Source organism: Falco peregrinus, chromosome 11 (genome assembly GCF_023634155.1).
Source record: "Falco peregrinus isolate bFalPer1 chromosome 11, bFalPer1.pri, whole genome shotgun sequence".
In the NCBI taxonomy this organism is placed as follows: Eukaryota; Metazoa; Chordata; class Aves; order Falconiformes; family Falconidae; genus Falco; species Falco peregrinus.
Window position 1 is genome coordinate 12,728,289 of NC_073731.1, and position 144,179 is coordinate 12,872,467.

Genomic DNA, 144,179 nt, shown 5'->3' on the forward strand with positions numbered 1-144,179 from the left:
TGCCATATAACAAGTCCATAGGCAACAGACTTCAGCTTTTTGTTCTGTCGAAGGCTGCACGATGGTCAAAGTCATGATACTGTAAATTGTTTTAAACCACATGCTTTTTGCAACAAGTCTGTACAGATTTTGCAAAAAGTGGGGCGTCAAAGATGTCCCTGCCATCCAGGCTACAGCATACAGTGTGGTGCCACAGTAAACTCCATGGCGGTGTGGGAGAGGAATGGGTATCAGCAGGGACCTGAATCAGCAGGTTCTGCTGTTCCCCATTTAGCTCTGCTTGCAGCCCTGTAAGAGATACTAGGGGCTGTCTTTTCTCAGCCACAAAGAGCTGACAGACCTTTGGGAGAAGCTTCTGAGAGTAGCTCTGGCCTCTGACAGATTTTCCCTAAAGGAAATATAAATATCCTAGATTGTCAGAGCAGGTGAGCAAGGCTCTGCCCAAGCTTTACTGCACCAATTGAAGCTCTTCTGAGGTGCCTCTATATCTTGGGTGTGAAAAGCAAGGGCTATGCACACGGTGTGTCTCTGAGGAATGCATGTCTTGGGAGGAGACAGAGACCAGCAAGAATCGTGGCTCCACCACTCCCCTTCCCTGCGGAGCTGCTGGAGACACGTGCCAGCCAGACCTGGTGGTTGCTGGCCATCGGGTGCCCCTTTCCTGGGAAAGCGGTGCTTCCAGACCCTGGGTATAGTCTGTGGGAAGGTGTCAGTTCTCACAGTGTTTCCACGGAAGGTGAAAGTCTTTCCACCTTATTGAAACATTTGTTTCAACTTTTAAAAACAAAGTATCAAAGTCTTAAAGTTTTGTTTATGAAATTGGCGTGCCATAGCAGTATAGGGGTCTGGCATAATAGTCTGTTTTGACTCTAAAGCATGCTATAACATTAATGTTTTGTTTTGACAAGATTGTGTTTCTGTTTCCTTTGATGAAGTCAAAACAAAAACGTCAGCAGGAGTTTTCCAAAGCACAATCTCAAAATTACATTTTCTCATTCAGGTGTGGGTTTTGAATGGGCACCATAACCTTGTTTTGTGCTCAGATCGTAGTGGGAATGTTGTATGTGGGTAGCACCTTGGAGTAACAGTTCAGTCCCTGGTTTGCTGAGGACTCTACTTGTCTCTATTAGCTTTAGCAAAGATATTTTTGCAAAAGTATAGTCTTGGCCTGTGGGTTCAGTGTCATACTTTGAACTATGCCACCTTCTGCTGTTGTAGCTCCCAGTCACTCATCCCTCCTGTTTAGCCAACAGGAAGCCACTCCAGAAACAGGCTGAGAAAGAAAAGCTCCTGAAAAAAACAAACAAAAAAAAAGGGGTTGTGACCTGCTAGATCAGAAAGCCTCCAAAATATGGAATAAAACTGTCCTAGAACAGCAGCGTCTTCTTAAGAGGCCAGTTGTGCAGACATGCTCTGTGTGACCAGTCCATCCCTTATTCATGTAGCACCCAGAATTCACAATCTCTTAATCCTATTCCTAACGCTTGCTGCTCACACACAATATTAGCAAGTGTCTCTGCCTGCTTTCCCCTCCCCATCTTTGTCTAGTTGAATTGAGGTGTCTTCGAGATGGAGATTTTATTACTTCGTGTACAAAGCACCTGGAGCATTGTGGGGGTCTTGATCTCTGCTTTTGCTGACTGGTAATGTATCTTTTCTATTGTGCAATTTTCTGCTCTGAATATTGGCTTTCATGGTAATATATTTATTTCCCTTGTTTATTCCATGTCTTCCCCCCCCCCCCCCCCCAAAAAAAAAAAAAAAAAGTTTCCCTTTGTTTACTTGGCTGTGCTCTGATGCAAAGGTATTTATCTAAGTGGGGTCTGCTCTATTTGTACCAGCACAGGTGGCATGTAAGATGCAAACATCAGATGTCTCTTTACACATCCCCAGGTTTCCTGAATGATTGATTAATAGCTTTCTCCCTTATCAGCTTTTCTTTCTCATAACTGGGGGTCAGCTTGCATGGGCTAACACCTTCAGGGAGGCCCTATTTCCTATATACATCAGCTTTACTGACTTCTTATTATCTCATTATTCTATCTGAACCTTTGTTCAATTCAAGAGGTAATTAAACTCAAAGCCAAAGCAAATGTCAGGGTGATAATGAGACAGATAAGATTAAAAAAAACTTTTTTTTTTTTAAAGACCTGAGACATACCTGAAGTGCTTGTTGGCCCACAGCCAGTGGAGTTTCTTTTCTACCTGGATATAGTCAGAAAAGTGACCGTGTAAAAAATGGCACTACCCCCTTCCAGGTGTGTGTTGCTGAGAACAGCACCTACCTGGCAAAGCACTCGAGCATATAAGTATTCGCCCTGAAATTGTTTGTTCATGTGCTTAAATTTTAAGCACGTGCTTAAGTGTTTTGTTCAACCAGGGCCTCAATCCAATGCAGCTCGAGTGGGTGTAATTCGGCGGCTGCAATTCCATTCATTTCAGTAATGCCAGTGGGAGCCTTGGCCTGGAGTGACGCCGGGCTGTAACTGCTGCCTTCTCTGCTGTTCCTGCCCAAAGCCCAAGGTGAGTGCCGGCGCTTTGCTCTGCTGCCCAGTTTGCAGGAGAGCAGAAATTGTGCAGTAGCTCCTGCAGGCTGCAGAATGCCGTGCATCGCCTGCTAGCCTTCCCCTTTCTCTGGGTCCTTTTGGGCTCAAAGGATGGGCATGTCCTCTGCTGATCCCTGCTCTGGGCTGAATTTTTCTCAGCAAGAGCCACCAGTGCACAGGAACCTGCTGAGGTCTGGGGGCAGTTGCGCAGGGGATGTCGTGGGCTCCCCCTGCATCACAGGCTGTCCACACTCCCTTTTGACTTTCTGCATTGAATGAGTTTATAATCTGAAGCAGACCTGTGGGTAATTATCAGAGCTTGGGGTGGAGAAGCCACTAATCAAAAAGAGCTGCAGTTTTCCTAGGGAGCTTCAAAGCTCTCCGCAAGCAGGAGAGCCTGTGAAGGATACACATGTTGCTGGCTAGGCAGCCCCTGATGGTTAAAGTTTTACTTAAGCCCATGTGTTTTTCCACTGGGTATTTTTATCCTCTGAAGTCTACTGTACTTGGCTACATACAGCAAACACATCCCTGTTGTTCTCTCACACGTGTTTACTTTGCAGCCAGGGGAGCACAGCTCACCATGCTCGCTGTTGCTTGCTGGCTGAGTAAGCAAAAACGAAGCACCAGAGCATCTCAGGAGCCCCAGTGCCTCCTGTCTTTCCATGCTGGCCCATCACCCCTTATGGCCTCCCTGCCTTTGAACCGTGCTCACTGCCTCCCTTCCCGGGCATGGGACAGATGCACCTGAGATCCATGGTCTCCTCAGCATCCCTTTTGCAGTCTGGCTCCCATCCTGCTCTGCTGCCTCACCAGCAGCATTTAGGTCTTCTCTCCTGCTCCCAAACCTGCCAATAAAAAGCAGTTGTTCTGTTAAGCCTCTCATGGCGTGAGTGAGAAGCTGATTTATTATCTCATATCTGAGCACTGAGGAACAGAGAAAAATCTCTGTGCTGAAGTGATGCAAAGAGCCCATGATGAAGTCAGGACCTGAAGACAGGTGTCCTCTGCATCGGTCCAGGACCTGCACATGGCCTTTCAGCAGCTTTTCCACCTTCAGCGTCTTGAGGTGGGTGCTAGCCACCAACAGAGTGATTCCACAAGGATCTGTGACTTGGAGGAAGACTTGAAGTAATAACACCAAAGTCAAGTAATTATGTAAGCAGCAGAGTCTGTTGGTCTTTCTCCAAGGGCTCTGTCCATTGTGGTTTCTTTGATATTTACCAATATGCCAAGCTCCTCTCAGAAGCTTTACTCTGAGAAAAATGAGCAATTTTATTCCCTCTCCCTTAACTAGATGCCAGTTTTTACAAAGCAGGTAGAAATTCAAGATCTCTTGATGTTCCTGTTCCTTTGCTGATGGGTTCAGAAGCTGGGAGGGTAGTAGGGTTGCTGGGCACCATAGTTGCATGAATCCTGTTCCATCAGAACGCCAAGCTAAAAATTATTTTCATGAAGTTCTGAAAATAAGCAAACTAATAGCAAGTAAGAGAAGGAACTGGTTGGGAGAAGTCAAGCTCAGCATAAAGTGCTGCTGTTACAGCCACACTTCACCCTGTGAGCAGGCCTTGTGTTTTGGGTGAAGCTTTAGTCTGCGTAAAAAACTTGCTGTCTCCTCCCCAACACTGTGGGGAGGTTTTGACTGGAAACTGGTACATTACAGCTGCAGATGCTTCTCTGATCCTGTAAGATGAATTATAATATTTTTTTTAATACTCTGAAAATAATACTTTGTGCCTTCATCCATCCATTATTTATTGACTGACTCACTTTGGAAAACAGATAAAAGAGAAGAGTTTAATATTAATACATGAGGAAAGATCAATGTAACTTTGAATACACATTGCAAATACATATTTGATTGTATTAGATTGTACATACTAAGTTGAATACATAAATGTTATATAAAGCACCTATTAGAAAGGGCACAGATCCCAGACTAAAGTCTTTTGAAACTGTTATCACGTATTTATTACTCATAAGGATAAGCTCTTTTTTAAAAATGGTTTTAGAAAAGAACTGTGGTCAAGTAGAAAAGAATCACTCCTTCAAATAAACAACAAGGCCACACATTTAGCAGATGTGGTTCTCATCATGTCTGGGACAATACTAGAAAAGGAAAACAAAACTTGCCCTGAACCTTGCTGCCTGAAACTTTCTCCTTGCACGTGGGATCAAAGGCAAGCAGGCTTCACCCACAGAGGTGGGAAAGCCCTTGAAGTTCCTGCTGCCTGTCTTTGGATGGGTTGACCAAGGGACTGGCTCTCACAGGTGTGCTGATAGGCAGCATGTCCTACCTGAAGGAAGCCTCACTTGCAGAGAAGAAGGTAAGGGGTCTTTTCCCATGCCCCATGTCTTGATCCCACCCAAAGCAGATCCTGGAACTCCTGAGGTCAGGGCACAAACCACAGCCTCCCTGGGGCAGTGACTCACAGTGAGACATTACATGCTGAGAGGCCAAGCCAGCAAATGCCACCCTGGGAAAGGCACACAGAGGCATGGTGGGCGGCAGACAGCAAGCAGGCCACCTCCAGCCGGAGGCACGAGTGGGGGAGCGGGATGGCTGTGGTGCTGCGAACACCCCAAGGACATTTAGATGGTGCCAAGGGCAAAGCTGCCCACACACTGCCGTAACCAGGGGCTCTGCAGAGATGGGTAAAACATCTCACTAGGGCCAGGACTTGCTCTTCATCAAATGCCAAAGTCCAGGCAGGAAAATGTGATTATTCTTCTATGAACATGTTTCATGGCTACTGCCACAGCTGGGGAGGTTCCTGAGCAGTGCGTGTATCACTGCAAAGCTCTCCTCCTTCTGGCTGCAGGTTTTATCCTGCTTCCATCCTCTGTGCAATGGGTTGAAAACAATAAACAAGGCTGAAGTCATCTCTGTTCCATGCGCCCCCTTGCTCCCAGACCCTGCCCGGCATGGTGCTGGGAAGTTGCCCCCCGGGATGGCTGGACCGAGGTCATTCTTGGCGTCAGGGAGCTATGCACCAGGTCTCTCTGGCCCCAGTAAGGGAAAGCCCCAAGGGAGGCTGTGGAAATGGGAGCTGAAGGCTGTGGAGAAGAACTGAGTAACATGGAGGCCAAAAAGTAAAACTTACTTTAGCTCCTCCTCCCTTTTGCTATTTTTCTCAGTCATGAAAACTCAGCAGGGGATGTTTAAAATGCCAGTCATGTAATTACTCGTTCAGTGTGCAATGCCTGATATAAGATTTCAGCAGCGTAATGGGATCCAGCTCATACTGTTGCAGCGTGTATACACAGCTCAGGGGAAGGGGAATTGCACTTCTGCTCACAAAAGATCCCATCAGGGCACTCGGATGGAGAGGAGCTGGCAGGGTCCCACAAACATGGGTGACTCTTCCACTGCAGTCCTTGCACAGCAGCCACAAAAATATAAGAAATATTTACTTGCTGAGGAATCAGGAACTGAAGGGAGAGGCAACCAGCTGCTTACACCTGGTATTGCGAAATTGGAGGTAGCGGACTGCTGCTGCTCATGGCCACATACACAGCCTTGTCAGCATAGGACCACTCAGTTTTAGGTGAGGTTGAGGTGCTGAGGACCAGGCTGTGAAAGGCACCCTTGCCTTTTCCTGGGAGTATAGAAATTTGTGTGTATGTATAGAGGAGCTTAGCTGCGAGCACCCGGAGAACTGGTCATGCAGCTGCTGATACATGCAGGCAAAAATGAAGATGTAAATTTCTGCAGTGAAAATGGTAGGATCAACATGTAGCTGAAAAACTGAGAACAGGCAGCGTGCCCATGACATCCATGGCTTGGAAGTTTTAAGCAGAATGAGACGCTGCATGGAATCTGCCATTCACCTGATGTGCTGCCAAAAGTGGTATTAAAAAATAGCATAGGCTCGAACATGCTGTGGGGCTTGGGATCAGATTTTCTAGGTTCTCGTGGAAAATCAAACCAGCATTAGTTTGATTTTCCAGCCCATCTAGGGTTTGGTTAAGGAAGCATTTTCCATGGCTGTGTTCTCTGGCCAGGAGCAGAACAACAGATGTGCAAAGCTGCAGAGTGGCTTCCAAGGTATCCCCCGAACACAGCATCCTGCTGTCAGCCCTTAGCAGAGACATTGCTTCATTTCCCTCCCGTCCCTGGACTCTGGAAGGAGTCTCATTTCCCTTCAGACCTCTTTCTAGGACTGCAGAAAAGAGCTTGAGTAAAGAAGTAGGCAGTGCATAACCCCCTGCATTTCATTGTCTGTTGGTACATCAGGCCAAATCTCAGCTGTTCAGAAATAAAAGGCAGTCCCTTAGGGTGGAAAGGGCAGGGTGGGGGGAGGAGTGTAGAGAAAGGGCTGATCTAGGGGAACGTAAGATGTTTTTAAGCCCTTCTTCCCTCCTTTTGCTTGGATGCCCTTATTTTTCTTAAAAAGGAGCACATCTCTTGCCCAGTTTCAAGTGCTCCAAAGTCTGGCCCCTCATCTCCATGCTGCTCTCACTTTACAAGGGGACACTTTGCAGTTTCAGTTTCACTTTACTTCTCTTTGAGTGAGTTGTCCCCTTTCACCTAGATCTTTTATTTGTGATCACTCTGTCAGAGAGATAGAAAATAGAAAACTGTTTCAATAACTGCAGAGCAGAGAACTTTCCTTCCTGAGAGCTCTGAGCCTGGAAACCTGGGGGAGGCTGCACTGACACAAGTCACTTCTCCAGGGCCGAGCTCTGGAGTCAGCTGCTGCTGCTTATGGCTTTGGGTAGAGGAAACACCACCTCACCCTGCTGCTCCCACAGCTCAACATCCTTGCAACCGGTTTATCATTTTTTTAACAGCAGTAAAAGCTATTATCTCAGGCTGCATCGGTAGTATTGTTTCATTTCTGCATGCAGTGTCTCAGCAGAGACATCAGGCTTGGCCCTGGGAGGAAATGAGGAACAGAAGTCTCTCCCTCTCTGTGGCGGCAAGAAAGAGCTCAGAGAAGATGTGGAAGAGCCCATGGCAGCACACTGGTGATCTCCCGCATGCTGGGGTGTCGTACGCATGAACTGGGAAACCCCAGGATTAGAGATTGTTTTTAGGATTAGATTGTTTTTCAATCTCTTCTAACCTGGAGTGTGAGGGGACACTGGAGACCTGAAAATATTTCCTTCATTTAAAGTCATACCAGGACCTGCTGTAGTGGCTTCATACACTGTCCACGTGCTAGTCCCTGTTGCTAGACAGGTCAGTTTCCGATAAGGGAAACAAATCTTGCTCTTAAACCCTTGGGGGTGACTGGGCTTCCAGACTCTTCCTGGAGCATGGACTCGGACCTGCTGTTAATACAGCCACAGAAGCCACCTCAGCCAGTGCCAGAGGATGTTGCTTCTGGCTGAAGCGTACAAGGGTGTTGCTAAAGCTAGTGTTATCCTGCCAGGTTTTTGCTTTTGTTTGTTATTTTCTCCAATAACAATAAACTTTTGAGGAAAGGTTTCTTTCTTTTCCACTCCTTGGGAGTTTGGTAACTAGTCACAATGCCAAGTCAGCAACCATATTTACACAACATACCCAGAACCACTGAGAGGCTAAACGCATTCAAAGATAGGACTAGGGAGATTTACTTCTGGTCATTCCTAGAATCCTCTCTGCAGGAGAGATTGGAGTGAACCCTCCTAGCCAGACCTAAGGTTCTGCCAGCTCATCATCCCAATAGAGACCAGTACAGATGTTTTACAGGAAGGAATTATTTTCTTCAGCAAACCCATTAAGAAGACTTTAGCTTGAGCTCTGAAGTTTTTATATCCTTTCTGTGCCTCTTAGATGCCTATGTTCTTTGCCTAACAGATATAGTGGTGAATCCTGCGGAGAAGTAAACAGAAGAGATAAAGACTCTGAAGCCCAGAGGCTTGTTTGTCTGGTGTCTGTTTAAATGCCATACAACAAAGCTTTATTAGCACAAAGCAGCAAGGTCTGCATGTGGCCAGAAGTCTCTCCTGCCTGTTGTTTCTGCATAGCCCATGTACTCACTCCTTATCCCTGGTTTATACAGCTGGTCTGAGGACCACCCCAGGTAACAAAGAAAACATCAACTCTTGAAAGATCTGCTGGGAGTAGGAAGATGTCATATTATTTACCCGGTTGGATTTATGCATGTGTGTGTGTGTGTTTAACAAGGAGCCCAGTGCCTGCTGGACTCCTGAGGCTGGAATTTATACAGGCCAGCATTTGGCTGCTGCAGTTTATCTTGAATGCAAGAATAATAAACTCAGCTGACAGAATGATGTATGCAAAGCATCTTCTCCTCCCACGGCGTGTGGTAGAGGTGTCTGGTTTGCAGGGAGTCCTATTATTAAGTGATTAGCCTTGCAACATTATCAATATCAGATTGCTTAAGGGCTTTGTGGGATCAGCGATACAGTAGGACTTGGTGTCCATCCATCACGGCGACAGTCAGATATGGACAGTGGTGTGAGAGCATTACCTGTGTAGGTGAAATAGATGTGTGTGTTTGTCACAGGAAGGGTGTCAGAGATATTCGCAAAAGAAAACAAAGCTTCACCTTTGATATCGTTAGTTCCATTATGAGATAACTTCTGCTGCAATGTTTTAATGGCCCTCTTTATCTTGTCCTTGCTTGTCCTGTTACTGGCTCCCATTCAGCAAGAACAAAACCAAAAACATCTCAAACACCACTGAATATGGTGTTTTCTTGACTTTTCAGGCAAGGCTGATTTATTCATCTCTAATTAAGTTTCAGCATCCAGGCAACTTCAATCTCCTCTTTGTGCTTCTGCCAGTTCTGATGGTAACTGGGACCTTAGGAAGCCTGGGTCTTTGGGGTTTTTTTCATCACCTAAAAGGACACTGAAAAGACCATAAAAAAAGCCAACAGTTTGCTGTACTGGGTATGTTTCACCCTGAATAATCATTAAGACCCACATCTTCAAAGGCAGATCAAGTACTTCAGAGGATCTGAGTGTGACTATTTAAACTGCATCCTGCTGACATCATAAATAGTGCTTACCCATTTTATAACACAGAAAGTTCTTCACAGCCACACCTCACTGTACATGTTTCCTCTTGTCAATACTTTTTATATTACCCTAGCTGTGACACCAAAATCCCCTAGGTAAGGGCCTGCTATTGCAGTTCATTATATAAATTTACAGTGCTATATACATGAGCGATTACAGTGGATTGTATATCTGTAGGAATTATTCCTCTCTAAAGCGCAACTGTTCCTCTGACACAGGATGTATCTCAGAAGAGGAAACATTAGGCCAAGTACAATCAGTCCAGGCTGACGCTTGTAAGAAAACTGGGTCTAATCCATCATGTCCACATGGAGTGGGCTGGAGTCTAGTTTCTAAAGCCTTTCTAATTTCCTTACCTCCCAGTAAGTCTTTGCTGTCCTGTGGGACTGATGAAGATTCGATCATATGTTCCTGGGAGGTAAAGCTTTTAATCCTGTGATTTGGATGTGTAAGCAGACACTTCCCTGATCCCACCCATCTCAAAAGCAAAGAGAGAAATAGTCGCAAAGATTCCAGCCTCCTCCTGACTGAAATATTTATGTGCTCTCTGCCTGTGCAGCCATGCTTTGCAGGAAAGCTGAAGGCCAAAGTGTCGCTAAGCATTGTTTTGGAGCCCGGAGCAGCGTTTCAGATGTTTGCAGAAATTCATAAAGCAGTTGCAGAGGGAGGCAGATAGAGCGAGCACGGTGAAAACCACAATCTTACCAAGAGCGCTCTGGTAAAGTCTTGAAAACCTGAACACTGACCTCCACTTCACGAGGGCAGTTTCTCCCAAACAGTGATGCTGGCTTTCTTCTTACTGGCATGAGAGACCCCTCTAAGTGGGCACACTGGCTTGCTCCTTTCCCTGGATCCGTTGCTGCCCCTCTAAAGTCAGGACACTTCTTTGGCTTATCCAGGACTTCATTGTCCATAGATACTATTTGGGTAGGGAAGCTGCTGCAGCTACAAGAAGACACTGCTATCTAACACAGACTATTGCATTGCTTGGCAAACTGAAGGCCAGTTCAGGTAGCTGAAATCCCTTGATTTCTGCATTGCTTCCCATTTCTCAAACATGTGGGAGCTCCTACAGCATCGGCTTCCTCTACTTCAGAGGACATATTTTTGAGAAAACAGGACCTGGTCGACCAAGGTCAGTGAAAAGTCATCCATTGGTTCTAGTAGGCTCTGAAGTGGGTCCTGGAGGGGTATCATACAACTTAGTGATATTACACAGATCCTTCATTTGCATTTTGTCTTGTTCTCTGTTTCCTGTTATCTGTTTTCCCTCTTGACTGTGGAGACAGATTTATCCTAGCAATTTACAGAATATCCTCTGCTTCTCTTTTGTGAAGTCACTTGTATTATTTCTGCACCCCCTGACTTCCTTTGCACAAGAACCACCTTTGCTTTTCCTTCACCAAGTTTCCCCCTAAGCCACCCAAGTTTCAAACCATCATTTTGAAACAATCAGCTCCATAAGCAAGTCACGGTGTTGTTTTTTCCATGATAAACTCCAAAAGCAGAAGTTGGTTGGCAGGGCAAGATCAGCACCACTTCCCAGTTAGTCTGGGGTTTGTGCCATCATGTATCATATTTGACTGGTTCTGAGTGTGGCATCACACCCCCCACACCGCACACCCCGGAAAGCTGGAGAATGGAGCTGAAGTCCCGGCAGCAAAGTTTTATCTGAGCTTTCAAATCTTCGTTTGCACCATGGGCAGCTTGGAGCAGATTGGATCCTAATGGACTGTTAGGCCAATTTGGGCTTGCTAACTGCTTTTGTAAGGATAAGAAAAGAGCTAGCGCTTCTGTGGAAGAGCCAAAACGGATATCGCTGTCACTCAAATTTCCCTCCTTTCATTTACTTTATCATCCCGGCCCCACAAGGCCACGCTGGCAGCAAAAGTGCAAGCATGCCGCTCTGCTGACCTTGATGGAGATACGCTAGCAGGCACCGAGCAGGGGTGGGGGGCTCTGCTTTCCATAGGGCACGTCCCACACGGCGGCCAGGGATTTGTCCTGGTGTTGCTGGCTTCATTCAGTGAAGAGGAGACAGTCCACAGAGTCAGAGGGAGATTTTGGAAAGCTGCAAGATCTCCCTGTGGAGGGCACATGGCAATGCCCCACGAGCAGGTGGTACCACAGGCAGCATGTCCGCAGCATGGTCTGCACCACGCCTGGTCTCTGCGGGCAGCAGAAATGAAGCTTTGCTCCTTATGCCTATATGAAATAATCTATGTGAATGGAGCAAAAAGAGGGTGCTGGGACATAAATGCAGACATTTTGCTCTATAACTATGGGATTATGACCACCAAGTGAAAATTTCGCTGTAGGATTAGTCAGCTGAAGGGACCTCATGCTGTTAGGAGCCCACATCCCACAGCACACGGTCACCCAAGGGAGCAGGCAGTGGCTGCAGCCAAAATATGAAGGAAAGTGTAGTGTGTGTGGAGGAGAAAGAAAGGATGAGAAACCTATAGGAGGAGATCTGTGAAGTGGGGTCGATAGCTATATGGGTCTAGGTGGAGTAGCAGCAGGGAGAAGGAGGAGAAAGGGAGTACAGCAGTATGTCCTGAAAAATGCCCCTCTTTGCTGCTGGTCTATTCTGTTTTCACTTTCTAGCATTGCAGTCAGGGAGTGTGATTTTCCTTTGCAAAGGGCCATGATGTGCCTGGTGATGAGGCAGTGATTTTGCACTCTTATAATTTTTCTCCCCTTTTCTCACCATGACTTTTTCAACGTCTTGATCACCACATTGTAAGCAGGGTAAGTGGGACCATGCACACCCAGAAACTTAATGCCTTCTGACAGCAGGCTGTCCTCTGCTCAGACAGATGGGACAGGTGGGTGCAGAATAGTGTTCACAGTTCCAGGTCCCAACCTGGCCAGCCATAATGTGTGTGACTGAGCAGGAGCACAGGACTAGCATCCTCATTTGCCAGCATTACCCATTCCAATTGTTTTGTAGAAAAAAAAAATCCCATAGCTTCCTGTTTCTCCTACCCTAAAGGTTTGATCTTGCACATTTGGAAATACTTTCCCCTCTTGGAGCTTATTTAGCATGCCAGACTGCTCCTGCAAGTGCCGACACAGTGTGGGGAAAAACAGGTAAGCACAAAAGAATGGAAAGTTGTTGTCTCCTCTCCTGGATTGTAATTCTTCCTTGGCCTAGACATCCTTGGTAGCATCAAGGTTTTGGAGATCTCCTCTGGAAACCCAGTAGAAGAGATGCAGAATTCCTTTATCCAGACTGATCTACATCCAAATAACTTACTGCATATTAAAAACATCTTGGAAAATGCTATTCTGAGCTCTCTTCATGCATTCAATAGCTCCAGAATATATTTGTAGTGTTCTGGGGTCATGGAAACAACATTTTTTCCTTAAGCTTTTGGGTGTGCTGGATAGTATGGGTCTATGCTGTGCAGGCAGCAAGCACAGATGTTGCTAGATATGCCACTGATCTCCATGGTGTGCCAGTAACCACCAGCTGCACAGTCAGGGAGGTGGAGAACCAGTGGCTGATGGACTCCAATCATTTCTGCTAGTCTGCTCTTGTCTTACAGGTGTCTAGCAGAAACTCAGGGCAGAATCCATCCCTTGGTGCCCATCTTGTTCCTCCAAAGAAACCTTTCTTAAACAGATGGTTCCCATCTCCTTCATTAGAGAGCCACTCAAAGAATTGCACTTCCCCTGCTGGAAGAGTAACTTGTACCCCTACTGCTCTTGCCATTTTTCAGATAGGGGATTGTCTGTGGGCTGCCTAGTTCTGAATATCCCAAATTGCATCTTGGATTCTGTTCTGTTCTCGTCTTGCCATCTCTACTTTCTTCACAATAATGATTTACTACAACACACATTCCTAGTGATGGAGCAAAGGATGGTGCCCAGGGCTTCCTTCCCTCCAGGCCCTCCTGCTACCAGGCAGACTAGCCTTAGGCCTGGCAGCTAGGCTGCCCTCCAGGTACTGGGATACATGGGGTTGACCCTTCCTGTGGTAGGTCCTTCTGTCTGAAACCAGGCACACAGGGCAGTGCCACTTCTGCACCTTGCCACCTCTTGCTCTGGGTGAATCTGTGCCTGGATGCTCCTCAGAGACCTTTTGCAGACGGTCACTTTCCCACTGCCTGTGCAAACACCAGAAGTCCCTCTCTCCTCAAAGAGGGGAAAAAGAGTCAGCTGAAGATCCAAAGGAGAAGCTACACGTCTAATCCCAACTGCTCTCCCTACTCTCTGCATCTTTTCTGCGTGGCTCTACGCTCTGGCTGAGCATCAGAGGTTTCCTGTCCATGCAGGGTGGCTGGGGTGAGATCACTGCCCACTTCTCTTCCTTAGCCAGGGGTGGCCTTTTGCTTCTAGCGGAGCTTGTAGGACACCTCCAGCACATTTTCTTCTTGCAAGCCTGCAGCTCCCTTGCTTGGAGGCAAGCAAGAGAAATCACACATTCATAGTGTGAACGTTTGAAAAATGTTTATAGAAAAGGGAGGGAAAAGCAAGTCAGTATTAATAAATTACAGAAAGATAGAACATCTGTACTAAATTATTTCAATCTCAAGTGAGAGTGGAAAGATAAATAAATAAAGGGGAAATCATGTTAAGGAAGAAGATGAGTAACAGAAAAATTCTCCTTCAAAGAGCCACCAGTTAGCCTTTTTGCACAGCAGTATATACAAAAAAACCTAATGGAGACACAACAGGGGTCAGAAAGCTTGGTGCATCTTTCTGACAGCTGTCTGCTCTATTTATTCTGCTCCCTTCTGACTCTACATTATCTTATGGCCTGGCTAGTGCCGTACAAAGAGAATGTCCCTGAAATTTTGGGTTGCCTTGCCCATCAAGGTGGCCAAGGGACGGACTAGCTGAAGGCAGAGGTCCTGTCCAGGCAAGGATGATGAAGTAGGTATCCACACACAGCAGGAGATTAGGAATGGCCTTGGAGAAACCATGTGGCAGGCAGGACATTTGAGTGGCTAAAGAGCTCAGCAGCTCCTGTCCTGTGAAAAAATGCAATTTTTTTTTTTCTAATGTTCTTCTGGTTCTGTTGCCATGCCTGCTCCCAGCTGGATGAGATGGAGCACCCAGGTGGGAGCAGATGTCTTTCAAGGATCCTTCCCAGGCATGTGACTCTGATGTCTTATATATTCCCTTTATTTAGCAATGTGCCTGCACAAGAAGTTCAAGCTGACATAGGTACAAATGGGATAGGGGTTCAGAACATGATAGAGTGTTTCTCTCTGTCCTAAAGCAAGATCAGCTGTACATTCCTGACAAAGGTATCTGTTTATTGGTCCAAAAAACCTTCTGAGATGGCTATTCCCTATCTTCTTCAAGAAACCTATTAATATACTTGTTGCTGGAAAACTTTTTTGAATACCTAAATTGCTTTTCTTGTAGCAATGGAAAACCACAGATTTGCTATGTCTGTACGACTAAAACATTAGATCCTCTTTTACTCTGCAACAGCCATCTATGTGTTGAAAGTGTATTACCATTTCTCCTTCAGTCTTCTCCTTTAAACAATCCTGATTCTTTTAATCTTTTTTCATAGGCTGCATTTTCTACATTTCTGGCAGTGCCTGCTCTTTATTTTGTTGAAGTGTGTGCCTTAAGCTTCAGGAATAATATTTCAGTGAAGGCCTTCCCGCTATGAAGTGGAGTGTAGTATCACTTTTCATGGTGTGCAGGCTTGAATTCCTGTTTGTACACTGCCATGTGATAATTTGCCTTTTCCACACCACTCTGCTGTTTCAGGTTCAGCTAACACACAAATTCTTTTCCCAGAGACACCTTTCTAACATCTTTCTGCATTTTTAGCATCATAAAATTTACTACGTGTGTGATCTCCAGAGTCTACCTGAACTTAATCCCTTGATTTTGCTCCATCATCCCATCCACTTTTTTCAGATTATTGCTTCAACTTGTTAAGATCATTCTGGAACCAGATGTTTTGCTGAGGTGCATGGTAACAACAGTTTTTGCTCTGTGTGTAAAGTCTTTTTTTCCTAAAAACTCCCAAGGCTGTTCTTTCCCCACCCCTAGCATTTAAATCTTACCCTTTTTCATTGGTATTAACTGTGCTAATTGTAGCCTCACATTTGACCCTTTTAGATGGGGAAAAAAAAAAAGACATCAAACACTTTGATCTGCTCTTTGTAATCTCCCTTTGTCTGCTGTCTTCACAGAGTTGTGAGCTAACTCCATATTCCTTTTAGTGAATGATTGAATTCTGTTACCTTTGGTGTCTTTTGCTAATTTAATTTTCATTTTCCTGACCTTGTTTTACATGGCTATCTTCATACTCATGCTTAGACATCTGATTTTGTTTCTACTTGTTGTAATTCCTTTTTCTCTTTGAGGTCAGTGAAGAGAAGTCAGTGTTTTCCATTTCTGGTCTTTCTTCTGCATCTGCGTTTCTGCCTTTAGTACTGTTTCTTCAGGGAACCAGTAACTCTTGGTAACTCCTCTTTTTCTTGGTTGTTTCCCACAAGGTATTTTGTGTCAGTTTCCTGGCCTTATTGAACTCCCCCTCTCTGAAACCCATTGGGTTGGTTTTCCTTCTCTTCTGACTTGCATCTCCAAGAACCATGAAATCTACCTTTCCATAGCAAATCCCATCCACGCTGCCTCCCACCTTCCCTTTCTTACTCTGCACCTGCCTTGTGCTGAGACTCAGACCTAGAGGACCTTTTCCTTTACTTCCTTTCTTGGTCTTCTATATCCAAACAGAAGTTGTGATAAGCCTACACAATAAAGGTGCTAGAGAGTCTGTATGCTACTGGATTCTTTTTTTTCAACAAAAGTCTCTAAATGTAGCTAAAAACTTCCACTTCCCACAAGACCTGTTCTTCAGATGTCTCTGTTAGTTACTCCCAAAGACCCTCACACATCTTACCTTTATGGATGGATGGTCTTTAATAGACTCCAATAAACTCTGACAATGGAATCCTCGTTCCACCTTTGCAGACTTTCAGCAAGGCTAACTCCATCTAGCTTCTGGATTCAGAAAGAGCTTATACATATAAGGCTTATAAAGTGACACCCCTTTTCTCTCTCTGCTGTCCATTCTTCTTGAACAAGCAGCATCCCTTTTGGTTAGCATTCCAGTCACACGAGTAGTTCAGCCATGTCTCCATTATTTCAGTGAAGCTGTAATCTTGATCCTATACTGTAACTCCCAGAGAATGTTTATTAAACGTTAATTTCACCATGCTTCTTTCATGGCTGTGCTAACATGTAGGACTGACGCATTGTCCTCTTGTTTCTTCTGTGCTGTTGTAACAAACAGCATTATCCTTTTAGTTTTAAAGTTTTCTTCTAGTTTGCTATGGCGTATGTGTGAGCACATACTGACCATGCAGTTTTTACTCCCTGCACATTGTCCTTATCCTGAAACATCATCTCATAGGTAAGAATTATTTTTTTTTTGTGAGGTTCAAACTTTTTTTTTTTTTTTTTTGTGGGTACTGGTGCAGAAGACACCACTTTGAAGTCTTTCCACCCATCATTTGCTCACAGGAATCAGTAGTGACTCTCTAAACTGAAAGCAGTTGCCTTAAAAATAGATTTTTCTCAGCTCAAGAATGGAGTTGAGGACATAAATACACCACTATGAGTAAGTGAAGACAATGGAGGAGAAGTGCTTATCTTACTAAGCAGAATTTAATCTATTTCCTTCAAACTAGGAAGACATACAGCTCTTTCAAGTCCTTAAGCTGGAAGGGGATGTAGCATGCCATGCCAGCAGGAATGCTCACTTCATCTACATGCAAGAGTTTTTCCTAACCTTGGTGACCACACAGCCCAGACCCAAAGTTCTCAGCAATAACACAAACGGAGGGAATTGTCAGTCATGGAAATGCTTCAACACATTCTGCGTTGCCCAGAAATGTAAAACACCATCTGGAATTAGTGTTGAATATTTTTGCTAATGACCTCATGATAGAATATTGAGAATGTTTATTAAATTTACAGATGACACCAGGCAGGGATTACTTGTGAGTCTGATAGAGGACAGGATTAGAATTCAAAATTATCTTGCCAAACTGGATGAACCCTCTGAAAAAGAAATAGAGTACAATTCAGTGGGGACACACACACACACAATGCACACATTTAGGCAGGAATAACCACCAGCATAAGCCCATAATGAGGAACAATTTTTAGAAAGCTTGCAGAAAAAGACAGTGAAAAACTCTGGTGGATCACAGAAGGAATTGTCAACTGTGTCATTCTTCTGTGAAAATGTTAACTATTATCCTGGGATACATGAGTGGGAATAAATCTTGGATGATACCTTCTACTCAACACTGGGAGGTCCTCAGGGGGAATACATGATTCAGTTTTGGGCACTGCACTTCTGAAAAGATATGGGGTGTTTGGAGGAAGGCAGGACAGAACAACATAATAGTGCAGAGGACTGGAAAAATGGGAATTGCAAAAGTTCACATGGAGGCTGTTGAACAGTGGAAGAGGCATGAAATGAAGTTCAGGGAAATAAAGCTTCCCACAGAGAAGAAGGAAATGACCTGTTCTCCCAGCCTGAGAGCTAAAAGACACAAATGCATCAGGAAACATGCAGATCAGGCATTACTAGCAAAACTTTCCTGATGGTCAGAAGAGTGACACACTGGAAAGAGCTTTCTGAGAAAGAGGTCTTCACCCTGGAAAGCCTTTAGACATGCACCTTTGTTTAAGGTGAATTGCAGGTACAGACAGCTTTGGGCAGCCCCTCCAAAAGGTCTGGCTAGCTGAATGTGAAATTCTGGCCTATGAACCACAGAGGTTAAGCCCCTATGTAAAACAAAGAAGCTTAAGGGAGTTATCCACTTGCATCCTGTCTTGAATCTAAGCAACCTTTGGGCATGCCCCTTCTTCAACAATCCTTGACATTGTTCCTACATGCTCAAAATGGGTATTCCCACTGCACTAGGAGCATGTCTTGCTTGACAGCTCCTGAATGCTTGAGGTGTGCCTGGGTGGGAGATAACCCCTGGACTGCAGTTGACAAGGGCAGACCACAGCTTTCCTCTCTCTCCTTGAAATGCTGGTGTGAGCAGGGAGCAGGACAAGTGTGAGACACAGGGCAGCATCTCAGCACCTGCTTCCACCCATGCATACAGATACAGGCCCCTCATTTCACCCTCCTGACGCCTTCCTGTCTCCAGATGGATGGAACAAGCAGGGAGTCAGCACAGGATGTAGAGAAGCTTGTCCCCTGGTGCTAAGGGACCATCTTTTCCTGTGCCTCACCCAGCATGGAAGGCAATGAGGATCAGTAACGCTACCCTACCAGCCAGGCACACCACAGAAAAGGTCATGGTCTTCTGTGTTCTTGGGAGTCAAGGGAGCAAGCAGTAGCCTGATCACTTCTAATTGGATAAGACCTGGATTTACACCAGCCGTTAGAGCACTGGTGATGCAGAGATGGTGCCTCCCAAAGGGAGTTTAAATTTGCCTTTCTTCCATTTATTAGAAGTTATCACCTTTGCATTGGTTATGTTTGGCTTTCAATGATGTTCCAAGTAAGTAATTTTAAACTCCTGTGATTCACATGATCCCTGACTAATGGTGCCCACAATGGAAAATTCTAGGGGTTTCGTGATTAAAACCATATTTAGTGTTAGTAGTATCCATATATAGTAGGGACTGACAGGAATAAAGCAAGGAAAAGCAATACACTGGTAAAGATAGGAAATGAAGCCTCCAGAGTGAGACTTTTTCATATGACATTTAAAGGACATGCTAGAAATATTTTGGTGGGGAATCAAATACCAGTCTTCTCCACATTTAGGTTTGATGTTTGATCTTTCTTCTTGGTCAGGTTCTAGAGAGAAAAACCACACACACACTCCCAAAACATTTTCTGTTCACCTCCTGGTTTTGTACTTGGGGCTCCTCCGCCCCCTCCAGCGCCAGCCCCTCCCAGGTTCCACATCACCACGGGGTTATTAATCGGTTGTGATATCCACATGACCTCCAGTTTCAGCCCTCTTTGGTCCCTCTACTCCACTAGCTGAACTATTTCTAATTGGCTAATCAGCTTATCCGGTTTGGCCCTTGATACAAACCAGGTCTAGACATGATCTATTCCTGGGAGGCCCCTGGGTTCAAGGGGCCAATCTCACACCCTGTCCATCACTATTGTCAGCATGGTACCCTATCTCAAAGACATGCCAATGAACATTAGTGAGAGATTAAAATGACAGCCTTGGTTTTCTTACATGCCTTTTAATCATCGTAACATGCAGCCTAATGTTTCACTCTGTCTTCCTTTCCCTGCAAGAGCATGTTCTCAAGGAAAAAACCAGGAGGGATGAGAGCAGGTCAAAGACCACAGCAGGGTGAAAGCGGTGGAAAGGAATTAAAATGGAGGGTGGGGGAGGAGGAGGAGGCAAGAGACAAAACCCAAGTCAGAATCTGGCAGCCAGACGCAGAGCGACAAGGCTAGAATTTCAATTCCTTCATGTGGCTCCCACGGGCTGCCATAGGTACCGCTCACCGCTACACCAGCGTGCCACCAACACGTGCCAATGCCACTGCCTACAGCGGGCTGCCCAGCATCCACAGCCACACACTGTGCTTTTCACAAATACCGCACATCTCAGCTTGCCTTGGGAAGAGCCTGGAGGCTTGGCTACTCTGAAAACCAAGCTGTCTCTCTTGAAGTGCCTGCATATGGATTTAGTAGCTGACTCTTAGACCTTTGGGTTTCTGAAAAAGTCTTAACCTGGTCACTTAGCTGTGACTTCATGCAATTATTGGCCATTTAGGCAAATGACAATCAGAGGGCTCCATGCAATAAGATCATGTCTGAATTCCTTCTTGGTCTCTCCGGCAGTGAATAGTTGGTGGCTCTTCATAAACAAAGCCCCATTCTCTGCAAAGATGTCTCAGTGTAAAAGGCAGATGCTCCTGTATGAATATCTGCTGCACAGGCAGGCATAAAGAAGGTCTCCCCATGCCCCAGTTGGGGAGCTGTGCGGCTGTGTTAACAGCATGCACAACCAAAGTTAATGACCTCACTTGTCCAAGACTTCCTTGTGCTTGGCCAGCTCTGAATGCAGACAGAGCAAGTTCACACCTGCCTGCAAAATGCCATATGGACATCATCTGTAGCAAACTTGTTCAGATGGTTCATTTCTAAGGGGCATTCAAACTTTTCCTAGATGTATGTGTATTTTTTCCTCTCACAGTCATGCTTTTACTGAAAATTTTAGCTAATGTCATATCAACTCCTTAGCTTTTCAACTCCTTGGTCCAAAACTATTTGGCTGGTGGGATGTGTGAATTCCTTTAGCCAACCAGTGGAGCATGTAATTGGCTCTACATGCACGAATGAATTACGCATATGTTTTGCTATGTGGCTTCAGCTGGTAACTAAAGATGAGAAGTTTCTAGCTAGAAAAGGAAACCAGTGAGAAAGTTAGGAAAGGCTGTAAAGCGGGCAGTGCACAGGATGTCTCTGGTTTTCCTTGCTCCTTTTCTGCTACATACCTGATTCTGCTTGCATCCTCATTTTTGTCCTGTGCTTTCTATGGGATACACGTTCCTCAGCAGATGCTGGGAGCATCCTGCAGGACTGTTTGCAGTGCCTCACACTCTGCTTTTACACAGCATCAGGTTTGGGTGACAATTCCTGATCTGGTGAGGATTGTTTGTCCAGTTGCAGAGGTTAGCATGAGCCCTGCTCACTCATGCCACCCTGCCTCAGCAGGAGATGGAAGCAGAGCCTTGCAATCACACCAGGCCAGTTTATGGCGTTAGGAGGTATACAGCTCTGTGAGTGTGCTGTTGAGGCCATTACAATACACAGCCAAATGTGTTTGCTTGAACCACTTCACAGTTCAACCGCATCATGTACTTGCAGACAGAGTTTACTGCGAAGGCAGCTGGCTTAATGAACAGTTGTACCGCTTTGGTCCTTTTTGTCATCTGTTTAGCATTTCTTTAAGGATGCAAGCCTTAAAGCAGGTCAGAGTTGAGGAGAGTTTTATATTTGGCAGTCTTTTCTCAGTCTTCCTAAAAGTGCAGAAATCAGCTCATGTTGAGTTGGCCTTCTCTGAACAAGGGGAATGTAACCCTGCTGGTAGTGCCATAATATTATTTATATAGCAAGTTAAAGTACAGAGTTCAGAACTTTTTTTTTTTGTTTTTACGTTTCTGGGTGGAAAAAAATGATTAGATTGTTTTGCATAAGCAGAATTTACCCTGTCCATTTCAATACTCGATTTTTGTAATGCACCCTGGCATGTCAGAGCTATTATTTCTTAATATAAATAATAACCTAGTACACAGACTCTCCCTCTGTTGAAATCCATCCTGCTCTTTAAAACAACACCATGCCCAGATGGAGTAGGATGGATAGAAAGTAATATCTTCAAAGAGAGGATCTTTTAGCAGACTATCAGATCTCACCCAGTTTCATGGTGAAAGTAAACCAGAAGTGGAGTGAATGCAAATGCTGTTGTCTTTTGCCAGCGGTTTGTACCAAACTGCTGCATCCAAGACCCAAACCAATGCTACCTGAAAGCAGAAGTCTTTGTGCCACCTCTCCGGTTGTTAGGCATCCAAACGAAAGCTATCCAGCCAGGCAGCATGGTCATCATCATCTCTCCCTCTGATATTGCAGACAAGGCCACACATTTTGCAGTCAGGGAAAGGCTGAACAGCAAGCATTTCAGCCTCTTACAGATGTGGTTAAATTATCTTAATGTATTTAAACAAAGTGCAATGTCAAAGTAGCATAAATACCATATTTCAGCAAAATGGCTGCTTCTCCAGTGTTCTGCTTGCTGATGCCAAATGAAATAATTCTCACTGTTTATTCACAAAATTCTCTCTTGCCCACTGAATTTTCATATTGCTGGGCTGGGCCAAATAATCAGTTTCCTTTTAAAATAGAAAAACCATTAGTGCATTCCAATAGGCTTTTCATGTTACACTAGAAATCCTTGGCAGTGCAATGTGATTAGCCTATTTTGTGTTTAATTATTGCTGATTGGAGCCTACCTGTGGGGAAACTCTGAAAGGAATACAAACAGCCAGCCGTGCACACCAAGACATTTAGAAAGCAGCTAAAGGAGGAAGCCTGGAAGGTATGGTAGCCATTTGGTTATATTAGTGCCATTTCTAGCTGTTTTAAACAAGATATCCTTTGTGTTAAGAAACACACCGGCACCACTTCAGAGATTAGTGGGCAGTTTCTTGTCAGTACTTGTGGACAATTCAATTGTCCGTTAGGGTGACATAAGACTAAAAGAGATATTTAGGGTTTTTTAATATCACCTTTAATTGAATGGTAATCTCTCCTCCTTAAAGTAACCTAGGTTTCTTGGGAAACTTAAAAGCTTCCTCGAATGTCAGGACATGGAGCAAAGAAATGACAGAGGCCCCCAAAAGTATAAATCTTCCTCCACTAGTCAAGTCTCTTCTGTAAATGAGTTAACTTTAAAAAAATCATATTACTAAGTATTTTATCAAAACAAACATTTAATCAAAGTGAAAGGAAGAGATACTAGTCCCCTTCTGGAATGGAATGGAGACTGCCAAGATGTGTTTTAATTTCTTAAGAAAACAAACTATGTCAAACACTGGGTTTTAAGCAAGCAGATGCTCATTTATCATTCGTTTTGTCTGTGCATGCACTTGGGATCCTGCCGAACACAAGTTTTGTGAAATGGAAATGACCATATGGCCAATACCTGAAAAATTAATTCAACATGCCCCACCTCCCGTGTGCATTTTCTTTTAATGGTGCTTTTCTCCTCCTTTTTTTTTACAGCATTGGCCAGCTGAAACAGAACAACTGCCTTTGTGGGAGTCCGGTCCATAGCAGAGGCAATCCATGACCAGTGGTGTATGCTACCAGCAGAGTGGGGATACATTGCAAAGGCTGTGCTTTCACAGCCCAACTTCTTTTAGAGGTTATCTCACCAAAAAAAGCTTCGCTACTGTTTTAACATTGGTCTTACTGTAGATTTCCGATTGGGCCTGTAGACCCTGCGAGAGGGCCCACAAGAAGTGGCCTGCAACCACCCCAGAGCCATGCAGGAGTGCTCTGGGCTGAGACCTGGGTGTGCAGCATGCCAGAGATGTCCAGGGGTGGCAGTGGTTCACCCACTGGTCCCCGAACACCTTGGGGTGGGAGGCTGGGAGGGTCTTGAAGAGCCACCAGCAGGATTAGGTTCAGCTGTGCTGACCAGTGAAAGAGTCTCTGCCCTGTAAATCTGCTGCCTAGGGGAAAGCGTGCTGGATTTGCTTTGATAAATCTGCACATTTTCTATCTCAAGTGAAAATGAAAGGGATGTGTCTCGTACCCCTTTCTCTGCTCAGTATTGCTTCCATTGAGCATGGACAATTGATCACCAGGTGTTGTGGGTACTCCTCATACATCACAAAACAGGTAAAGCTTGCTGAATAAGGAAAATGCGAGCAAGCAAAATCGAGTAGCTTTATAAGCCCACATTCTCCTAATCTGCAGGTATGATTGCCACAGTTTCTGGAGACTTGCATAGTAAAGGCCGCTTCAATTTCAGGCTGGTTGGCTGAAAGCAAAATTAGTGCAAGTGCAATTATGACTTGGGTCCTGATGCAGAAAAAATACACATCCAGTTGAACCTACCAATAGCCACACAGTCACTGGAGACTGTAGCTTTCACCTTCTTCATGAAGACCCAAGTTGCCATCGAGAACCTGAAACATCGCTCAGTAGCATCATTTATAGGTACCCACCTTGTCTTAGCCAGGACTGCTCTGCTTTATAGGGGTGTTTTCCAGGTCAGCAGAGTGTAAGCTTGTCCATCCCTGACCTGCCTCCCCTGCTGCATTGTTCCTCTGCCTCCTCTCTGCTAGTGGTCACAACTCACCAGAAAAGAGCTACTCTAAAGCTCTACAGGCAAGAAGTGATGCTGGCAGGCATTAGGGCTGAACATCATCAGCATGGTGCACTCTATACCACCACAGTGACTGGCACTTTTGACACCTCTTAAAGCCATACTTGAAACCATAGCATCCCAGAATGAACCTTTGCTGACCTGTGCTGATGCAGGCACGTTAAGTCTGCATACACAGCTAGCATTTTTGATGCTCTATATTATTAGATGCCACAACAGTAGTTAACTATAAATACCATGCACCCTGCATGTGACACAGCTGCTCACCTGGGCTTGAGCTCTGGGTTAAAAGCAGCAGGGATGACTGCAAGGAGAAAAGAACAGTGGCTGTGTTTCAGCTCTCCCCTTGCCCGCTTCCAGAGGAGGTGAGCTTCAGTTTCTGCACATCCAAGCGTCTGAAGCAATACCTGCTGTCTGGAATGTTACCAGTCTACCAGGGTAGTAACCAGACACTTGTCTTCTAAACAACATTGAAAACCCCCACTATGGCTGCCCATGAGGAAGCCTTGGTCATAAAACTAAGGAATAGAGGAATAGACTCTTTCAGTTGAAAGGAACCTACAACGATCATCTAGTCCAACTGCCTGACCAATTCAGGACTGACCTAGTTAAAGCATGTTATTAATGGCATTTTCCAAATGCTTCTTAAATGATATTGACCACCCCTCTAGGAAGCCTGTTCCAGTGTTTGACCACACTTTCAATAAAGAAATGCTTCCTAATGTCCAGTCTAAGCCTCCTTTGACATAACTTTGAACCATTCCCACACGTCCTATCACTGAATACCAGGAAGAAGAGGTCTGCATCTCCCTCTCCACTTCCCCTGTCAGGAAGCTATAGAGAGCAACAAGGTCATCCCCCAGCCTCTTTTTCTGCAAACTAGACCAGTCCTCACAGGACGTGCCTTCCAGCCCTTTCACCAGCTTTGTTGCCCTCCTCTGGATGTATTCAAGGACCTTCGCATCCTTCTGAAATCATCATGTCCAGAACTGCACACAGTATTCCAAGTGGGGCTGCACCAAAGCTGAATACAGTGGGATAACCACCCCTTTTGACCAGCTGGTGATGCTGTTTGATGCACCTCAGGATGCAGTTTGCCCTCTTGGCTGCCAGGGCACCCTGCTGACTCTGCTGACTGAGCCTGCTGTCGAGCAGATCCATTCTGCAGGGCTGCTCACCAACCACTCCTCTCCCAGTCTATGCTTGTGCCTGGCATTACTCCATCCTAGGGGCAGAATCCATCATTTTGACCTATTAAATTTCACCCTATTAATCATAGTCCAATGCTCCAATCTATTTAGATGCCTCTGCAAGCCCTCTTGTCCCTCAAGACAATCCCCACTTTGATATAATCAGCAAATTTGCTGATGGTGTGTATTGGTCCTAGTAGTGTCCTCTGCAAATAAAGGCATACTTAGTCTCATTATGTTACTCTTTTTTTTTTTCTTTTTTCCTGTTTTTTTTTTTTTTTAGGTGTGAGTTTTACATTTGATCAACCATCGTAACTTTAGAAAGCAATTAATTTAGGTGTGGCCACATGTCACTTCTCAACAAATGCCTTTTGAACTGCTACCTTCTTTAAGGAAATTGGTCTTGTGCTGTGAATTATCTGCAAATCACATTCGTATATCCAATTTTTTTCTTTCTGGTGATACCATCTTAATATCAGCTCACTGATAGGGATGGGAAGTACAGCTTACCAACAGAAACTGTTTGGTGCCAATTGCTAGGAAACCTTTCCTAATACCTTCAGCTCAGTCTTGCCTTGCTTTCTGTGTTAGTTGGTTGTGTAACTGTCTACCCCACTCCTTAGAAAGGACTGGATTTTTCAGACCTGGGAAACAGGGGCTGGAGATGTCAAAACTGACAACCAAACCTCACCAACACTCATAGGAGGAAATCTAGATATACCCAAGGAAGAGCTCATTCACAGAAAAGCCAAGATGGATTTGTGAAGAAATATTTCAATAACGTTAGCAAACATTGCTTGTTTCAAAAGTCAGTAGCAACTGCCTGGATAGATGGTAAATATTTATTTTAAATAAAAATTTATATTATAAATATTTCTATTAGTAAATAACTGCTCTCAGGCTCTATGTGGAAAAAAAATGGGGGCACCAAGCTTTGCACTATGATGCCACTGGTACAGGGAGGCTGTAAAGGTCAGAAGTGTCGCTTTGCCAGTGGACCAGCACACCTGTTCTGGGAACTTCAGTGTCCTTGTGCAGGACAGAACGTCCCTCAGGCGCAGTCAAGCACTTGACATCTGATGATCTCAAAGCACTTTGCAAAAGCAAGTGAGTTAATCTTTCACATTGCCTAAATATGGGGCTGGTCCATAGAGAAGTGCCCTGTTCAACAAAGCCATGAGCCAGCGACTGAGCTGAGAATAGGATCCAGGTTTTCTACTGTCTTCCTATCATCTTTTGTACGTGCCAGACCATACACTCTGCCGCAGCATCGTACCATTTCTCTCCAAAGGAAGAGGTGACTCCTATCTGCACTACTTTACATAAGCAAGTTACCAGACTTTGCTGCTGACGGGACATCTGTAGGATCATGTTACCTGCAGCCTCACGATCACACCCCAGCTCCAATCCTCTGATTGCCTGTATTGCTCGTAGCCTGGCTCACACCTAGGCTGAGACCATTGCAGGTCAGGGACATACAGGCACAAGAACACTACTGGCCAGGACTTGGATCCTGCCCCCATGGGCAACATGGGCCCTAGCAGGCTGAGCCATGCCAATGCATGAGTGCTCCAGCCCAGCAGTGTCACTGTAGCGCAGCAGTAAACCATAGGCTGAGATTCAACATGAGGATTCAGAGAAGGCCCAGGAGTGGAACCTGGCTCACCCGTTAATGTGTGCAGTTTGGCCATCTTCTGCTGTCATGCCTGGGAGTATTTCCTCAGGAAATTTTATTTTTCCTTATCTCATGATTTGGTGTTTGTTTGTTTAAGGTTCCTGAAACACAGTCCAAGCAGGTTGAACCTTGTGACTTGTGGCTGACTGAATACTGCTTTGCAAATAAATGTGCCATGACCACAAACCGAAAACAGTGGGCTTCAGTCCCAAGGAGATGTCCTTTTGCTCTCCCTGCAAGCCTAGTGGCTTGCCCAGTGGAGACCATGTCTGCACACATCCAAAGTCCTCTTCTGGAGAGACAAGCTGTCCTTGGATCTGACACCACAGCTGCCTGCTGGCCGCCAGCCTTTCACAGCTGCAACGTCATTGCCATGACACGAACGGTCCCCTGCCCTGCAGCTCAGCGAAAAGGAAAACATGAACTACAGGGAAGGATTTACTACTCTGTTTCAGTTGTCCTTTCTGGCAGCTGGTGGCATTCCCACCATGTCCCCTTGAAAGTCCTGATTGTTCTGGTCAGGCTCCCTTTGCGTTGATAATTCCATACACCAGCAGCACCTGTTATCCCGGTCTGCTTCTGCAGCGCTGGCTGCCTCGGGCTTGTACAGCGGGCACCTCCTGCCCCTGCCTGCCGTTGTGCCCCGCAGGGAGGGCACGTCGGATGTCTCAGCCGGTCGAGGAGCACATTCAGCATACCAGCTCGTGCTCTGTTCCCTGCACTGTTCCTGTGGCTGCATTTCAACTGCTTGATCAGAGGGCTGGAGCACCTCTCCTGTGAAGACAGGCTGAGAGAGGTGGGGTTGTTCAGCCTGGAGATGAGAAGGCTCTGAGGAGACCTTACTGCATCCTTCCAGTGCCTAAAGCGGGCTTATAAGAAATATGAGGACGGGCTTTTTAGCAGGGCCTGTAGTGACAGCACAAGGGATAATGGTTTTAAAGTAGAAGACATAGATTTAGATATTAGGGAGAATTTCTCTACGGTGAGGGTGGTGAGGCACTGGCACAGGTTGCCCAGAGAAGCTGTGGATGCCCCATCCCTGGCAGCGTTCAAGGCTGGATGGGGCTTGCAGCAGCCTGGTCTAGTGGAAGCTGTCCCTGCCCATGGCAGGGGGAGTGGAACTGGATATCTTTAAGGTGCCTTCTAACCCAAACCAGTCTGTGATACTATGAACTCCGGGTACAGCCCATGACGTTTGCAATGCGTGGAGTCTCACTCTGCTGAAGGAGTGTCTCTTGTGATAAGCCAGGCAGATTAAGACAGCTGGCCACAGAGACCAGGACTGGTCTCCTTCAGAGACCTTCCCTTTGACACCTTCTGTGCAGCACTGCTCTTGTGCTGACCTCTGCCACCAGTGCCCCTGCACAGGAGGTCCACAGACCTTCCCGGCTGCATCGGCGTGATGTGAAGTCTCCCTCGGTGTTGCCATCACTGCTGCAGCCCAAGCCTCTCACTTCCTGGAGACAGGAAAGCGAGAGCGTAAGACAGGAAGATCAGGAGCCAGCAGTTTTAAACTGTCCCCTCCCTTGAATCTACCCAGCACTTTAGAGGAAATTTCTGTCTCAGGGTCTGTACTTATCTCATCTTCCCCTCCTAAATAACTCAGCAACAATTCCCAGCCTCTCAACAAGCGACAGAGGTGAGTGCAGATGTGTTTGCGCCTCCCAGGGTGCATGACCTGTCGATGCTGTGCTCGGGACCCTGTGTGCACCCTCCTGACTTGTGCTTCTCTTGGAGCAGCAGTGATGGTGAGGGACTGAGCTTGAGCTGATTGCTTCAGAGGTGTGTTTTACCCCCTGAGGATGTTAACACCCTGACAAATCAACAGTAGTAAAGATGCTCCATGCGCACTTCGGCTTCACAAGACTGTGGTCATGTTGCTGTTCTTGGAACAGATGATGAGACCCATTCTATATTTATTTATTTATTTATTTATTTTCAATAAACCATGACAGTGCATATATGTTCAATATAAGTGAATTATTATTATTCCTTTCCTAACACCTCATTCAGCCTATTTTTCAGAAGCCCTTTGGTATTTGTAAAGTTGGCTTCTCAGCCCCATTTGTCTGGTGCATGTTCTCTGTAGTGGGGGAATGCAAATCATCAGCACCAGAGAGGCCATAAACAAAATGCTTCAGGCAGCCCAGAAGTCCTTTGCTCTAACATCCACCCTGACAGCAAGTGTCATAGTCCTGTGAAAGGGTTATGTAGGGTTACCTTGCTGCAAGCTGATTCATTTTCTCACCTGGAGGCAAATATCTGGAGGATTTGTAGTTTCTGGCCTGAAAGGGAACTTGATGGTGTCTTGCGTCATGCAGTTTGATGGTTTGGAAAGTTTGTCTTTGTACAGACTACAGACCCTGATTAATGTGATGTTGTTGCTATGGTCATTGCCCTATCATGCGATGTTTTCTGTTTCTGCCTTTGCTGACAAGGCCCTTAGCACCAGTCTAAGGGCAACAAGTAATAACAGAGACGAACAGAGTCATAATGACCGTCCTCTGAGCAAACAATTGATATGCTAATGACGTCGGTGGGAACGCAGCTCATATCTACAAAGAGAGGGACTGGAGAATGGAAATAGGACAGGGCAAAGAACAGAGGGGATTAAAAAATCGATTTGAAGAAGACTCTTGTGGGATTTTGCCAAGGACCTAGAATAAGCTTTGTGGGGGAAAGGGAAGAATCCAGTGTGATTTTTGTACTGGGAGAAAGCCTGGTTTATCAGCTAAGCTAGCCGAGGAACTGACCCAAGCTCTATATTACCCCAGAATAGAGAGGACACTCAAGGAGAGGAATCTATGCAGAGCTCTTTTATTCGTATTTTATCTCCTGTGCACTGCTGGTACTGAGTAAAGAGATAAGTTGCTCCTGAATCCCATCTCAACCCCAAGGCACGTTACCTTTTCAAACTACCCACCACATGCTCTGAAGGCTTACAGAGGAGCACCAGATCTCCCAGGTACCTGTGGTCCTGAGGAGTGAGGTGCTTTGAAAGTAGTGGCTAGAACACAAAGCAGTTGTGTTTGAGACTCCACCTCTACACAGAACAGCAACCCAGAGCCAGTGTCCTACACATGTTTAGAGACAGATCATGGAGGAAAGGGAGCTGTGGTCTACCAATGTAGATAACGCAATGGGTTGGGGCCCTGGGGGAAGTTGTGTGAATGCCCAAAGAGGAGATCTGCTCTAGCCAAGTCACGGGCAGTAGCATTTCACACAATCATTCTTTTTTTATTTGTCCCCACAAATAATCTGTGACTGAACCAGCCATATTTTTTAGAAACAAAAATCTCCACTTCAAGCAAAGACTTAAAATAACAGAAAATGTGGAAGTCTCATGAGAATCTACTCCAGTGCTGACACCTTCACTATTAAAGGCTTATTTCTGCTCTTAATTTTTTGCACTTAAACTTCCACATTTCAGGGTAAAGAAGCTCTCTTTCTAGATACTCGCTTGTGCAGACACTTTTTAACTCTAATCAAGTTGTCTCTTAGCTGTCTCTTTGATCAGCTAAATAGATAGAGTTCCTTAAATCTCTCTCTGCAGGGTGCAATTTTCTCACCAAGAACCATTTTCATGCCATCTAGGATCTCAGCTGAACAAAGCTGAGGGAAGAACTTAGGCCAGACTGTGTTCTGAGAAAAGACTTAGGAGATGGATTTTGTTATCTGATTACATTTGGTGTTAATAAAAACTTGATTATACAACGATAAATTCTGCAGTCTTTATTGTTTTGCAATGACAAAAACTTGAGTCATCCATTGCACTTCTCTGTGAATTTCTTCCCTTTGAAATGATTATAACAAGCATGATTATATTACATCAATATAAATCTAACACCAATGTCCTGTCTTGGTTACAATATACTGATGCTTTATTCACAACATCATGAGTTTCTTTTTAGGCATTTTCAAAAGTATAAATCTCCCTTTCAGAGTTCTCAGTAGCAAAATTAGCATTTGCTTTTTGTCCCTGTGCTCACAATTTTTTCATGGTTGTCAGTCCAAGTATTTGGCCTTCAGAGCTTTCTGATGGGAAGCATAAATCAGGTATATAAAATCCAGTATATAAAAATGCAGATTCACTTATGTGCAAGAATTTTTTTCCTTTTTGCAGGTGTAGAAGGGGAACTGATTCTCTGTTTAAAAGTGTTGTCACTGCTCTTTCACTTCAGAAAACTTTGCAGCTTTACGTTACTACAGTGAGAAAATTGTTATTGGTCAGCTAAAGGCCAGTATATCATAACATGTTACTGTGTCTCCCATAGAAGAAATCATGATCTCATGTTGGAAAAGTTCTCTGGGGTATATTATTACTGGGACATGTCCTCTAAGAACAAGGGCAGAATCTCGTAATGGATATGGTGCCAGCACAATAGCACATGAGCTTACTCTGCTATCCCACATGCCTCTGCACCACTTCTCCTCCCACAGAAAGGTCAATGACAGAGAGGCGAGAGGATTTATGTACCCATCACCCTACCAAGAAACACTTTTAGCTAGGTTGGGCCTGAGCTGTAAACAGCCCCACTTATTTCAGCTAACCATTATCAAGGTCATAAAATGTCTCAAGACTTACGCAAACTTCATGCCAACTTGGCTGCAGCCCAGGTGCATCTGCTGTGAGAGCCTCCTGAGAACACTTGGGGAGCTGCGGGGGAACATGACGGCAAGCAGCATGCTGAGCTGAAGCCTGGAAGGGGTTTCTTTGGGAGGTTTTGTGTCCGGTTTCAGCAGTCCAGCTTTCTGTGGGATGAAAGCATGGCAAAAAGAAAGCACTGCGAGGAAGGTCTTACGGCCTCTTGAGTCCCTCTGTGCCTGTGAGTGGCATCTCCACGTCAATGGCTAGGGCATTCCGGTGTTTGGGATCACCTGAAAGTGCAGGTGTGTTGCTTTGGAAAACAGCAGAGGCTGTGGCGTTGTGCCAGTGGTCAGGATGGGGGAGTTTTGCAGTGCCACTGGTTTCCACATTCCCAACCAAGGTTTACCCAGTAATCCTCAAAAAATGATTTATTGTGCAGGCTTTCTTTTGAGGGCAGTGGTCTTTCGTGCTTAGGAAGGTAACAGCTTGTTCCTTTCCCTTCACAAAGGCACAGACTGCAACGTTTAACAAGTAGTGGGGCTCGGCACTGCTTCCTTCCACCTTGCAGCACAGGGTGGGTGTGGGGGGAGGCTCAGCGGTGCAGCCTTGTGGGGACAAGGCAGGGATGGGCACAGGGTGGGCAGCCCCACTGCGAGGCACAGAGGCGATGCCAGCTGGGATGGAGCCGGAGGGGTGAGGAATGTTGGAGCCAGCAGTTCCAGGGTGCCTCTGCACAACCCCGGGGATGTCAGCTCTGACCAGGGTGCGCTGCAGCACGGGGGGACATGGGAAGCTCTCCCGGGGCCACAAAAGGGTTGTGCTCCAGCAACAGAAAAGCAATCAGGTTGCAGCAGCCTGGTGCTGTTGGTGACATGAAGAGATGCTTCCAGTTCCAGGGGACACCTTCTCGAAAGAGATTTTGTATGCTAATCCATCCTGCCCCCATCAACCAGGCCTGTGGCTGCTGAGCTGCCAAGTCCCCAGCAGCAGTAACCTCTGGTGCACTGACAAGAGGGAATAAAAGCCACCTTCCCCAGCCCCCCCTGGCTCTGGTGGGCTCTCCCCAGAGCCCCCTGCAGCCAGCCCCACAGCAAAAGCTGCTCCCCTCTCCGGGAGGGTGGTGCAGTCACTTGGTGAGGATGGTGGCCAGGTCCAGGCTCATTTGGAGCCCGGGCCACAGGTGGGTCACCCCAGCCTTTGGTGAGAAGGGACAGGGTTCCCTAGCCCATCACAGTGACTCTGGCAGCATGCTGTGCTGGCCAGCCTGTGAAGCGAAACTGGGCACACTGGTGACGGACAAGGCTCTTCTCCAAGGGATTACCGCTGCCTGAAATACAGGCGGCTCTCTGCTCCAAAGCTCAGTGAGCAGAAGAGGGTCTGTTCTCCCCCATGGTGATCTCTGAAGTCACCTTCACACTGCCTGTGACCCCTGGGGCTGGCACAAATATATTGCACTGGTTAAAGCAAACTCACGGTTTGCTCAGCAATGCCACAAAAGCCTCCTCTGCAAGCTGGGAAGAGCTGGAGTCTCTTCTCCAGTCTGGTCATGGACGTTTGTCCAACCTCTCTGCAAAGGGGATTATAAGAGCAGTAATACACAGGTCTTCTGTTGATAATCCTGCCCCATGGGGAATTTACCAGTAACCAAAGACTCAGGCGTATGAGCTCTGAAAGACAGACCAGTCAGGCCCCTGCTGCTTTGATTGGTTTTGCTGTCATATCTTAAGAGATAACTCCTTTAAATTACATGGCACCAACCAAGCAGTGTCCCGCCAAATAAAAAATAAATGTTGCAGCAAAATGTTCTTTGTCTAACTCTGCTAACAGGTTTGTCTCTCCCTAAGACAGCTGTTTTAAGAAAATGAATTTGGTTTTGCAGACAAATCATGTCTGTTCAGTAAATCTGTACCCTAATCAGGTGAGGTAAATGCCCAGAGACTAGTTATGGGGGCCGTATAAATACCTCCATAGATAGAGGCATCAGGAGATAAAATGCAAAGATATTTATTATTTTATGAGGCTCATTCCTTTCTCTAGGATCTAAGGAGACATGCTTCATTGAATGTCAGTAAAGTGCCTTTGATGTAGTGAAAAATCTACTAGTTTTGATAGGTTTGATCTTTCCCAAAATAACTCTATATTGAAGCATTGTCTGCGGTGCTGGTGACATTTAATGACATATTACCGAGTCTCAAGTGGCCATACATGGCTGTGAAACAGCGAGGGCTCTGTGTGGCTTACAGAGTCCCGTAACACTGGAGCTCTCCAGAAGTATTAAGTGTTCAGCACAAAGTCAAGGCACTGCGTAAATTCTACGCGTGTTTCATACCCAAGTGCTTTCTGCCATTTAGCTTTTTGGTGATCAAAGGATACTATTGCAGGTACCGGGCATATTTTCTGAACCACCTCTGCATATTTCAGAAGGTGTGCAGAACTCAGCATTTAAGCCCTCTGGGCTGCTGGGGCAGACAATGCTAACACACGGAGCAGGTGAGAACTGCCTTTGCCAGGGCTGGCCGTGGGAGCAGGCAGCCACCCAAGGTTTCACCGCCTCGGTGATGTCCTCAGAGCTGTAGGTGAGGGGGTAGCCCCGCTGCTTATTTTAGGCGGCACATAGACAGTTGCTTTCAGAGAAAGGCAGATTAGCTGCTGATCAGCAATCTGTCCTGCTTGTGCAGCAGTTTATGAATGGGAGGACAAAAGGACCATGCTGAAAGCACCCGTGAAGGGACATAGCTGGCAGGGGAGCTGGCTGGGGGGGTCTGCAATTCAGATAGGCAGAAATTGTCTCTCCAACAGACCTTTCTGCAAGAAGTGAGAAGGAGGTGACAAAACATCCAAAACCCTCAACAGTGCTTTCTGGTGAAAACATGCAGAGAAAGTTTGTTTCTTCTTAGACTTTTAATCGACCTTTATGAAAAGGTCTCAGAGGGAATAATATAAATTTTTAGTGTAGGAATGTTATAGTCCAATTATAATGTCTTGCTCTGGACCCTTTTGCCATGTCAGGGTCATTAGCTAACATTTAGTACTAGCCATTTCCCTAGGAATAGCAATGGTTAGTTTTCTGAAGTTCTTGCCTTTTGGTGGAGGGCATGTCAGAAGGCCAGCAACGACGGATGAGACATGGAGTGGTGGTGGTTTATTTCAGTCCTGCTCTTCACCCTCCCACCTATTCTTGGGTTAAAGAAAATGCTGATTATGTTTTTTTGGTTGTGTTTGTTTCAGTTGCCTATCGCTGTTAATGACTGCAAAGCCCCACCCTGTCTATTAACGGGTCAGTGCCCAAACCATGCCCACTGTTAGAGCTGCATAGTTTAAACAGGTGCTCTTTCTAACACACGAGAAATACGAGCCGACTTTTTAAAGCCAAGCTGTCCCGCTCACAGCTTAGGAGCGGGTCTCGCTTTTGCGAGCTCTCTCAATGGCTGTGAATTTAAGTTATGCAAATCCTGAACAACTACTGTTTGGGAGGTGGTCCCTGGCTGACTCTGAAACAGCTGCTTCTGATGAAAGGTCCAGTAAATTCTCAGCTGATAAAGCTACCTGAATTTAAAGCAGCTAGCAGGCAGAGAAATGGCTATCTGCCATTGCACAGTGCAATATGTGAATGGATTTTTTTTTTCATTTCAACCCTTCACCCTAAGGCTGTATTTATAGGAGGAGAAGGGATGTCACACTCAGGTACACTGCCCAGTGTGGTATTGTGGTATTGTGGCAATAGCCTTCTGGTATTGTGGCAGGTGAGCGGCCATCCCGCATGCACTCCTACTGAAGGTTGGGGGTGAAATATGTTTAGAAAGCTCCAGCAATATGATGAGCAGTTGATCTTCACATCTGCTCGCTACCAAGGGAAGGAGGGAGGTGCAGCACTCAAGGGACTGGAGGAGCACTCAGGAGATGAGCCTTCCTTGGAGGGAGCCTGCTGGCCTTGCTTGGAAACAGCCCCGGTCCCTGGCTCCCAGGGATACTGCTTAGACCAATGGGAACAGTCCTGAGGAGATGACTCTGGGAGCTAAGGGCACAGAGCATGGGAATGAGACATGTGTCATCAGGTGGCACACACCTCATCCCTGGCCAGAGCAAAAATCCATCACTGCTCTCCGAGATAAAATGCATTTGCACTTGCTCTTTTTACTCGCATTGGTAGAGGAGAGGCCACAGGCAGTGGTTGCAAAACATCACCCTGAGAACCTCCCTGTGGTGGTACTGTTACTTAGAATCTGCCAAGGTGATGGGTGGAGGGACCGTGTGCCCTGGCATGCCCAGAAGCCCTTTAGATTTCTTATGCTTTCCTGACAAAGCACTACAAGACTCCCCCAAAGAAGGAAGACAAGCACTTTGCCCCTCCACAGCTGCCCCCAAATCAAGGCAGAAAGCTGTCTGCCCCAGCACCTGGGCAGCTCATCCAGAGGGATCAGGCATTTTGTGGGAGGCTAGGTGCTGACCCACGCAGATCCAAACTGAGTTACGGGGTGCTCTTCAGCTCAGGATAGCACAAGGTCCCCCCAGGACGGGGAGGAACAGAGGGCTGTGCTCTTTTGCAGCATCTTTTCTCCTTCACAGCCTGCAGACACCAGGATATAGGGCTGTAGGCAAGGCAAGGTAAGGAGAGGCTGGAGAAGAGAGCAGGGGACCGACCAGTGTACATGGGACACTGCTCCCCTGTGCTCCCAGGCACGCCTGCTGAAAACCGGCATGACCAAACCAGTCCTGCTGAGGAGCAAAATGGCATTGGGTACACAGATGTGCACAGCGCTGTGCAACGTGGCCAGTGACTCCAACACAGCCGGTTTCTACGCAGGTTTATGCCAGCTGGCAGAGCTGGCCTGGCTACGCCAGTGCAGGCAACTCAGGCAAGAGGTCTCAGGCGGGTGGGAGTTAAAGGAGGAGGTCTGTAGCTCAGCTGGCAGAGCCTTTTACCAATATTTGCCAGCTCACATCTGCCTGCAGGGCAGATGGGCAGGGAAACCAGGGTGACTTCGGAGCAGAAGGTGGGCAGCAGCATGACAGTGTCACACAGCAGCGGTCATGCAAGGTCTGTGCTTGGGATTAATGAGGGAGTGGGGCTTTTTCCAGAATTCATATTCAGCGTGCTGAGCTTAATCCACTGTTTTGCTCCGTTCTGTCTCAAGCACCACATCCCACCAGATGTGATGACTTTTCAAAGCCTTTTTCAGGGTGAGTTCTTTTTTTGTTTTGTGGGGGTTTTTTTCCAAAATACTGCTGAGGCAATGTAACACAGCCCAGCCTGCGTACGTGCTGCCCCATTCTGGAAAATGGAAAACAAAAGCTAAAAGAAGGTGGTTAACCTTTTCTAACTGTCGCAGCACAGGACTAGTTGCCAGGAGGAACTTGAGTGCTAATCCTACTTTACTCACCATGTGACCTTTGGGTAAGTTACCTAATTAACTTATCCTTCAGTCAGCGGAGCCTGTAAAGAGCAGGTGTTTCAGTGAAACTCAGGATTCCTGAGCCAACATGTGGCCTTAGGAAATAACCAAAGAATAAAACCTTCTGCACTTTTTTAAAGGTGGTGTTAATACAGAGAATTAAAACATTCTGCAGAAAGTTTAAACTGTCCCTCTAATTTTTTGGTGGGGCACATGATTGAGCCCAGACGATTTAGTTGTAGAGATCATTCTGGATGGCATTTGTTATTTGTGGAGCAGTGATACAGTGTGATCTGGTCAAATTGTAACTGAATCCATTCTGTTCTGCTGGAATTAATTTCCTTCTGCTGGACATGTGTGGATCCTGATTTTCCCTGGCCACCTTGTGCTGTTTCTGCCAGCCGCACCCTCCAAATCCCACCATGGCTGCCCTCTGGAAGGAGGTGGGCTTGCCCCTCTGTGTCCTTATGTCTGAAAGGAGTTTTCAGGCTGAATTAAAAACACTTGGTGCAAAGACGTATAGTTACACCCTGAAGCTTTTTCCCCTTCAGTTTCTCCTCCTTCCTGCATATGACTTTTTTATTGACTCACTTTAGCCATAGTCTAATCTCTTTTCTTCCTGAAATTATGCAGTATTAGGTACATAAACACTTCTTGGTTTTGCTGGAGTTTTCTGGTTGATGTGAAATTAGAAGATAGGAACCCATCCCCAGAGATCATCCTCTCTCTGGTGAAAGATCTTTCACCCTACATTGGAAAAGCACTTTACAGAACTATTCACTCCCTCTTTAGTATTTCATGTCAGAGAAAATGCCATTGTATCTCTGCTGTGGATTACAAACACATCATTTATTATTATCTGGCACTCAGGAGGCAAGCCTGCCTCCTGGGGTTGGTACCGCTTGTTTTCGTGGTTTGATCTCTCTCTCATTTAAAGAGGGAGGTTTTCAGGGAGAAGCTTTTGCAAAGCAGTCTTGCTACAATGGTCCAGTACAGTGTGTATTTAAATCTTCCCTTTTTATAATATGCTGTGGACTGGGCAGCTGAAATGCAGCCTTGGTTTGGATGAATGCATTCTGCAACCAGATTTCCAGAATCAGGTTTTGATCCCTTCTTATTCAAAAATGCCCATAACCATGAATGGTCTAATTGAAACCGGAGGCGCTTGCTGCAGACTAAGGAACAATTCAATGGGATTAAGGCAATGCCGAATCTGGGCTGTTGTGATTAAATTTTGCAAATATTAACTGAAAAATCTTGGCGCAGATCCTAACCAATAAATATTTGAGCAGTTCCCCAGAAGAGAGTGAGCTGAGCCTTGCCTGAGGTGTAGCAGTGTGGCTGTTTTAACACGTCCTTCCATTGTCTTCACTTGACGGAAGCTAACGATTTTGGCTTATGAAGGGCAAGCTCTTGAGGGATGTTAAGGTTAGAGTTTGGAAAGAGCAATTTCCAAGGAAAAAAGTTTGCAACAGGACAATGAAACCAGACAGAAACCCTGCTGCCTTGAAAAATTGCTCTAGGAGTTAGAACCTTTCCCACAAACCCAGCGAGCTCCTTGGGGCACATCTGCACCATGCGATGAAGCACATTGCAAAGATCCCAGTGCTGGCCACAGAGCTAGTGGGAGGACCAGGAGCAGAAGAGCTGTGTCATTGTGGTCCAGTGACCAAGCCTGTCTTCCCCGCTCAGAGGGCAATATGCCATGATCTCAAAAGGGAGCTCAGCTCCCTTCAGGCATTGTACTGTGCTGAATGTACAGACTAGTCTGGGGGTTGCTCTGGGCTTATTGCAAATGCAGTATAGACGTACTAGCATATTCCCTCTCCCAAAGAATAAGCCTTGAGATGTAAAAGGGAAGAAGTTCCTTTTTTGAGACAACAGGAAAATGCCACTTGTCCCTGAATACCTTGCTAGCAGGGAGTTCACTATACCAGTCCTAGTGGTGTTTATTGGTGGTTTTTGTTGGGTTGGGTTTTTTTTTTTTGGCTACAGCTGCCTATTACATTCCAGGATGAATCTGAGGTGCTGTTATTCATCTATAAAACTGCTGCTTCTCCGGGATATTGCCAGCCTAACCCAGGGCCAAATTTTACAGAGGTGCCACAGCTAGAGTGACTGGGTCATTCGTGCTGAGGATCTCCCAACTGTGAAACTACTCCCCTCTGTCCTTTGGCTTGGAGTAGCCTGTTGAATCAATCTGCATCCACTTGTGAGCATCAGGCTTCAAGAAGGACGTTGACCAACTGGAGAGAGTCCAGCAGGCAGGAATAAGAGTGATCAGAGGGCTAGAAAACATGAGCTATGAGGAAAGAGTGAAAGAGTTGGGTTTGTTTAGAGTAGGGAACTGAAGATGGGTACATGTGATAATACCCTTCAAGTATGTGAAAGACTACTGCAAGAAGGAAGGATAAGCTGTTCTTCATGTCTGCTGGGGACAGGAAAGGAACTAACGGGCTTAAAGTGCAATAAAGGGAATTCAGGTGAGATATTAAGAGGCATTCTCCAGTTGTGGACTTGTGCACCATTGGGATGGTTTGCTGTGTGAAAGTGCCGTTGTGGGAAGGCTTTAGCAGCAGCTAAGTAGCTTTAGCAGCAGATAACTGTCTCAAATCCAGCGTCTTCAGCACAGCTGATCATATCTGGAGGCTGGTGGAAGGGCAAGATGACCTTTAACAGTTTCTTCTAGCTCCATTTTCTACGATGTCTGTTATCGACGCAGAAAATCACAAAGCTGATTGTTAATTCTCTAGTGGGTGTTTTGTGACCAGGCCACTATCTGGTTTGAAAGACTGTTGTCTGATGGGAGAAGGGATTTAGAGAAGATGTCCATCCTGAAATTGTCCAGAAGAAAATCCCAAAGACACCACAGGGACTCCCCTTTAAAGGAATTACAGATGCAAACCAGCAAGTGTGAAGGGCAGGTCTCTCAGCTGATGTAAAGAATAGGGCTCCCTGCTGGACCAGTTGCCCTCGGCAGCATCCTGAACCACCATTCCAGTGGTGGCCAGTATGGTGGCTGTTGCACTGAGGTGCAACTGAGGTCCTTAATGTCCCAGAAGACAGAATCAGACACCTGAGTGCTTATGAGCAGCCAGAAGCAGCTTAAGAGTTTCTTTATGTAACTCAATAAAAGGGATAGAAACAAAAGCAAAACCTGATGCACACAACAATCCCTTCTTCTCCGGTTTCACAGGGAAGCAAGTTACAACACTGTCAAGTCAAAGATTAAATAAAAAGAAAAAGCCAAGGGCACGCTGCCATGCATATATTAGACCTGTGTAAAACAGTGGTGTGCACGCCCTCGCAGATATAAACACTGTGAGGTGAGCAGGGGTTTAAGACCTGACAAAGAAGCTACCTTTTCAGCAGGTTCATTGGGCCTGTGTTTTTAGCCCTCCCTTTTCTGTTATCCTGTTCATTTTTAATGAGGTAGCATTATGCAACCAGCGTTAGCCCGGAGAAGTGCCCCGCTGTGGGTCAGCGGGGAGGAGGGGGCGGCTGGATGGCAGCAGTGGCCTGGGGCTCCCCGGGCTGTGGCCGCCCCTGCTGCTGTTCCCCAGGGAGGTCGGAGCTCGGCTTTGCTGGGGCAAGCTGGGGATGGATGGAAATCCCCCGTGCAGCTAAGCCAGCGCAAGCACCACAGGCTGGTTTAGAATTAAAAGGCCTTTCTGACATCCCCACAGAGAGCAGCTCTGCCCTGTTTGCGAGTTCAGCTCCTTTCTGTTGCTCTTCTGCATCCTTTTGTCCTCATTTGTGACTCTTCTGTAATGTAGCTTTGGGATGTGTGCACCAGCCAAGGGGCAGTGAGCTCCTTTGACCTTCCACTTCATCTGCAACAGACAGGAATAATGATAAATGCTGATGAGGTGCAAGATTTGACAGTCATCTGGGAGTGCAGAGGCATGCAATTTCTAATTTCACCAAAATCTAGAAATGGGTGGTTATTTTTGTTATTCATCTGTGAAATATTGAAGGTCAACAATACATTTGAATTTCTGTAGCTTTCAAAAGTGCTTATTTTCCCATAAATTTGATAATTGCACGGATTTTTAAATCCATATTTTTCCTCTTGAAAAAATAAGAATGTGAAATTCTTAGTTTCAAATTAAACATTGTCGTTCAAGAACAATTTTATTTTTTATTACTGTTTGAAAAACTCATAATGTGGCTGTGGTGATCAAGGGAAATGGCAATTAAAAAATCTAGAATAAATGCCAGACATGAAGGCTATGGGAAAAAAAGGAAAATACTTTCAAAAATACTTCCGGAGGAACAGCTATGCCCTTAATTATTTGGCAAATGTTAGCCAGCTTAATAAAATGATGCACATTCTTGGTTCTGTCATTTCACCTAAAGGTAACTTTCCTCCAAGAAGAAATTTTCCATTGCAGAGGGAGGGATTTGGGGGCTATATACCAGGCCTCTTGAAAATTAAGAAATCTAACATGTGTCGTTTTCAAATGGTGGACATCAATCCTTGTGTGCTTCCCTGTGCACATCTGCAAACATACGGGTCTGCTCCCAAGATGGCAATTCCTGGGGAATTTTTTCTCCCTTCACCCCTCTCCTCAGGTACCTCAAGAGCTTTCCATGCTCGGAGGACCTGCAGTTGGTGCTCTCAGTCAGCAGCCCGACACTCAGGATATGCATGCGGTTTCTGGACATGCACTGAGGGAGGAGAAAGCTTTCCTGCTGGTGAGTCTCATGCTGGCACCAGGTCAGGGCTGGGACAACAACGCCATCAGATGCTTTAGATGTATTTGGTGAGACAGAGAGGTGCGTAGCCTGGGCAGCGGGATTGCAACCTTCATGTGTTGTCCAATTAAAAAAGTCAAATAATTTTGCTGATCACATTCAGTGTTTAGTTTTGCGATTGTGTTTCTGGGGGATCTTTGAGGTGGTGCCAAAGCATTCAGTGATTTTATTATTAGTGGCTATTCCTCCCAGCAAGACACAGACACCTAACTTCTCTGTGATCTCTCACAAATGCAGTTGATGCGACTACAGGTCATGTTGTGTGTGCCCACCTTGTTTCTAGGAGCATGGATCAGCTGGATCCCAGATGGCTGGGAACCGTGCATGCAGCGTGGGGTACAGCTGGTGCACGTGGGGCTCAGGCACTGCATAAGCACCTGGTTGCTCTTCCCACCACTGCCTGGGGCAAAGGTTACTGAGCCCAGCTTCACCCTCTGCTCCGTGCATGCAGGATGTATTCATGCTTTAAAATGCCGCTGAATGAAAGGTGTTTTATGAATATAGGGTATTAAACCTTTGTACAGCACTGTGGCTCGTATGTTTACTTTGGATCCTGAACACCCAGCCCCAGTTACTGGAGCAAATAATCTTTCAGTGCCTGTTGCCGCATGCACTGCAAACTGCTGCTACCCACACAGCTGCCTCATGAATCCGGCTCAGGGTTTCAGCCTCATCACACCGCTTCAGGTGCCAGTTGGAGGGACCTTTTCTTCTCTTATACAACTGCGTTTGGGTAAGGTTCTTTGTCTGGAGAAAATCCAGCAGGGGAATCCCAAGCCTGATCTTTCCCCGACTGCCATTCCTGCCAGCTGCGCACAGACTTCGCTGAGGCAAAACATCTTTTAAGGTTGTTGATTAATTCTGCCCAAATGAAAGTAGCTAAATCTGCAAACCTTGGCGCGAAGCACTGTTAACCCAGGACAGTGACAGGGGAGTGTAGCACTTAATGCAGTACAGAGCAAGCTGTGGGGCTGGTACAAGGGTGAAGCATTCCGGCTGTTCTCATACCCGCTGAGACCAGTCAAACTGGAATACCCCAGTACAGAGCCCTGGCCTTTAGGTAAATGACAGGGCTGCAGTCCTCCAGGAGACCAAGTTGTCATGTGCCTCTGGCAGAGGTCAAGAGAAAGTGAGGCCAGCCCAGGCAGTAATATCAAAGGCACCCAAAATGGAAGGAAACATGATTAAATTGATTAAATGAGTCACGCCTACATGATCCTGTGCTGCAGAGGTAGGCAGAAAAGCCCACCCCTACCACTCTGAGCTGCAGATAGCAGCATCTGGTAAAAGGCTTCTTATAGATACCAAGATGCTGGTAGCTATGCTGTTTCCTGGAGAAAGGGTGGCATTTTTGCTTCACTGAGCGTGACAAAGCAAGAACGGTCAGTATTTGGCCTGTGCCCAAGTGTCAGGGTGTCTTAGAACTGCGATGTGCATGATGACTGCATTTTCATGAAACTCCTGAAATGGAGGAAGAACGAGTAAACCAGCAGGAAAACAGCAGACACAGGCTGAATTTGTGCATATTTCCACAGGCAAGACTTACATCACTAAAGTAGCTGCAGCTTCTTTTAGAGCAGCCACAGAAGGACGGGATAACTGCACTTCTGAAAAAGATAAACAGCCTTAAAGTGGGTTTGACAGTGCTGCTGGAGGGCCTGTGGACCTGCTTATGAGGCTGCAAGAGCTTGATGTGCCGTGATGTCCTCACACTATTCAGGTGGAAGTGGAGGCTGACCACAGCTAAAGACAAGTGTTTCAAGGGCCACCAGACTAGACTCAGTGGCCTCACAAACAGGACACCAACTGCCACTGTTTGGGCTCTGGTTTTTGGCCTGCGTGTGTGACATGGGACAAGTCTTATTGCTCTCATGTGCCCTCTTCCTCATTTAGCCTTTCCTTCCTTGCTCATGCTCGCTGTAACTCTTCAGGCCAGGCACAGGCCATTACGAAGTGTTTGTACAAGGGTCCGTGTGCCCTTTGATGCCTCCAAGTATGCAGTTACCAGTTTAGCTTGCAATTATTTTTAAATCCTTGTAATAACACACAGAGCTGTTTCTTTCCACTCTCTCTTATTAACCAGTAAAAGTACTGAAAGTATTTCTGTTCTCCTCTGAAGATGACTGGGCAACCATTTCCAGCACAGTCACCTTTTCAGCTGCCAGAGGGACAGGGACATCTCCCCAAGGCTGATCCAGGGATTTCATCTCCCTAAAACTGTGGGCATGAACATGAAGGCTGTGTTCACCACCAGCTCTTGTGTCACTTTCCTAAATGTGACATAATCAGGAAAGGCTACCTTCTGGGGAGCAAGACCGATTTAAGGCAGGAGACCACTAGCTCAGCTAACACACCATTTACTAGTATTTGCCAGCTTACATCTGCCTACAAGGCTGGTGGGCAAGGGAAGCCAGGCTGGTGTCTCAAATGGCTTCCCTCAGGCCATGCCTTTGCTTCAGCCAGAAAGGAGACTGCCGCCCCAAAGATCCAACTCCTTCTGGCTAGCTAGCACATGCATGTGCCGTGAGCCAAACAAGCCTGGGTGAAGTCCCCAAGTAAAATAGGCAGCCCAGGACATCTATGGGGACTCCAACCGGCTAGATGACAGCTATCTCAGGTATGTCTAACCATGCTGCTCTTGCATTTCCCGGCTGCAGCCTGCATAGCTGGAGAGCTAATGCAGACGGAGAATCCGGCTCCCTCGCTCCCAAGTGTCCAAGGAATGACCCAGCCATCTGCAGGAATCATTACCGTCCTCCGCAAGAGGGGACAAGGTCAAACCAATTGAATGTTGTCTAAAGAGGATCTTGGGGAGGGAATGTTTTCATTACAACAGTTCATCTTTCTTTTCACAGTTCATCAGAAGCAGGCCTTCTGCATACACACGCAAGACAAATAGGGCTGAGGGGTGATGACGGATACTGTAGGCCCGCGGTGATTGGGATGACCCTCCACTCACACAGCTGATCAAAGGCAAGTAAAACAATCAGCCAGCCATCAGCAACAATGTAATATTAAACTCCCCAAACACCTCATTTAATTGAGTCTTTATGATCAAAATCTCCATACCAGATCTTTTAAGTTATACACTCTTAGACCTTGCTCTAAGATAGCAGGAAAGGACTTCCGGAGGGAAAATGGCTGTAAAAAATTATTAATAAAATAATGCCTCTTCCCTCTACCCCCCAAATCAATTGCTCTCTGTAAGGATACGCTTCTGTCTGATTTGCCCAGGCAGAGCTCAGAAAGCCAGGTGCCTCATGCGCAGCACTTGTCCCTGCCTAGTCTGCTGCAGACAGAAATCAGGGAACAGCAAAGCTGGCGTTTATGATGCCATCTTTATGTTGGGGAGACCCCTATGACGTCTCAGAACCCACCTCTGGGAACCTGCTGCTGGCCGTGCAATCTGAGCCAAAGCTCACTGAAGAAATGTTAGGCCCATGCAGGTGCAGTGCCAGTGCAGGAGGGGAGGAGAGATGGAGGGGACCAGGCATCCACCAGGAACACATCGATGTGGAGGGTGCCTGCACGGTTCAGCTAGGCCCTCAGAGAGTAAGGATTTCTGAGCCAGACTCCAGTCAAGAACGAGATGGGATGTGAAATGCAGATGTCCTGGAGGTGGAGCTGGAATTCACTCTATAGTCAAGGACATCTGACCTGTTGGAGCAGGTCCAGAGGAGGGCCATGAAAATGATCAAAGGGCTGGAACACCTCCCTTATGAAGGCAGGCTGAAAGAGTTGGGGTTGTTCAGCCTGGAGAAGAGAGGGGAGACCTTGTCATGGCCTTTCAATACTTAAAGGAAGGTTGTAAGAAACATGGAGAAAGACAATTTACCAGGACCTGCAGTGACAGGACAAAGGGTAACAGTTTTAAACTGAAAGAAGGTGGATATAGATTGGATAAAAAGAAGCTCTTGAGGGTGAAATTAAAGGTCTCTTCCAACCCAAACCATTCTATGATTCTTTGATGTTCAGAAAATTTCTCCACCCCCTTAAATACCCATCTTTGTATGAGATGCTTCTTCTGGAAGCTTCTCTTTCCATTGATTAGAGGGATCTGAGAAACTGGCATAAACTAGCTGGATAAATGAGCAGAGATGAGACCCATCCTTTAGTGTTGTAGTAATTATTGTAAAGACATCAGACACCATAATGATGACAAATTGATAGACTTCTAATTCCTAGATGAAAACAACATTTTTGTTTTTCCTCTGCTTTCATCATTGGCTTAAGGCAATCTTAATTCTGTGCTAGATCTGAAAGGGGTGACTCAGCCCTACATCATGTGTTCCCACCCATCACCCGTGCACCTTGGTGATCATGCATTTGAGCAGCCAGACAGATCAGGGAATTCAGACAGATGAGGGAAATCTTCCCTTTTTTCCCATTTTGTGCTGGGTGAAGCATTTAGCTGGATCAGCCTGATGTGCTCAGTTTCCCGGATGCATGAACCCTATCTCTGGCACAAGGGAAGGTATGGGAACTCATGGACAGGGGCAAAACCGCTACACATTTTGGCAAAAGCTGGATGTAGATTGGCTCAGGGTGGTCATGAAACCACAACTAACTCACATGTGATCTGGTAACCCGGTGGTGAGAGATTCTCCATCTCATTACTGGTTTCCTGAGTCATGTGAGCAATGGTAATTGCCCTGCTATTCTTTTCCACTTCATTATAGAATCATCATTTAGGTTTGAAAAGAGTTTTAAGGTCATCAAGTCCAACTGTTGACCTAGCACTGCCAAGTCCACCACAATATAAACCAATACATTAACTGCAAAAGGTATTTAAGAAAAAAAAATCTGAAAATTAAGATCACATAAAATGAAACTGCTATGCAACACTAACAGTTTAGAGATAACATATCTTATGAAAGTTTAGCACTTAATTATGGAAAACAAAATAAGAAGCATGAAAATTATAACTGAACAATAGTCCCTTTAATACATTCACAGAAGAGAGTACTAAGAAATCTTTATCAATCCAGGGAAATGATATATGGGTCAACGTTTAAAAAAAACCCAACCAACCACAAGCAAACAGAAACAACAGGAAGCCCAAATCTTATTTTAAACATGACAGTTAAGCAGAGTTAAGCTTGCCATGCGTGAGTTCATCAAGCACCTGAAATTAAACCTGTCAAGGTGCTGCATGGCATTAAGCAGCCAACTTCAGCACTTGTAGTAGCACAGTCACATTTGCCAGTGCAAAGAAGGGAAGAAGGCTGAAGGGGAAGGAGTGAGGATCTTTACCTTGGAAGTTTTGAGACAAAGGAGAACCAGAATTCCTGGAGCAGACTGCAGCTCGTGTAAAGACCTTTTGGACAGGCTAAGGATGTAAGCCTGTCCCTTCTGGTTGTGTACCTTAGCAAATGGGATTGCATCCAGAATTGAAGAGGTTGCTCGCCCTGGAAACAGAATATTTTACTGTCTGAAAACAGTATGTGAATATTTACCCAAATGTCATGCCCTAAATTCTGGCGCCCTTAGAGGATCCAGATACATTTTCCAAGTGTCAGAACTAAAGAAAAATAGAGAGGGGAAGGGAAGGGAAGGGAAGGGAAGGGAAGGGAAGGGAAGGGAAGGGAAGGGAAGGGAAGGGAAGGGAAGGGAAGGGAAGGGAAGGGAAGGGAAGGGGTAGCAATTCAGGAGAACCCCCAAAGAGAAACCCAAAAACCTGTAGTTATGTTTTAATGTGTTAAAATATGTTAGTTAGTTAAATTTTCCAGGGCTGAGTTCCAAATCCCTCGCAGGTTTAGTAAAAGTAACAGTAGTCTAAAGCCTGGATCACCAAAAAGAACCCCACCTTTATCTACTCTACACCTCTATCCACTTTCATAAACCACCCAATGTCTCAGTTGCTTTGACAGGTTTATACAGTCAGGTCACTCCTAAAACTAGTTTATTTAGACACCGTGCAGCACTATTTTTGTATTTTCCAGCTTCCCTGAATTGCTAAGTTAAGCACAGATCTGCTGCCTTGGGCAGTACACGCGCTAGGCATAGACCTTTGCTAGCAGATGAGCTGTACCTGGGGGTTTTTTAACGTGCATGTTACTATAGCAGCCAAGTCATGCACAGCCACCAAAGGCAGAATTGTTTATAGCCAGAATAGGACTCACCAATGAGACACTGCAAAGCTTGAGGTTGCAATTACATATGATGATCCATGAACTAAACTCCTGGTGGTATGAATGGAAGAGCTTTCTTTCATGAGCGTTTGGTGAGGATCTGTTGCCATGTAGTTGAGGCTGGATTTGGTGACTACCCTGGCTGTGTTCCCTGCCTTTACACTGAGCAACCAGTGTCGGCCCAGAGCAAAGCAACATTGGGAGGAGGAGCTGAAGTCTAAAAGAAAAGAGCCCTCTAAAGCTTATCATTAGGTCTTCCTCAGGGATTTGGGTTTCAAGCAGACTGTCTGAGGGTTGGGTAAGTAAGACTAAAGAAACCCTGGACTGTGCATGCAAAAACAACACAATGGAAGCTTAAAGGCAGACAGCATGATGGAGGGGACAAATCATCCTCCACCAGCTTCTGGAGTAGTACAGTCTTTCCTGTGAATAGCCCATTGCTGAGGAAATGAGCTGTCCTAGAGGATTCGGTAACAGTGAACTGGGGTCTCCCCCTTGCCAAGTAGACACAGACATAAGGGGCAGCCAAGACAGCATTTCTGGCTCAGTGGCTAGAACGTGGCGGATGGTGGGGAGTCATCGCCTGAGGTATAAGCTCTGCTCCAGGGAGGAGTTCATTATTTTCGCAAATTTGAGCCACATCAGCAGGAGTCCTAGACAGCCACTCACCTCCGGGGTGAGTACGTGAGGGTGTGAGGCCAGATCTGGGAGGTGGCTAAGATGTTGGCTTAAGACAGCACTCACTCATCACTGTGCTGTACTTTCAGTTGACGTAAAGCTTTCTGATGACTACATTATATGTTATATATATATTATACATGCATTATATATATATATTTATAACTGTTTTAACAACAAAACAAAGAAGCCAAAGTAGACACTTGTTTATAAGGAAACAAAAACGTTTGGAGATTATTTTTTTCTTTCATTTGGCTTCTGAACCACTAACTTCTGCAGTATTAAAGGCAGTGAACTAAGTCTGCTGTGGTAGTAAGTCATCCCCCTCTCTCTTCCAGTTGCATGCGTTCAGGAAAGGCAGCAAAGACTCTGACCTCGTAGTTCTGCGGAAACCAAAGCTGATGTTCTCCAGAATGACTACTGAACACGTTGCCTCAGACTTGGCTTGGTTTTATCAGAGATGTTTGGGCTGTCTCCTACTTCCTGAAAAATCCCACTCAGAGAAGCTAGGTACCCGCAAGCCACATTTTGGCACAAAAAGAATGAATGATGAGTCATGGTTCTGGTAAAGGGAAAGACGTCTCCTCTCCATGGACAGGGATAAACGGGGATACTAGCAGCAAGGCGTGTGTCCAGCTACCTGCCTTCTCCTGATTGCTAAGGTACAGTCTGCAATAGGATCATGCATAGGCTCAGCTCTCTGGGCAGCTTGTGCCAGTGCTCCATCACTCTCAAGGTAAAGAAGTTCTTCCTCATATTCAGAAGGAACTTCTGTCTCAGTTTGTGCCCATTGCCCCTTGTCCTGCCACTGGGCACTACTAGAGAGTACTGAAAAGGAGTTCATACACTTTCCTCCACAGCATCAGGCACCACCCATGTCCCTTCCCTCCACTCCTTCCTCCTGGCCTCTTGACCTCTTGCACTGTCTTTCAGGATTTTTGCTTGCTGCCAGTTTTCACCCTGCCAGGAGAGGCAGGCTGTTCACCCTGTTGCATGCCCTTTCCCAACCGGCAGCTGGTTCCAGCTCTCTTCTTTCCATACCGGTTGTTGTCAGTCATCCCTTGCTATCACTTGCAGTGAAACTTTCTGGCTCTCTTGACTTGGTGTTGCTGTTCCTTTCTCCCCACCCTTAGCCATCCCCACCTTCCTTGCTGCCTTTTCCTTCTCTCTTTCTCCCTCTCCCCGAGCGTAGGGTGTAGAGGCCTGGCCAGGGTAATTGCAGGAGCCAGGTGGCTTCTAGCCCTGGTGAGCCTGCAGACTTGGGGCTGGAGCTGCTTGAGCTGAGCCCATGCACACCTGCAGAGGCACCTCCACCTGGCAGCACTCGCTGCCTGTGGGAAGGAGGGGGAGGTCTCCCTACCCACCTCGGGGTCCTCTTCCTGCACCCCAAGGGAGACGAGCATGACACTGAGTGTCTCCCCAGCCCCCTGGTCCAACAACAAGACCTCACAGGGCCCTTCTGCCTGCCTGCAGTGCCATGCTGAGGTTTGGTCTACAGCACTGGTATCGGTTCCCTCATTACTACTTGCTGAAGTTGGGTTGGGAAAGTTGTCCCTATTTACCTCAAAACACTGAGTTACAGAGATATGAAGATTTTTGCATGCCAGTCTCTACTTTTTCATTGGTGCATGATAAGATGAACAGGGAAAATATTCCTTATTACCTCCTTCAGATCAAACATAAAAGCCCCCCCTTTGCCTACAGGATGCTGGATAAAGATGAGAGCTACTGCCTAGTGTGCTGGCCAAAATGGTCTCATTTTTTACACATTCTCCCCAAACTGCTGCCTTTTATTTATGTTTGGATTTTAATTTGCCTGGGGCTGAGACCATCCATCAATTCTGTTTATATGGCACCAAGCACAAGGATCTTACTGAGTTAGTAGGGTCCTTAGGAACTGCCCAGGTACCATTGATGCTGACTTCACTGGCTGGTTTTATCAGAGTATATCAGTAAGCCAGGGCTGGAAGAGGAGGGACAGAACAGCCCATCACCCAGTCCTCCAAGCTGGGCCATTTTTCCTGTCCCTTCTCCCTGCTGCTATGGAAGGCATAATGTTATCTGCTGCAAGATGAAGGAAGTTTACACAGCCTAATTCTGCTGGTGCATATGCTGTGCAGGACTGAAAGTAGACGCCCTCTCAGGACTTGCTGTTCCCATTTCAGAGTAGGAGACACAATATCAAATACTAAGCAAAGAAAATAGACTCAGCCAGCGCATCTCAATGCAGACAACAGAATTCAAGCCACAGAGCTTGGTGCCTCCCACTAGGTATCTCCTAACCTGCTCTCATCTTGTCCTCTTTCATTTTTCTTTCTCTTTAATCTTTCTCTTATCATAGGCAGGAAAATATACCAAAGCAGAAGATGGACTCCTTCCAACTCTTGTCCCTGTCTGCTTTCATTCTGTGTTTTTTTCCTCCTCTCTCCCATTGAGATCATTTACCCATAGCCAAAACATGCAGTAGGTCCACATGGAAGCCCATTACAGATCGTGGCTCACCATGCACATTGTGATAGTCCTGGAAGAGTGTGGTGACATACACCGAGAGGTGAAGAGTTTATAATGGCCTGATCCAAAGCCCTGTAAGGTAAATGGCATCCTTTCCATTGGCTTCAAGGGGCTTCAGATCATGCTGTAAATAGTCCAGCAAGATACTGTACATGGATATGACAACTATTTATAGAACTTATGATAGATAAGATGCGTACTCACCATCTAAATCTAGCCACTGTGTCATCTGGGGAGAGACAGGACTGATGCTTAGTGGAATGAGATATATCAGTGACGATGAGGGACCATTGACTGACATGTCACCTGCTTCCCCAAAGCAGAAGCACCTGAGATCCTTCCCCATCTACTGCAAGTGCCCTTTGTAACTTGATAGCTTTGTTCTAAAGGAAAGTTGTCAAATATAGCAAAGTGATAACCTCATATTTATTATGTTCTTCTGCAGCAAACATCCCTAGAGCCTCTCATGGTGACCCCAGCCCTCTCAGAGGCCTGTAGTCTTGTATCTTCCTTTGACAGGATCTCTCTAACTGTGGCAAATGACCCCACAATCATTGAAAACCCATGCTTGGTTGTGTCAGTGCAAGTTAGTGTGGATGACCTTGGTAGCCAGGATTACGTGTGTCATATAGGTATGATTGCTATCATCAGTACCCAAGGTTACCAGATCTGACAACAGCAGAGTAGAGTTACCTGCATGTCACAGCCTATTCATATTCATATTCACATCTGTGAGTGCGCTCCTCACTGGCATTCATAAACATGTTTCTCCCTCTGAGCGGAACACAGTGTGCAGATGCTATCGTGCAAATGAATTTTTTCAGACAAAGATGTTCTAACTTTTGATGTTGGAGGAGGGTGGTGTTTCATGTTATAGAGGGATTGCCAGGAGTGATCTGGTGCTTTAGAAATCTTCACATCAAAGTGCAGGTGGGAGCAGGTTGTCCATACTGTTGTCATTATGGTGGTTAATTGTTATGGTGGTGCCTCATGATAAATCAAGAATAGCCCCATTGTCTTCAGCACTGTATAAACACAGAGAGAGAGACTCAAAAAGTTTACAGTTCAAACCAAAAAAAAAAAAAAAAAGGCCTTGGATTGGTTGAAATGCTAGAGGTTTTAGCACAAAAACCTTGGAAGTGATACAGATAGCACTTGTGAATGGGTGGAGAGACCTACAGTAAAATCGTCAATGGATCACAAATCTACAGTCCTGTTTATTGTGAGGGTGAAGACTACAGGGGAAGGAAAGGGGAGTGAAAGAGAGGAGGTGGCCTATTTGACTGTGAATAGTTGGTGATGGTTTTACTCTCTCAAAAATTACACTGGTAGACATTCACTTTGGTTACGATCAGCACAGATTTTAAAGTCTATTTCCACATGCAAAATCTAGAGCCTTACTTAGTAAAATGCCAGGCAGTAAGAAGAGAGGTTAATCTAGCTTGTCTGAGACTTAGCATTGATCCCAAGATGCAGGAATGACATGGACGTTATACTAGGATTTGAGGAAAGGCACATGCAATTCCTCAGCCCCTGGCACAGAACAAGCAACAACTGTGGGGTGTAGAGGAGCTCTCCTTTCTTTGAAATCCCAGCTGGAATTTACAAGACTCAGCCAGTGCTTAAATGGATCTTCCATCCTATCCATCTGCCCGGCAGGCAGGCGGTGCTGACTATTGTTGCTCAGGTCCTGGGTAGCAAGTCCCAGGTATCAATACCCAGAGGTCCATGTCAGTGTCAGTCCTCTTGACTGATGACTGCATCTTATCTCATTTCTTATTTCTAATAAGAAATTAAAACATCTTAATTTCAGGGATCTGCTCGTATCCGTTAGTATTCATGAAAATACTGGAGGGCATACTTATTGCTAATCTTCAGTAAGACTCCTATGCAAGTGCTCTGCTAAACAGAAATTTCTGGTCCCTGGACAATACAGAGAGCCATGGTGGGGACCATAGAAAAAGAGGGTGTACAGACATCAGCTATCCCTCACTGATGGTAGCACTGGCCTACATGCATTTGGGGTTCTTCCATCCTGAAGAATGCAGTCACTCCTGTCTGCATATGAACTGTCATGGACTGATAGGGTAGACATGTTTGTTCGTCATACCCTTGAGCTTTTGAGGCTTTCTAGTCATTCTGTGCTTCTATTTTTCTGTTGACTTAGTTATATAAACTTCCTCTATATAGAAGAGTAAGTATGTCTTTTGTGCTGTAGCCCTGAGATCCTCTGCAAGGCATTCTGCACTGACTGCAAATGATCTCAGACACCATGACCCTGTAGCAACCACCCAACTGCAGTTGTCTGAAGAGGTCTCAGGCCTTGAGAACAGCCACATGAATTGCAACCTCAACTGGTCATTGTTTCTGAAAGTTTAGACTGGCAAAGTTTATACCGAAACTTTTACTTAAAACTTTTTTAGGGTTTTTTGGGGGGACCCTGAAGAAAAGCTACTTTGATTGCAAAGCAAATTTTTCTGGGGTTGCATTGCAATTTTCAGTGCCTAGCTCCTAAAAAAATGTAATTGCATTTGGCTTTCAACAACTGGAAACCAAAAAAATATTTTTGTTTGACATAATCCTCCGAAGTCTGACATGGATTTCTTCTGGAAATGTTAGGTCTGCCCACAAAAATGTGCCAGTTTTGGTGTCTTCTGTTGTTATTTAATTAGAATTCTGGACTAACTTTGCTCACTTGTTTTTTTATGATCCTTCCTCTGGCTGATTTTTTTTTTCTGCAGTTAAAATGCACACATCCAGTAAAGTTCCAAACTCTTCTGCAGTGACTGACCATGTAGCAGAAGCAAATGTGCTCCTCTCCACGTATGGGACATGGGATCCCTTCTCCTCCTGTCACCTGTGCAGAAGCAGTTGCTGTGCCTCTCATTTCTTCCAGTTATTCATGGTTTCAAAAGCTTCTGTAATGAATGCTCATGTTCCACATGCCTCTACAAGGGTGAGTGTTTTCTTGATGGGTTTCCATGTGTCTTTTTTACTGTGAGACCAACAGCATTAATCTATTTGAGTAGCTTGTTACAAAAATATCATAAGCCACTAGTGCATCTGGTTTAGATATTGACTTAACACCAAGCTGGAAAATGACAGCATATGATTTGTACCTCCCAGACACATAATATTGGTGACAGGTATTTGTATTTGGTTACACTCTTTTTATTGATTAATTTTCTGTTGGTCAATTAGAAATTGTCCAGTAACCTAAGCATGTTTGAAATACTAAGCCAGCGTGGGATTTCCATCAGTGTCATTCCCTAGGAGGTTGTAAGAATTCAGGTTACCGTGTCCTGAGGTTGGAGCACTTTCAAAACCAAGCAAAACCAAGCCAGTTCAATTCTGAACTTCTGGAGTTGTTTCCCAGCCTGTGTCTCACACCTTCCTTGATTGTAGATAAATTCTTCTGTCTTATCTGCTTTCTAGAAACTTTCCCCGACATGAAAAGCCATGGAGTGTTAGTGAACACTGATTTATGGTGCATTAGCACATGCAGCATATGTTTCTCTAACTCTGGAGAAAGTTTGGCTCTGCAGAGCTTGGAAAAGGTCTTTAAAAGCCCAAGGCAGAGAGTTGTACATATCAGCATGTGCTCTCTGTGGGTGAAATTCAGCTCTCTGTAGTGAGATACTGCAATGCTGAGGTAGTTGTTAAATTCTGTTCAAACTCCAAGATGTGTTTCATCCTTTAGCCCTTATTGATATATTAGAGAGCAGATCTGAAGTCATGTACCTTGGCATTGGTTTGGTATTGGGACTAAATCAACATCAGCTTTGATTGCTCCATATCACTCTGTATATTACCCTGCTCTGAATGCTATGCCAGGGGATTAATCACCGACAACAAAGAATTAACTACATGTCAAACTTATAAAAGGAGGAGTTTTAAGAATCCATCTCTTTATCCACCTTTGTGAAAACAAAGCAATGGCAGACATACAAATAATCAGAACACCCAAGGGGGGAGGAGAGGTGGAGAACAAGCTTCCAGTGAGACAACACGCCAAAAAGGTTACCTTAAAAGCTTCTTGATGATGGAGCTTACTGTGTTTACGAAGGATGTGACAGGACGCGCTCGCATGTAATAGCAGGGGATTGGAACTGTCAGCCAGGGACAGCCCTTACGGCCCTTTTCCTATCACGAGCTGACTGAGGCATTGCAATTAAACTCAGCACAACAGCTGTAAATAGGGTGAGCTGTAAAAATACAGTCAGGTGCAACTCTATCAATGAAACAATAACAGCAGCCAGCGTAGTGTGAAGAAAGCAGGGAGCAGAATAGACAATTGCTGCACAATAAGAGAAAGGAAGCCAGCAGGCCAGTTTCTGGACACAGAACAGTATCTTGTGATGTATTGTGTTGGGAAATCAATCGTTCCATGAAGATTAATTCTTGTCAAAGAAAAAGAAAAAGATCATTTTGAGTTCAAATGTCTGTTGTCTCAGCTAGGTTTGCAGTGCCTTTCCAAGAGCTGAAATGATCGCAGCTGAAAGGGCTGCGTACAAGATCAAATAAAAGATAAAAAGACAGATTTGTCTCCAGTGAAAGGTCAGTGAAATTTGTCACACAATTAAAACTACTTTATTTCTTTAGAAATCCATTGAAACCAGCCTCTCTAATTCTGTGTTATTTCCAGCCTGCTCACCCTTTCCTCTCCTCTTTATACTACTAGAATGACTCTTCTGCCTTCCAGACTGATCTTCGCTGAAGTTTATATTCATCTAATTAAATACTGCATCATGCAGCTTTAGCACTAAAAAAAAATCAGCCCATCTGCTTTTTTCCCTCTCAATGAGAAGTGTCCTCAGGGAAGATCACACGTCTATGTCGTGACGGGTGGGGGTAGGCAGTAAATCCCGTCCATGATGAAAGTCATGTTCTGTATTTTCTCTTTTTAGTCTTAATAATAGCTGTACACACATTTCCCTTTTGTTACGCTTCCATCTTGAGAACTCTCCAGACCTTAGAAACACCAGGGTCAGGGCTGAAGCTGTTCTGGAGTTTGACTGATGGCAAATTTATGAGGATGGAACTTGCTACCTGACTGGTGACCAGCTCGTCACTGCCACTGAGGACATGATGTGTTGCCTTTTCCTTTGGTCCTTTTCCACCATTTGCCTTTCCCTCTTGCAGCCTCAATGCAAATGAAGCCAATAGAGGGGCTGGACTCTGGCCGCCTCCCGGTTTGTGAGCCTCATCTGCTGCTGTGTCAATGACACCCGATGCTGGAAGCTGTGGCTGCTGTCTTCTACTAGCACCTTGACTCTGCACCATGGGTGTCGAAGCACAGGCTTTGCCTGGAATAGCTCAGCAGAATGTGGAGTGGCATGAAATGGGCTCCTGAGGCCCCCACCGCTGGCAGACCTGGTCCATCAGTCAGCAGGAAGAGCTGAGGGCAGGATGGGCACAGGTAGGCGGAGAGCTCCAGCTCGAGCCAGGCTGGAGGAAAGCCTGCTCACCTCCCCAGTGGTGGCAGGGGTAACAGGGAGCAGAGTTCACAAATGTCCCTTTAAATAGTCAGTTGAGTACCTACCTGATTCTGCAGAACCACCTCCAGTGTGGCTGGTCCATGACAGACCACAAGCATCTAATACTTCTTGAGACCTTCTATGGCAACAGAAAGAGCAGAGTTGTTTTCTGCTTCCTGGTGAAATAACGCAGAGTTTGGGTGATGCAGATACAATACCCCTCATGTGCATAGAAGCATGAGGGAGAGGGGGGCTAGACGAGCTACCAAGAGACCTGGTGAGTGAGAATGAAATGCCAGGTAAGGGGGACAAACCCAGAGCAGAGAACCAGATCTGAGGACAGAGTGCTACCTTCCACTTAATGAGGGGTATCTCTGATTTTTATGATCAACACTCACCGATTAAGCAGAGGAATTCACCTGCCAAGGGGTTCAGAGAACAATGTCTCCTCCTCAAGAACCTACAATGAAAGGAAGGTCTTGCATGTAGAGATGACCTGTCCATCAGGCTGACTAGATTTCTGACTGGACCAGAGAGAAGGTGCTTTTTGTTCTCTCTGATTTGTCCTCTGCTAACATCTGCTTCAGGTTCTTGTTAAAACAAGACCAGCCTCTTGAAGTGCAGCACACGCTTTGTCCTGTTTAGTTTTGCAATGTTTTGTTTGGCTGTTAGCAACTTGTTCAGCAGAAGAAACAATACTTCCTTAGTCCATGCTCTAAGAAATCCTCTCCTGTAACAGCAAGGAGCTAACAAAGCCCACCCCACCCACCAGACACCAATAGGAAGAAAATAGCCAAACACACAACCCTTCTGACAAAATGTTATGAGAAGTCCACTTGAGAGGAGCTGTGTAGGAGGTTCCTGGGATCAGTTTATTGAAGAATAAGGGGCAGAAAATGTCTGCTGCATTAGGGAAAAGTAATTGTCCATGTGGTCCAATACCAAAGCTAATGATAGTGGATGCTTGAAGGGAAGGTGCAAACCCCGTCCTAATTCACCTAAATACTACAGCAGTAGGGATAACTTACTCTGCCCCTTTCGTGGCTGATTAGCTTGTGCCCTGAAGCTGGGCATTGATAGTGCTTGTGATTCCATCCTGGCTAGCCTGGGCTTTGAAGCCATGTGTATTGCTAGTGTTATGTATTGTAACTGCAGATGTTGTTATTCATGCTTTATTAAGACATGCTCCATTCCCTGAGTTACAGCATGGGTAAATTTAATCCCATGTCTATCACAGTTCAGTCTAAACTGTTTGCCTCGATAACATTCTGCAACATAGAGCCCTCTATCTTCTACATTGCCAGAAAAAGTATTTCCTTTTATCCTTATTGAGGTCTATTTTCTTATAATAAAGAGAGTCTCTTGGTTGTTTTATTGGAAAGGCAAGTAGCAGTGCCGGCTGGAGTCAGCTGCGTTACTGTGTGCTCCTGCTTGCTCTCCTCATGTTCTCATATGGGTTTAATTGCCCTGACAATATTTTCTCCTTATATCAAAGTTCTTCCTTCACAGCTCCTGCATTTTTGCAGCTCTCTGGATAGGCATATTGTATTGCCACATCCCAGTTCTCTTAGGAGCAAGGTGATCTGCTGTCCAGACACATCCAAGCCTTTCATATGGGAGGTCTGAGAGCCCTGCACTGACTTAGCTGTTGCCTTGTATCCCATCATGAACTACCTGTTTGTCTTTCCACCACCTGCTGCAGCTGGTTATGACTTCGCCTCTTTGAGGACAGAGCCCATCCTTTACTAAGCGTATGTCCCACACTCAGCCCTGTGGAGCAGCACATCATGGATCCCGCAGCACAGGCTGAGTGGATTTCCTCACCCATATAACACAGGCAAAGACAGCTCTATAATAGGCAGCACATCCTCTTCACATAAGAAAAACCACTAGCAAATACAATAGAATGAGGGAGAAGCTTGCTGAATGAAGTTGCATTTTATTTAATATCAATGATGCTGGCACCAATGCGAACAACATTTTCTTCATTAAGTTCTAAGCACTTCCAATTGTGTCTCACTCTATTTTCCTGGTCAGTTTTTTATAACCAACAATTACCCTCTTTCAAAAAGGAGATTGAAATGATTCCTTCCCAGATATATGGAACTAATTCTGCAAGTGTGTGCTCATGAATAGACCTGAACAATTATTATTTTTCCAGAGAATAATACATTCTCTGGAAATGTGGTTTTAGTTGTCCTGAAACTATTCACACATTATTAGTACTGTATTTCCTGAATGACGCTAGCTGGGGAGGGAAAAAAAATAATGGCAATTAGCTTCACAAATCTGCAAGAGGAGGTAGCGCTTCTCAAATTGTACCGCTATGTCTAGTCTGAAGAGTGTAGGATACCCAGGTCAAACTCCCAGCCAGCAAGGGAAGATGCAGCCCTGCCTTTTGGCTGCCTGGAGCATGGCTGTGGGCAGCAGGACACAGAGGACATCCCCCACCTGCCCCGGGGTGTGAGAGTGGCTCTCAGTCTCCCCTCTCCTGTTGGGTTCTTCTGACACAAAGCTCATAATCCTTCCCAAGAGGAAGGGGACCTGTGCATCCCATCTCCTAGGACAGTACTGTAATTTGACAGGAGGGAGAAGGGTGTCTTCTGGCCCAATCAGTATTTAAACAATAATATCTTCTAGCAGGAAAGGCAGAGCGGTGGAGAGCAGCCTGGCCCAGAACCCCTTAGAGACTGGGACTCCTGGGTGAGTGGGTGTCAGAGACCCATGCTCAGGGCAGCTGCTTGACTCCAGGCAGGGACTTCAGCCTAATCCAGCCTTGTACCAGGCTCCAGGGCCTTTGGAGATGGGTATCTCTTATTGCCCTCTCTATAACAGATAAAGGACTGTGATGGCAGCAACTGCTCCTTCCTTATGCAGTTGCATAACCCACCCCCTCTTTGCCTTTGTTCACATGTGTCCATAGCTAAGCATTTCATTTTGGATCACATGGAACATTTTGTGTCAATTGAAAACAATAAGACTGATCCCCTTCCTCCGCCTGTGAGTTAAACCCCCAAAAATCTACATTTGTTTTTCTCTGAATCTAAATGATTTTCCAGTGAGGCTGCCAAGTTAAAAATCATTTCTTCATGCAGCTCCAGAGATGAAACAAATGCATCCTCTCCCATATCTACCTGATTCCCAATAAGAAACAGGGCAAGAGGCCCCCAAAACAGCACAGCTCAGCTTAGCAGGAAAAGCTGTTGCCTATGTCTGCACAGTAGGCATGAAGCAGAATTTCAGGTATGTTGGAGCACACAATGTGTGGCCTTTTGGAGCAGGACTTTGTTGCAGAATCCAAGGGGCCTGACTGATTTCATAGTCACTACAGCTGGGAAGATGGAGATGATGTGGGACTAGATTGAGAAATGAGGATTTACAGGAAAGGCAGCACCTCTTTCCTCTTGCTGTGCTGAACTGCAGTAGGAGATCCCAACGCCATCCCCACTTTCTCCTTCCACCACAGTGACATAAGATCCCTAAAGAGCCACTTCTGAGTGCAGTTCATTAAGTTTACTCCCCAGTTCTTTTGATCAGGCATATAAGGGATGCTGCCCTCCTCTGTGAAGCTGCTGGACTATGCCATCCTGAGGTTTTTATTATACCTTTTGGTTAGCAGATGCAATCTTTGCAATCAGAAGCCATTTTTACTTTTTAGAGCAGGGCCGCACTTTGCAGATGAGGACGACTGTGAAAGCAATGCATTACACCGGCTGAAGGGATAAATAATGCTCTAAACCAGAGGGCAGTTACAATTACCTTCACTGTTCTAATCAACGCCCCCGATGTGGGATACCAAAACAGAGCAAACTGAGCACAGAATTCAGCGTGTCCCTGAACTCAAGGCTGCATGACAGGGGCAGCATAGAAATGTCTCGATTATTTTTCATGAGCTGGCAAATCTCAGACCCACCCTCAGAGGAAGACTGGCCTTAAAGGCAGGAAGATGCAGTGGGACGCACTGTTCTGCATGACTCCAAAGGTAGTCAATGATATTCCTCCTTTTATGTGGCACACTGTCATGTGAAATCTCCAGTGGAGACAATAAAAACTTAGAGAGTGGGACACAGCTTGTTTTGGTGGGCTTCCCATGGGTCAGCCAAACGCTGATGGGCAGAAGCCACTGGAGAGTGAGGATGAGTGGGAGTACTCTTCTTTGACAGTGTTGGTGGAGCTCTGACCCCATCGCTGAATGGGAGAGCTTGGAAATAATCTTGTTCCATTGACATGGCTCAGAGGGATTATCTACTCCTTGACCTTACAACCCTATGGCTGATGAGCTTACCAGGTGCTTTATCTAGCCCCAGCTGACACTGCCAAGGGGTTTTGTCAGATCTGCCCCTGTTGAGGAGAATACCGTCGGATGGATTCTCCATGCCCACTCTGTTTTGTAAATGACCTGGACAATGAGGCTTTCACACCAGGCAATGTGGTTTTCAGGCTGAGAGTCAGGGCAAGAGGACTGAATCGACCCACACTCATGGCCTGATCTGGTGTCCAACAGCAGCATGGATCTCAGCAGCTGAAAGGAGAGCTGAACCTTCCAATGGTTCTATATAACGACTATAACGACATATAAGGGATCTAAACATAAGCAAATGTAACGGCCATTCAGGTTTAAATGCAGGGCTCCTGAACAGAGATGTGGCTGTAGTCAATCCAGTTCTAACGTCCATCATCAGTGCTTCCAAAGCAAAGGATGAGCTGCCACAGCAGCTGAAAAATGAGCACTGGCCACACTAAACCACCTACCATGCTGCCTTAAGAAGCTTTCCTGAAGGTCTGAGGTATACAGCTCTGAAAGTGAATTTGCCTGTGTCCGTGTTGTCAGCAGAAACTATCCCTAGGCCAAAGAAAAGGTAGATGTGAACACACACTAGCTAACTTCTCCAATTTCAGTGTAGTTCAGGCAAAACATTGTCTTAACCTCATGTACACATCAATAATAACAGTAAATAACTATGATACACCCAGTCTTGCCAAACCACAGGCAATTTTCTTCCTTATAATTCATCACAGCAGCAGGTCCATTCTCCTTCCCATATTGCACTCCCAGTGGAGAAGGGGACCATATTCCCTGGCCAGAGTGGACTTAGACCATGATTCAAGATATATCCAAAGCCTGTTGCTGTATGGGAGTAACACATGCCTGTACGTATTGCATCTGTGTAGCCACTGTTTCCCTTTGATTGCCGCGGGTGTGATTTAATCCCAACAAGTTACTTCAGTTTTTTAACGCACCCTTCAGCCACAAAGGCAACTCCTAACCCTGCTGGCGAATCCTGGCAAAAGTGGTTTTTAACACGGAAGGGTTGCACAGTTATTGCTTTCGTTACAGTACATGCAGTGCTGGCAGCGCGTTGTGCTGAACAGGCAGCCCCAGAGCCTGAAGTCCTCTTTATCTCCAGGAGTGCTACAACATGAGGAGGGGCAGCATTTGCTTCCACTACAGCGACCTGTCAAGTTGCCTCAGCCTCGGCTCAGCAGGGTCACTTCCAGGAACAAGGAGATAATTCAGCCATTATGACCCCGTCTGGCTCCCCGTTCTTTGATAAGCCTCCTAACAAAGGTACCTATTAGTGCCAAGTGTGATGGGGGGTTTGCAAGGCAGGCACCCAGGAGCTGAGCCGAGGTGGGGAGCACCAGTGGGGTGGCCACTGGCACAGCGCTGGGAGGTGCATCCCCTTGGCGCTCACCAGCACAGGGCTGAGGGGTGATTTCTGGGGAAAACCCCACGGTGGCTGGGGGAGCACGGAGGGGTCCAACTGCAGGTATTTTTCCTTCAGGCTGGTACTGAGCTCCCGCTCTCATATTGTGTCTGAGACACATCATTTCAGATAAAAATCAGGCTCAGAGCACTTTGCTGTCACAAAGGGTCCCACAGAATATTTATGGCCTGTTTCAGGAAAGAATAAGATGGTAGCTCTTACATCCTCGCCACATGTCCCTCTCATCTCTCTAAATCTCCTCTGTGCTGTTTTATTTGGATAACGCGGCATTCACAATGTGCTTTCCATTATTATATGCTTCTGTCCAGCTGTTCAGTGTCAGGCTTTGCTTCAGGCTTCTTTTCTCTCCAGGCGTGTGTCTTTCTTTGCACATTTGATTCACTGATGTGCAGCGTATGCTCCAGGGCAGCTCTCTTTCATGGGCAAGCACTGGACTAATAGATGATCTCAGGAATGATCAAATCAATTCATTAACCTTCTGAATAAAGTTCTCTATTGATACAGCCCCTCTTATCAGGGAAGCCTTGGGTATTATTTATCCCACAAAGTGGAAACGCTGCTCTCCCCCTCTCCCACCCTGCCAAGGTTATGGCCTTACGTCAGCCCCTGCTGTGATGACCTTGAGGGTACTAACCCTTTAGAAGTGCTGGGCTTTTTCCCTGTCGGGGCGTGCATGGGCACAGCTCCCACACTGCGTGGTGATCTGCACGTCTCGCTGCTGTACGTAGACAGGGCTCTTAGCATATATTTGCATGTGGGTTATTGGTCTTCTCTCGCTGTAGCATCAGCAAGATGTTTGGCATCAGAGCAGCCTTAGTTCAGTGATTATCGGTGAGTGGGCTTGCAAGCCTGTGGCTGGAAAGGTTTGCGTTTGTCAATCAGAGGGAGCTGGAAACAGGTTGCCCAAAGAGGTTAGGGAGTTTCCATCCATCACGGGAGATGTTTAAGAAAAAACTGGATGTGTCCCTGAACTACCTGCTCTAGCTGACCCTGCTGTGAGCAGGTGGGCTGGACTAGCTGATCTCCAGAGGTGCCTGCTGAACTCAGCCGCGCTGCAGATGTGTGCTTCTGTGACCTTGCTGAGTGTGCTTTCAGGTGAGGAGAATGACAGGCAGCAGGACAAAGGGAATTTAGGGGACTAGGAAGGGCAAACCAGCCCCAGCTCAGGAGTGAATCTCCCACTGTTTCCTCCAGAAAACACATCCTCTGGAAAGAAGAGACTACAGTGCGGAGCCAGAAAGCCTAAGGCAATGTTCTTGTGAGGCTGGGGACACGTATGTTTGCAACCCAGCCCTGTCTGCCCACCTCTCCCCTTCAAACCTGCCAGCTTAATACCTCACAAAAGGCTACAGATTTCTCCCTTCTCTTATTGTAATTACTTGGATTAGCACCGAATCATCTTTTTCAGCTGTAAAATGTGAGAGACACACAAGGTTTTGTTCTGTGCCTATATGTTCTTCTATTTATTCAGTACAGGAAGCCCATTAGCTAGATCATCATTCACCATGGTCTTTCTTCTTCCTATTACTCTAATGATCTCCAAATGTCATTTTGAATGATTTGGTCGTAGTTGCCAGTTGTAAGGCTCCTGGAAAGTTCTTGGCACTTTTCAACTAGCAAAAGCTAGCAGTGTCCCAGTTTCCCCTTTATCCTTCTGAATAAAGAAAGAGTGTGTATCACAGCTTTCTTTTCCGGACAGGTTTGCCTCCCCACTCCCAAGGTCTGTGTGGTTGTTCAGGGAGGGCAGACCCATTCTCATAGCTGCTTTCTGGGGTATGAATGAGAACAATTGTATTTTGGGGTGATATTTTCATAAAGAAGAATCTTTCTCTGTTTTCTTGTTTGTTTTTCTTTATCCTTGCCATAATTTTAGCATGAAAAAGGAAGTTGGTCTGCCCAGATGGAAATGGATTTCACTGAAGCAAGCCATTTTTATGGTGCAAAAGGTAACATTAGCCAGCTTTTACCTGCTACATTTTCATGGAAATTTCTTCAGGAAATTACATTTCTCCAGTTTGTTTTGCTATGGAAAGCTACTGGTAGCAGCTGTCAAAGAAAATTGCAAGTACCCACAAATATTGTCATTTTCAAAGGCAAATATTTGCAGAGCATAAAGTAAAGGCATGGAGTTAAGCCATCCCTTTGGAAGAGTTCCCGTTGGCTAAGGTACTGCTGCTGGTGAAGTGTCACTACTCACACCTTTTCTTTGTGTCGTGGCACACCTAATTCTCCCTCCTTCACATTATTGTTACTATAGTAACTGCAGTCCCAAAACAAGTGCAAGGCCCTACCCGCTATGGATTGTACAAATGGGGGTAAGCTCACTTTTTACCAACTCTTATACTTCTATTCACTTCCCCTTGGATTATCACCTGGGGTATGTTTGAGGTCATGTTTCATTTCCTCTCTGAGTTGTTTTTTTCTTTGAAATAACGAGTTACAGCCCACCCACTCCCAAACCAAGTAGTATTTGCCTGAGGTTTCAGTGTTCATCAGCTGCCATTCCAGCTAGAGCAGCCCTCTCCCTTCCACACCCCCACACCCCCCAGACCTTTAAATAAACAAAGTGATCCTTGAGCAAGCACCTGGTTTCAGCACCTACAAATGGGAAGTATTGCAGAAGCCGACAGTATGTTGTGGCAAGCTGATCACCTAACATCAGGCATCGGGTTTGTCAGTGTCCTACAGGAGCTCAGCCAGCTGACATCCCTGAACACATCCAAACCCCTTGGTACCTCAGTCCGCCATCCCACATGAACACAGCCTCCAAGGCAAATCAGCAAAGTTAGCAGGGATTTTCTCAGTTGCTTTAAGAGCTGTACAGTCTATATGGTGATGGATTCAAGCAGCTGGTGGATATAAGCTCACAAAAGGCCCACCATAAAGTCCCTCACAACTGTCCATAACTGAAATTTATGATCATGGTGTAAGAAGACAAAGATCCATCTTGTATCAAGGCTCGTGTGAATGCGGGAGGGAGAGAGATCTGGGAAAGCAGGAGGAGAGAAACTTCTATGTCAGTGTTCTGCAGGACAGCTGTGTAATATCCCCTCTGAGAGCTGCAAAAGTCCTTAATGAGCCTGCCTGCTTTCTCCTGGGCAGCCATCAGGACCCTGCCAAGACAGAACACAGGCTGTGTGTCTTGGATCTGAGGGATGATTTTTTTTTAATCCAGCTACCATGGTCGCACATGCTTTTACTGTGGTACAGTGTAAGTACACAAGCTCTGGGCGGGAATTTGTCCAGGAACACAAGGTGGAAACCCTCAGTGTTTCTGAGAAGATATGCAGGGGTTATCATCATATGAGGGACACTTCCTTCAGTGTTGTCACGGTAAGGATAACATACAACTGTAAACACCATAGGCTAAACATCTCTGCATGAAATTAAAGGGCTGTGCATTATCTCATGAAGGACAGCTGAGAAATTCAGCTGGGTTGGCAAAGATTGGCATTCAAATTATGAGCTCCAGCCTTAATCCTCCCTTTCAGACAAGCAGCTGAAGTCTTTCAGGATGGTACTGGAATCCAAAAACATAAGAAAGATAAAACTGTGCCTGAAGAAAGTGCAATTTCTGGCTGCTGCAATGCTTGTGAACTGCCATCCACAACAAAGGTAGAGAGCACAGAACTGATGGAGCACCTGGAGGTGATGGTGTCATGGTTTCAAGGGTACCATTAACATACACAGATGAAGATGCTTTGTGTAGGAGAGAGATTGCCAGAAGTGGGGTTGGAGAAAGAGACTCCTTACAGCCTAAAGGGCATCTGAAAGACAGTGTCACCAGCTGGCCTGAAATAACTGTGCCCCATGGCAGTTTCCATGGTAGGAGCATTGGGGTGAGGATGGTCTCTGTTTATGGAGTAGCATTGACAGGAGGCCACATCTTTAGAAGGATAGTCCCTCTGAGGTCTTAGCTGAAGCTGGGGCCAGTTGTGACTGCTAAATTCTCCAGCTTACTACCCACGCAGACACTTCAGAATATGTTAACACCTTCAACCCTTTCACCAGCACCATGACAAGCAATCCCATCTTTGCAGAGCAGGAACATGTGGCAAGTCTAGCCACTCTAAGAAGAATTGTTCAGCTTCTCCATTAGAACTACAATTACTTTTCTTCCTGCTAGTGTGGGAAAGGGACACTTTTGTCCTAGGACTTATGGGAAAACCCTGGTAAACAACAACACTTTAATAAGAGAAAACACCTTTGGCAGTGCTGGGGCATTTGCTATAGCAGGATTTGCTGTTAGCCTAGTAAGATTAAAAGGGATCAGACGTGTTATGTGAGTAAGAACTCAACATAAACTTGAAAGTTCTTTAGTGCTTTAGTCCTCCTGCCTCAGGTGTAAGTCTGCTGGGGTCCACAAAGACATCCTTCGATTACTCCTGTCACTAATCCTACAAATTGCAGTGACATCCAAGTGTGGGCAGGAAGCTAGTGATGCTTCTGGGCTGGCTGCTGCCAGGCACAGGGATGCCAGCCAACAGCTGCATAGACTACGGGCTTCCTCCAGGCTAGTCATCCCTGTGATTTCCAAGTGGACCAGACCTTGTGGATCCCAAATGAGTCTGTGCAGGGAGGCATCATTCCTCCTCCCTTCTGCGAGCTGGCTGCAGGCACGTCTGCCCTGCTGTGATATGCACGTTTCAGATTGTCTGACCTTCTGCGGTCTGGTTGTTTTGGCTGTGCAGCCTTGGTTTATATTTGGCCTGGGCTGGCTTTTGCTTTGCAGATCAGGTGGGAGGGTTTAACATTGTCTTTCTGGGGATTTGGGGATTTCTTCTCGCTCGCTCTCCCTCTCTCTTATTTCTCAATGATTTCTCCATCTGGGTCAGGTTGATCTGTGTGGGATCCTGGCAGTGTACCAGGGTGTAGCATAAGCAGTGCTTGTAACGTTGGTTGCCTTGTATGCTCAGCTGTTGGGCTGCTCGGGAGCCCGAAAACCTTTTACAAAACAGCAGATCTGTCCCCATTGAGCACACTTACAGCAAGTGAAATGAATACAAAGCTCACCACAGACTGATACCCTCCAGGTTTCTCTTAGTCAGAAAATGTAGCAGGATATATCCAGCCACACTGCAGCTTTCTCACACCCATAGGAGATCAGCACCAATTGTATTAGGCTATGCCACTTCTTTCTACAGGTTATTTTGCATTAGCTGAACTTTGTAGACGTGAATCCATCCTCAGTCACACACAGAGGTCAAAGTTATCTTTGCAAAGTCTGCCCAGCCCTGATTTGCCCCCCTGCCCCACTTTCTAGCAATTCTGCTTTGCTGGATTATGGCCTCTTGTAGACCTAACACTCCCACCAGCAGTGCTGGTGATCCAGCAGAGTAGCAGGGGCAGCTGGGAAATTGCATGAAGACTGCTCAGTTCCTCTTGGCCACTTCCCAGGGCTGTCCTCAGGAGCAGGCTTCACAGGGTGAGCACCTAAGTTAAGAAACATTTTTCCTTGGGACACTCCCATCAATTCCTGTGTGCCGTTGCCTGCTCCCTTCCTCAGTGGGGAAGCCAGCATGAGTGCTCTGCTCCTGCAGATCCCCCAGGAGCTTCACCAAAGCATCCATGAAATAGCCAAGGCAGCAACAGAGATAGTGTCTGTAGAGAGGTGAAGAACAAGGTCAGCAGAGAAGTGGCTCTGTGTCTTGCAGCAAGAAGCTCCCCATGTTAATTTGATGCTTGTGCCCAAGGAGAGCCAGAGGGTGCAAGGGGTAGCGTGCTAAGCCTGCCTTTCCCAAAGGTTAAGCAGACACAGGACAGAGCTTGCCAGGCGCTCCACACATGTAAAAGCCAGTTTCTAATTTCAGATATTTTCTAATGGCCACTGTACTCTGGGGAACACAGCCCCGGTAGAAGGCATGAGCCAAGTGTGGAGTCCTCCTGCCACGCAGCCCCGTGGCTCCATCCCCAGCAGAGAAAAGGGATATTGCGGTGGCCAGGAGCACCATGCCAGGGAGGATGCAGCCTGGCCAGGGCACAGCAGGCAGCCTGCATCCAGCAGCATGCCCTCTCCAGGGCACCTATGGATGTGGTCAGAAGGGAATAGTGCAGCAGGAGCTCTCTGCACACCTCTGTGTCAGTTTCCACCTTGCATCTCAGCCTTTCTAGCTACATCCTTAATGTGCAAGAAGACAGTGTGCAGGGAGCGGGGTCCCAGCAGCCCCAGGAACAGGTGACATTACATCGGGCTGGCTGCAGCAGCATTGTTGGACAGGCAGCAGCATCGTGTGGCTTTCACTCTCCCACCGGCTTAGAGCTCTTCCGGTTTAGAAGCAAACGCTCTAAGCTGGGCTATGCTTCTCTGTTCCTCTGACACCCGAAACCCAGCGTTAGATTTATCAAGCTCGCAAGGCAGCCTCGTGAGATGTTTGCCAGGACATGAGGCTAATAATTTAATCAGGTGAATTCAGATGGGGTCCTGCAGCGGCTCGGGTTGCGTTATATAACGGGATCTGCAGGAGGCTGCTGGGCGATAGGGTGGATGCTGCACAGCCTTCTCCAGGATGGCCATTAAAGAGAAAGTCTGCCTCTGTTTTGTACCCTGTCCAATGTCATGAAGTTTCACAAGGGGAGAAATGCATCTTCCTTTCCATAAAACTGTGGCTGGGCTTTGAAAACTGAAATGGGTTATTTTTCTAACAGAAAACCTTGTGCAGTGGCTGCCTTCTTCTAAAGCAACAGCCAGAAACCAGTGCAATTCAGAGACTGCACACAGGTTTCCACCCAGTTTTCGAGCGGGTTTAGCAATCCAGCCAGCTGATCCTACTGAAGCACTTCGCCCCATAGACCTGCATGGACAGCAAAGTCTGTCAGCGCAGGCTATCGGGGGCCTGGGACAGGTGGGGGGGTGCTGGGTGACAACTGCTGCTCTCATCAGGTGGAATACAAGGTCTCCTGGGCCTGCTGGCGGGTTATATCTCTGTATCACATGCTTGCTTCCCTGTCATTCCTCTGTTTGCTCAGTATCTGCACAACACTCATCGCGCTCATGCCCTGCACAGCACCAGCCGTGTAACTGAAGCGATGGCTGCAACGTGTGACCAAAGGCAGCATCATGCACAGGACATGAAAGTATGAAAGATTTAAAAACTTTGGGGCGAGATCATGCTTCAGGAGGCAGCGCACAGCCTTGTTTGCAACAGACCAAGCATCAGGTGGAGAAGGACCGGTGCATGGGAATCACAGTCTTTTGGACCATTTGGGCCCTACCCATCCTTCCCTTCCTCCCAAGTGCCCCCACTAGCACCCCACCAGTCGTGTTGAATCACAGACCCAGCAGCCCTCGGAGATGAGTCAATCTCTAGGTGGGAATCCAGGGCTTGCACTTAGGTTCACACTGTTATTTTAGTTTGTGGTGTTTGCTTCTCATTACGGTAAGCTCCCAGGAATGTCAGCACCAAAATAGCACAGAATCACAAGGTTACCTGCTGAAGAATGAAGTAAACAAGAGGGATATTCTTTCTCTCTGCTTCTCTCTTTTTTTTTTTTCCTCTTTTTTTTTTTTTTTTTTTCCCTAAAAGGAGGCGTTTTGAGTACCTGTACTGAACTCCAGGGTGGAAATTTCAGGTTTAAGTGCATCCAGGCACATGAGGCGGTTTGGGCAGGCCTGGCCTAATCCCCACTGGGAGATGTGCAGCCAAGGTGCCATAGGTCAGCAGTGGCTGTGGAGATGCCGCTCCTGCTGGCCCAGCCTTGCTGGCCACGAAGGTGAGGCTCTGCCGCGTCTGGAGAACACCAGTGCCCTGGCAGGCATCAGCCCACCCCTACCTGGGCACTGGGACTGATGCTTCAGGATGATCCAGCAGAGGACAAGGGCCCTTTGGTGGAAGCTCCACATTAGGGATGTTGTCCCAGAGGAGTGATGAGCAGAAGCAGCTCTGGAGCTTTACCTGCAGCAGAAAGCCCCTGGCCCTCTCTCAGAGGCAAAAATGAGCAAATACAGCCTCTTTCCAGAAACACACTGAGGTCTCCCGGGATACCGGTGCACAGTCCAGGAGGGACTCAGAGCTGCACTTCTCTGTATTGACTCCATGAGAAATGAGAGCAGGGGGAAAAAAAAAATAAATCAGCACCTGGCAAACAGACAGGGGCTAGGAGTGACTTCCCTGTTTCTAGGAAGGCAGCACAGATGGTGGGAAATATTTCACCCATGCAGTGGCAGTGGTGCTAACCTGGCACTAGGGTGGCTGGGGTCCGGTTCCCTCCTCTCCCCCAGGCTCCCTGCATGACCTTGAATGTAGGGCTTGCATAGAGCCAGCCTTGGTGCCCTGACTGCAAACAGCTTCCACCTGCAAGAGGACAAGTGCATTACAGACCAGAAGGGTCTTTGGTGACTTGGGGACCCCATTAGTATGCAGAGGGACAAGCACCCTCCTCAGAGCCACAGCGGGATGCAGGAGGTCAGGGTAGAGCCACCACCTCTGCTGCTGGCTCTCTGTGTGATTTGGAAAAGACGTTGCTTGGCCCCTGTTTCAGAAAGGGCACTTGGGAGGGAGGGTCGCACAGAAGTCTATGTGCCTTGGCTCTCTGTCTGCAAATTAACAGCTTGGGCTGCCAGGCTGGGGATTGCATTATGTTCCCACTTTGCCCAGAGGATGCCTGGGGCAGCAGCCGGGACAAGCAGTGTGAGTCCCTTCAGAACAGAAACCCTCACACGGCTGAAGGGGACTGCTGAGGCAAATAACACTTTCCAGTATTAGCTTCTGTCTTTGTCTCTCCTTCCACTTTTTCAAAAAGAAAATAAATATACGCAAGACTGATGGGGAAAAAAAACCAAAACAACAACCTTCTCTCAAAACCCAAATAGCCTGTGTACAGCAGAAGTTAAAATGGCAGTTTTAGCTGCTGTACCTGGCTGGGATGTGGTGGTTCTGTGGGATCACCCATATGCCGGACAGTTAAGATAAGGCAGCAGTTGTGGCCCTTTATCCCTGTCTGGTATACCAACAAAATGATAAAAAAAGCCACAGCAGTTTGACTGGCCACCCTGAGCGTATGGCTCTGGGCTCCTTGATGAACTATTGTGACAAAACTGTGAAGACTCCGCAAGTGAGGACCTGCAGTGGCAGCTCTTCCTTTATCAGCAGGGAGGGACAAGCACGTGGGGCACTGCTGTGGGAAGATGTGCAATGGGAATTGCCTGTCTGTTCTGAGGGCAGGGATGAAGCATGGAATGATGAGAAAGGTGAAGTAGAAAATAAAGTCCAGAAATGCAGCCTTGACCCTTCCTCTTCCTAACCCTCAGCAGAGAAACCTGTGGGGAGCAAAGGCACACCACCTTCGGACGTGTTTGCCCTCTGCATCACACTAAAATCTTTGCTGGAGTTGGAAATAAACCTGCTGCTGGACTGGGCAGGGAGGGGATCACTGGTGCTTGATTTAGGCCTGCCTGACACTGGATTCTTTCCCTCCACCCCTTACCATGCTCAGACCTGAACATATTTTGGAAAGAAGACATCTGCTTCAAAACAGTGACAATCACCGTACTTGACTGGAGGCAACCGAAAGGTGGAGGCAGCTAACAGATGGGTGGAACACAAGGGAACAGTAAAATGGTCAAGGTTAGTGAAAGGAGCAGCAGCCCCAGCAGACGCCACCTGCCCGAGCAATTGCCAGGCACCGTCAGGGTTATGTTTTTCTGTTAAATGTTACAGGGACTTCCCGTGGGAGGGGGGGTGACGCATATCAGTGATGCTCATGGGCCCAAACCAGCCAATTCACAACCCAGCATTTTTGTGCCTGCAATTATGCGGGAGGATGGAGATGACTCATGAGATACTGCAGGACACAATATAGCAGATGTCCTGGACAAGAGTGCTGCAGGGAGATGCAGCTACCAGCAAAAGCCAGGCAGGATATTTCAGAGTGACCCAGCTTTGAAAGGAGGAAGGTGTAGTTTCAGCTGGAAGGGCTGGGGACCTCACAGCTGGGCAGGGAGGGAAAGGAAAAGCTTGGCGTGGGCTTCAGGATCTGCTGAAGAAACACATCCTGTCACACCAGCTGAGTCCTGGGCTGCTACAGCTGTGCGGTCCTTGGTGCCTGGTCAAAAGTGAGCGTGGGAACAGGCACCGACCAAGGGAAGGGGCTCCGTCACCTCGGCACGGACAGATCTGATGCTGGAGGGGGCAGTCAGTGGAAATGAAAGCTGTCATGTTACAGTCACAAACTATTTACAGATAGTTGTGGGGCCCTTTGGGAGACACAGTGAGTTTGCACCTTGCATAAGGAAACAGCCCTTGCAAAAAAGGTACCTGTAAACTGATGGCTGAACTCTGTGGAGAAGCCCCTTAAAAATACTGTGGGTGGTCCTGAATTGCTTTAGAGAGAAGCAGAAAACCACAGTAGATGGGGCAGGATGGAGAGGTGGTGTGTGCAGGGAAGATGGAGAGGAAACCAGTGACAGTGACGGTGGGAAAGGAGCAGAGTTGCCTGTTGAAGTTTGTTTTATACACAGCCTATTGCTGCTTCAAGGAAGTCCATTGCAGCACTGGGATGAAAGCAGAACAGAGATGCTCACATCCATTTTAACCACTTCCTCTCCCTTTCAGCTGAATAGCTGAGCTCAGAAGATGCCATAAAGGTCTCTCTGCAACAGGACACCCATGCAAGTGACATGGAAATATGCTGCTCCTCTTCTTCAACAGGCCATTCTTCTTGTGTTTTGTTCCCTCAGTGGCAAGAGGTGGAAGGATTTCAGAGGTGCCGCAGAAGGAGTGACTGGGTGCTGGTACGTGTCACCAAGAAGTGCTTCCACAGTCCTCTGCCACAAAAAAGTCTGGAGCCTCCTTCCAATTTTGCTCCATGAGGAAGAAACACTGAACCAAATCCTCTTCGATGACTCTGTTCAGCAGGTCCATGGCCTTTGGGATGCCTGGGAACGTGGGATGCTATCAGCCTGGGGCTTCCTAGCTGCAAGGCAGCTTCAGTGGCTTCAGACATTATCCGGTAGCATCTGTTTCCACATCCTTTCCTTCACAGATGGTGCTGCTGCAGGAATCCCAGAGTTCAAACTAACACCCAGCTGCTGGATGTGCCTGTGCAAGGCCAGGACAGCCACAGCCAGGCAAAACAGAGCAAGGTCTCCTTTATGACAGTATATAAAAGCAAGGAATGTGTTTATGGAGGTCAGGAAGGGCTGGCTCAGAGCTTGAGATATTCTTCAAGGGGACAAGAGCCAGCTGCTATGGGAAGCAACCTCCATCTTGGTTCCCAGTTGCATGTCAAATACAACAGCAACCACTAAACAACAGTTGATAATGCTTACAGCAGTAATAGCCTTGAGACATTGTACAAATGGTCACTCAGTTACCTATCTGCAGGAAAATCCGCCTGGGAAACATATTTTTGCCAAGTTGATGATATTTGGTCTATGTTGAAATTTTTCTTTCCTGTTTTAGGATCTAATTCTTCCTTCTTTGGCAAGTCACCACATGATTTCCAGGTGGGCAGGAGAGAGAAACTTGATAGAGATACTAATATTTTAGTCTAAAGTGGTTATTATCATTGCCAAACACCTGAAGCTCTCCATAATTACTTTTTTTGTCTCAGTCTTGGACAACCTTAGCACAGCTTCAAGCTTTTGCCTGGAGTCAGGGTTTAAAGGTCAAAGACAAGCTTTGCAATAATCTTGAGAATGAACCTATGCAACGCTGGATTTCACATTAAAATTCCCCTTATTTGCTTCATACATACATCAGCTTTATATGCCTTGTAAGACTGTAGCGGATTCAGAAAGCCCTCCAAGATCCCGAGGAGAGCAAAGTGGAGGTATTATCAGCAGAGAGCAAAGAGCAGAGCTCTGTAAGCAGATGTCACGCTGAGCAAGAGGTTTTAAATAGTTTCTTCTGAGACAACTTTGGCTCCTTCTGTTACACAGTTTTACTCAAGTGTTCAACAAATTATCTCATGAAGGAAGCAAATACTGCAAGAACAATATACCTTGCATGTCTTGCAGGGGTTGAAAACCACGGCAAGGGAAGAGCAGCCTCAGCTCCCTAGACAAGTTAAACAGAAAGGAAAGGCACAGAGAGGGAAATCCTCTCTGACTTTGTTATGGAAATGTGATACAGTTTGACATTTTAATTGCAATTCTCCCCTTATTATCTGGCATACATTCATAGTGCCCAAGATGTTGTTTAGTGAATCCAGCTGCCTCCTCCACTCCGTTTGAAGTCCGGTGACTCCGCGTGATAGGGGAGTGTGAGAGTCAATGTGATTTGTGTATGAGGAAACATAAATATGTCACAGGAGTTTAGTCTTATAGGCCTGCAGAGTTTATACTCACAAAATCTGTTGTGCCCTTGTTTACACACTCAGATCCAAAGGCCTGACACACCCTCGCTCTAGTTAAAAACTTTCATCATTTCTGTCTTCTTTGTAATGAGGCCATTGCAAAGCATGTGGATGATGTTTGACCACAGTTTAATATATCCAGGAAAACGTGCTCTCAAATGTTAAGAAGAGCTTTAATCGAAGTTGATTCTTTGTCATTAGATGAGATTAGCACACACAAGGTTCTGCTGCCACATGTACAAACTCCTAGGCATGGGCCTCCCCATGCGCCGAAAATGCATCCATAAAAAAAAAAAGAAAAAGGAAGGTTTGCAGATAATGAATGTGTGTGCACCCTTGAGTATAGACACCTGAGTACAGAGATGTAGTTGTGCTTAAGCACCGAGCAACGTGTCTGCTCTTCCCACAGCTGACTTTTGCCAGCCAGAATTGTTGAGATAAACTCATCTCTTTGGTACTGTTCTTCTCCACTGCTGCCAGCCACAGGGGAAGGCTTGGCATAAAACGGATGTGCGCTTTTATGTAGCAGAGGAATAGAAAGATTTACCATGGGACATATTTAAAAACAAACCATAGGAAGCACATAGGTCTGAATTAAGGGAAGAGACTTAAGGGAGCATGCTATTAGAAGTAGGTGTCCTAGCCTCTGAGAGTCTCCCTTAAATCCGAGGTGGCAAAATCTGTGCACCTGAAAGTGACAGATGGTAATAGCCTCCCTTTGGATATGATGCTCTTTGACAGAAGCAACTTTCTGAGTAAAAGATCGAGCCTTACTCAATTTCAGAGTTCAGCTGCCTCTCTGAAGGCACTAAGCTTGCACTGTGCTCTCCTTGGAGCTAGAAAAAAATGATTTTGTACTTGAATAAACTACCTACCTAAGGCTACTACAAAAAGGCTTGCTGACCTTCCTAACTCCAGGTTCAGGCCTTTCTCCAGCACTGGGAGAGCACGGAAGAGCGTTGGCAGGACATACTTGAAAAGTCTGGCTAGAGCTGAGACCTCTGTTACTGGAGCTTTATGTAGAGGAGTCATCCGGGGAACATCCAGTTCTGCATCGTCTCACTCTAAATCGAGGGCTGAGCCTTTAAAGCTCTCATGCTAACCTTTACTTCTGTAGCCCTGATGAGTGAGATGGGGTGATCGGGATCCATAAGTGAGTCACAGTTTGAGGAACAGGAGTCAAAGTAACATTCTGTTCTGGATGCTTAGATAGAAACCTTTACAAGTAGTAAGACTACATGGGAAGTGTCAGCTGACTGCAGGACCAAATCCCTGCAGCTTTGCCTTCTCGGCCACATGAAAGATGGCTCTGCCACTGAACATCCCAAAATTACTCTTAAACTGTGTGCAGTTATTGAAAAGCAGATTTAGGAAAAGCACAAAAAGGGAACTTACATGGGCGGCTCCTGATTTCCAGGGCATCTGAACACATGGTTTCACATAGCCATCTTTCCTGCTCCATTTCACATGAAAGTAAGGTTCTTCTCAGTTGGAAACTAGGAATATTGGGTATTGCTTGGGTATAGTACCTAACAACACCATATGATGGTCATGGGGGTTGGGTACAAGGGCAGATTGGTCTTCTCATTATTTCTTTAACATTCACTCATCAATTAACTGCAAAGTGGCACGACCTCCACTACATGAATATAGGCTCCCAGTTGCACAATAATTGCAGATGAATGCAATAGAAATTGCATGCTTTGTGCTAGTAGCTGCCATGTCCTAGTCACCAGTACATAGCATCGCACTTCTCCACCCAGCGGCCAGCCGAGCTAGGGAGATGGCCATGGTGGGAGGTGGAGAATAAGCAGGTGTGGGTAAAGTAACCCTTAGGGAGCAATTCAGAGGGGCTCTCAAGGTTTTATCCCATCTGTCATGGCTCAGTGAGACACAGTAACCTCATTGCCCAGCAATTTATTTCTAACTTTATTTCTTCCTTAAGACCAGAGTCTTGGCACAGAGAGCTGTTCAGTGGCCAATGCCAAGCTGAAGCCAGTGGTTTAGTGATAAGGGAACATGGAAATGAAGCCAATACTTATTTTTGTCTCTGAAGCATGCGCCTGACCCTGTAGCAGAGCTCTGTCAGGGCTTACTCGTCCTTACTCCGAATGCCCAAATCATGTGAAAGTGGGAGGCCATTCGGGAACTCTTTGCAGAGTGGAAGCTCCTCTGGAGGGCTTCCCTCTCCCCCGCCTTCCCCCTTTTGTTTGAAGAAAGCTGCTCCCTGACATGCCCAGACCATGAACTCAGTTGGCACTTGAGTCAGCTAGAAACCAGGCAGCTTACAAACCTCTCCTCTCCTAGCAGATCCTGCTGGGAAATTGCTCTTGTCCCAGGAGCAAGCTCAGGGAACGAAATGCAAAGCTGTGCATTTGCACCTGATTAGGTGGGAAGAGCCCCCCATGCCTTAGATGGCCTTACATCTGGTTCTGTCAGCAGAAATACTGCCTCCCTAGCCACTGAATCAAGGAGCTTGGGATTATAAAAGGAGCAGTGTCCACCTGATAATGATTTGCTTTTTCCATTTCTTCACTTGCTCCCTTGCTTTAATTGTGGAGCTCAGAAGTGGAACTGATTGTAATGGCTTTGTGAGCTCCAAGACATCAGCTGAGCCACAGCACCTAGCCATGCCCAGGCTCCTCGCCCACAGCAAGTAAGGCATTATGTGCATTGGGTGGCAGAGGTGAAACCTGCACCCTTTACCTCATATCTGTGAGGTGCTCACACACAAAATCCATTCTTCTGGCCCAGCTGACACATGGCAGTCTCCAGTGACAGACCATATGTCTGAGCCTCCAGAGCTGATTTAGGCCATCCTAATGACTGATGTGTTCAGGACAGAGGCAAACATCCTTTTGTGGTCCTAAACAGAGCCAGCAAAGATATTACGCAGCCCAGCTGCCAGTCACTGCCTGCTGGCTGACAGTTACTCTCTGTGAGCTCTCCCTCACCTGTTTCAGTGCAAGCCGGCTTTAGCAGTAGGTTAAGCTAAAACAGATTACTTTGTCCTTCCTCAGCTGAGGAACACTGCACCAGCAGAGTTGTGGGATTCGTATGAACTGCAGCAGAAGCACGGTTGCAAGTGGGTGTTGAGTGCAAACTTCCTAAAACTTTTCCCAGTCACTTGCAAAGTGAGAGTGCCTCTTTGCTCTCAGTGGCAAAGATCATTTAGTCCACTGCATTGACTGGGTCGTTTACCTAAACCGCAGGATCCTGCCTGGTTACCCTATACGAGAGGTGGGCATACTCTGCATGCATTGGGAGTTGGCTTATGAAGCTATGTTGGGAACACTGCAGGAGAAGTGGGTTTCTGCAGCCAGATACCGACATTGAATAGCTCTACTCCTTTTTGGAGCCCAGTAGTGAGAGCCTTTAACCATCCCTTCCTACTTATCCCTGCCTAACATCACTAGCATCGCTGACACTCTCCCTCTCCTCCTGCCCCCATCTCGCCTTATCTGATCACCTAACCTCTCCGAAATTAGCAGTGCTATGTTTAGCCTGCTCTGGCACTCTGACCACTGCTGTGGGTGCTGGGTCGGTCTCACAGGGAGCCTACAAATTTCCACTGCTATTGGAGAGAGGAGTGTTTTCAAAACTGCTGACACAAGATCCCAGTGAGTGAACTAAACCAAGAAGCCAGAGCCTGTGAAATGTTCTTAATATAGCTAGAGTGAATAGCTCCCATCTTGTATTACCGAAGCCTCACAGTCATGTGTCCCAGCAGCCCTGTACCCCTGACAGGCAGGAAGGCAGGAGCGTGAGGTCATTTCCAACAGCTCTGTTTCTGTGATGTCATCACGGGAAAGATGAGCAACTACTCATTTTAGGCATGGGAAGTCAGAGGAAAGGGCAGGCACAGGAGTTAAGCTTTCCTTTCTGCTTCCCTGTGAGCCAAACATAGTTTTGGAGGTTACAGGGGGGTCATTTTCCTCCCCTTTCTTCCTTCTTGGAGGCCACTGTAGCCCTATCACTGGGAGCTTTTTAAGTGCTGGACTGAGGCAGCTTTGCTCCAGCCTTACCGGAGTATGAAAGAGCCATCTACAGGTGATGGAAGATAAGGCGGCGCAGCTCTACCTTCTGTCATCAGTGACAGGGCGAGATGCTAACTGGAGGTCGTGGCCTTCTCCCCTGCATTACACCTCCTCCCCAGGGTCACAGCCACCCCTTGCCCGGGGCACCCATGCGTTATGCGAATGGACCCAACTCCTCCCAGCTCGCAGTCGCTGACTTCAAGCCAGGGAACCACCAGCCAAGCTTTCTGGGGAGGATGGTGGTCCCTAGGGTGGTGAACCATGTGGACAGGGCAAGAGGGAACATGCCACTAGCAAGTCACCACGGCTGGAGGGCCCCTTGGAGACACCCTGGAGCAGCCTTTGAGACTCCTCCAGTGAGGCAGTGGGGGGTCAGATCTGTGTGGCCAGGAGACTGGATTTGTCAGAGTGAGAAAGGGACCATCACGTCCCACTCATCAGCCTTCAGCTCCAGCTAGACTTGGGACTATGCTCCAGAGAGCTTTGCTGGCTGCCTGCAGCAGCCTGCATAACCATCACACCAACGCACCAGGGCGGGCAGAGCCCAGCCGGCTGCTGGAGGAGACACAGCGGTCATGCACAGGCTGCTAAGGAGGGCGAGCCTTGCGCTGGGAAGAGAGGGGTCCAGATGGACAGCGGTGGTTGCAAAACATTTGGAAAAAAATGAAAACTTCTCATCAGAAAGGCTGGTGTGAGTTGCTGTAGCAGACAGGAGGATGTCTAGCCTGGAAAGCCAGTTCCACTCAGCAGTCCTTGAGAGATTTCATGTAACTCTATAAACTTTTTATACATCTGCTTTTTTCATCCACTGCTAACATAATAGTTCTTTCTTTCTCCCCCTTGGGCATTCCTACATGGACCAATGCTCACAAGAGACAGAAGGAGAGCTCTGGGCATACTCAGTGCCTAAAATACACAGATCCCTAGAAAGGCATCTGGTCTTTCTTTACCACTGATAATTTCCTACCTCCTTTTTTTTACTTTCTTTCTTTTCACCCATTTGCCTCCAAGATCTCCTCTTTCTCTTTGTTTCATCCAGGACCTCCTCCCACCACCCCCACCGTTCCCCTGTCCTCTTCCATTTGTTTCCTACACATTACTCTGATTGAACCTGGCTCTGGCTTGTGAGCGCTATAGCCCCCATGGGCTCTGTCTGACTGACACATGACATATTTTAAAGAGTGTGGACTTAGCCCCGGCGAGGTGAAAGAGCAGTAGTCAGCATGTATGAACTGTGCAGCACAATAGAAAATACAGCTTTTAATTAAAACTGGTATTTCAGGACCTCTGCTGGTGGCAGCCTTGCTGAAATATGACATCGCTGAAGCCCCGCAGATTGTAGTGTGACCCCCGTCTCCAGGAGCTGCAGCTCCCAACATCAGCACCAGCACTTGGAGTGATGGGAAGTGCTCTGTGTAGTGGCTAAATACCCAGCCTGGGCTGAAAGCACTTCCATAGCAGGTTGGCAAGTGCTTTGTAGCCTGGACTAACGGACCTGTGTAGCAAAGTGCAGGTCACAGCTATGGCGCTGCTTTGCACATCATTTCCAAGAACACCCATGTTAAAATTATGTGAAATTCAAACTCTGTCAGATTTTGTCCCTGTTGTCACTTACATAAGTGGGACTAGACCCCAGTAGGCTGGGAGCAAGGTCTTCCAGCACCTACCCTGTTTATGTGGCATAGGGCAGAACCTCTTCTTACATCTTGTTCTGCCAATACTTCATTACATTTATTCCTTTAATTTATTGCACCTGCTGCTGACTCCCCGAGGCGCTCTCCTGAGGACTGCCCCATGGCTACCCCAGCAGGATGCAGAACCCCAGTTCTCAGTTTGCCCCACAGCCCCTTGAAACTATCACCATGGCTGCGGGGGAGCACAGCAGGGTTTCACATCCCCTGCCCCAGGCACAGGCAAGCCTCAGTTAGCTCCTTGTTAAGCTACAGCCTCCCCCGTGATACCTGGGGCAAGTCACTTTGCAAACGCAAACAGGACCTCCTCGATCTTGGTGTCTGTAAACCCAATTAACAGCACTGCCTTATTTCATGAGGTACCACAGTGGAAGCAGACATGCCCTACAGACAACTCGCAGGACCAGGATGGCATCTCGGAGAGAGAGCAGCAGCAGGCTGGGCTCGTTATGAATAATTCTCTTAAAATGGAAGCAGTGCTGCCCACCTGTCCCTGAATACCTTACCTCCCTGCCACAAGCAGAAAGGGCATGGAGGACCTCAGGTCGCCCAGTTTGGTTCCTGTGCACCCAGTGCCCTCGTGTAAGGAAACAGCTGAGCTCCCAGAGAGCTGTGCTAGCTTGACACAGCACTTCTTATTCCCTTCTGTCCCACCTCACCCAGATCATGACCCGTGTTCAAGGCATGACTTAGAACTGAGTACCTTACAACCCCCGAAGTCACAACGTTACCTTCTCCTAGATTTTCAAGCAAAAGAATATCTGCTCCACGAGTGGGTTGTGAGGTTGAGGAAGGGATTTCCCACCAAAGGTGAAGTGAATAGGCCCTCTGTCTCTCAGGGTGCATCTGTCAGAGGCCAATCCATACATTAGCATTTAGACTTTATAGCACATCAGAGGGAGAAGAAAAACTAGGGTTTATGACAGAATAAAATATAGTTTATTAGGCACACCTGAAAGCTGGTGCCCAGAGCCATAGTTCATTTGGTAAAGAGTAGGGGTTTTGAAGTTTATAGTATTAGGGTGAGTTACGGGGAACAACCCCATAATTTGGACCCAGCAACACCTCCACCTACCAGCAGAGGAAACAAACAGCAGAGATGAGCTGCCAGCAACCCTCCTGACCCTCCTTCACCAGCACTGCCCTCCCTGGGGCACTGGGGCTCCTCGGTGCCAGGCCCTGGGGCATGAACATGGCCCTCCAGGTGGGAAGAGGAACCAGAGGTGAGCAAAGGTAGCCAGTCTCCCTCTGTAGGGTGCCTTGGAGGGCTGGCAAGGAAAAAGAAGGAGGACCAACAAGTCCCCAGGCTCCTGTTGGCTGCTGACTCAACATGGGACAGAAGTTTCAAGGTAGGAGCTGAAAATCTTGTTTGTATTTGCTGGGGAATAATGTTTTCTGCAGCTCTAGAGGCGGGGGCATTAGTGAATGTTGCAGGCACATAACAGAGGTAAGACCAGGCGACTTCTATTTAGCTGCAGATTTCTTCAGTGGAGACCCTTGAGAGGTTCCCCAGGCTGTGTAAGGAGGAGAACTGCAGATCACAGACAACTGATCATCTTCCCACTCTTGCCCTTGCTGAGGCCCATTTAAGGAGGACCATCCCCAGAGGAGGAAGAGGAGCTGCACCTGATGTTGCCCCTCAGCACCTGTCCTGCAGGAGATGCACAGGGGTACTTCAGGTCTCAGCAGAGCTCACTGAGGAAGCAGGGACAAACCTACCCCAAGGGACTTATGTCCTTTTGATCCACAGGTCTAGGCCTTTTGTACACCAGCAAGCGTGGAGTTAAGACTGCAGCCCAGATGAAATCCAAACATTTGCAAGTGTGGGAATTCCCAAGGAGAGCAACCAAACTACCTTCACTCTTTCCTCACAGCAGTGCTTCTACACAGCCTGCAGCCGAGTCTGCCTTGGCCAGCTGCAACAGAGTTTAATCTTATCAGTGACCATAAAAACTCAAATTCCTCTTAGCAGAATTGCTGATGGGGACGGTAGTGCCAAGCCTGGCTTCATCACAGTCTTGGACAGTCAACAGAGGGGAAAAATGCTATATCACAAATTCCTGAATCACACATTCCTATATCACCCCTCGCTCTCTGCAGGGAGAACGAGACCATCGGCAACCTGGCACATTGCAGGGTGGAGCAGGATCGAAAATGTTTTTTCCCTCCGTCACTTAGGGGTAGAGTTTTTATGTTACTGAAGTTAAAGAGGTAACGCTTCCTGCAGGCTCATCTGAAGCACTGCAAAGGCACTCTGCCCTGGCAGCGGGTGTGCTTGGCCACGGGTGGGTCTCACAGCTCCTCAGCATGGCTTTGCCAGGAGGGTGAGGGAAGACTGCATCCCTGTGGACAGGAGCTCCAGGCAAAGGTGTGCTTCTCCCTGCAAGGTGCATTGAGCTCAGCAAGGGTGATGTACACAAATGGGAATGGCTTGGCATTTTGATGCTAAGAAAGCAATGCCTCATGTGCTCCTCTCCCATCTGTGCTGTCTTCCGTGTGTGTGTGCAGGTGCTGACGCTGAGGAGCAATAGGTGGGACCCAGTCTCAGGCAATGGGGCTGGGACCTGGGTTACACCTCAGTGGCTAGTTTTGGTGTTATTGAGCAAAAAGGTGTAGATGAGGTTCTGCCTCCCACGTTCTGTCACTTGGAGCTGTGAGGCCCATCCCTCAGGTGCTTGGATATCCTGCAGGAGGTGCTGAGAATGACCACCTCCACTAGCACCACAGTAACAATGACTGGGTCCTCTCCAGCCTTACCATCCATTCTTCACCACCCCCACCCCCCCCCAAACTTCCCACATGCATGGGCCTTCAATGACAAGGTCAGTTTTCCTGAGCTGCACTCAGCTGTCTCCCCTTTGTACACCTGCAACCATCGCCATCCTTTCTGCTGTCCTGGGTTCATCCCATCACCTCTCTATTGGTCTTGTCTTGAGGTACTTGAGGTACTCCTGCCAGGACCCTACCAGCTATGTCCAGCCCCTCCACACTTTCAGAAGGCACAACCATCTTTATGTTTCCGTTGCCTCTTCCATATGGTGCATTTGTTCTCTCCTCTCAGCCCATTCACTCGCATGTGTTTCCCTCTCAGTGCACACCAGTGGTCTTTACACATACACTTCTCGTGCAGGGCTGTGAGACAGTCTGAGCTCTGCTCCAGCTCAGTCTGGTCTCTATGGGAGATGCCTCACCCAAGAGAGGAGGCTTCTCCTCTGCTCTGGAGCATATGGCTCCTCTTGCAGTCCATAGGGGAGACCCTCAGGACACCCAAGGATAAAGCACCCATGTGCCGAAGACCTGGAGTGACCGTGCAATGCAGACACGCTTTGATGCCCTCTGAGAACTGGTCTGTAAGCAGTGCTCCTGGCTCTCCAAGGTCTCACTGCTGATGCTGATAGGAAGTCACCCTGCTTATACAGGGGAGGCTGGTGGAAATACTTGGCATGCACTTCAACTGTTGATAAGGCTAGACTATCTGCCAATACACATTGTGCCTCTCCCTCTGTCTGACTTGGAGTAGTCTACAGTTCTCATCACCATCGTATGTCAACACCTGTGCCTTCTGGCTCCTTCCACTTGCCTCACCCTTTGTACATCTTGGATTAGAGCTGCTCAGCACAGGGGTTGGCCAAGACCCCAGTGCTCAGGTCCTGCGATATCTGGCTGTTTTGGGAACTGAACCGTGGAGAATATCACAGAGGCACACAGTACTGCTGGCAACTGCATTCAAATATAAGACTTCACTTGCAGAAGTGTACATCTTGTGTCGGGCAGAGGGAGACAATGGGTGTCCTTCCTCCTACTGTTGCATGCTTAGAGGTGACAGACAGCCATCCTAATTAGGGGCTACAGAGATGACGCTTCCATGGAGAACAAGTTTTATTTATGAGCCAGATTAGTAGGCATTAATTGCTTTCTCTCCTGGTTTCTGCTCAGAAAGGTACAGTAATCACAGGAACATTTTTGACATTGTTGACATAGCTTCCCAGCCCTCCTGCTGAGAAACAGGGACTCTTGCATACTTCAAAAGGGCTTAAAGGCTCGGGTTGTGCCACCACAGTAGTAGTGCCGATCTAGGACTGGGGTGGGGGGAATTTGCATTAGAAGGATTAAATACCAGGGCTATTGTGGAATTTTAAACTGATGTTTTCCGGCTGACCACAGGCCCAGAGCTTGTGTGTGGCATGTTTGAGCCTCAAAAGTGCTCTTGATCCTCTGATCTTTTATTTCATAACATTTCTCTCCACTCCCTCCCTTCAAATGTATTTTGCTTTTCTTTTGGCTGCCGAGCCGACACACACTAGCGAAAGGAACAAGTTGGGTTGACAGTACTGGGAGCAGTATGAAGCTCAGGAAAGCTTTCTTTGCATGTATTGGAAACACTGAGTGCCAGTGTCTGGATTACTGTTGTAGTGCTGGGCCCCGGAATAACAACAAAGTTAAGACAAGCTCCATTGTGACCCAAGCGCCCTGTGAGGCTTTGCCATAGTCCTGCACAAACACTATGGGCTGTTCTTACATCAAATTACCTTCTGAGACATGGCTCTTGCTTGTGGGTCATATAAAACCCTCCTGGCTTTCATAGCTTGATGTTAAATGAGACGTTTCTTGCAGCTACGTCAACATAATGGGGTCTCTGCTGAGACAATCTGTTTCCAAACATGAGTCCACGATATTCCTGGCACTTCTCAAGTACCTCACCCTGCAGGAAGAGATTGATCCTGTGAGGATGCTCAGCCCCTCACACAACTGGCTCAGTCATGTTCCTGTGCCAGCCTGCCATCCAGCTGTCATTAGACACAGGCTCAGGCTGCACACAGATTTCCTGCTGTGGTAGCAAATGGCTTCTTATTAGGTCCTGCAGCCAACTCTGGGTTAGCTCTCAGAGTAGCCACCCCCCTGCACAGCATTGTGTAAGAAAAAACATGGTTCTTGGCAGGGAAAGATGTCTGGGGCTGGGGTTTTGGGGTGGGTTTTTTGGGGTTTTTTTGCTCGGCACAGAGGTGAATACCCAGCCTTCCAACATGACGCTGCCATGTGCAGCATCCCAAAGTCATAAGAGACTTGCCTTGGCTTGTCTTTGAGGCAGACTTTGGAACCTGGAAAGGGCCAGTCTTGGCCCTTAGCATGCAGCATTGTGGTTCAGTGTCTGAGCAGGGTCTGGAAGAGAGGCACATGCCCCTGCAGACTGGGAGCACTTGGTGAGTACCACTTCTGCTCCCCCCAGTGCCACAGCCAGCAAGCATCCCTCCACAGTGGGGGCTGTGACAGCTCCATGAAAGCAGGGTCCCACAGCCTGCTCCCAACTCTCCCTTAAATCTGGCTGCCACCTCAGAGCACAGCCCTGTGGTTTACAGGGCACAGGCACCCTCTCTAAGCAGAACCATTCTCTTTCCACTGTGATGTGGCCCTTTACGGCCAAAGGTCTCAATCAGTGCCAGCTGAAATTGCTGAGGACCTAATACATAAATATATCTGTTCCTGTTCTTTCTAAAATCACTCTTGATAGCATTTCTAGTAGTTATTATAATGCAGTGAAGACTTGGCAACTCATCAAAGCTAACATTTTTCCTTAGTCTGATGCAGCAAAGTAATAAAGAGAAGCCACTAAAGATCTTGGACCAGTAACACAGCGAGGCAGCAAGGGGAGTTAAACTTTTTCCCTACAACCATGACTCAGCTTTACAGCCCATGCCCTGCAGTGTAGTTTCCCCGAAGTGATGGCTGTACCACAGCCAGCTACCCTCTACCACATCTCCTCACGCATCCAGAGATGAGTCCTCCATGGGAAGCTGAGAGCACTGTCATGGAAGCAGCAGCAGCTAGAGGCTTCACGAGCAGATGTGCTCTCATCTGCATTTGACAGATGCCTGTTAATTATTTATACAGCATGAGAGGTGTACTTGATGCTAGACAAACAGCAAGCAAGACCAGCCTCTTTCCCCAAGGAGCTTTCCATGCAGATTATGCAGATACCAACAGGCAAGGCAGGATCAGGCATGAAGGAGGGAGCCAACCATGCCATGAAGGAGGATGGTGATGAAAGTAGAGACAAAAGGTGCAAGCCATTTAGAGGAATTTGAAGGAGATGATTTGACGAAGGGAAGAGAAACTGTTTTCCACGCACGGGAAAACAAAACAGAAAAAGGCAGCAGGGATGTCAGAAATACCAGGGAGTAATGAGTAGGCATACCAGCTTGGGGCTTAAAACTGGCACAGCTCCTGCCCTGGCCACCATATCTTGCTTGTGCAATAAGGCTGTAGGAAGCTGGGAGTGAGCAGTCTTGAGACGGAGTAGAAGGGGCTGCCATAAATTGGGCTTTTGCAATATGCATGGCTGTGCAATACATTCTGGATGTGTGGCATGAAAAGATAAGCTGGAGCTGGGGAAGTACAGGCATGCCAAGATCTATGCTGGGCTGTCTGTACAGACCTATGTGGTCCTGGACACTTGGAACCACTTTGTCTCGTAGTAGTGTTGATCAGACCCCTGTGTCATCCCTCCATGCAGGGAGCAGAGCAGGAAAGCACCAGATATACTACAAGGGGGGCATAAACTCACCCCTACCTCCTCACAAAAGACACAACCCGCAGTCCAGCCTCCTTCACTCTTGTGGCTGCAGACTGTAAGGAGAAGACTTGCTAACAAAAAGGGGGCCTTTAAATCAATAGGCAGCCCAATGGCTTTTTGATTCACAGCACCCTGATTCAATATCCTGCTGGAACAAGGATAAGTCCTCCATTTGATGGTGTACTTAGTCAGACGCCTTTTTGGAATCCTGCACTGACCACATCAGACCATGCAATTTCTCTGCTCCTTGCCAGGATGCACTTACACATTGGCTGCTTTAATAGTTGAGGTGGCACTTTTATTTTAAGCACTTCTTTTCAATGGCTTCTGCAACCTTCTGAAACCATTTGGAGTTGGGTTTTTTTTGCCCCTGGGCTGAAATTTCTCACGCTCACACTCAGCCCTGGGTGATGAAAGTTTGACGATAATCTGCTGTTGCCAGTGTCCCAACTCAACAGAGTGGTGATTTTGGGCTGGAACAACTGGAACTCCCTGATACACTGATTGGAGGAGGCACGGAACAAATTGCGCCTCCTCATTTACTCCACACACTCTAATTTGTGGATTCCTGGGTGTCTTTCACCACCGCCTCAGCACCCAGGCAGCATCCGGAGTCCAGAACACCCTCCCTGCTTCAGTCCATGCTGCCTGCTGATCCCACACTCATGAGGTCCTGCTATATGGCTTACTCACGCAGGTCACTTCATTTAAGAGACATTAGCAAAGTGGTTGATATTATTAATGAGAAGCAAAATCAAACGGAGCCTGCAGGCTTAGCAAGCCAAGTCATTGCAGGGTCACACTGCTTGTCATTAACTTTTTTTCCCTTTGGCACAAACCTTGCTAACGTATAGCTCCTGATTTTGCAGAGTGCCCATTCTTTTCCCGGTATGCCCCCCCCTGACTTCTAACACACAGTACACAGAGTTTTGCTTTCAAATCCCATAGGACAAATGGGCCTATTCACAGGATTAAGCACTGCCCAGTGTGGTTTCCAGAGCTAGCTTGACTGCAGCACAAGATCTGGGGCTCTTGATGTCAGCTGGCCTCCCCTGGGTGTGGGGAAGTGAGCTACTTCTGTGTAGGTTCTTATGGCTCTTCTTCTCTCCTTTGAACCCTGACTTTTAGGATCCCTTGGCCTCACCTTTTCCATTCCCCTACACGTGCTAGTGCCAGGAGACCCCTTCAACAACACCTTCCCCTCCCTGCAGCTAAGCCCTTGGCAACATGATCCCAGCTGAGAACCTCATCTCTTTACCCCACTGGCAGCTCAAGATCAGTCAAGGGTGACATCTGAGCCCACATCCTACCTTACACGGCCCCTGTGTGCCCTGCAACTGTTGGAAAGAGCCCTGCTGGAGAGCTCTATGAAAGGCAACACCAGGCAGTGCAGAGGACTTTATCTCCTTTCACCCCATGAAGATCCCAGCTGAGCAGATACCTCAACCTGAATGTCTGTGAAGGGCGGGAGGAAAAGGTTAAAAGCCTTGAACCCCTTGAAAGTCATGAAATAGCCTGAAAGCGAAATCATCTGGTGTTGGCCAAACATTACGGGGGCACAGCAGGGAAAAGTATCCAAAACCAGACTTAAGTCAGAAGGTCAGAGCACATCGATGGTCCTCTTATCCCCCCTTGGCACCCTCCACCCCCTGGAGCACCCATTGTGGGGCCTGCTGGGAAGCAAGCCGGTTCTGCAAAGGGCAGGCTATTAACTTGGAATCAAAAGGAGCATTCAGGCGGCCAGCAGGTCTGGCAGGAGGGAGGGCCGGGGGGAGCACAGTGCCCCATCCTCCCCTGCTACTGGAGGCCAGCCGGTTCAGCTGGGGAAGGGGGGAATAAAACGTCTCCAGTGTCGGCCGGTGAGGCTTGCTTTCCCTTTATAGCAGCCCTGATCGCTGAGCGAGAGACACTGCAGGGAGAGCTGAGTTAGAGGGGTGAGGGGGGGGCAAATGCTGGCCGGCAAAGTCAATAGTAATTTAACACCCCGCTGACATTTTTGGTTGGCAACAAGATAGATATTTAAATCATAGCCCTCTCTCTATATACCCTTCCTCCCCACCAAAAATAAATAAATAAACCCAGCAGCCCCGGTTTTGGCCTGCCAAGAACTTGGAGCATTTGCTGTGCACTCCCTGAGCCTCACGTTGGGCACCGTCAGCTGAGCCTTCCCTTGACAACAGGGATGCTCGCTCCCCTCCTGCTTTTGGAGGGCCGCTGAGGACCAGGTGTCGCAGGGCTGGCCGCAGCAGCTGGCTGGGACCCGAGCGTGTGTCCCTGGGTTGCTGTGCAACCGGAGGCACAAGGCGCAGCGCGGCGGTGCATACGTGCCGTTTCGCCCATGCAACAGCCAGCTCATACCAGCCTCTCTGACCCCTGGCAAGGCACGCACCAGCCCCAGCTGGGCTGGCCGCCCTTCTGGGGGGAGCAGGAGAAGGCAGGACTTTGGGAAGAGAGTGGGGAAGATGGGGAGGGAGGGGGAAAAGATAAAAAGGTCTTTGTGTGTCTCAAGCAGTGCCATTAAAGAGCAGCCAGGATCTGACACTAAAGCCTTTTCCACTTGAAAATGATGCGTGAAAACAGGCGCAAGTCTTACAACCTGCCTGCTTTCTGCAGGTTACAGAGTCGTTGCTCCTCAGCCCTCAAGCCTGCAAGCTTCTTTTTATGAACTTGTTCAGACCCTGGAAGAAATGGAGCTCATTGCAGAGCCATCTCCTGCTTGGTGGGAATCGCCCCAAATCCCCAGGTCTCATGTTCTGCCTGCCTACCCCACTGCAGAGGACAGAGGATCAGCTCCAGCCTCTCCCTTACCCCCTTTCTCTCAAAGGAGTGCCTTCTCCTCGCACATGGGACTGCAAGACAGCTCTTTCCCCAGGGTGGCTCTCTGTCAGACTTCACAGCTCTGGTTTCTGTTTGCACCCTCTGTCCACGGGTCCTAATCCACAAGGCAATGAATTCAGTGGAAAAACATCCATCAGCTGCAAGGGCTGATGAATATGCCTGATAGCAATTAGGATCTAATTTGTCTAGTCTTATTATTCACATATGAGTCCTGAGATTGAGACTCCCAGTAGTAAATGGAAATTTTTCTCCCTCCCTGCACCTGGGTTTCAGTGGTTTTGATCAAACTAAAAAGCCCACCTTGCACCTCTACAGCTGCAGCCCCTGCCTGCCACCACTGGGCTGGATGCAGCAGAGAAAAGCACTGTCTTTGCGAAGGGGGAAGCAAGAAGGGGAGATAGCTTGGAAGAACACATGGAAGTTATGAATATGCAGTGGAGATTTATCCCCAGAGCCTTTCCAACGGGATGACCTCCAGGTGAGCAGCAGGAAGAAGATGCCAATAGAGTTGTCAGCAAGAAACTTTTGCTAACATCTGTGGCAAGGTCTGTGACTGCCATAGAGCTGGCAGGGACTGAGGTACTGCCCATCAGCCCGCTTTCCCTGTAAGTGTGCTGGCCATTTGTCTGAAAAGCTGCGAAGAGAAAAAAGGGAGGTGCAAAGAACTAAGTGATGCCCCGTATAACTATAGTATCAGCTCACCCTGGTCTCCTTTGCACATCGGCATGGCTGATGGGGAGCTCAGGGCAGGACTGCACATCCAAGAGCCTTTAAGTTAAGGCTATAGACCAAAAAATGCCTGAAGGCTAACCTGCTGCCAAATGCAGGTGCTGACTGTGAATGTTAGGGCTAAAGCTGCTGCTTTAGAGTAGATTCTGACCTATTCCCTCCCTTATAGTGCAGCAGCAGGAGAGCTGCCTAGTGCAGCCCAGCCTTTCAAATGTTGGTGCCTGAAAGTAGGTTCCAAAATATGTGTGGAGCAACCCTTTTCAGAAGCTCAGTGCATGTGGATGAATAACATCAGATGTCCTCTGAGCTATTGAAAACATTTTCCAGCTGCATAACTCTGGGGTTTGGAGCCAAATTTGAGGTGAGGAGGATGGAAGAGTTTGGTTTCACTTGTTAGCAAGTGCTCCAGTTCATACCCAGTGGAGAAAAGGGACTAGCAAAATTAAGGACAGCTACAGCAGAAGACAATAGAGACAGAAAATTGGTCTGTTAGCAGATTTCCACCCATTCTTTTTGTAAGCCCATAAATAAATATGTCTCTAATGCCACTGTTTGTTTTTATTCTTCCTGAAAATGCTCCTCCTATTATTTTTACCTCATCCCTTGGCTCTCTTTGTAATCCCTCTAGTACATTCTTTTCTTAAAGGAAATCTAGTCTGAACTGAAGAAAGCTCATGCTCCACAGCCACGCAGTAAGACATTCAACACACCTCTGTTAGGGCCTGGAGTACAGTGGGTTATGGCATGCGGCTATTGGTTGTGCCACTGACTGAATGGAAACAGGAATGACTATAGGACTGTGCTTCCTTCTGTCCATCAGGCGTGTCTTACTGTCGGGAATGGTAGACAACAGGTACTAGGAAATGTTCTTTTTTCTCAGTGACCATCTAAAATTGAGCAGTCTTTTCTTCCTGTATAATTCTTAGTTTATATTCACCTGCATTCAGGGCCAAGGGGATGTTTGGGGATGCTGAGCTTTATACACTGTTGGGCTTTGCCATATAGCCTGAATAGACCCCATGTGCTGCTGAGTGGACAAACCTGGATGATGGAAGCAGTGGCTGTAAGAAGAGGTAGACTATGAGTGTGCAAGGCTGTACACAGATGAGTGCTGCCTCCAGATCAGCTAATGATCTCGGATGTTCCCATCAGAGACAGCCTCTCGCTCCATGTGTCTCTGGGAGCTGGCTTTATGAACCAAAACCAGCCCAGGATCTTTGCCTGCAGTTCCAAAATAGTCCCTTTCTTGCCTCTCTCCTTCCAGCTCCCTCCCTATAACCAACACCTCCCCAGCACCAGCAGGATGGTGGAACTCCCAAGGGTGTGGCGGTGGCAGGGAAATCCCAGACATCTGGAGACTATCTATTGCAGGGGAGGAGGATGAATGCCCATCTTCCCATGAGAACTCAGGAGTTGTGAGCAGAGGAACCACCCAGCCTGTCTAGGGACAAGACTACTGTCTTCCAAGTCCCTTCAACATTCAAGCAAATGTTGCTCAAGGACCCCAGTGGGCTGGCTTTTACAAGACATCCTCATGATGTTCTTCAGGCATCAACAGAAACCTGTCATTTGGCCTAAACGAGAATGAAAGAATTTGAACCGCCCAGGCCTTTAACCTTCTTAGTCCTGGCTGGTCAATGTACCAACAGGTACTGACTGGTATTTGAACTCTCATTTCTTTACAGGGAGTTTCACTGGCAGGGAGGAGACATCCTCATGGCAGAGGACTCGTGGGGGTTCTGAACTTGGTGTTTTCTGAGTTATTCTCCTGCGAACAAACTCCCAGAGGAGAAGGTGACACAAAATCAATTGCACAGATCAATACCTGTACTGATGTATTTCCTGGTGACAGGCCAGATGGCCAGTTGAAGGTAAACAAAATCTGAACAAAGTCTGGGCACAGCAAGAGGTTCCAGATGGGAACCAGAAGTTCAGAGCTCATCAGAACCATCTCCATGCACACATTACAGGCACCAACCAAACACTAATAAATGATTAACAGAGCTGTTGTACATTAGCCTCAGCTTTTGGTTCCCTCTCACTATTTCTGGATAATTAAAAAAAAAAAAAAAAAAAAAAAAGCAGATGATAGGGAATTCTGCATTTGGATAAATTAATTAGATATTCAGCTCTCTGTGGACCTCATACAATCCTAAGAACCCTGTTTGCCCTCCCCAAATGCCTCAGACCACAGATTAGCCATTTCAGTTGAAGGCTGCTCGAAGGCAGTTCCCTTTGGAGTCCATCCAAAGCCTTAAGCATCCAACTCTTCCATGAGGCCCTAGAGTAATGCAGCAACCCCTTTCTTCCTTCTGTGAACTGAATGATCTTTATCTTCAGTCAGTTCTTTAAACAATGGGAGATATGAGACCTGGGGATGGAATCTTTTGCTTATAATGAAGAGCTGATACAAGAAAATCACGTGGGTTTATTGCCTCCTTCAGACCCTCCTCCCACACTTCCACTTTCCCTTCACTTTCTGTGTCTTTAACCTGTGAGCAGTCTGGACATCCACCTGCCACTGCTGCCTCTTGGTCCATTTTCCGTGCCTGCAGTGCTACAGCACTGTAATACCAGAAATATCCTTTCTTTCCGGGGTACCACTCGCTCTTTTGCACTCAATGGTACAGTCACACTGCAAGGCCTGTGATGGGCTGAAGGGGAGGAAGGCTCATCCCTTGGACACCTTCCATCTGTTTTGTCAGGCACCAGCCCTAGCTTTCAGTAATGGCCTGAAACTGATGGGACTCTGATATCCAGCTATGACTGGGTATAGCACAAGTGGGCAGACGTATCTGGAGCTGAAATCAGTCTTGCTCCTCCTATTCCAGCCGGGGTCTTCATAGCCTCCCCTTGAGCATGGGCATCTAGATCTAGAGAAGAGCACTGGTCTAGGCCCCTGGGAGCAAGAGTGAGGAGGGCACCAGAGGGGACTGTCCCCTGGGAGCACTGCAGAGCACAGCAGGTCTGCACCAGACAGCTTCCTTCTCATTCTCTGACCTTCAGTTCCCCCATTCAATAATTTTATTCATTATACAACAGCAGGATTAGACAGTGCCTGCTGGTTGGCACGCTCCGATGGGCATTAATACCTGCTGGCACAGAAGCAGGCACATGCCAGTACTCCTGTGTGCTAATGAAAAGGCACCATTTCCACTTCCATTTCAGCACACACTGAGGTTTCCTGAGAGCCAGCATTGATCATTGTGTCCAGGAGAACATGTGCTGCCTTACATCTCCAGGAGTCCTGCTGCTTAGGGCAATGGTTGCCATCAGAGAGCTGGATGATGTCAAACTGGACCCTTACTAAATTATCATGGGGCCAGGGCTTGTCAGCACTGTGTCACTCAATGGAGACTTCCAGCGGCATGTTGTCTTCATGTACACTGGGGCTATCCCGGCATCCCTTGGTGAATAGAGTGAAAAGCTGCACCAGGGCAGGCTCGATGGTGCAGCTACTCACTACTTTTGGGTTCCCACTGGGATGTTTGCTTTAAAATTCCACGGTTTGCTTTTCCCCAAGTTCTGCAAAAGCTTCTTTGTCAAAAGAGGCTGGAGCAGTTCACCTGCCACCCTCTAGGAACTCCTCTATCACCATGACTCCTTTTGGGTCCTCTGCCATCCTGTTGAACCCTCGAGAGGTGGTGGTGATGGAAAGCTGAGAGAAGTGGGAGGTAGGATTTCCCTGGCCGACTTGTATATAGCCCTGCCACAGTGCCCTCACCCAGAGGAACTGGCCTTGGGGACTAACCTCCAGGCAGAGCAGTGAATAATGTTTGACTTGGAAGGAGGACAGATGGAAGGAGCTGTCACAGAAATGTTGAACAAGCTACAGAAGAGAGATATCCTGAACTCCCAGTTCTACAACCCAACAGCAAGAAGACACCCCACAATGCTGCACGTGAGCTTACTATTGTCTTATCAGATTAGCTGGAACTCACTGTCTCAGGGTGCTACAGGGCACAAGAGCTAAGCGAGATATTTTTTTTTAAGAAACAGATAGTATTTATAATGGTCTCCAAATTTTGTGTTGGAATAGTAACTATCTAAAACATGTCAGACTTCCAAAAGAAAAATGTCCTTTATTGCTTCTGATAAAAAGATTCCAAGGCCACGGTGCTGAGAAGGAATTTGCCCTCAAGCTTGCTTAGTCCAGAACCAACCACTGCAGAGTATCTTGCAAGATTTCTCTGGAGGAACTGATAATAATCGCATTTGGACTCAGAATGGATGTCAGAGCTTTGGAGCCATTAGGCTGATTCAGACATCTGCTATGACCAGAATGGACAGCATGTGTCCACCTGATCCATGAATATTTATATTTGTGACCTAGCTGTGATGTGTGGGGAAATAAAACCTTTGAAAGAGTGGGGTACTAAGTGCAGAAATGGCCATGGTAGGTACTAGCACGGAGGGATTCGTATCCTGCAGGTGACAGATCTGATGTTGTATGGGAAACCGAATTTAAAGCAATGCTCCAGGACTATTAGCAGCATCCTGGCACTGCTGCAGTTCAGTGTGCCACACAGCAGGTCATTTGAAGCTTTTGTGAGTAGGACCATCCACACACACATGCTTGGTGATGACCTCCCACCCCCAGAAGGTTTGAGGGCATGAAGACTTGCTGCCCAGCTCTTTGGGTGTGGGAACTTTGTTTCTGTTCCACACATGCAGCTCTGCAATTCAGGCCCTGCAAACAATAGTTTGGACACTCCAAGAGCAGCGAGCAGGCAAGGGGTGTGACTGGAGCGGCTCTATTCCCAGAAGCCAGGCCAATTCTCTGATGGGAGCTCAACCGGCATCTCTGCTCAGTGTCCAGGAAAGTGGTTTTGGCAGCCCTTCTGTAGATGGTTCCAGTTCAGGAGAAACTGCTGGTAGATTTGGGACAGGCAGCATGCAGATCGCAGCTGCCTGCAGCCAACAGCACAGAAAACCTTCGCCAGAGACACTCGTCCAGCATGCTTGATTTTGACTTTTTTTTCACTGTATTGCATTGTTCTTGGGTGCCAACACCTTTCACTCCCCTCTGCCCGAGCAGCCCTTTATTACCAAACCATGCCACAACTCCTCTCTACCCAAACTTTTCTTTGCTTCCCTACTCCTTCCCCCACAAAAGGATTCCTCTTTCTCCTCTGCTTCAGACTCATATGTCCCCGAGAAAACACCCTAATCAGAGTGTTTCCTAAGTACAGTGAATATAGGAAATCGTTCTGCTTAAACAAAAAGGCCTGCTACTAACCTGCGTGAGACAAACATCCTCTCCTTAAATTCTTTGGGACAGGCACCATTTCATCCTACCTCTCAGAGAGATCCCCAGCACAAAGCCTCTGTGTGCAGCTCAGTTGCAGTTAACAAACAGGAACTATGAACTGAGCTTGCAAGGGGTGAAATGGTAAAACTGACCTTACTGGAATAAGTTCATTCCCCTTTGCAATTATCTGGTGACAGACTTCACCTCAGGCTGAATAAATATAGTAATTCAGTTTCCAGAGCTCCAGTTACTATTTCATAAATGGTGCTCAGTTGTGACTTGGCCCAGCTTCAAACAGGGATGGGTAGGTTAGCTCTGATTGATTTGTTCTTTAAGTAAAAATTAGAGCTGGTACAATGCCAGGATAGCAGTCCCCATGTAGGGAATGATGTCTCTGAAACAGGGAATGTGGCTTTGGACCTCGAGCTGGGCTCTGACACCAACTCAGCAGGTGATCTTCAGAAAATGACCATTCTTCAGGTTTCAGTTTCCTGAAGGCAAAGGCGGGTATCACAACACAGCACCACAGGAGCGACATGAGCTTCTTCACCTTTCTTGTGTCCAGTATAGAGTCTTGTACCATTTAGGGTCCACTTCAGGTGGGATTTCTTTCTGTGGAGCACTTCCTAAAATCACTGTCCTCAAGTGCTCATGAGCATTGCTTTGATGGAGAGCACCATAGATATCTAGCTACTAAGCAATCCTCTGATGGAACAAAGCTTTCCCTGCTTTGTTTGGACCAGACAGGACAAAAACTATGAAACACGTCAGCAGAGGCCTAGGGATTATAGAAAACATGTTTGAAATAAGTCAGAAATGAGCCTTCATACTTCAGTGAACATTTGTTCCTGGAACATAAGTCAACACTGACACAAACATGGGGGTTTTAACCCTGTCTCCAATGAGATTCCAAAAAACAGTGACTGACAACACCTCTGCACAGCAGCATACGTCCAAAGCTGTGGAGACTGAGGACAGGAAAGAGGTACTGGTGGAACCAGGGCTGGAAAAGCTCTGGACCAGCTAAGAGGTCCACCAAACTCAGGCAGGAGGCCAGATGACAGCTGTGAAAGGCACAGGATTGGAAGAATGGTGGAGATGTTCTAGATCTGGACAGAAGGGGAGCAGCAGCAGAGCTGCATGTGAGGCAACGTGGACCGACATGGGTGGACCGACATGGGAAGGGATGTTGTCACTCTGTCACTGTCAGGTCAGTCACTGGCCTGCAGCCAGGCAGCACTGCAAATGGCCTTGCACCACCGTTGGAATGGAATGGAAAGACAAGACAGCATAGACAAGGTTGTGAAACCCACCACAGATACATGCAAGGAGCATGGACACCTTTAGGTCATTAAGGGAATGAGATATTAAGGTGAGGCTTCACACTCCCAGACTTCATGGAGCAGAGCCCCCTCCCCATGGCATCCCTCAGCATGCACAAAACTGTGCTGGTGCACTGTTCAGCCCCGCTGACGGTGATGCAAGGGCACAGTGCAGTATTTCTGCAGCCCTCGGAGCTGTGTGCAGTTCAACAGCAGCTCTGGGGAGAGCAGCAGCTCTGCGGTCTCTCCATGAGAGCCTGCTTTGCATGGGGCTGGCACCTGCGGTGCAGGTGACATCACAGGAGGACACGGCTGGTGTTTAGCCCTCATGATGGGGAAGCATGTGCTCTGCCTGAAGGGTGGCCAGCCTTCTGCTTCCGCAGAGGGAAGAAATGAAATGGATTGTGTGAAGGAGACACAAATGTTAGAAATTATCTATATAATCCTGTCTGGAGAAGTTTACTGTAAATAACACGATGTGTGCACCACACTGCTTTTGGCACAGCTGATTTATTTTTTTTTTTAAAGCATGTTTATTGTTGATAAAAGTCCAGAGACACTGACACAATCTCGAAGTTATCCAGAGAGACTCAAAATATCCCATGGTTGGCAACATGAAACAAAAGCTTTGATGTACCAAGGATGCCTCAGCACCAGCAGAGCTGCAATTCCTGGGTTACGGCATCCCACAGGACAACCCACCCATAACTGCCACTGAGCTTCCACACAGTCCCAGCAGGCGGGATCTGAGGTAGCCCTGCATGGGACAGCCTCAGCACGGAGACAGCCACTGCTTGTCCATGTCCCCAGGGGACTGGGAACATCATCATCCCCATGGGGCCCAAGGTCCCCTTGGTTGGAAGGGCTTCAGCAGGGGACCCTGCTGAGCACCAGGACACGTGCCTGCAGGCCTGGCGCCACGGGCAGCCACTGAGAGGCCTTGGAAGCCAACCTCAGAAACCCTCAGGACTACATTTGGCTCTCAAGATGCCACTTATGTGACCCTTCCCTAGCCAGCTGGCTCGCAAGCCAGCCTCTTCTGCAGTTTCAGTTGCTACACAAAGCTGTTCACAGCAGCCTGGGCGCAGACACGGGCCAGAGCTTATATGGAAGGGAGGACAGGTAGGGAGACCCTACCAGAAAAGCAGAAAAGCCAAAACAAATTAAAAATGTACCCATGATGGCAAGCAGCAAGAGCTCAAGGTTCATTTTCTCCAGTTCAACATGGTCAGCCTTGGATTGCTTATGTAGGCTTTGATCCAGCACAGACCTGGGCCTCCAGCTAATCCCACCCTTGGGGTCTCAGGGCAACAGAGAACATCAGCTCCCAAAGAGAGGTTCCATAATTCCTTCCATAGATTTTTTTTTTTGCCCTTGTGGCTTGGAACCTCAATGTAAGACACTTTAAATAGGTCTGATTTTTTTTTTTCAGCCAATGTTGAAAACCCAGTCCCTAGATGGGTAGGCACTGAAAATCCCAAGTAAATTATGAAAATCCCAACCTAAATAAATAACCAGTTAATACTTACAATATCAAAGTACGGCAATGAAGGAGAAGAACCTGACAGCTAGTATCATAGAATCAGAATCATTTAGGTTGGAAAAGACCTTTAAGATTATCAAACCCCTGCTCAGTGCAATTGCATTGGGAACAAGGTTTGGGAAACCCCATTCCCACCTGTGACAGGATCCCCCTTGCAGATGCAGTGCTGGCAGTCATCACCACCCTAGCTGCAGCACCCCAGCCTCGTCCTGGTGTCCTGCACAGAGGTGAGCTTTGCTCATGGCAAATGTCTCTCACAGACTGTCAAACCCAAACATGAGTTGTGCTGTTGCCGGAGGTCAAGGGAGGTAAAGACTTTACATGAATATGCTGGAAACAGAAAACAAACACAAACACAAAAATCCCCAGCAAGAAAGGACAAGCCAATCTTAACAAGCAATTCCGTTACCCGTAAATAAAAAGAAGGCAATCACAACATGCCTTAAGCTTGGGGGAGCCAAAAGCTGTCTCTTGTCTGTGGGTGACTGATGGCTTTCCAGCACCAACTTGCCTGGTGTCGTTTGTCACCTGCGAGGGGTAAGCTGCTCCTGAAGGCTCCTCTGTGCTGGTGTGTGTGCGTGCATGCATGCAACTCACGGAATTTCAGCAAAGACGCGTAAGAGGATTGTAGTCCTGGTTCAGCTAAAGACTTAGGATTCTGCATAATGTGTTAAGAAGAGCTTAATGCAATCCTACTACTCTGCCACAGAAACCCTGAACAGCGGCCTGTCTGTTCTCACCTTTCCCCATCTGCTAGCCAGCTGTGCAAAAGCTGGCTTGCCCCAGGACTCTTTAAAGGAGCAGGTGCATAGGCAGAGGTTGGGATTCTGCGTCTGTCTTCTCATGGGAGCAGTTTTTTGTGTTCACTACAGTAAAAAGACACTGTGCTGGACACCTGATGCAAAACTCTTACAATGTGGAGACTTTGCATTTTTGCATAATCTGGAGGCCTCTGGGAGGTGCGTCACAAGAAAGGAGGCTTCACAAAAGGTCTTCAAGAAAGGAGCTCTGAAAAGGGATCAGAGAGATGGAAAAGAGCAGTTTCATGTCTCAGAGGCAGGAAATAGTCTGAAAGTGAGGAACGCAGCCCTTGGCCAAAATTATATTATCCAGGAGGACATGCACTATTGCAGAGCAAGTTATCATGGCTAAGGCAACATCGGTGGTGTGCACTTGAGATGAGACCAGCTGGCTGAGAATTAGAGCAAGGATGGCAAAGAGTAGGGAAAAAGGGAACAGAAAGGCAAGATACTTGTAAATCAAACCTGAATATCAGTCAATAGTGAGGTCAAAAGGCTGGGTGAGGGTGTTTCCTGCTACTCAGTTGCTGGGAAAGTTTTGGGTTTTGGCAGCTAAACTGGTCACACGCATCCTTATTCTGAACTTCTCCATGTCCTTGTGTCCCATCTGCAAAACAAAGTTATTGTGAAATACTTTTTCCTAGCTTCTGCCTAGATTCTATTCAAGTTACAATTGCTCTGTGCCATGGACAGTCTTGTTGCATGCTTAGGCACAGTGCATAACTCCTCTGGAGGCTCCAGTCACTACAGGAGACAGTGATCTCTATGCAGATTAGAATTTCCCAAAGTTGGCACACTGACCAGGATACTAGCACAATGCAGACTGGGAAAAAAATAAAGGAAGAAAATGTATTAAAACCTGATTGGCTCCCAGATAGTGAAAAACAACAGTTTCATCTGAATGTGGGTGAGGCAGGGGAAGGAAATGGACTGGAATGTGGGCTATTCCCTATTCTGGAAGACAGCAGAATGCTGGGACGTCATTTCCATGCTCCATATGCTGGACAGTATCTGGGTAGAAAACTAGAAAAGTGAAACAGCAGTCAGAGCAGATCTCCGATACAAAGTGATCTCTGTTGTTCATAATCAGGCAACAATCAGGTGATGCATGTTATAATGTCTGTCCTAGATGAATATGGCAGACCAGTCCATATACACAAGCTTTATGTATTTATGAGGCTGTATTCTGGAAAGCAGCGACTCTGGGGAGCTCTGACGGGTTACACAGACACTTCAGTGGAAGTTGACTCCAGGCAGAACAAGAATGCCTAACTTATTTCTCCTGGTAGTTAGTTAAGGAGATACACAGTAGAAGAAAGAACATGATTTTCCCACTGGCATGGCATCGACAAAACATTTACCAGATGACTACATTCAAGAGGGAAGCAGAATGACTGGGAAAGGTTCAGAAATGAGCTATAGGAATGATATAGAATCTTTAAGATGCTCTCTAGCATGAGAAACTCTTCAGGATCCTATTTAGTTTATCAGAAGAAAGTTAGGGACACTATGATGTTTTAACGATCTACTAAGCAAAAATATGTCCAAAAGCAGGAAGGCCTATTACTGCACAAAATAAATCCTAAAAAGTTCAGTCCAGAAGATGGAAGCCATAAAATTCAAACTGGAAGTAAGATGCAAGGGTTTTTTTCAAGATTTGAGGAAAGGGATAATTGAAAGCATTTCCTGAGGGAAGTGGTGAAATTGCCATCACTTGGACTCTTTACATCCAGTCTGGGATGACTGCTAAAGTACGTGGTCTAGTTTACCAGAATGTTTTGGATTTGATAAGTAGTGGGGAAGAACAAAGTGTCTGGACTGCCAGCTGGCCAGACAGAGTTCTGTATGTTGGGTTTTGCAAGTGATGTGACGAGATCAGCCACTGCGGTCCTTGTGGCTGTAGCAGTAAGATCTCGTAATGCATTTTCCATCTGTGATTCTGAAAATTGCTTTCATAAACAGCCAGTGAGGTGGGCTGACCTGCTGTGACTGTGACCAGAGAGTCTCCTTCCTCAATGCCTGATCAAAGCTAAAATCTTTGGTGGCAGTGCCTAATGACCACAGTCCTTCTGAGGAGACAGATAATGAGAAATGACCATGATGGGATTTTTCCACTATGTTCAAGCTGCCTAATGTTTGGCATGCAGGCAATGCTGGAACCAGAGCTGGAGTCTCAATGGAGTTTTCCTTACATCTGCTGGCACCGATTTCATCATCCATGTGCAATCTTCTCTAGAAGTCTGTGCACAGGGTGAGATGGAAGCACTGATCTTTTGTATGCCTCGAGACAATGACTCAGCTCTTACACTGCATTTTACTGGGGCCAGCACTAGGTGTAGAAAATTAAATGTATAAACAATAACTATCATCACTTTCAGGGTGTGCCTATTGAAGAGTCAGTCCAATCAGGAAACTTCAAGGAGACAAGAAGATCTTATGGTTAGGCAATAGTAATGGAGAACACCATACCTGGCTTCAACTCTGAGCTGTGCTATTAATGCTTTTTGACCCCGTGCATGGTCTCCTCCATGCCTGGACTTTCGTAGCAATAAGAAGAATTATACTTCCTGGCTCCCACCCATTGCTTTACAGATTCCCAAGTGCAGGAGCTTCCTATATGCTTGTGCACTACCTGGCAAAGAAAAGTACATTTTGAGCTTCCGGATTATTTTTAAAAAAATGTCTAATAATAACTCCCACATCTGCTGAACATAGTCACAATTTAGGAAGCAAAATATGTTGCCTTAGGTGAGATTTCAGGGGAATCAGAAAGACTGTATTGATGATTCCTAAACAGTTTATTTTCTTCCCTATCATCCCTTTCCAATAATGCCAAAGATAGTTTCCCCAATCTGTTCTGTAGTCCGTTAGATCATATGGTTTTAAACCAGCCCAGCTCTCAGACTGCTGTCCACTAAAGACAACTTCTTTCTTCTCTCTTCACCACTTCTCTCTCCCAACATCTTCCATTATTCCCTGGTTGTGTCACTTTGGTAAGTATGTGAGTCCCTCCTGCTCCACCGTTATTTTGTTTGATTTTGTTCTGTGTTCAAGTAGAACCTTGCTACAAGGCTATAGAAATCATTGGGAGCTTTTCCATTCATTTCCATGAGCTCTTGGCCCAAGTTCACTCAAATCTTCAGCTTACTTGTCTTATCCTTAGTGCTGAGAGCTCGTTTACTATTGCTGGCAGGCCTGGAGACCGGTCAGTCATTCCATAATGCAATTGCCTAGGAACTACACATTCTAAAACGTTTGCTTAGAAGCCGGTGGGAGTGAAAAATAGCAGTGGGATGAGATTGGGGAAGGAGAGTAATATTGGTGTTCAAAACCCCCTTTGCCTAATGCTCATGAAAAAACAGTTCACCTAGAACATTTACAGGAGCAAGGAACACCACGTCTCACATGCTGGGAAGAGAATGGCATAAACTGCTTCTGGAGAAGAGATTGAGGTTCAGCGAAAGATTTTGGGAAGTGAGTCACAACTTGTTAGTGAATTCTTTCAGGTTTCAGAGAGGATAGAAATATTCCACCGTAAATCAGTAGAAAGTTACAAAAATATCTATGAAATGCTTAAAATACCCTGAAGGAATCTAGTACTTGCCAATTCCCAAAGCTGTGCAGTCCTGCATGATGACATGGAGAAAGGAAATGCTCTTGTTCCCAAAGCAAATGTGGACTGTAAGTAGCACAGCACTCTCTTTGGGATGCTGATGTACAAAGAGAATTCAGGAGAGCAGAGGTGACCTTTCAGGATGAGGAGGGCAGTCCCAGCCAAGCTGAGTTTATGTCTGGACCCAAGTCAGAAAATTCAGCACAGGCCCCCAGGCACTGTCTGAGTCCATGAGAGAGAAATCTGGGCTACAGAGAATAGTCTGTCAGTGCGTGGGCAAGGGAGACCATTCTTTAGCATCTCGTCACAACCTCTAGATCAACTTTACAAATCAGGGAGTGCTCTAGAGCCTTTCCAACAAATGGTGAGTAAAAGCAAGTGTGGTTCCCAGGATCTCTAGGGAAAGCTCCTTTATGCCTTCTCATCCTGTCTTGGAGATCTCAGCGTACTCCAGTATTTCTTAAACATCCAGTCTAGTTATAGAAGGTGCAATGAGAAAGATCTCAGTTTTGCTTACCAGGAGAAAGTTCTTCCCTTATCTCTGTGCTGAAGCTCTTTGCTGGGGGTAGAGAGCAGTTTACAAACACACAAGGTAGACTGTTGAGAGCTCGCCTCTTAGCACTCCTGCTCTCAGGGTCTTGGGAAGCCAGGCTCTGCAGCACACAGGTTTCACTCTGGGTATTACCGCTGTATTCCAACACAGCCAACTGATTCCGATTCAGCAGTGGTGACCTCCAGAAACAGAGGGAGTGCCCATCCATCTCCAGATGGGTGCTGAATAGAAAAATGAAAGTAACCAAATAAAAATCCCTGGAAACGGAGATGGTGACAGCAAAAAAAATGGAAAGTAACTTTGTTACTCATCAGGTTATTACCTTTGGAAAGGAAACTACATAATTGAATATTCCTCTGGACCATTCATCTTAGTTCTTCTAACTTGATATCAATAGCTGCCAGGTGGTGCCTGCACAGGCCAGTCAAATCAGATTATGTTATCATAGTTCTCCAGTCATCGCCAAGAGCAGGATCATGATCATGACGAGGAAATCTAGTTATTCAGGTACATGTTACCTTATTAAAAGTTTGAGCAAAGTACATTGAGCTGTTATAATGGGATTAGAGTTTGAGTTGTGTTCCCAGGGTTGCCATGACTCTGTGCTTTTGGTGCTTTGCTGTGGGTCTTGGAAAGCGCAGCTCCACTCTGGCCAACCACAAATAATACAGACCATCATCCCAGAGGAGTGGGCACCAGCATGGACTGTGGCCAAGAGTATGAAGCTTGTGGAGAATATTTTTATCTAGGTACAAATGCCTGAGGCAGAGACTGAAGGACCCCATATGAGAGAGGTGTGGAAGGTTCCCAACATCAGCTCACACTAAGCAAAGCAGCAATCAAGCAAAGCTGGAAGAAATGGCTTTGTTAAACGTTCTAGAGTCTCAACACCCAGTCCCAGCCTTTTGCTCCAGTATTAATAGATGTCCCTCCAGTTATCTGGTCTTTTCTCTTTAGTCTCCTGTCCCAATAGGGTATGAAGAGGTCTGAAAGGTTTCCTCTCCAGCTGACAGGAGTTCTCAGGGGTTGCCCTCCTCCACATTCTCAGTGAATAGAAAACCACATTGCGATAGGCACTAAAAGGTGTTTCTCAGATGCAGAAAGTGAAGGACAAAAGCTGAGGCAAGCAGGTGGAGCCGACTGCAATGAACATCAACTTCTTGAGCCACTTCTACAGACAAATACGTTTCTTGCTCCAGAGCCACCAACACAGCATTTTTTAACACTGCCAAAGTCATTTTAATAAAACTCCTATGAAGGTGAGTTTCTCTGTCTGGGATCTACTCTTATATTTCAGCAACACACCTGCTTATCCAGGAAATGTTATTAGTGGTGACCCATGGACAAACGGGCCGGATTCTCCCCAAAATCTTGTCTCAGTGGGACTTGCAGGATGCAGGACTCTCAGTGAGTCCTGAGTGTGTCTGAAGCCATGTGTCTTGTATTTAAAACTTTGCACTTCAGTTATTCAGGTCCCACCAGCCTTCAGATGGTCACTCTTTATCTTTCAGTACTGTGACTGGTGCACAGCTAGCACAGGAGGCATTTCTAGCAACATTTCTTCTCTATTCCTGTGCCTGGAATAACACTGACATTTTGGGACCACTTACTAGTCCCTGTTCTTAATGTCCTGACAAGGATTCAAAAGTACCTTGTCAAAACTGACAAGGGGTAGTTGCTGCCCCCTCAGAGAATGGCCAAAGCTGACACGTGTCCACAGACACTTGCCCAGGAGGGTTTATGGCACGAGGTTCAGCCCTTTCCTGTCATCACTGCAACTCTAAACTCTGGTGGCCAGACCAGCCCAGATGTGTGCCTTCTGGCCATTCCCAGCTTTTGGTGGTATATACCTCACTGAACGGGTAGGAATAAACAGTCTTAACACTTGCCAAACCCCCCACATTTTCTTATGTGACTGCTGAGTAAGGAAATGCTGACAGAACTGCAGTGGCCTGGCAGAGAACAGAAGACATCCCTGCCCATTCCCTATTTCACTAATATACAGGACATTTTCTCCTAACCTGCCGCTCCACAGCAAACAGAAGTGCGACATGCACTGTGGCAGGAGACTGCTCGCTTCTGCATCCACACCTGAATGAAGCCAAACTCCTAATGTGCATCTGCAAAGTGTTCTTGTACCCGGGATTAACTCCTGGAGAACAGTTACACACTTTAAACCTTCAGCTGTTATAAAGCCTTTTTCACACACTCTCTTGCTGCATTGTTCCACAAACTTGTCATGTGCTCAGGGATAAATCCCTTGATGTAGAGATTCCACCACCCCCCACCCACCCCCAATTATTTTAACATATTTTGTAATCAGTCAGCATTTTTGCTTTGTAAATGTAGATTTTAGATCACAATGTGATGAGAACGACCATGCATTCATGAAATGCATTGATTTCTATTATGGGTTAAATGGGTACAAACATACAGTGCAGATTTGCCCTTAGGACAGGATTCCCCAAATGCCCACCCCCCCCCACCCCCCCACCCCCCACCCCCCCCCACCCCCCCCACCCCCCCACCCCCCCGGGACCCAATGACTCAGACAGGGAGAAAGGAGGTGAGGAGCCTCCCTGCTCTGGGGTCTTGGCATCTGTCCAGGCTCTGCCCATCCTCTCCCAAGGGATCCACTCCCCAGAGGTGTGTGGTGGAAGGAGCAGGGCAGTGGTGGGGTCCTGTGGAGACAGCTAGAGGGTGAAATGGTTATGTCTGAAGTGACAGGCAAGCCTCCTGCTGGTGCTCTGCACAGGGGGCCAGCCACAGCAAGCTGCTTTGTATGAAATCCTGGCCCCGCTCGCAGACTGCCATGTGTCCAAGAAAATCCTCTTTTTTTCTCATCCTCTCTCTCTCCACAAAGAAATTCTTCCACAGAATTTCTTAGAATCTGAGGACGTTGGCCGTTTAGCTGAGATTTCTGGCTGCAGCACAATTATAATTGGTCTCTCATGGACAGGCTCAGCATGGAGGCCAAAAAACTGCAAGGGTTATTAATGACTAAGTTCCCTTCTACTTCCTAATGGCCAGACAGGCAGGAAAGTTAGAGGGGAAGACTTGGGGCCGAGCCACTCCTCTCCTCTCATATGCGCTGTCCTGGTGCTCCAGCACCTTCGCACAGACTTGGAGCCATCCACAGCCTGGACACCAGACAGCATGGAGAGCTGCGGGAGGCAGGTCAGGGGTCCAGAAGCCTTTCTGGTGTTCAGAGAACATTTTGGGAGCCTTCTCCCCACAGCTGAAGAGCACATCAGGGTGAAGTTAGCTGCAGCCTTTCCAGAGGTAACTGCTTTGCCACAGCAAGATTGGAAGGATAAAGAGACCCAGCTGGAGTGGCAGACTGAGACATGCAGAAAATCACAGGTCCTTCCCCCTCCTCCCCTCAAATAAAAAGAGCATCTCAGGAGAGGTCTGAATTGAGTGAGAAACATATTATTATGATTATTACATCCCCATTTGACAACAATCACATGGCACAGTGCCAGCTGGCACCAGGAAACCAGTGCTGCTTCTCCTTCATTGCCTGATGAACATCGTGACAAGAAATCAGCCCTTGTTAGGTGGAGAACTGAAGAACGGCAGAGGAGAGGCCAAAAACACCTCCTTGAACAATCACTATCGAGTAAACAGAGCTGCACTTGGGAAACACATATATTAAACATATCTTCCCTGAGGTTTTGGGGGAGGCAAGCTCTGTGCAGGGGTCCGGAAGGTCACCATGTTCACACTTGGGCATATTTCTGTGGTGTCAAACAGGCTAGTGGCAGCTAAGAGGAGAGTCCATGATGCCTTCATTTTACAGGGGAAGATAAAAGTCCACGAAGCTGAGAATTTAGGGACACATGCCAACATAGCAGCCTGGGTAAATCTGAACTGGCACTCCATGCTGATCACGGCTGTGCTCAGCCTTTGATAAGGGGTTGTCTCACAAGAGCTCCTAGCAATCTAGTGTCATTCCAGAAAGCCACTCTCTTATCAAAGGTCATGTCAGAAATCTGGAGATGAGGAAGGGAAACAGGCCCAATATGTAGATGTCATAGGACATTGTTTATTCATGTTAATGCTCCTGAAATCATACCTCCCACTGGCAGAACAACTGTATGGAAGCATTGGGAAAAATTGCTGTTTGTTCATCAGCAAAATCATGCATGTCAGCATGCTGCTGTGGTTGAGCAATTTTGCACTGAGGTTTGTACAGGGGAGCTAGCACTAGAGGTTTGGGAGAAGTGGATTTTAGGAGAACAAGCGCCATATCCATCTCTCTGAACATGAACCACTTGTACCTACAAGACAATGTAAAGGAACCGTCGCCACAGCACAGTTATTAGCTTTGTCCAAATGAGCATCTTTTCCCTGTCAGTCTGTTAGGCCAAGATGTTCACTTCTGGTAAATAAACACTGATTTTCTCCAAGCAACACTTGCATCAACCTACCTGAGTGAGTCAGGACAAGAACTGGGCTGTGCAATCGCTGCCTGGTTTGATAAATGAGACAACTGTTGCATTCTTGTCCAACCCTGTCTCACAAGGGCTCTTTAGGCATGAAAGTTTGGCTTCTCCTCCCTAGAAATAATTGCCCAACTATTGTCTCTCCCATGACATGGGTGGCCCTGCAGTGAAGGTCCTACATTTGGTCCTGTTTCTGCTGCAGTTTTTCTGTGACCTTTGCCAAATCCCCGAAATTCTGTTACATCTGAGACCACTTCAGCTTCACTGAAACAGCCTGGGGCTCAGCTGAAGCTCCATGAGTCTCCTTGGACAAAGTCCACCAGCTGCTGTCTCCTGAGCAGGCTCATCCCCACAGTCCTCCCTGAGATGACAGCAAACCAAGCAGTGTGCTGGAAGTGCCATGGCCCTTGTGATATACATGCAGTCGAAACCACAGAGACCAAGGATAAGTCCACACCTTTTTTTCTAGTCTGCAGTTTTCAGTGGGCTAGGACAGGCTCTTGTACAGCACTGTTTCTCCTCCTGTCCTTCCTTCCACATGCTACTGATCCAGAAGAGTACAAAGGCTCTATGAAATGCAAAGTAAATGGAAGCAAAAGAGATCTCTGATGAATATTGAAAGGGATCTGTCAGCAAAACCCTTTTAGAGGCCAGTTCTGCCTCCATCTCCCTCCCTGGGCCAAGCATCCTCTTTTAAGAGAGCTGCATGACAGCTATATATATCAGGCCTAAGATCACAGCATAGCTGTTCCACAAAACATGAAAGTGAGAGGAAAAGGAGAGGGTAACAGCTAATATTCTCCATCAACCTGTCCTCCTATGCTTTAGCAAAACTGCCACTGTGATCATGGAAGGGAATGAGGGAGGCAGTGCGATCTGCCATCATCCACCCTGTGCCCTATGTTAAGATTTAGATTGAGCTGTCAGTGGCCACAGGCAGCTGGTGAGACAGCTGGAGCTCTCTCCCTTGATCTATTTTAGCTTTACTTGCTCCTCTCTTCCCTAGTTGCATTTTCCTTATGTCATTTTGAATTATTACAAATGAAATGGCCTTGGTGATGGGTTTGCATTGATCTTGGGATCTGATTGCGTTGATGTTACTCTTAATTTCTTCCTCAGAGAAAAGATGGTTTTGCACATGGATGGGGAATCATTTGTTTAGGCAAGACATTCAGCCAAGGTCCAGCTGAGCTAAACATGATTTTTATCAGGATGTATGTGATGGCTAGGGACTGAATGAAAGATGACTTGGGAGTTATGCAAGGTTGTCCAAAACTGGCACACGCTGAAGCCCTGTCTTCAAGAAGCATGATATCCTGCACTGTGTCCCACTGAGGTGGGCTATGCAGGGAAAGAGAGGGGCTGGACAAAAGGCCAGCCTGCAAACACGCAATTGTGGCACTCTCCACTTGGAGCAGGAATGGCTGGTATGAACAGCTGGTTATCGTAGCCCGTGTCCCAGCTTCCCTGTCTGCAGTCAAGTGTGCTACATTCACTGGCAGTTTGGCCCCTGTGACTATGGGAGAGAAGCCCAGGCTTTCTGAATGATCAGTGCTTTCTGGGTACATCAGAGGTTTGGAGGATGGGGCCAGAAGATGGAAGTGTAGGACCTTGCTTATTCAACCCCCAGTTTATCACCTCTGTTGAGCCCACACCAAAGCAGCCCCTTCCTGTCCTGCCTATGCCTGTACTTCTTTCCTGCTCTGCTAAGTTTCTGGTTCCTCCACAAAAAACACTTTGTCCCTGGGACCCCTAGACACTAATCCTCTTAGCAAAGGCACACCACGCCACCCCACAACCCCAAAGTGCTCTCCACCTCAGGGAAAAACTCATGTACTGAGAGTGCCTGTTTGATCCCTTTGTCTCAGAAGGCCTTTACACCCAAAGATCTCCTCTTGCGCTACTGGTACCCTATAAATACTCATCAATTACAGAACTTAGTGGTTTGTCACATGTTTTGCCTACTAAACCACAACTAGAAAATATTTACCCTGAGTGATGGGTTGTTTTTTTTTCCCTGACCGTACTTTGTAGTATCAGGCTTCAATATACATCCAGCTCAAACTTGAGCTGAAGAATGTGTCGCTGCTAATGTATAACCAGGGAGTGTGAATCTGCGTGTGAGAACAGCACACACTACCAGTGTGAGAACAAGCAGCAAGCACATACAGCAGCCTCATTGTGCTGCTGCAGAGCATTGTTTAACGTGCTTTTTGCAGGACTGTATCTGGAGACCTCAAGTTGAAGCTAGGTCCATATGCAGCTGCCTGCTCATTCCAGGGCCAAGCACATCATGAAGGAACTTAAGACTCTCCCCTTCTAGGTGTTTGGGTTTAATCTGCACCATTCAAAGTTGCCTAAGATCTGATTAATACCAAACCTGCCTCTTACCCCATACCATGCTGTATGGAGTCTGTCTGGGAGGGCATTTAACAGAGAGCCCCCTACATCTATGGACCTGGCATCAGAACTTGCTTCTCCCTTGGTGGGCTGAAGCTGGATTTGCTAAGCCTGCTGTTGGCCCCATCCCACTCCTCTCACATGCAACACTTTTGCTGTGTGATGAGCTGAGAGACACTGGGGCAAGGGGTAAGCAGCTTCCAGGATGACTGTATTGGTGTATTATCACGCACACAAAAGGCGCTTCCTACATTAAATAATTGCAAAGGTACAACGTGTAGTCATTTAGTGGGAAGCACTTCTGCAGTCGCACAAAGAGCATGCATGGGAACCCACTGCACCCCCTGGCACCAGTTAAAATCACCAAGGCTTAACAAACTGGCACCCGCTCTCAGCGGGCAAACGTGGTTCAAATAAAATTCCCCTGGATCAGCTGAGGCACTCCAGTTTGGGGACGGGCTCGGTGGTGCAAGGCCCATGTGGGCGAGTAGCTTTCACAGCAGCACTGCTGCAAACCATGCAGAGGATCACCCAGGCAGGAGAGACTGAGTGGGCCAGGCCAGAGCTGTCCCCCACAGCCACAGCAACCGCCTCAGATGCACTACGTGCTTCCACCCACCACGGGAACATTTCCTAATACCCTCCGACAAACCCAACAAGCTGCTGAAGGAGAACAGAGTTTGCCTGAAGCTAGAGTGCCCAAATCCAAAATACGTGCCACAGCCAGCGTGTGTGAGGCCAGGCAGAGGCAGGGAGACTTTGCACGGTGTATCCAGAACAACCAGATGGGACAGTTTTTGTGCAGAGCAACCGAAGCCTGATGGCAGACCAAGGCAGCCACGGGTGAGACAAGCCCTCACATAAGAGGAATGCAGTGTGAGGAACTATCTCAGGGTGCTGGGTGAGGGTCTTAGAGGAAATGAGAATGAATTTTGTGGTTCAGATGGTCCTAGGAGGTGTCTTGGGAAGCAGGCAGACTGGGAACACTCTCTGCATCCCACCTGATACTAGAAAAGAGATGTCTTGCTATATACACATGACCACCATTGAGCTGGAGTAGTCCTGCTGTCTGCTCTATTCGCTCTGGCTACATACTGTCCAGGGCCAGCTCTGCAGAGACTAGGGCCTATGATGTGGCCCAACATTTGACAAATTACCCAGAACAGGAGGAGCTCAGCCAGCTTCTCACCTCCCCATACTGCAGTTTTTGGAGCTCTGAAGCAGGTCAAGCTGAGGCGGGATGTACCCTGCGGTGCCCAAGGGCCTAGACAGCAGCCGTGCTGGTGACTGTGGTGTCCACATGGGAGACTGGATTGCTCAGAAGAACTTATGTATGCCATGAATCCAGCTATGGTATCACAGAATGATACCACTGGGACTCTTGAGGCTTGGCTTCTGTCCCTGGCTCCGCCATGGCCTTCACAGGGTGATGCTGGGCAAGTCACATCCCTCATCTCTGTCTCCACCTGGGGAAATGTTGCTCCCTTGAGTTAGCAGGAGGATAATGTGGACAAATCTTTGAGCTCCAGGGCTGGAGGGTCCTTGCAGGCTCAGGCAGACAGTAGATGAGAATGTCAACTTTGCCTGACACAACACTGGTGTGTGATATCAAAGATGACATCATGGGATATGAACAAGCATTTACTCTCTGAAAGACAAAATACCAGAAGCATGTGTAACCATTTGCCTTTCATGCCAACATATTTTCCTTATGTAAAGAGAGGCCCTGGCGGCCCTAAGGAGGCTGAGAGATGCCCATGCTCCTCTGGGAAGGAGGAACTATCAGGCAAGGATGCCAGTGTACCTGCCTGGGTAAATTTGTGCATGCACTTCACATTACAATAGGCTTCAGTATCTGATAACAGAGACCTGCTGGAGTCTGGCATGAAGACAGAAGGAATCAAAGGTCATGCCATGAATTCCAGTTATGCTGACAGGCATCTACAGCCAGAGGAAGGAGCTCAAGGACAGGAACTGTAAACTGGTAGGGAAGGCTGGAAAACAGAAACTGATTCGGGGATGACAAGTATGGGTAATTTTGGAGCCCAGCTGGACAATTCTGTGCCTATCTTTGCCACGGGACATAGGAAGATGTTTTCCCTGACAGAGTTACCTGTGAACACTGCCATTACTAGTTAAACAGAGTAAATACACTCCAATAAATTTATTAAACAGCTGGCACATGTCTCTCCAGAGGCCTCTCCCTGATGGAGAAGCTGATTCAGAATACAAATGGGCTGATCGGCATATAGGTAGAGTTGCAAACATGCAGTGTGTACTTTGCACTAGAGGAACAGCCTGCACACGAAAAACAGCTGAGAATATATGTTGACATAGCACAAGTTGCTCTGCCTGCTGCCTGCTTTTGCCTCACCATCCATTGCACACTGCAAGTCAGTCTGTTGCTACCATTTGCCTTGTGCCTTACGCTTAGCAGATGCCTGGGTGGCACAGTGCTCTGTGGTGTACACCAATATCTGAATGAGTTCACACAAAGACTAAGACTCTGCAGCTGTGCAGAGCTGGCTTGGCAACCCCTACACAGCACAGCTCTGTATCGGGTTGGCTGCACACTTCTGGAGGCAGGAAGAGGTTAATTGGTTTGGTCTTCCCATAGAGCCTAATATAAATGGAGCTTTAGGATGGATTGGGGTGAATAGAATAGAATAGAATAGAATAGAATAGAATAGAATAGAATAGAATAGAATAGAATAGAATAGAATAGAATAGAACACAACACAACACAACACAACACAACACAGCACAACACAACAGAAATGAAGGATGGGGAAGGAGAAGAAAAACTCCTAGCAAGTGACTGACACTGCCAGTTGCATCACAATATATTGTTAACCTCATATATTTCTCCTTCAAGGAGATGATTCCACTGTTTTCACATTCTTCTCCAGCCTCAGACTAGGTGTGCTCGCTCTGCCTTTACTTTTCAAATCATGACTTCTATTTGGGTTCATCTGTTCCATGGCTGCTGATTTTTGCCTCTGCACAGGTACTGACAAGGGCTTTGCTAACATTGTCTAAAGCAAATTTTGAGCCAGGAAAGATCTGGTCAACAGACAGGAGGTTGAAAGAGAGGTACAGCATAGGCAGGGACACCACAAACAGCTAGCACACATTATCATCAGAGCATTTTGTTTCTCCACTCCTCTGCTGAGAATGCTACAAGCACACTCGTTAGTGACACACGTCAGGCAGCAACAAAGGCTACTAGCAAGGAATCGCACTAGGCATCGGTTTTTAGCAACGGAACAGTCACCAATCTGGACCGCTAAAAGCTTACTCCAGATTCCTGGCAAACTGGTGGGGAAAATCTCATTGAGTTCAGGGAGGTTTGGCTGCAGCTTCACAGAGAGCAGCTGAAACTGAAACTTCAGATGCATAAAACTCCACCCATGTGGCAACTACACGGAAACTGGACTAAAACAGATAGATTTTGAGCCTCAGTGAACAGATTAAATCACCCATTTAAATTAGCAAGCAGGAGAGATTAATTGTAAATATTAAATCAAAATTTCTTTTCCATTATCCTTTTTAATTATTTTCCCTAAAGAAAGGTTGATACTCATCAGGCTGTAACTAGTAAGACTCTATTAACTGAAAAGCACATACAACTTGTTTATTAACTTTGGTACTTACTGTTACCAGCAGACAGTTTTATCTACACATATTTACTTACAGCTTTTCATGCTTTTATTAGGTCTTGATTACTACACTTTTCTATGCTGGAAAATGGTGAATTATGCATTTTTAATTTGTTAGAGGATGGCTTTTTCTTTAGAATTGATTCATATCAGGCTGCACTTAGAATGAAAAGTTGAATCCACTAAAAATGTCTAAAAACAGTTTTATTGAACTCTTAGTTTATTTCTTAAATAAACCACCTTAACTTCAAAACAGAAAAGAAAAAGTAATACTAAACAAAGGAAGTTGTATCAGTGGCTAGTGGGTTAAACAGGCTGTTCCAGGACACCATATACCTCAATATTGTAGATCTGCTGGATCTTGTCCTCTCATCCTCATTTTCCTCATATATCAGAGCAGAAAAACAAGCTTGTCTGCTTTTTCCAAACCTCATTCAGTTTCTCAACTTTGAATGAGCAAGTCATTGAATCTAAGTTGTTGGATAAACCAAAATGGAAAAAATAGTCCTCTTCTACTCATGGAAGCACTACTGCTCTCAAAAGTGGATTTAGTAGTTACCAAGCTTTGGTTCCAGGTGCTTAGGCAGTGGTTTTGTTCAACTTTCTGTAATGTTTTGGCACGAAGCATGTGTAACTTGATATTTAAAACAAAACATGACAAAAAGTAGCTTTTTATCAAATATCCTAAGCTTCGTTCCTAATACAGTTGACCATTGTTCCACATTTAATTTGAAATAGCTCTATTTCAAAAGAGAGAAAATGTATTTAACTTATTTTTAAAAAAAATATTAAAAGTCTGTAATTGATATTGTATATTGTCTGTGATGGATGTTGAGAACGGTATAGGCCTTGCCTTCCCTGCCCAGTGACCAGACTAAGCTGCCACTAGGAGACTGTGTGTGGTTTCAGCATCACAAATCATTGCCCCAGAGTCAAAGTTTCCAGCTGGGTATTGCAGGCTCCCCCCAGGATGCACAGAGCTGTCAGGACAGGCATGCCTCCCCATTCCTTTTATCCTCCTCTACCCACCCCTGTTTTTCCTGTTACAATCACTGGGGAAGTCTTTCTGTACTGTTCCATGACTGGAGAAAGAACCTAGAAAATATGAACAGAGCATAAATCAATGCTGAAATGCCTGCTTGGATTAGCAAGGCATCTGAAATAACAGGTTGAAGTTCTTCCACCCTGGCCCCTCTGCCCATCCCCAGGCAGGACATCTAATCCTGTGGGAAAGGGGCAGCCTCTCCCTGTGGGACACTGTAGAAAAGGTTGACACACGCTGTCCTACAAGGTTGTAATACTGTTCTGTTTTATTGCCAGTTGGCATTAATTAGCTCACTACTGTCCGCTTTCTGAATTGTCTCGACCAAGGAGTCTCTGTTAGTGATTTATACTTGGCACTTCACTGTAACTCAGCTTGAGTGAGACTTTTTTCTTTTTCTTGCCAACTTCACTGAAGTGTCTCACCTTCCTGCTTCTGCTTCTCTTTATAGTAAATGCCATGGGAGACACAAATGGAGAATCTTTGTGCCAGTAGCCTGTCTGCTACTCTTCCATCCCAGTGCTCAGTACGTTTTCCTGCCTGGTGGCAACAAACATGTCACCACGAAGAGGAATTGCTTTGGGGTCAGATTCTCCTAACCTCCAGCTTCACTGGCTTCAGTGAGATGAATCTGTGTTATGCCAGCTGAGGATCTGTTCCTTCAGGAAAACAAGGTCCATCAGAAAGACTGCACAGGAAGGAAAAACAGGGTTTCTTAAAAGGTTAGCTAACACTGCTTTAGCTAAAGCTCACCACAGCCCAATTTCTAGAGGCTTATGGCACGTAAATCTTGGATTAACTCGATATTCAGTAGAGCTTTGCAGTCCACTCCTAAGACTTTCCAGTTCAGTGTGAAGAATTGGGCCTCTCATGAGCCTTTTTTCAAGTGTTTCCCCAAAGCTCTGGATATCCTTCTCCACTGCAGGATTTGCAGGAGACACATTATGACCTGGACACTAATCTGCTCCTCTGCTACAGCGTGTGGGGAAGGGAATCTCAGATGGCCCCCTATGGCATTTCATCCTTATTTCCTCCCTAGGATAATGTGGTAGAGACAACAATGTGCAGCCATTTCAGCCCAGACCCCAGTATTTAACAACTAGAAACTTTCTGGTGTAAAGTCTTCAAAGATTTCTTTCAGTGGAAGAACACATCCTAACTCCTAAGTTAACTCAAGCAGATGAGGCAGCATGGAAAACCACTGCTGTCAGTCATTGCTCTCCAGAAGCTATATCCATCTCAGGAACCATGACCAAGAGAAAGCCAGAATCTCAGTCTGTTAAGGGACAATGGTGCTCACATTTTTAGTCTCTATGTTCACTCTCTTAATTTGTTTTAATGCCTGAGAGGTCTTCTATTTGCAACTCAGTGTAAGCTTCTGGCTAGAAGAAACCATTAACCATGTCTGACTGCCTTCAAGCAGGGCAGAAACAGAAAGGCATGGAAGGAAGATTAAGATCAAATCCCCAAACATAAAAGGAAATTTAAAGCAAAAAAATTGAGAAGTGGAATAGCACGCTTCATCTCTATCATTGATAAAATATTTTGCAATCCTGGAAAACTTAATAGCTTCTTTGACATAATCTTTATGACCTTAAAGGCGTGATAAGGAAGGTAATAAAAAACTGTTTCTGAAAGGTTATACGTTTTCCTAGTCAACTCAGTTTTTCCTTCTCACCTCCAAGGCTAACATTCAAAAGCAAGCTTGGCACATATGGGCTGTGTCGGAACTTGGAAGCTGTTTATTTAGCTTCTCCCAAGATACTACCTATGCAACCTTGCAGAGCAGGGCAAGAAAGGGAGCCCTGTGGAGTGGCAACGGCGTCTGAAAAGTGGAGGGTGCATAACTCAAACTGCTCAAGTTTATTAAAACAAAATAGGTCAGTGGAGTTGCCCAGAGGGTTACGTAAGGCGGAAAGTAGCACTCCACAGGAGAGGAGAAGGGAGCCTGTTAAAAGGCAAAGCCACTCCAGTTTGTTTATGGCCGGAGATAACTGCCTTGTGGTGTATCTGTTCTCCATAGCTGACAGAGTAAATCGCACTCTTTTTATCTCCACAGCAGATGAGAATTTGGACTGGGTTTTTGTTTTGTGAGCTGCAGGTTAAACCAATGGGGCTGTTATTTATTATTATGACTAGCATTATTATTTTGTTCCTGTGATCCCTGCATTTCAGTCTCTATGTAAGGAATTTCATCACTCACCAACAGTTTGCTTGAAGGGAATTTTAGGGATCATAATGACAGTAAGGATAAAAGCTTGATCCACCTGAAAAGGGTATGTAAGAAAGGTGGGTTGGCAGTTGCATATACAAGGGAAATGGGCAAATGTGCTTCGGTATCCTGCAGAGCAAAGCTGGGAGCTGACACTCTCACTCTGGCCCTGCGATCAGCACAAAGGCTGAGACAACATCTGGGAACATGGAAGTCCCCCATGCTCTGCTGATGCACCTGTCCCAGCACCCCAACCTCCCCCTGTTCTGCCTGCTCCTCCTGTGCCAGAAATCCAGCTTTGTATCTTAAACACTGCCCGCTCTGTCCTGGCTCCCCAGCCCTTGGCATAGGTGGGGCAGGAAAGGCCTGCCTTGCAGAGATGCCAGGCACCCTGCAGGTCTCACATCTCAGTGAGGGTACCCTCAGTTTTGGGTACCCAAACCCCAAGCTACTAGTGGCAGTATTCATCCTTCAAAACTGGAAGCCTGTTTTCATGCCTCCTCCTTGGCTCCTGTGAAACATTGTTCCCTCCTTTCTGCAACTTCAGCTCAGTGGCAGGGCAGAGCAGCTTATATTAAGAGCTCTCCCCAAAAACGGGCAGAACCCAGGCCTCACCAAAGATCACAAGACCAGAGAACACCTGATACCAAAGAAAGCACAAACACTATTTTTCATGTTTCCAGGTCTGTAAGAAGAAATGAGAGCTCTTTGCTTGTATTCAGTTTGTCTGACCCAACACCTGTCACCCACTGAATGGACCATGATCTAGGAAGCTTCCCAGCAGCTCCAGGAACAGGTTCCTGGGAGGAAACACAGACCACATCCCATTGAGCCATTTGCTGAGAGCTGGTCAGAGAAACAAAGGAGCTTTTTTTTCTTCCATGGGAAAACGCTGAATCATCAAAGCCCACATTTTTCATAGGGGCACACCAGTTTTCATGACATTTCCATGAAAAAAGTCTCTCTGATGCAGGATAGAAAGCATAAGGTTATTTTTATTTTGGGGGAGGGCAGAGCTGAAGGAGACAGATGGGAAAAAAGAGGCTACAACCATGTTCAATCTACTTGCCAAGCAATGTGAGAGCCAGTTCAAGTTTTTCTCTGCCTGATCCAGAACCAGGGCTGGATCTGCTCAGCTGTGTGCTCTGAGCAAACACCTGTGTGCTAGAGAATAGCTGGAGGGTATGGGGGGAGGGAAGGTACAATTTTTGCAAGACATGTTTGAAAAGGCCTGGGTTCATCCCATGTCAGAAAAGCAGTTCTGGCACTGTGCAAACATCTGTACATGAGGACTCTGCTCTCCCAGCCAAATCAATGGTTTGCATTCTCCAATACCTCATCGGCATCCTTCCAGCTCACCAAAAAGCGGTAGCATCTGTGGCCACTGTGACATCAGGGTCATATCCCAACAAGGACAAAATGCCCTGGGATAAGACGTGAGCTCTCTCCTCCAGTCAGAGCACCACTTCCTTTCTTTCTTGTGTAGAAACTTTCCTTTTTATCAGCCAACCTCTGTCACAGCAGTGTGGAGCAGGCTCTCAGCTGCAAGAGTGCTGGCTTGCTACGTGCTACGCTGATTTACCCCAGTGAAGGATCTGGGCCTCTGGAGCACAGCAAGAATGCTCCCACCCCAGCACTCAGCGTTTTCTGGAACAAGCCCACAGAAGCACTGCAAGTTTTTATCCTGACCTGCCCTAAATGCATCAAGCTGCTGCTGCAGTATGCATCTAGCACACAAACGCTGCTCTTTAGGGCCACTCTTTTCCCCCGACAGGTCTGGCCCTGTCTTGTAGGCCCTTGTTGCTGGCTGATACATGTTTTCTTTTGGAACACGGCTGCCTTTGTTCAGCTGGCTCTGCTCTTTTCCAGGGATCATCCACAGCCCCTGCAACTCTCACTCTGAGCTCTCTTCCTTTCTGGTGCCCCTGGAAGTGTGGCCTTTTCTGGTTCATTTACACCAAAGCTCAATCCAAAAGGGACCTGATGTGTATTTTTTTTCAGTGGGACAGGCTTTGGCAAAGCAGAAATCCTCCTCTGGTGTGGCAGGTCTGTTCCCCTAACAGGTAGCCATTTCCATGACTAGTACGGATATTCATTCCTACTCGCGTGTGACTGGGAGCCTTAATTCCTGGGAGGGAAGAGCACAGCGTGACTTGTATGGTCTACAGTCTTACAGGCCTTTGAAACTGCATTTTCTAGTCCTTCAGCTTCAAGCTGGCTCCAAGAGGCCAAAATTTAAAGCAGGTCTGTGCTCTAGTCAGTAACTGATGTAATTACGCTCACTTGTTACAAGGGGAAGCTTTCACAAGAGGGGGAGGCGGTGGCCCCACGCCAGGAGGTGTGTCCCTGATGACAAGCTGCGGAGCCAATCACAGCCCCGAAAGATCATCACATTCATACCAAAAAGAAAAGAAACCGCCCCAGGGTATTTATATTGAGGAAGGAGAAGAAAAAAAAAAAAAAAGAAAAAAAAAAGAGTTGGCAAAGAAAGAGAAAGAGACTGAGAACCTGCAACTTTGTTAACTAACTCTGCAGCTGAATTCAAAAAGGCCAGGCTGGTCCCCCTACAAATCTTGCTTCCCATCCCCTCCCCTCTCTCAAAGCATCTCTGGAAATCTGTCTGTAAGCTTGAGTGAAGAGTTCAGCTGTTTGGAGTGGTCCTTCTCTCCTCCTGGCAGGCAACCTCGTAAGCTGCTGCCTGCAGGGCTGCCTAACCCTGGCCTGAGCAGAGCCAGTCCTCGGATGGGCAGAGGGCGAGCCCCAGCAGCAGGGTGGGCAGCGGTGCCCTGGCAGCGATCTCTCTGCGGGACCGACCGGGAGCCCCGATGATTAATAATTACCTTCGCAGCACCCAGCACACCAGAGTGGGCTCCCAGCTCCCTGTATCTATGTTAAACAGCTGGGGAAAGAGGAGGCAGGTTTAGCTTTAACCAAGGGGTAAACGGTCAGCATTTGCAAATGCTGAACCACCAAAAACCAGCCAGCCACAGGTTATTTATTCCACTTACACAAGAGGACTGTGCGGTCCAAAGGATGAGGGGGCCCATAGCAGCCTAGAATGCCTGTTCTCTGCCACCGGCCTGCTGGATGAACAGGGGAAAAAACACTTCCCCTCCCTGAGCTGTGTTTCTTTCCTGCCCGCCCTTTCTGCTGCCTTTTTCTGTTTGGACTGCCTGTTCCCTGAGTACAGACTGTCTCTGACCGCGTTTGTGTGGAGCCTTGCACAATGGGGCTGTAATCTAACCTCAGCGTGAACATACTGCCATTAATAATAATAAAAATGCCCATCACACCCTACTGCGGCTGCGGGCAGGGGACGAGCAGCACCGGACCCTCTCCCGCCAGGGGCCTGTAGGCCGGGGTCCCCCGGGCAGCCGGCAGCCCCCTCTCCCCTCTCCTCTGCGGCCCCGGCTGCTGGGGGAAGGCGGCAGCGGCCCTGTGCCTTGCCCGGGGGGGGCGGTGGGGAAAAGAGGGTCCCTTCCTCGCCCGGGGAAACTCCGCAGCCGGCCTCCCAGGCCGACGGCGCTGAGGCGGCCCCGGGCCCAGCCGCCGCCCCGCACAGTCAGGCTGGGCCGGGGCCTGGGCCGGGCCGGGCCGGGGCGGGCGAGGCGCGGGGCTGCCCTGCCACCTGCCGGCCGCAGGGGCTCCGTGCGAGGCCGGCTGGGGGTGAGGAGCTGCCGGAGAGCCCACGGGCCTGCGTGGGAGACACCCCCCCCCGGCAGCGACCCCACACCCGCCAGCCCGGCCCGGAGCCGGGGGAGGAGGCGGGCCCGCCGCGGAGGCCGGCAGCGCTCGGCACGGCCCGGGAAGGGGAGCCCGGCCTGCCCTGCCTGCGCGCCCGGCTGGGCCGCCGTGTAGGGCCTCACCCTCCGTGGCCTGGGCCAGGGCCCCAGGGCCGCCGGGGATCTTCCCAGCCCTAAGCCGCAGGGGCTGCAGAGCTGTCCGCTGAGGGCCGAGGCACCGGGCAAGCGGTCGCCTGGAAGGGGCATCGCCCACCTCCCAGGGCAGAGGCGGCGGAGGGGGAAGGCTGATTTTTCCTCTGCAGTGTTGGTAGTGCTGTGTTGTCCGCCCTGGCTCTTTGTTCCCTCTCCTCCCCACCTACTGTACAATCGTCTGACTGTTTCAGGCATGCACAGCTCTGGCCACTCAGCCCCTCCCCTTGCAAAAAACACGAGACCAAAGAAACTCCTCTCCCATCCGCATCCGATGAAAGATGGGGAGGAGACCTTTCCCATGCAGTACTGGGCTTTCCGTGGGATTTCTCTATGGGGCTGGAGTATCTCTCTGGCTCCAATCCAGGCAATGGTTTTGTGTTGCCAACTGACTGTTCTCTGGTGGCCACGCTGTGTGGTCATCTTGGGCTGGGCAACAGGGCTCCTGCTGAAACACTGAAAGACTTTGGGGTGGGGATGGGGGAGAGCAGAATGAGCACTTCCAGGTGGGGGCTTTCAGTCCAGCTGGAGGCCCTGGGGGGCTAATCGAAGAGCCCTCTTTGCCAGGGGTGATGGCCTCATGGGAAATAGGTGGGCTGACTCTAGAGGTGCCCATCTTGTAGCAGTTCAGGAGAGAGCCCATGTTGCAGGGCAGCCATGCCAGACATCAGGCTTGCTGTCACAGCCACTTGTCTTTTGCTGAAGGTGGTTTTCTGACCACCACCTCTCTCTCCTACTCTGCAGTCCCTTCTCTCCCTTCCCACCAGACTTTCAAGCTGCCTCCCTTTAGCATCACTCCCCCCTTCTCCTCACCCTAAGACTATAGCTCATTCCCCTTCTCACTAAAGACCACCCATTGCCATGGTAACATTGCCTCTTACAAAGTTGTCAAGCAGACACAAAGATATGTTTCTCTCCTGCTTTACAGCCCTCCTCCCCTCCATCCCAGTTAATAGGCCGGGACTTTGCTTGAAGGGAGGAGGTGGAGGGCTTTTGCATTTCATTTTCATTGTGGAGGGAGAGGTTATTTCAACCCCTTTGCTCTGCAAGTGCTGAAGCCTGTGGCCACCGGAGGGAAAGAGCTGTCATTCATGGACCACCTGAAAGCTCTTGAAGGCAATGGTGCCACAGGCAGATGCAGTAGTACAGATGTCGGTAACACTGGCCCTGCACAGGGGAAGAGCACCTGCCAGTTAGAGGGGACAGGCTCATGGAAGACTTAAAAGAGGAGAATTAAGACCTGCATTTGCTCTTGTATGAACAGAAAATATCTCTACTATGATTCTGTTCTGATGCTGCCTCCCCCAGCAGCTCTGGTTCTCTTCCCAAAATGGTTTCTTCAGCTCATGGAGATGTAGCTAACTGGCCTGTCTCCAGGACTGCTGGTACCCCTTTCTGCCGCAGCTACACCACAAATAGTGTTGGTACTACTTACACAGCAGTACCAGTGCTGTCTAATTTAATATTACCCTGGATACACCCATGGTTCACTGCAGCTGTGGCTATGACTGCACCATAGACAACAGCTTCTACTCAGCAATCTCCTGCTGACTTTTACTTCCCTTCCCTTCTCTCTTATATGCATCTTCCTCTCCTCTTTTGATGGATCTGCCTTTGCAACTCCGAATAAAACCTGTCCTTCTTCCTCCTCTTCCTCATGGCTTTTCTGCTCTTTCACTTTGGCCGTGATGTTCTTTCCACTTGAAACCAGTGAAGGATCTCCCACATCTCCTTGTCTGTTTGTCAGTCTGGTCCCTCCCAAATTATCATTTTTATTGTATAGTTCCATACCAGCCTATCACATCTTCTTTTACCTTCCTTTACGTACTCCCCAAGTCTTCATCTCTTCCACACACTCCCCTCCCCTGAGTTACTTTACTACCATCACCACTGAACTTTCTGCCCTGACCAGTCTCTGCATCACCCCTCCAACGTATTTGTCTAGAGGTGGGTTTGTAGTCACCATGCAAAGCCTGAGGTTGCTCTGCTGGTGTCAGGTACTGTGACTTGCCACATGCTACTGTAGTGCATCTGTGTTGGGCTTTTGTGCCACAGCTGTACAGCAGAGCTCAGTGTGAACTTCAGGAGCTGTTTGCACATGTGCTGCTGAAACTGCTGACTGCCCGAAAGCGGGAGTACATTTACAGCACCTGAAAATTGACTTTGAACATTGATATTCAAAGCAAAGGTGTTAAAATAAAATTAAAACAGGTAGCTGGCCTAAAGGAGAAAAAGGAATTGTATCAAGAATTTTTATGCTTTGGCAACCCTGAGAGACAGAATGGCATATTAAGGAAAGGAATTTTACCTCCTGATATCTTTTGCAACAAATGGGAGAATCTGAGAGGAAACTAGAACTGGTGCCATTAAAATGAAGAGAAGCAATAGAAACTGTTCCTGATATACATACTTGGACACATCCCAATATAAGATTTCAATAAAATAAACATGTTGGCAATTCCAGGTTTTAATTATCTTTGACAAAGTCCAGTGACAAAGTCCCTCTGACCGACTGCAAATTTTGCATTCTCCTAGGCATAATGAGAATTAGGAGGAAAATTACGGTAAAAGAGGCTCTAGCAACAATGGACTTTCCCAGAGGCTGAGAAAAGTCCACAGAGAAGATTTGCCAAGCCAGAAGTGTGAAGGCACCCCTGACCCCGCTGCTCTCACCCCTATGTGTTCCTTCCCCAGCGAGGAAAACTGTAAACTCAGCAACACCCATGACAATCAGCAGGGTCAAATCCAAACATGAATTTTGTTTGCAAGTCAGAGCTTGGTCTAAATCCTTCTACGGTCCACCCATGTTCCAGCCATTGTTCTAGTCCAAACATTTACCAGGGCTCTGCTCTAGTCTTCTGGTTATTCTCATCGTTCTTTTCTCTAACTTTTCTTTCCATTTCAATTTTTCCTGGAGATCTTGCCAACACTCCACCGCACTATGTCAGGAGCATCCACTCCATGCTAATTTTACAGTCATGATCCTTTCATTACTGTCTGGTCTCCTTCACTCTGGCATGAAGGCTGGAGCCCTGGCCTTCCTGCAAAACTCAGGCATTGCTGTGCCAGTTCACCTCTACCAGGAAGCACCCCTGCCATGGGATCTTATCGGAATACCATGCCTTTAGGTGCCGAGTTCTAGTAAGTACCTTCTACCCTCCCTGTAGTCACTGGATGAACATACACCTCTACAAAAAGTGAGACAGACCTTAGGTGACCTGGATTTTTCTCTGGATGTTAATCTGTCTCTACTGATTCTAAAGGAAAACCAAGGCCTTATGAGTTCCCTCATCCTGTGTTGTGGGATTAATTCAAGTCTTTCTGGACAGTGTGTTATTTTCTCATTGTATCTTTTCTTCCTAATAGTAGATAGGCCACAATCTCATGAGAAAAGCCTCCCAAGGAACAGGATACCTTTTTTCTCCATCAATATGCCATTGTTTGGCTCTCTAGCATAGCTAGAGTTCAGATAGCTGCTGTTCTCCCAGGGCAGTAAGTCTTGCTGTGTTCAGCTATAGCTACAGATTTTTAGGCAGGACATCCTGGTCCTGTATTTAATCCAGGTGGGTTCTGTTCCTCCACTCCCCAGCTATAGATTCCTTGGAGTGATCCATATTGCCCCAAACTCCTAGAATACCTCTTGCGTGCACGTAAGAACAAGCCTACATCAGCCTGGATGTCACAGGCCTCTTCATCAGCTGGGACGAACCAGTGTATTTCCAGTGCCTCCAGAGATGATGTGCCTCCAGTTAAGGAGTCAGTCCCCTTGAGGCAATGCCATAGCACAGATCTCCTGGGCTGCTTGGAAGGATCACAGTGTCTCTTGGGCTGCCACCTTCATTTCTGATTCCTTGTGAAATTGTTACAGTTGGAGGGAAACTGCTGTTATGAAAAGGCACATACTACCCACAATAGTCTTTCTAGCTTTGACCAGCTTGTCCTATCCTGTGTTGCTCCTCCAAGTTCCCAGCCATGACAAGACACTTTGGCCCCTTCCCTCAGCCTTTTCAGAGCTACCTGGGAACATGCAGAGCTGCTGCATAAGCACCAGCATAAAACATGCAGCCATTGCTAAGCAAAAAAAGTCTGTCATGCTCTGCAGGAGGGAAACCATTCATCTTGTGTGTGGTGGCACCCCCAAGCATGGAGAGGCTGCACATCCAGCACAGGAAAACTTGTTCAGAAGCGCAGTGTTTAAAGGCCAGTGACTTCTGATCCTTTCCCCTATCACCTCTTCCTATCCTGTATCACTGACATCCACAGAGCCTCTCCTCTCTACCTTTCCTCCTCCTATTATGCGCAGAGCAGCAAAAGGCAGTGGACTGTCCAAGAGTTAATTCAGTAAATTGATCCTCCAGGTTAGGTCAGATTATACCTGCTTGTTAAGCATAATTTTTATTGGCTTGTAAAATAATCATTTGTCTTTTTCTGATCTAATTGGCAGGTGCATCTCTGAGCAGCATGAAAAGATTTCAAGGTCAGGATGTGATACTGCTTCTTCTGTTCTCCTCTTCACACTGAAAGAGGCCAAAAGATCTTGTCTGTTCCTAGCCATAATATCTTCAAATACCTAATTAGAAATTATATAGCAAATGGAGACTTTTCTGGACATGTGCAGAAGAGCAAGAGCAACAGAACAAGTTGTAGCAAGAGAAAACATAATTAGATATTAGGAAACATTTTTTCACAACGAGGGTCAAACACTGGAACATGCTGTCCAGAGATTGTGTAATGTCCAGCCTTGGAGATCTTCAGAGCTTTACTGAACAAAGCCCTAAGCAACTTGATCTAGCTCTGAAGGTGTATCTAACATAAAGATTGGCCATGCTTTGAGCAAAGGCTTGGACCAGATAACCTCCAGAGATGACTTCTAACCTGAATTATTGTACTAGTTATGAATCTGTAATTGCAGAAGCCAGCTGTGCTTCCCTTTGTTACAATCTCCTATGCATTATTAGGCACTATTAGCCTCATTAGGGAAGCCCAGGTGACTCTCAGCAAAACTGAAGCTTAAGAGACTGCTCTGACAGTCTCCATTGCGCACTCTCAAACCACCTGAACAGCCCAGAGCAGAGAGTGGCAGAGCCTGGACTGACACCATGTGCTACACAGGGAAGCACCATGTGGATCATGCTGCCCATGCAGGCTTGTCTCTTCAAAGGCATGACAGTACCACCCCTGGCTCCATGGTACTCATTCCCCTGGATGATGATGTTCCCCAGCCATAGCAGGAAGCCTGCTAGAAAGCAGAATGAAATTGCTGAGTTTACACAAATATATCAATTCCTGTCCCCCTTCTATGGCAGAACACTTGCAAAGTGTTTAGGTAACATCCTTTCCTGGTGGACTCTGGTGGCAGTGTAGTGTTGTAGATATGCCTAGATGCTCCTACTCACAGGGAAGAAATAGTTAACACATGGGACACCAGGTCTTAGAGCCGCCCCAACTCCCAGAATTATTTTGGAGGGACACTCCCCAATGGTCAGAAAGGAGAGGCAAAAGACAAAGGCTAAGAGCCCCATAAATGTCTGCTAGACGTGTAGAAAATCCCTCTAGGGTTGCTCTTTGCTGCTGCCTAAATCTACTCCTCTTTCTTACTCCTCCTACTCTTAAAAAAGCAGCCAGATCACCCCAGAGAGTGATGATGGCCTACATCCCAATGTGCCTAGGTTTTGGAATCTCTCAGGATCACTTTTTGCTTGGGCTGCCATGTTGCAGAAAGAAATTGCTGCCCTCTCTCCAGTGTCTCCAGAGCATATGCCTCTGGGAGCAATGGTAGGAGGGCCAGGAGAGGCAAGGAGTGATGGAGGCTTGAGAGGTGCCTTTGCTGTAGGAAGCAACTACCATTTGGGATTTGGGCATGGACTGTTTCATGCAGATGAACACCTATAGATGTATTTATACGTACATCCCATTTCCCAGCCATAAGCATGCACTATGTTTCCCCACCATGCCCAGCATCCTCCTGGAAATTGTGCCACTGAGCAAGCAGTACAGCCCCAAATTGACTCACGTTGGCAACTGGTAGAGGGACAGAAACACCTAGCTGGCTTTCTCCACAGAAATTGCTATTCAGCCACGGACTTCTCAACCTGATCGCCAGGGAGATTTATAAAACACCTTCAGAAGATGAGCTGGGAGATAAAATTCACAATCCCTCTGGGTGGTAAAACTCACGGACACAGTAAATACATCGGTTTATAACACAGTATTGCTTATTCCTCACTATTTCTCATGCCTCACCCTTTCACAGGTGCTAACCACCCTTTTCTCAAATTGCCCAGTTGATTACCAAAGCCAAACTAAACTCAAAACATTTGTTCTCAGCCAGTGCTTAGGAGGAGCTTGCTGTTTGTGATTCAAAATTGAAGGAGGCTTTTGTGCCTGAAAGTTTTCCCAGTTTTTTCAAATTATGTCATTTAATCAAAAGGAATTGCCCTTCCCTACAAGCCTTACCTGCTTCATAGCTCTTAGGGCTTGCAGCAGTGTTAATGCTAGCACCATGGAGGAGCTGTGCTTGCCAGAGGAGCCAATGTGACGCATCTGCTGAAGAAGGCAGATGAGTGAAGAAAACCGTAAATTCATGACAAGGGTCAAAACTGTAACTCAGGCAGAGATGCAGGGCAAAGGAACTGTGTGCAAATCGTATAATTTGGGAAAACATGTACCCTATACTGGGAAGTGCTTCAGAAACAAGGGCCCTTAGCCTTTTCCATCCAGTTCTCACCCAACTGATCTGATTGTGATGGGAAAAGATGACACAAATGGCCAGAAAAAAGGAAAGGATCTCTTGGATCCTGTGAGGATGCAGAATAATAAAGACCAGCTGAAAGTGGTGCCACAAGAGATCTGAGGTAGCATTACAGGACCTGGGTGAGATAAATGAGCTGACTGGATTGGTAGTGCTGTGGGATACAATCTATTTAGGTGTGACAGAGATTGGAGCAGGGATGATACTTCCCATTCAGGGTTTTCCACACACCGTGTCACGCCATCAGGTACTAATGGGACGTTTAACAGCTAGAGTGAGATGAGCACACGCACACACACACATATATAATAAAGCAGGAGAAAAATCAGAGCTGGCGTCTGCTGTGAGCATGCACCTCTGAAAAAAGAAATCAATAAATTCCTGCCTAGTCACACAACCCTAATGGCAAGGTCCCAGTGCTTGGTAGTCATGGAGGATTTTAATTACAGTTCCCACATGTCTGCTGGGAAATGCACAATGATAAACACCAGCCAGCAGGGACTTTCTCAAAGAGCTTCAATACCATTTTCTGATTCAAAGCACTGGAGAGACGTGTTAGGCTGATAGCTCAGTAAACCAGTAATGGGATATGGAGCCTTTCACCTCGAGGTCACCTTCTAGTGACCCATGGTTATTGCCATCTGATTGCTGTTGCCTGTGTGAAATGAGGTGAGGAGCTTGGACCAGTTCCTCATGGCCAAGTGCCTCTATTGCACAAAACCCACCGTTGTGCTGCAATTGGTGCTAATTGGCCTCCCTGGTTGCCAGACTCCACGGAAGGACAAGGCACCCTAGCTCCCTGCTCCCTCCTGGGGGGCATCCCTGTCAAGGCATCAGCCCAGGGCCCCCAGGGCTGGAGCTGGAGCTTGGATGGTTGGGTGGGCTGGAGCTCTGTGAGGATCCTTTCCTGGTGGGGAAGGCTGCCTGGGAGGAGGGCGATCCCTTGGTGCAGGGAAGGATTAGGAAGGGCCGTCTCCTTTAAGAAAGGGAGAAGCCCCCCTTTCAGCAGCTCTCCCAGCTGACGAACAATGGCATGCCACCTCCTCGATTGCACAGAAATGATAATCAGACGTTCTGCAAACAGGAGAGAAAGAGAGCTGCTCCCTGCCCTCCCGCCCCCCCATCGCATGACTTGTGTCACAGGAGAAGAGGTGGCAGATGGGTCGTCAGGGCTGCATTGGCTTTTTAACCCCTTCTTCCCCCTCCCAGCCAGCTCCCAGAGGGGTGTGTAGGGGGACGGGCAAAGGGAGGAAGCCCTGGTCCAGAGGCTGGTTTTGCCATGGTGAGGAGTCCAAGCTGTTTGCATGGAGGCCCATGCTGCACTATGTCAGTGTCACAGTGTTACACCGGTTGCTTGTTTAAAAGCTGAGCTGTTTGGATCCATCCCATCTCAGTCAGCAGCTCTTCCAAGCTCCCACATCCAGACAGGGGAGATGTATCCGAAAGGGATGTGGGGAGTCGGCACATCACAGAGGGATGGAAAAAACCAGGATGAAAACACCTTTCTGTCCAGGGGCTCCATCTGCTTGACTTTATGGGCTTTATTCACACAGGATGGCGGGGAAAAACTCCCTCTCTCCCCCTCCACTTCAGCACCAGCTGCCAGCATTTGCTTAGCCAAGTAAACTTCACCGGCCCAACCCCTGCGAGGCAGTGCTACCCCTGGTGCAGGGGCAAAGCCTGTATGACTCCTCAGGGTCTTTTGCCACCCGTTTTCTTCCAGGATGCTCTGAACTCCAGCAACTTGAGGAATGGCTGCAGGAGGATGCACCTACGCAGTACCTGCCTTTCTTTGTGGCTTCCATTTTCCAGCTGTCAAAATCAAAGAGCCTGGAATTCCAAGCTGAGCTCTGCTATGGATTATTACATTGCTTCAGTCCAATCCCATTACCCCTGGTCTACAGGGACTTGGAGTTATGCCACTGTTTATTAACAGGCTTTATTAATGTTAGAAACAATAGTTCCTGGCACAAAGGTTAAGGGGGAATTGGGGCATCTTCAATGAATTCTGCGGCATTTCCAGCATTCTTTGGGAGTGTGGTATTGTTGTTCTGTTGTGTCAGATTTATTATGTGCGTGCTGCTTGTACTCGATCCCTTTGGCTCGTTTTAAAAGGCCATACCACGAAAAGGGACACTGCTCAGGAGTAGGCCACGTGTGCTGTTAGTGCAACCAGTGTTTTGCTCCTGGAGGTGTGTTCGGTATGTCACCATGAGCCATGGTTTCACCATGCCAGTGCCATCCAGAGCTGCACAACTTTACTGTTGCATTTGCAACTGCCTGGCAGCCTCCCCACTAGTCTAGCCTTGTCCCCTCAGCTCTGCCCTGGGCCTTGCTCCTGCCCCACAGTCCCTGCTATGCCCTTCTTCCAGCTCTGCCAAAGCCCTTTTCTCTCCATTGCTATAATTTTATTCATTTGCAAATTCTTAATCTTTACGAAATTAATGCACTGCAGTGGTGCTGTCCTTCGTGCCACCTTCCACAAGAAATACCTGACTGACACTGAATAAAATGTAGCCATGTCAAGTGTCTGCTTAGAAGCAGAAACTCAGTAGCACAGGGTAGGGGTCAGCAATCTTTGAAGGGCCACATGCTGCATTGTAGTTCCCTATCCTAAGTTACTGTGAGCATGCAGTTAATCAGTGGCATCTTGCCCTCTGTGGGAAGCAGCAGGTGCCCAGCCTCAGCTAAATGTTGAAATAAGGAGAAGCTGGAAGCCCTGATTTCTCATGGAAACAAGTTTAGAGTGCAGCCAACAAAGTTTGCTGCTCGCTGTGTTTGACAGCCTGCCAACAGGCTGCCCCTGATGCCTCCCACCTGGAAAGGGCTTTTTTGCTCACCCACCCTTCACTTTTCCTTTCCACACCTGATGCTGTCATGCAATGCTGTAGACTGAAAAGCTGTTCCAGTCCGGACAGGAGGGACCGGAAAGATTTTGCTATGATCCAGGACTCAAAGGCAGTGTCTGCCCATACAAGATATGTAACTTTTCCTCCTCCATGCTCAGCTTCCCAGAGGTCCACACGTAGAATTCAGGAAGGCAGAGGCTCTTCTTCATCATCCTTAAAAGTTCCTAGATCTAAGCCAGTACAATCCTGATGCAGTGAGCAATGCAATGAAGTTAAAAGCCATGGGTTTTCCAGAACCCCACCCAACTATCCATTTAACACACCAATGGCATTCCTTCCCTTGTAAAAACAGACTTTGCCAGTGTTCCAGAATCCAGAAAAGACCTGTAGATTCAGGGGTTCCACTAGAACCATCTGACCTCTGCAGGAATCTCCGTGGACCTCCATGGCCCCTGGACTGTGCTCTGAATGAGCCAGAGTCTGTGCTTAAGGAAAATATGGTGCTCTGTCTGCTCTTGCATTCGGGAAAGAGCCTATCTGGATTGACAAAATCTTGAGACAGTAGCTCCAGCTGCATGTAGGGTTTTCAATCCATTTTCTGCTCATGCAGCTTCTTCGTGACAACTGCAAGTCCCCATCAGACCATGCCGTGCCTTGAATCAGAGCTAGAGTCAGGCTTGGCTGCCTCGAGACACCACAGGGCTGCTGCAGGGCACGAGGCCAGGCTGGAAGGCAGCTCAGACAGCACAGCGCCGAGGGGTCAGGAGCAGACCCAGGGGCTTGCCAAAGGAGCGGGGTGTGCTGGGCACAGCCCACGGTAGTGCCAGGCTTGCAGGAGAGGAGAAAGTACAGAGGCTTTCCCCAGGCTGCAGGTCTGGTTGATGGTGATGCTGGAGCAGCCCGAGCTGTGCAGCAGCGCGGGAAAGCCTCACTATTGTTCTCTGGTGACAAAAAGAGCCCGTGAAACAGATATGCCGAGAGCCGGGCTCTTCGGGACACAGATCGCTCCATAGATTTAAGCTGATCAGTGACATTCACTGCCTCCCACCCTCCTCCCCATCCTGGGGTACATGTGTTTCAAAGGACAATTACATTTGTATTTTACAAAATACACTGCTCGTAAGAGGAGAGGAAGCCACCACGCTCCCTGCCCCCACTCCTCTGGGCCCCCATTAAGTCTGTTTGCCTGCGATTTCTTCCAACTGACAGAGCCAGTCTGTTAGCAGTTAAGTTAAACAGAGCTTGTCCTGTAATAACCCCGTTAGGGCTGCTAATTGGTACCAGCACCTACTCTCTGCCTCCTCCTTGCCGCTGGCAGGGCCTGGCTCTGCAACTCTCCTGCAGGTCAGTGAGAAAAGGGATGTCACCTGCTGGCCTTTGCTCTGGTATGGGGACCTTCTTGTCAGGGCACAGGTGGCGGTGGCAGGGGGAGGCGAGCAAGGACAGGAAGGAGCTTTGCCAGAGAAAGTAATGACCACGTCCCTGGATGTGCTCTCTGTTCCCTGCTGCTGTAATTGAAGACAGCAGTTGCTCTGCCTGGTCTGGCCACAAAGTCATCCTAATCCTCTCCTTATGACATCACAGTGTGTTGCTCTGGAAACAATGATGACATCCCAGCATCACCACAGCAACATATGGCTTAACAGCAGGGAAGGCAGACAAGGTACCACATGAGACGGACAAAGCTATACAGTGTTGTCTGACTATTAGACCTTTGCAAGGTCCCATGAGGTGCCCACTTTCCTGGAGATGCAGTTATCGCTGCTACCAAAATAGATAACCTCAAGGTTATCTAACAACACACAGCCCTCACACAGCACCATGCACTAGGAACAATTCAATTTAAGCAACAGGTGAAAATAAAGAATCTGGGAAGGACTGCATTAGCAGTGCTGCTCAGTCCCTTGAAGAACCCAGATGACAGGGCCATTTCCACAGATAAAGTCAGAGAAGGTTTGTTGTTTGGTGCTCATAGTACCTGGGTTCAAATCCTTTGGATGACCTATGGGAGTACCACACTATTTCACTTCCATGAGAAACTGTATTTTAAGTTACTCAAGATAATTTTAGGCATTACTTTTCAGTCTCCTGCACAAAATAAGCAGAACGATTTTTGCAGTCATTTGCCTCTCAAAGAACATACTTGCTCATCTGCTCAGGGATCAGCAACACCCACTATTTGTGAGAAGCCACCCCACTAACACACACCAAACTTCAGGTATTTGCTGTCAAGTCACAGGACAAACCAAAAAACACCCACAAAAAAAAGAGCTGACGGAATTATTTCATTGATTAAATCAACAAACAAACACAAGGAGAGTGCAACTTCATAGTGAGCGCAGTTCAAGGAAAAGAATGAGAAGGCTGCATCTGACAGGCTGCTCATTGTGAAACATTTGTGCCACTCCTATTATCATTACTCACTTCTTGTACATTTCTGAAGCAGTTAACTCATTAATCCTCACAGGACCCATGGGACAAGTCATTACCCATTAAGGGAAAGCCCTGGTTGCCAAACGTTTTGGCTGCGAGGAGGCTGCTGAAGAAAAAGATGCTTTGAACTGTTTAGAGGTAGGGCTTTGCTGGGGTGGCACAAGATCTTAGGAGTTCTTCTCATTTTGGCTGCATCCAGGGTCAATTCGGTCCACCTGCTGCTCAGCGAGGCCTCCCTGCAGTATGGGAGTGCTTCCAGGTGCTAAAGGAACAATCTGTGCCTGCACCCTTCTCTGAAAGCCTTAGGTGTGATCCTGAGGGAATGGTCTCAGACCCCAAACACACAGAGGAGTATCTGTGAAGCCTGATGCTGAGCCCAGTAACTTTTGGGAATGACAGGAGCACAGGGTCTTTATCCTGAATCCTGCCACATCTTTGTGTTGGCTCCCAAGGGGAGCAACCCGAAGAGCATCCTCATGCACAGCCGCTCTGCACTGCGGGGAGCCTGCACACCCCTTGACTCCACAGAGCCGATGAGGGATGCAGCATGCTTTTCCCCACCAACTTTATTGAAAGGCTGGGCTCCAAGATCCCACCCTGCACACATTCTTGGGAGGAAAAAGAAATTTTTCTGTTCACTGCCCAAGTGCCAAGGAGTGTGTTTATGCAGCCCTCTCTGCAAGGACAGTGTTTGGTGCTGTTCACCACGCCACCCTCGTCCCCATTAGGCAGGGCTCCAAGCTTCCCCAGCTCCTGGCTCCTCGGTCCTGGAGCTATCCATGGTTTGTGCAACATGCCCAGTTCTCATGGTCTTGCTCAATGCAAACATCTGACTTCATGCATGGTTCCTGCTCCAGCACTGTAGCATCTAAATCATCCCGTACACGTCACACAATTGTTCAGCTCAGACCAAGTGGCCCCAGTTTTCTCCCAGCTGTGAAAGGATAATAATGATCCCTCTGTGCAGCTCAGTGGTGTGGGGACACTGCTCTGGAGGTGGCTGCATTTTTGTATCACAGTGCATTTGAGATGTGTGCTGGGATCCTTAGGAATGACAGACACCACAACTGTGGAGAAGGTAAATTATCTGTTGCAATAACTTAACCAACTTCTTAATGTAAGGAATTTTAGGAATCTCTGCTCAAGGGAGAAAGCTCAGAAATGGGAGATGCACCCTGGAGCTCCAGGGATTAGAAGAGAAACTTGATGAGTTTAGGAGCTGGCAAAGCCATGGTGGTGTGAGAAACTGTTCAGGAGAGTCCCAGCCAACTGCAGTATCTCCACACAGAAGTAGCCAACAGCCTCTGTGGTTGGACCAGAGGGAAAACAGCAGTCTGGGCTGGGTACGAAGCCTAAAGCTTTCGGATCTGAGGAGCAGAAGCTATACAACCAACACTTTCCGTGTCTCTGAGCTGGTGGAGTGGTTTTAGGCGACCTTGATGTGAAAGAGCAGTGAGAACCTGCAAGCCAAACGGTTCTCATTAGTGGTTAAATTTCTTGGTGTGAGGGATAAAAGCACAGAAAGAGCTAAAGCAGCTCCCAGTGTTTGGGTGGAGGGGAGGGGAATGCCTACAGAGGATCACCCTTTCCCTAGGCAGTGACTCCAGAGCTTGGCACAGCCCTGACTCCAGAGCTTAGCATGACCCTGCAGCAGGGAAAATGAGAACTGCAAGCCCTTTGCTGACCTTGGCGGTAAGTATAAGTCTGTTCCCACCCAAAAAAAGAACGTTAGAGATGGGGATAGAGAAAGACCTGGCAAAATGAGAAGGTCTGTGGGAGAGGACTGCTGCAGCAACCTGTAGGTGCAGTAGATTAGGTGCACAGCAGTGGGAGAGCATCAATATGGGCTGGAGACAGGGGATTTGAAACGAGAGCAAATGCATATGCCAGAGCATCTCTCATAGGGGTCTCCTGGTTTTCTGAAGATTCTTTAGGGAAGCTGATATCCCTAGGCTTAGAGCTGAAATAACAGCAGATGACATCCCAGTGCTGTTTCCAGACCTCTTCTTTTAGGTATATGGCTCAGAATTGAATATAAATAGCTGGGAAGCATTTAAAAAAAAAACAACAAACAACCATAGAAAACCCCTTGCTCCCATTTTCTGCCATTTTAAGAGCCATCAGGCTGCCATCAAGTCAGTGGAGCAGTACTGCAGGTCTCCTACCAGTCCTGCAAACTGGCAGCCATTGGCTGATCTTTCACAGTTGAAGGACCAGCATTAAAAGACAGTACTCTGGAAAGTGGTCCCAGGGCTGAGGCCTGAGCTGATGAAGGATTGTGTCTTCCTCCCAACAGCCAAATGGTGATGTAGCAAACCTTCATTGCATCCCCCTCCTCATATGTTTGGAGCAGCTGCAAAACAACTGGCCACACTGACCTTCCAAACAATAGTTAAGAGTCCTCTGAAATATGTAAGAAGGGACTCTGTGTTTCTTGGTGCCCTTGCATCCAGCTGTTTGCATGCTTAGGGTAGATCCACTGCTTTGGGACCCATCCACCTGAAGACTTCACTGTGTGGTTTTGTTTCCACTTCTGAATGCTCAGATTTTTGGAAGGCAAGGTGGCAGCCCCCAGAAATGAGGGCTAGTCCTTCCAACCACAGCAGGCTGGCCCTGTTTAAGTCCTGCTTGCAGCTGTGAGACGTGACAGACTGTAAATCTGAGGGCTGGAGTGGGAGAACAGCTGGGTGGCCATTAGAGATGGCAGGGGGAGAGCTGTCAAGGACACTGCCTGGCTTTTGATCAGTCCTAGGAACTGGCAATGTTCAGCAGACACTAATCCACTCTTTTGGCAATTCCTGGCAATCAGCTTCCCTCAACAGCTGGAGGGAAAAAAGTTACTTGATCACAAACCTGAAGCTGCTGGTGTGAAACATAGCTGTAGTTTGTTTCTGAATTGCTTTAAAGTACAAAAGAGGAAGGTAGAGGAGGGAAATATAAATAAACACACCCCAAATATTCACTCTACACAATAAAAGCTCTCCATTAACTCACGTTCCATCTTCAAACAGATTATTTGCCTTTGGGTTTTCTGCTTTTTTAAGTTTGCAGTTTCACATGATTTGGAGAAGGGATTCTAGTCTCTTAAGATCACCATTAAGACAGGCATGAGGTCTCACCATGTGCTTGTGGCTCCTTCTGCTGGAGGCTCCACCAGCCTGTTAGATAGCTTTGCGTTTGTTTGCAACCTTCCCGTACAGAGAGATGGAGTATTATTCCCTTTATACAGATGAGGAACCTGAGAGCCTCAGCTGGTGCTGCAGAGCTATGTCTGGGAACTGGATCCAGATCCAACGATCCCAAATGCCTTAGCTGTAAAAGTCTCATTGTGAAACCCTTTGTTCAAGTTGCATGGTGCTGTTTCTGGATTTGATGGACCACCCTGGAGCACATGTTCTCCCCTCAACCCAAAAGTGAATCTATCACTGAATTACTGTCAGGGCACCAACCCTATTCACTTGCTGGGGTTACAAAACTTCCTACAGAAATGCTCGTCAGCTGCAGAGAAAATAATGCCCAGTTAAAATTTAATTAATGGTTGGGGGAAAAAAATCCTCTGGTGATTGACCATTTGTATCACAGCTGTCCCCAGGTAAGAGAAACTAGGGACATGCCATGCCGCATATTTGGAACAGAAGTCAGTCAAAGATTTATTGTTCAGGCAGGTTCCCACTGGAGGAAGTGCTCTGCGTTCCCTGGCCTGTGTGATGTGAATGGAGGCACAAGTAAGGTGGCCTTCCCAACATCATGCTTCAAATCCAGCTAATTCGAGTGCAAAAGTAAAAACTCCTGAGCCCTGTTCCAGCACCTGACCTGTGGGGCAGTCCTGCTCCTCTGATTTCTCTAGGCTTTTAAATTTGAGCAAACGTCCAGCACAAGCTAAAAGTCCAAGGGAAACCTCTCTCACAGGTAGCCACAACCAAGTTCTGTAGATCCAGACACCAGTGTCACAAGAAGATGCAGAAATGTTCTCTACCACCGCTCTCTACCAGGGTACATGTCTCTGTCCTTGATCCTAAATGCACAGGCTGACTTTTAATTAGCAGCGTATGTCCCAGAAGACTGGCAAGCTGTGTCTGAATTTGCCTCTATCTTAATTGCATCGGGAAGTTGCCTTCTGGGGCTGATCAGCTCTGAGCCTCTTGGCATGCCTCATGCTAACGAAGTGAGGCTGCAGCCAGCACTTCCTCCCAGGCGCCCACCAGGCTCTTACTCACGGGTCTCTGAGCAGCATGTGCTGCAGGCGATGCCTTACTGGAGTACCAAGCTGGTCCAGGGTTCTGCTGTGGGAGAATGGGATGCTGCACTGAGCCACCCTGGTGCCAGCAAGGAGGGGTGTTACAAAGAGGGTTTGGCGGCAGGGGGACAGGGAACAGTGGGAAATGGTGACAGAAAAGATGGGAGATTTATGCAGGTGGCATCCACAGGGTAAAGCTCAGATTGGTTTTGCCATAGGGAAATTCTACTTGTATTATTTCAAATTATCTTGATTCCAGTTCAGATTCTGTGTGGGTGCAGGTGTATGTAAATATGAACGTGAGCACATGTACAACAGAGCAAAGCCAGCCAGCCACCTCTACAACTATCTGGCTTCCACTGCACTTGCTCTGGCTCCACTAGGCCAGAAACTGATGTGACCCGGCTGATGAGCAGCTACGATTTGTCAGTGCAGCTCATTTTGCCACCCCTCATGCTGGCTGGGAATGCAAAATGGGGATCTGCAGGGCCAGGGGCTAGAGCACATCCCTTGCCCGCCCACCCCCTTGCTCCCGGAGGGAAAACAGGCTCCGCCAAAGCCCCGACTCACACCAGCCCCACTCGCCTCTCCATTTTCAGGGCTTGGTGTGTTTCTTCTCCCTCTCTAATTTCCCTGGGCTCTCTCTGGGAGGGAATGTGGCCAGGCTTGCTTCCTCTTATAAAGCAGATGTGAGATTTGGGATTGCAGCTCCCAGAGAGCTGGGTTATGTTTTCCTGTGCCAGAGCCTGCCTCTGTGGTGGCCTTGATGTTGCAGGACACAGTGAGTTCAAAATGGAAGGGAGGTACTGCTGAAGAGCCCATCTTCCTTGCTACACTGGGTGGCCTGAACCTCCTGACAGCTTTAATTTAGGAAGCTGGCTGTGGCTCTCTACATACTGCATCTGCCTGTTGGTTTGGCTGAGCTATGAGTACATCCCCTTCACTCTACCTTCCCATGTGATAGTCTATTCGGGGTCACAGAGTGCCCCTGCCACCATGGGAATCATGCATCCCCAAGCTGCCCTCCTCCACTTGCCCTTTTCCTCTCCTTTTGCAGCCTAGAGAGCATCCCAGGGAAGCTCCCAAGGGCTGGGAGCCTGCCAGCAACAGAACGATGGCACCCCTGCCTGCAGGAGCCTCAGAGGCAGAGGGTGATGTCCAGGGGCCTTCCCCCTGCCCACATCCCAGGCAGGTGGGAGAAAGCAGGTCTGCAGCTCTCCAGCCAGTCCTTAGCACACGTGAGCAGCCCTACTCCCCTTTCTCTAGCCTGGCTCCTCGGACACAAGTGTGCAACAGGAGCAGAACAGGGTTCATGTATGGGAGAGGCTGAGCTGGAACACGCACTGGGGCTAAGACAGCCTCTGGCTTTACCTTCTTGGTGATTGCTTTTCTTTATCTAGCATCTTCTCCTGGGTAGCAGATTAATCCTAGAACTTGCCTTTCTTCTCATTAAATACCATTACCCAGACTCTACACATCTAGGTGCTAACAAACTAAACAAGGTGAAGGAAGGACTAGGAGCATATATTGTGATACTAACGTATGTCACAGCTTACATAGCAGATAACTTCTGTTTGCCAAAAAGGTACTGGTAAATGGGTCCCAGAGGATATTTCTCGCTACAAGAACAGTATTTGACACCAGCTGCCACTGCAGAGAGGGAAAAAGCCCACATCCTTACTCCTGGGTGTCCTGCCACATGGTGTAGGCGACAGACTTTGCCTTCCTGCGGCAGCCCTCCAGCACAGCGATTTGCCTCACTCGGGGGACTGGATACACCTTGTGCTTCCTCGGCTTCTTTTGAAGCTCTTCTATGGCCAGACCGTGTTTAAAGAAAAGAAACGCATTCGTTCTGCCAAACCAAAGGGTTCCACATTTGATTGTAAGTTTTGGGAAGAGACATAATGTGGCTTTTTTCTCTGCCATGGCCAGCTAGAGCTTGATTCATACACTTCCCACCAAGGGCGGTGCGGCCTTTCAGAACAGACAGCTTTCTTAAGCTATCTTTTTTGGTTTGGTTTGTGTGGTTTTTGGGGTGGGTTTCACATTTCATTGTTAGATTTGGGAGCTGTGTGGTTGCTGTCAAAACTGCCAGGCATGTTTCACAGGCCCCTTTCCTTGCACACCTCAGCTAAGAGTAGTTTTATAGGCGGGGTTTTTTTCAGTTGCTCAGGGGCTGAGAGAATGCCTGTGAAATAGGGCAAAACTTGATCAAGAATGAATTTCTCTGGAGGGAAGAGGGAACCACAGACGCCTGCCCTTCTATTCCTGTTTACCTTTGCTTTCAGGAGGTCAATTGAATTGTGGGCATAAACTTACATTGCGGTTTGCAAACTGATACTCACCAGAAGAGTGTTCTGGCGTCACAGGGCATTTTGTGTGTCGGTTTCTTCTTTCCAAGCTCTTTTAAGGCTTGGTAATAACTTGCAACACATGTATCACAGAAACATTATTTACACAATACTTTCACAGCATCACAATTTAAATTACTTGGCAGAATTGCTGTGAAGATGTCCCTTACGCGATGATGGACAACAAGCCATTTCAAACTTGGACTTTCCCCGTTTTTTCTGTACGGTATAGCTTCAGGATCTCTTCATCAGCACCGATTGAAAGATTCATTGTCTTCAATTCTGTGTACAATGAGAAAGGGGTGGGGGGGACATTTTGCACAGTGTACGTTTGCTTGGCCTCTCTATCCCCTCAGCTGTGGTCCCCCCTTTCACAAGGTACATGACCGCCCCGTGGAACTCATTGCCAGGATATCATGGAAAACAACTACTCAGTGACTCCAACAACACAGCAGACAACAAGAAGCCTCTGTCGAGAGAGCCCTCTGTCAAGGCCCAGGTTTTATGCTTTAGTTGCTGTTGAAGTCAGGAGGATGAACTAGGTGTGCTTTTGATCCAACCCAGTATAGCACTTAGTTCAAATTTACACTGGCTGGGAGCCAAGCCTTGTTTCTAATATAGTGTGTTCTGCAATCCTTGGTCTCATTCCCAGTGCTGTCCCCCCCCATCCCACAAAGGTTAGTGAGTTTGTATCTCGAGGGACAGGGAGGGTTGCTTTCTGGCTGCAGTCACATTTGTACTGTCAGGCATTGCCCAAGCCTGCTTCTGAGATCTTACTCAAAGAATCACTTTCAGTTACTTCCAAGAAAGAAAGTGCTTTGGTCCAGCTGACCTTACCAGATATCTAGGAGTGACATTTGACCAGCTCTCTATCCACGGAGTGTGATGGCTTTCTCATTTTCTCATCATTTTCTGGGTTTTCTTTTATCCAGTTAAATGGGCATTGGGCTCTAACACAGCCTCTCTCAGGCTCTCCCATCCCACTGCTTCGGTCCCGACACAGAACCAAAGAGCTGTTCACTCAGGCCCACATGTCAGGAGGAGCTTTTCTTTGCTAGACTGGCCTAGGAGAGAAGAGTCAGTAGACTCAAGAGCTTTACGGCAAGAAGTAATGGGATATACCCTGTTTTTCAAATCCACTTCATAAAGCCCTGAAGTCAAAGGCAGTGGCTGGTGGACTTGGTCAGGTGGGATTGTCTGGGGCTGTTGGAATTTCTGTCCACCCATCATCCAAATCCGTGCTTGTTGCATTTGTTGGCGAATTTTTATTTTTAGCATCTTGAGATCCCTTGCACCATACAACACTCCCAAATTTCCCTGATCTGGAGCTTGACACTCTCTCACCCAGACACAGTCATACTTACCCTTTATTCCACCTTCTTCCCTGGCAAGGGTGTCTCACTGGGCAGCAGCGCTTCTTCATTGCCACGTGCTGGTTTCTTTAATGATCTAGACATGAAGATGTACAATAATACAAGAAGGATGTGTAATGAGATAAGGAAGATGTATAATGAGATAAAAGGGATGCAGTAGCAAATGCCTGCTGGACAAGAAGGGACATGAGGAAGCCTGGGGAGACACTCCTCAGTGGCTCAGCAAAGAGGGATCCCCATGGCAGCAGAAATCCCAGGATGGTGAAAACAATAGAGGCAGTCTGGAACCCTTCTCTGACCCATGGGCTTTATGGGGCTCTCAGTGATCTGTAGCAATGCTCAGGGAGGAGGCTGGTGCTGTGGCCATGGAGTAAAATGGCCTGGGAAAGCGTACTGCTGAGGTCCCAACACCTTTATATCAGCCGCCATGCAGCCCATGCCGCAGGTCTGCTTGCCCATCACCTGGGAAACAGGGCAGTGAGTGCCACTGTGGGCTAACTCTTATCTGGCGAGACCCTGAAAGTTCTGGGATCCATTGCCTGAGAAAGAAGAGCAAGGGGGTCATCAACACGAGTGTGCCAATGGTCTCAAAGGGGACAGCTGGGAACACCAACCCTTTCCCTCATAACCACAAAAGCGGTGGAGGAAAAGAAATAAAGGGTGGGGAATTCCAGTGGAATAACACACATTTTATCACCAGCCGTGAACTTACCAGTACTCAGAAGAGGCCTGGGTAGCTAGAAGGCACAGGGCCTTTGCAAATAGCAAGAAGTTGTGCAATTTTTCTTCCCATTCTTGTTGCTGGTTTCTAAGAGTTGGCCTGGGGAGTTCAGTGAGTTTCCCTCTCAGGGGATGAGGAAGTGCTGTCTGACTTCAGTTAGCTCTGTGCCATCAGGCCAACTTCTACAATTTTGAAGGCAGTCAGTAAGGCTCAGGAACGTTGTAAATAATGACCATGTGTGTCAGAAGGGATATGAGTTACCCTGCCCCAGGGCCTGTCTTTGGCCACTCACTGACTGAGCTGCATAGCTGGAATGGATGCCTATGACAGAGGGCGAAGAGCAGAGATGTGTTTACTCCACACTTGCCCCCTCCAAGCCATGGCATCTTTCCTAGGAGCACTGGTTCTGGCCGCTGTTGAACGTGGGATGTAAGGAGGTGACTGGTGGGACACATCTTGTGCACATTCCCAGTGGTCCTCTTTCTTTTTCTTCTCTGGTGCTGCAAGCACAGTTGCAGGCTTTGGCTCATACATCCTCCGTGACCTTCCAAGCTTTACCGTCTGCAGCAGCTGAAGAGAAACCTGGAGCATCCTGCATGTGATTGCCTGATTCCACTAGCTACAAGCCTGGGGGCAACCTGGCTGTCATGGTGACAGTCTGGAGTACCACCTGGACCTTCAGGGTGTAGGAAGAGGGTTTGGTAGTGGCAGAGAGATTTGAGAGATGACTGCCTGCTCCAGAATCACTAAGGACTGTGTGTTGACCCAGCCTGGTGGGGTCAACAGCTATAGGGACTGCTCAGGGTTGTCATAGCCCACCTGTCTGGGGACTCCAGCGATGCTGAAAGCTGGCACTTTGATTTATTAATCAAGCACTATTGTCTTGTGGCTTTCTCTTAGCTGTAGTTGTAGCCTGTCTAGTCATTAGCAGCTCCAGGCTGTCACACAACCAGAGGGAAGACAGCTCATCACCCGTCAAATGCTGGGCTTATTTGCATGTGTTCAGTTTTTATACAATTTTTTAAAGTGCAAACAGATGTCACAAGATTTTTATCTCCATTACCTTCGTATGGTTTTTATCCCCATTAAACTTGCAAAGAAAAACTACATGCAACCAAGTTTTCAGTCCAGCAACTGCAAGAAGCCCCATGAGACAGAACAGCCCAAAGCCAGGTAGCTTGGTTACGCAAAAAGCCTAAATACTCCGGGACTGAAGTGTACAGACTGGGAGTCTTAATAACTCAGGCCGATCCAAGCTAAAGAAAACTGTCTTCCTTTTTTGTATGCTTTTCTTTCATTTACAGCTCAGCCTGTCTTTGTACGAAATTCCCTCCTCTCTCTTCTGGTGATCTGCTTGCCTTCAGTGAATGTTGTGCCTGCCCAAAATAATGTCCCTTCAGATTAGCCCCTGAGGTTGGGAAGGGCTGCTGTCCATGTGCTACAGGCAAATGGGCTGGGGCAACAGGAGCTGACTTGACGGGCTCCCCCTCAGGCATCCAAGAGGTGGTGGTGAGTCTGGCTCTCCAGGCAACATGTCCAGCCTTTGCTAGCTGCTAGACAGCCCAGAAGTAGAGGATTTCAAGTGGACTGGAGGGTTTTGTAAGGATAAGCATGGGAGGCACAGGAAGGGAGTTAGAGCGTTGCAACCCTTTCATTGAAAGCTAGGCTTCAACAACTCTGCTGCTCCCAACAGACTTCACTTACCAGAGCTCACGTCTCAGAGCAGCAGCTGCAGCTTTACAGAAGACCATACTGGTGTTCCTCTTCCAATGAAAATACCCTCAGGTCTGCTTGGAAGTTGGAATTGAGCAAATCTTCCTTTAAGCTGCTTTATATTGCATCTAGTTCAAGCATCAGCAAGAAATTCATCTGCATTGCTGCATTACCGTGCCAGCAACCAGGAACTGCAGCAGCATCCAAAGGTGATGTCTGATCTCCCTACCCACGTCATCAACTTGCACAACACCATAAAATCGTACTGTGCCACGACTCACAAGGGGGC

General features: G+C 47.2%; 1 long non-coding RNA gene across 3 annotated transcripts; it reads right to left on the reverse strand.

Moving 5' to 3' along the window:
* Positions 1-38,071: 38,071 nt before the first annotated feature.
* Positions 38,072-96,040, reverse strand: LOC114012539 (uncharacterized). 3 transcript variants are annotated; one of them, XR_003555063.2, is made up of 4 exons: positions 95,986-96,040; positions 52,015-52,346; positions 47,255-47,409; positions 38,072-41,076 (listed from the first exon to the last, which is right to left on the reverse strand). It is a non-coding gene; the product is annotated as an uncharacterized LOC114012539 (long non-coding RNA). The 3 variants fall into 3 exon arrangements; XR_003555064.2 differs by lacking the exon at positions 52,015-52,346 and having other exon boundaries at positions 95,986-96,035; XR_003555061.2 differs by lacking the exon at positions 52,015-52,346 and having other exon boundaries at positions 95,927-96,029.
* Between the last annotated feature and the right edge of the window lie 48,139 nt (positions 96,041-144,179).